Source organism: Trachypithecus francoisi, unplaced genomic scaffold (genome assembly GCF_009764315.1).
Source record: "Trachypithecus francoisi isolate TF-2019V2 unplaced genomic scaffold, Tfra_2.0 Lachesis_group5, whole genome shotgun sequence".
NCBI classification, from domain to species: Eukaryota; Metazoa; Chordata; class Mammalia; order Primates; family Cercopithecidae; genus Trachypithecus; species Trachypithecus francoisi.
This window is the reverse complement of record NW_022681470.1, coordinates 91,355,681-91,498,827: the sequence shown is the minus strand read 5'-3', so window position 1 is coordinate 91,498,827 and position 143,147 is coordinate 91,355,681. Positions and strand designations below refer to the sequence as shown.

General features: G+C 48.3%; 2 protein-coding genes across 3 annotated transcripts; both read left to right on the top strand.

Annotated features, from left to right (window-relative positions):
- Positions 1-29,885: 29,885 nt before the first annotated feature.
- Positions 29,886-140,497, top strand: KIRREL1 (kirre like nephrin family adhesion molecule 1). 2 transcript variants are annotated; one of them, XM_033196307.1, is made up of 15 exons: positions 29,886-30,342; positions 116,413-116,562; positions 118,306-118,455; positions 124,580-124,737; positions 126,724-126,874; positions 128,210-128,315; positions 128,460-128,608; positions 128,860-128,987; positions 129,715-129,841; positions 129,931-130,031; positions 131,571-131,769; positions 133,546-133,653; positions 133,829-133,968; positions 134,528-134,605; positions 134,854-140,497. In XM_033196307.1, the coding sequence occupies exons 1-15, from the start codon at positions 30,291-30,293 to the stop codon at positions 135,328-135,330; spliced, it is 2,274 nt and encodes a 757-aa protein (XP_033052198.1). In that variant the 5' UTR covers positions 29,886-30,290; the 3' UTR covers positions 135,331-140,497. The 2 variants fall into 2 exon arrangements, with proteins under 2 accessions (XP_033052198.1, XP_033052197.1); XM_033196306.1 differs by having other exon boundaries at positions 129,667-129,841; positions 134,854-135,637.
- Positions 136,591-140,497, top strand: LOC117074652. Its single transcript, XM_033196308.1, has one exon. The coding sequence runs from the start codon at positions 136,740-136,742 to the stop codon at positions 137,364-137,366; it is 627 nt and encodes a 208-aa protein (XP_033052199.1). The 5' UTR covers positions 136,591-136,739; the 3' UTR covers positions 137,367-140,497.
- Positions 140,498-143,147: the final 2,650 nt, after the last annotated feature.

The following is a 143,147-nucleotide window of genomic DNA, read 5'->3' as shown; positions in this document are numbered from 1 at the left end:
CCTGGCCAACATGGTGAAACCCCATCTCTACTAAAATTACAAAAATTAGCCAGGTGTGGTGGTGTGCACCTGTACTCCCAGCTACTGAGGAGGCTGAGGTTGGAGAATCGCTTGAACCCGGAAGCAGAGGTTGCAGTGAGCCAAGATCGTGCCACTGCACTCCAGCCTGGGCGACAGAGGGAGGCTCTGTCTCAATAAATAAATAAAATAAAATAAAATAAAAAGAAAATCTTTCCCTGGCAGTTAGGGCAGCTGGTGCCTCCCGCCAGCAGATGGCAGCACCACACCACAGAACCACAAAACCTGCGGCGCACTGAGCGAAGAGAAGGCGAGAAGCAACCCAAAGTGTAGGATGTTTGGAGTGGGAGCGCAGAGTTGAGGGAGAAGCTGTAACAGGAACCCACAGCAGGAGAGCTAGCAGGGAGACTGCCAGATGCAGGGTCTAGACTCCAAGTTCCATCCTGGGATGGAGTCTGCAGGATCTGGTCCATCCATGCTAGCATCCAGTCCTCATTTCAAATCCTGCCACCTGTTATTTGGATGACTTTGGACAAGCCATTTCTCTGCTGTGAGCCTTGATTTTCTCACCTGCAAAAGGAAGCTGTCTCATCAGCTTGGGCTGCAGTAACAGAACGCCATAGGCCAGGTGGCTTAAACAACAGAAACTTATTTCCTTATAATTCTGAAGGCTGGAAGTCCAAGATTAGGGTACCAGCATGTTAGTTTCTGGTTCCTCTCTTCCTGCCTTGCAGGCAGCTGCCTTCCTGCTATGTCCTCACATGGCCTTTCCTTTGTATGCATGAAAAGCAAAAGAAGAGTGTGTGTGTGTGTGTGTGTGTGAGAGAGAGAGAGGAGAGAGAGAGAGAGAGAGAAGTGGGAGAGAGAGAGACAGGGAGAGAGAGAGAGAGAAGTGGGAGAGAGACAGACAGGGAGAGAGAGAGAGAGATCTGATGTCTATTCTCTTCTTTTTTTTTTTTTTTTTTTTTGAGACGGAGTCTTGCTGTGTCGCCCAGTGAGCCGAGATCCGGCCACTGCAAGCTCCGCCTCCCGGGTTTATGCCATTCTCCTGCCTCAGCCTCCCGAATAGCTGGGACTACAGGTGCCCGCCACCTCGCCCGGCTAGTTTTTTGTATTTTTTAATAGAGACGGGGTTTCACTGTGTTAGCCAGGATGGTCTCGATCTCCTGACCTCGTGATCCGCCCGTCTCGGCCTCCCAAAGTGCTGGGATTACAGGCTTGAGCCACCACGCCCGGCCTATTCTCTTCTTTTAAGGACACCAGTCCTGTAAGGATTAAGGCTCTACCCCTATAAACTGGGTTCACCTTAATTACTTTGTAAAGGTTGTGTCTCCAAATAGTCACACTGGGGGCTAGGGCTTCAACATATGGATTCAGGGAGGACACAATTCAGTCAGTAAGAGAAGCTCTCAAGAATACCTACTTGACATGGTTGTTATGGGAGCACACAAAAACATGCGAATATGGTAACAAACCATATGGCTCTGACCGCTCTAGACAGTGATTAGAAACCTATTCAGAATTCCCTAAGACCCAGGGAAAAACAGAGCACTGTGCTTAGGAACGACCTTGCTTCTATCTTTTCTCATCTCCCAACTTATCTCAGGCAAGCCCAGGATTTCCCTTCCTGGAATACAAGTTCCTCAATATCCTATGCTTCTTCTTGACCATTACAGCAAAACTGCTTGAGACTAGACTTTATGAAGGATTTTCTGGTGGGCAAGACAGTAAATTATCTCCTGTGTCTTCCTACTGGAGATCTAAAAACTCCAGTGGGAAAAGGAAGCCATCTTACTAAATCTTTCTACCATCTGGGCAACAATTGGTATTGATACAAAGGTAGAAGACCTTATTTAACTGGCCTCAACCTTAAGAAGTCAAGCTAATCTTAAACTAGAAGTCTGGGAAACACGTTTGGAATCTGTGGGGTCTTCCTGGAAGGCTATGGGCAAGACAGGTGTGACTTGGATGGATCTTCAATAAGAGGGTGGGGCTTGGTGCTTGCACCTGGATTTCCTTACCCCTTCAACTTGACTCCTCTCTGGTGAACAGGCCCAAATGCACTCCTCCTCCATCCCAACATAAGTGCCTCTCTCCACTTATGGCATCAGTTAGAATCTCGAAGAACCTTAGAGATGTGACCACTTGCTTCCACTGTCTTTGGGGCCTGGGGAACATGTGGGACAGAGAAGAGAGGCCGTGGTGGGATGCTGAGGAAGTCAGCCTGACAACCACCTTCATTAGCATCTTCATATTATCCTCATCATCAACAATAGCCCATGTTCATTTAACTGACTGTGGGACAGGCTCTGGGCTGGCTTTCATGGGACCGTGTTCATTGGAATCTGAGTCCTGGTGCTAAAGGAACACCTGGTCTAGCGGGGGGAGGAGGCTAATAATGGCATGTGTAATGTGCTTCATGTGTGCATGGCACTTTGCAAGTTTTCGAGAACTTCATGGAGGTGGTGAGCGTAGCTGAAGTAGTGTAAGAAGGCTTCATGCAGGACATGCGCTTTGAGCTGAAAGCTGAATATTAAGTAGCAGTTAGACAATAAGAAGAGAAGGACAGGCAGACAGGAGGAACGCCACAAGCAAATGCTTGGAGAAGGGGGAGGTATGCTAGATCTCAGCCCGGGTGGCTGCTGCTGAGATAAGTAATAATGATAAGACTGGAAAGGAATGGGGACAGTTCTTGGAGGATCTCGAATGTCAGGTTGGGGCATTCAGATTTTCCCATTAGGCCTTTGAGAGCTAGTGAAGCTGGAGTCTGTCCTCACTCTGCCTGGAGCTAAGACCTAGCATTCTCAGACCATTCTCTTAATACCTATTTCCTCCCCTCACTGTCTCCCCAAAGGTTAGACTGGGGACTAAAATCCTCCTGTGCTGTAATATCAAGCTGACTAAGAGCAAACGGCCCTTCTACTGGGGCCTGCATCCAGGGCCTCCACCTCCCCCTCCCCTCCCCGGCCTTCACATTCCAATTCCCCGGCTGCGAACTCATGTGAGATCATAAGTCACAGTACCATAAACCACTCCAGAGTGTGTAATAAGTGAATTATTTACCAATGACCCTGGCTAAATGTTCACAGGGATAAATGATTAAGCCGCAGATCTGTCAAAAAGTTCCCATAAATAAGTAATTCTGTGCCGCCTTAATGGGCTTTGTAAATTACTCATTCATGCCACTGCTGGATCACTCTCTGGGGTAAATTCCTCACACCAGCTGATTTACTGCTGAGGTCTGCACAGGGTGAAACAAATTCTGCTAGTCAGCTGGGCAGACACCCCAGGTGCCAACCCCTGGCTGAGTCCCCAGGCATGAGGATATTGGAAACAACAAGTCTCCTGCTTCATCTGACAAAAATGTGGGGTCCGAGGTGAGCTGACCTTCTGGGCCACTTGGAGTTTGTCCTGCAGAGCAACACTGCAATGCCAGAATCCTTCTCTTACAGGCATCCATTCAGTGAGCATGTACTTAGCATGTCCTATGTCCTAGGCTCTGTGTTAGATGCTTAGACCCCAAAGACACAGAAGCGTGCCCCTTTGGGCTTGGTCACATAAATGAAAGAAGACTGGACATGCAAAGTAACTGATGCCATAGTAGAATGCTACTTGAGGCCACTGGGGGAATATCTAGGACAGGTGGAGAAATTGAGGAGATGGCAAAGTATCAAAGTATGGGGTTTGAGTTTCACTTTGTGCTAACAAAGCCTCACTCCAATTCGGTCCAAATGGGCTGAGCCCTGTTGCTGTGATAGTGAACAGTCCTACAACTTCAGTGTCTTACAACCACAAAGGCTTATTTCTCACTATGCAATCTTGAGGGTCAGTTGAGGGCTCTGTTCAACCCCATCACCTTCCTCCCCCTAGGACCCGGGCTGATAGCACAACATCACCTAGGTTATTGCCGGTCGCTGTGACCAAGAGAAAAGAGAACATGGCAGAGCATAACTTGGTTCCTAAAACTTCTGGCCAGAAGTGACACTTCCACTCACATTTTATTGGCCAAAGTCCCATAGTCATGCTTTAATTCAACTGAGACAGAAAATTCTAACCTGGGAAAGAGAGGGAAAAAAAGGATTTGTGAACAATCCTAATGACTACCCCACATGCAAATTCTGGTCCTGTGAATCTAGGAATTGCTGTGGACTGAATGCATGCATTCCCCAATGTAATGGTATTTAGAGGTGGAGTCTTTGGGAGGTGATTAGGTCATAAGGGTGCATCCCTCACAAATGGGATTAGTGCCCTAAAATACACAAAAGAGATAATCTATCTCTCTCTCTCCACCATGTGAGGACACAGCAAGAGATCCAGCAAGAAGCTCAGAACCCATCTGCTGAAGCTCAGAAGAGGGGCTCAGGACCCATCTGCTGAAGCTCAGAAGAGGGGCTCAGGACCCCATGTGCAGAAGCTCAGAAGAGCAGCTCAGAACCCCATCTGCTAGCACCCTAATTTTGGACTTTCAGTCTCCAGAACTGTGAGAGATACATTTCTGTTTTGTAAGCCACCCTGTCTATGGTATTTGTCATAGCAACCCAATCTAACCAAGACTCTAGTGTACATCTGTGGGCAGGTTCCTAAACTTATCTTTTGTTTTCTTCAGCTATGGAACAGGGTAAGAATAATAAGAACAACCTCTGAGAGTATTAAATGTGATAATCTGTGTAATGCACTGAGCACCATGTCTGGCACATAGTAAGTGCTTAGTCGCTCTGTTAGCCTTTGTTATTACCATTATTATTATCATTAGGTGTGACAGCAGCAGTGGTATCCTGTAGAAGTGGACCTCTGAAGTTGAGTATTGAAGAGCAGGTCACACACACAAACACATATGCACACTCACCTTTACTGGTTAACCTGGTCTGAGGTAACAACATCCTCTCCAATATCCTCTCTCCATCACCACCACCAACATCTTTAGTCAGAAGTAGGTGGCAGTGATGGGCACCGCAGCAGGCCTGAGCTACCACCTTCTTCTCTCTTCTCTACACACATGGAGCGTTTGCGTCGCTCAGGTCACTCACCCACCCCAGGCCTCAGTTACTTCACTACAAAAACAGAGCAATAATACCATTTAATGACCCGAGAGCTGGGCCAGAGAATCCTTCAACTTCCCCTTCCGTGCCAACGCCTTTGATTCTTGTCTCCAACTGTCATCACCCCCACGCCTTGCAGCCTTCCTGGACCATATCCCTGAACTGGTCCTACATGACTCATGGCCTGGGTTCCAGGTGGCCCGGAAAGAAGGGGAGGAGCTTCAGATGTGGCCTGGGTTCCCTCTGCCTTCCCAGAGGCCAAAGAGACATCTGTTCCTGTGGCTGTCATGTCAGCACAAAATGTGTGCCAAGGGAACAGCAGGAAGAAGATTGTGTAAATCGGCTGCTTTTCTGTGTGTGTTTCAAACTGCCTTGTAGAGGTACAGATTCATTGTTGAGAGGAGATCCCTGAACTGTTGTTGACCACTGAGGAGCCCACTGTCCTTCGTCAGCTTGCACAGGGGACTGTGAGACTTAATAAGCTGATTGTCATTTAGATTATCAAGGGTACAATTCTGGGCCCACAGGTCACAGCTCTGCCCGCTCTGCCTGAGCAAGCCTGAGGAGGCTGGGAAGCTTTATGTTCCACTCTGGAAAAGAAGACATGATTTCCCATCTTTCATAATCAAACCAACTCACACTTATTCACAGCTTGGCAGGCTTTCAGCACTGCGTGAGCATCAGTCAACTCTTCATTCGATTCATTCCCCGGCAAGCCTCTGCTGTGAGCAAGAGGCAGGTCCTAAGACATGTTTACTGTGCAGTCTGTGCCTTCTAGAAATGTGCAGACTATTAGGGGAGATAAGACAGAGGTGCTGCAAAATGATTGTGTAAAACAACAGGTGTTGAATGTGGTGAGGGTCAATTGAAAAACAACAGCTCTTTGATGACAATCAGCAGACAAAGAAAATACTTGTTACATCAGAAGTTTTCCTTACCCACTTTCCAGGCTGGTGGATGTGATCTTAGCCTTGGATCTGGCAGATGCTTTGGAAAGAGATCAGGGTTCTGACCACTGAGTCAGGGTGAACTGGATAGCTATGGAGGTGAGAAGAGTGAAGTAGGAGAGAGTAAGGATGATACTTACCATGTAGGTCTGTGAGCCAGTTCAACTGTTTCTAGCACATTTATAGAAGCAAGGAGAGCTGGCCTGGTGGGACAGAGCATAAAGATGGGGAAACTGTGAGACTTTTTGCTCCTCTCTTGTAAGACTTTTGATATTAAAATCAAAACAAATATTTGTTGCAAACCTATTTATATGTGTCATGTCCTGGGTTAGGGAAGTTCATTCTGTTGTATAACTTACTCCTCACCACAGCCCTTTGAATATGTTTTACAATTCCTACTTCCCAGATTATTAAATTGAGGCTCAAAGAAGGAAATGATTCATATACTGGTAAGTGTTGAGCCAGAATATATAGCCAGGTCTTCTAAAACCTGCCTCCAAATTTCCTCCCCATGACCATCGTCCACTAGGTGGCCATAGTGAGCCACTTGAAATACCAAATCCCATCATATTGTTCCTTAGCCTACAATCCTGCAGTGGCTCCCAGTATCCCCAGGACAAAGTCAAAACCCTGGGTATGGCATACAAGACCTTCTACACCCAGCTAATTATATTTTCAATCTCATATTCCATCTAATCCCTGCCTCATCATCTGCACCCAATGATAAGAAATGCTATCATTTCTTGAGCATCTACGATGTGCCAGACACTGTCCCAAGCACTTCACATGAATTGATTTGTTTCCTTCTCATGACAACCCTATGAGGCAGACACTATGATATTTCCCACTTTATGATTGAGGAAACTGATTCACATAGTGGTTTAGTAATGTGACCAAGGTCACATATCTTGCAGAGAGTCTGGGAGTTCACCCAGGCAGTTCAGTTCTAGAAGAGAAAAGCTGCTCTCTTTGTGATTTCCACACAAAACAAGCTGTTTCAGGCTTCCAGGATTTGATTTATATTCTCCCTTCTACCTGAAATACCATTCCCTTCTTTCTTCCCCTGGATAAAAATCACTTATCTTTCAAGACTTGGTTTAGTACTTATCTTTTCAAAATATTTGTGTTAGTCCATTTCACATTGCTATAAAGGAATACCTGAGGCTGGGTAATATATAAAGAAAAGAGGTATATTTGGACTTATGGTTCTGCAGGTTGTATAAGAAGCATGGTACTGGTAACTGCTCCTGGTAAGACCCCAGGAACCTTCCAATCATGGTGGAAAGCAAAGGAAGTCAGTATATCACATGGCAAGAGAAGGAGCAAGAGAGAGAGGGGAGAGGGTTGTTTAAACAGCTAGGCTGTTTTAAACAACCAGGTCTCATGTGAACTCATAGAATGAGAACCCACTCATTGCCACAAGGACAGTATCATGCCATTTATGAAGGATCTGCCTTCATGACTGAAACACCTCCCACCAGGCCCACCTTCAACATTATAGGTCACATTTCACCATGAGATTTGGAGGGGACAAAACATCCAAATCATATCTTTTGGACCCTGGCACCCTAAATTTCATGGTATTCTCACATTGCAAAATATAATCATCTTTTCCCAATAGTCCCCAAAAGTCTTAGCTCATTCCAGCACTCACTCAATCAAAAGTCCAAAGTCTCATCTGAGACTCAAGGCAGGTTCCTTCTACTTATGAATCTGTAAAATCAAAAACAAGCTATTTACTTCCAAGATACAATGGTGATACCAGTATCGGGTAAACATTCCACTCTGAAAGGGATATATCAGCCAAAAGAAAGGGATAACAGGCATCACAGGAGTCTGAAACCCATCAGGGCAATCCTTACCTCTTAAAGCTCCAAAACAATCTTTGACTCCATGTCCTGCATCCTGTGCACATTGATGCAAGAAGTGGGCTCTCAAGGCCTTGGACAGCTCCACCCCTGTGGTTTTGCAGAGTGCAGGCCCTGTGGCTGCTCTCACAGGTTGGAGTTAAGTGTCTGTGGCTTTTTCAGATTCAGGGTGCATGCTGCCAGTGGCTCTCCCATTCATGGGTCTGGAGGACAGTGGCCTCCTTCCCACAGCTCCACTAGGCAGTGCCCTAATGCGAACTCTGTGTCAGGGCTCCAATCCCACATTTCCCCTTGGCACTGCCCTAGTAAAGTCTCTCTGTGGGGGTTCTGTCCCTGCAACAGGCTTCTGTCTGGGCACACAAGCTTTCTAATACATCCTCTGGAATCTAGGCGGGAGCTGCCAAGACTCCTTCATTCTTGCACTTTGCATGCCTGCAGGCTTAACACCATGTGGAAGCTACCAGGTCTTATAATGGCATTCTCCAAAGTGGCAGCCTGAGCTGCATCTTGGCCCCTTTGAGCCAAGGCTGGAGTTTGAGTGACCAGGATGTGGGGACAGTATTCTGAGGCTACAGAGAGCAGCAGGGCCCTGGGCCTGGTGCCCAAAACCATTCTTTCCTCCTAGGCCACTGGGCCTGTGATAGGAGGGGCTGCCTTAAAGATTTCAGAAATGCCTCTGAGGCCTTTTTCCCATTGTCTTGGATATTAGCACTTGATTCCCTTTTAGTCATGCTAATCCCTCTAGCAAGTTGTTGCTCCACAGCCAGCTTATATTCCTTTTCTGAAAATGCTCTTCCCTTCTCTACCATCCAACCAGGTTGTAAATTTTCAGAAGTTTTATGCTCTGCATCCCTTTTAATCATAACTTCCAATTTTAAGTCATTATTTTGTTCTCACATCTGATAATAGGCTGTTAGAAGTAGTCATGTGCATCTTGAATGCTTTGCTGCTTAGAAATTCTGCCAGATACCCTAGGTTATCACTCTTAAGTTCAACCTTCCCCAGCTCCTAGGCCCAGACACAACGCAGCCAAGTTCTTTAAGGCATAACAAGGGTGACCTTTGCTCTAATTCTCAATAAATTCCTTATCCCTATGAGACCTCATCAGCCTGGCCTTCACTTTCCATATTTCTATCAGCATTTTGGTCAAAACCACTTAACAAATCTCTAAGATGTTCCAAACTCCCTCTCATCTTCCTGTCTTCTTCTGAGCCCTCCAAACTCTTCCAACCTCTGCCTGTTACCCAGTTCCAAAACTGCTTCCACATTTTCAGGTATCTTTATAGCAATGCCCTACTTTTTGGTACCAATTTTTTTGTTAGTCCATTTTGCATTGCTATAAAGAAATACCTGAGGCTGGGGAATTCATAAAGAAAAGAGGTATCTTTTGGCTCACAGTTCTATGGGCTGTATAAGAAGCATGGTGGCAGCATCTGCTTCTGGTAAGGCCTCAAGAATCTTCCAATCATGGTGGAAAACAAAGTGGAAGCCAGTGTATCACATGGCAAGAAAGGGAGCAATATAGAAGGGAGGAGGTGCTGGGTTCTTTGAAACAACCAGATGTCGTGTAAACTAATAGAAGGAGAACTCACTCATTACTGCAAGGACAGCACCAAGTCATTCATGAGGGATCTACTCCCAAGATTCAAACACCTCCCACTAGGCCCACCTCCAACATTTCTTTTCTTTTCTTTTTTTTTTTTTTTTTTGAGACAGGGTCTTGCTCTATCACTCAGGCTGGAGTGCAGTGGCACAATCTCGGCTCACTGCAACCTCCACCTCTTGGATTCAAGCAATTCTCCTCCCTCAGCCTCCTGAGTAGTTGGGGCTACAGGCATGTGCCATCATGCCAAGCTAATTTTTTTGTATTTTTAGTAGAGACGGGATTTCACCATGTTGCCTAGGATGGTCTCGATCTCTCGACCTTGTGATCTGCCTGCCTCAGCCTCCGAAAGTGCTGGGGTTACAGGCATGAGCCACCACACCTGGCCTCCAACATTTCAGCATAAGATTCGGATGGAGCAAAACATCCAAATTAGCCTAGAGTTTAAATTCTCTCTGGGGTGCACTGGTACAGACCCCTGTAAACAGCTCTATGCCATCTCTTCTGCCTGTGTGTCTGTCTCCTGCTAGACTTCTGGCAACTTGAGAATAAACCATACCATATTCACCCTTATTTCTCCAATCTTAAAGAAAAAATCTTGACCCCACTTCCCTCTGTAGTTACCACCCTTTTATTTCCTTCTTTATACAGCATAATGTCTCACACCGTTGTCCATACTCATTGTTTCTCATGTCTTTCCTCACATTCTTTTTCGAACCCACTTCAGGCAGGCCTTAGCCCCCACTACCCCACCTGGAAGGTTGCAGTCTTTGACACAGCTGACCACTCTTTTCCCGTGGAAATTCTTTTTCCCCTTGGTTTCCAGGACACCACCCCCCTCTGAGTTTGTCTCCACTCTCCTTCAATGTCTCCTTTGCTGGTTCCTTCTTTTCTCCCTGACCTCCAAAGATTGGAGCGCCCCCAATTTCAATCCCCAGACCTCTTCTCTTTTCTTATCCACACTCACTCACATCTTAGGTGATCTCATTCAGTCTCATGGCTTTAAATACCATCTATATGCTAATGACTCCCAAGTCTGCTCAGAATATTCTTTCCTGAATTCTACATTCTGTTATCCATCTATATAGTAACTTTCTCCACTTGGGTGTCTAAGAGATACCTCAAACTTAATATGTCAAGAAAAACAAGTTACTGTTCTTTCCTCGTGCCCCCCACCTGCTCCTACTGCTTCCTTTTCTGTCACAACAGATAGCCTTCATCCTTCCAGTTGTGCCTTCATCCTTCCAGTTGTGCAGGCTGAGATCGCAGGCATCACCCTCGACTTTGCTCTTCTCTTACCTCACGTCTGATCATCAATAAATCATGTCCATATACTGTCTTCAAGAGAAATCCAGACCCCCGCTCTCATCTTAACTCAAGTCACTCTTCACGGATGGTTGAGTAGTCCCCCCCATGGCTCTCTGCCTTTGCCCCTTTCCCTTTGCCCTCTATCCTTGACGTGGCAGCCAAAGTGTTTCTGTTAAAGCATAAGTCAGGCCATATCACAATCATCCCTCTGCTCAAACCTTCCATTGGTAGCACATCTTATTGGTATTAAAAGCCCAGAGTCGGCCAGGAGCAGTGGCTCACTCCTATAATCCCAGCACTTTGGGAGGCCAAGGCAGGTGGATGACCTGAGGTCAGGAGTTAAAGACCAGCCTGGCCAACACGGTGAAACCCCATTTCTATTAAAAATACAAAAATTAGCCAGGCATGGTAACACGTGCCCGTAAACTCAGCTATTCAGGAGGTTGAGGCATGAGAATCGCTCGAACCCAGGAGGCAGAGGTTGCAGTAAGCGGAGATGGCACCACTGCACTCCAGCCCTGGTAACAGAGCGAGACTTTGTCTAAAAAAAAAATAGAAAAGCCCAGATCTCTACAGTGACCTCTACAGCTGCTAATCACTGTTCTAACCACTGCCTTTCTGATCATTTACTATTCTCCTCATCCTCTGGGCTTGAGTTACACCTCCACGTCTTTGCCGTTACTCAAACACATTAAATGTGCTCCTACCTCACAGTCTTCACATTTGCTGAGGCCTCTCTAGAATACTTTCTCCAGATTTCTGGATGTCTAACTCCCTCACCTCCTTTAAGTTGTTATTAAATGTCACCTTTTCAGTGAGTCTTTTCCTGGTAAACCCTTCCCACCTCCAAATATGTTATTTCCCCACTTTCTTCTTAGTCCCCTTAGTACTTATCATTACCTAACATAATATGCATTTTACTTATTTATAATATTAACTGTTTATTTCCCCTTCATAAAGGCAGAGATTTGGGGGATTCTACTTTTATCACTGCTGTTTCTTCTGTGCCTAGTACAACACTTAGCATGTAGTAGGCACTCAATAAATATTGGTTGAATGAATGAATGAATTAATGAATCTTTGTGGTTTTAGCGCCTACATCCTTTGTAAACATTTGTTGAACTGAGCAAGTTCTCCAAAGTCCACCACAGAGTGGTGTTTCTTTATTGGCAGCAAGCACTGCAAATTTTCCAACATCAGACGCTACTCCATTCACATGTAAATACAGAAACATAGCCCCTAGCCAGAGAGAAATTACTTCTGTGTTCTCTCTTATATGTTGATTGCCTAGGCCTCTGTCCCGTCCATCAGAGAGAAGAACAGACAGTTGACTAGAATGCGGTTCACTTACAAACAGAAGAAATGACTGAAAAACCAGCTACTTGATGAGCAAAGTTCTGGAAAATGCTCTGTTCAGAAGGAGAGAGGCAGTTTCTTGCTCACCTGGGAGGAAATTTCTGGTTTATTGTGTTTCTCTCCAAAGTTATGGCTTTCCAATCCCGCCAGAAGCCACCAAGGGAGCACTGCCTTTCAGAGTAGGGCTTCCAATTCTGAAAAATTAATTTTAAATAGAGACACATTACACCTCCCCACAGAACACTTAGCAAGAAAGTGCTACTTAGACTGGGCTTGGCTGCCAAGTCTGCTCAGGCTGGGGTACTGATGGTGGGTGGCTCTTTGTCCCCCTAGCCCATCCCCATAGGCCCAGCCCTGGCTTGTCTCCCAGCTCCTCCTCCCTTCCTGAATCTACACCCACCGTTCTGCCTTCTCTTTTGCTCCTCATCAGTGATTTAAATTCCACGAATATTTATTAAATGTCTGCTTTTTTGCCTTGCACTGTGCTAGGTACAGGGAAAGGGTACGAAGACAGAATGAATGTTTCATCATTCCAATCATTAGCACTGAAAAAGATACATTTTAGAGGCTGGGCATGGTGGTCATGCCTGTAATCCCAGCACATTGGAAGACCGAGGCAGGAGGGTCACTTAAGGTCAGGGGTTTGAGACCATCCTAGCCAAGAGAGTGAAACTCCATCTCTATTAAAAATACAAAAATTAGCCAGGTGTGATAGTGCCCACCTGTAGTCCCAGCTACTTGGGAGGCTGAGACAGGAGAACCTGGGAGGTGGAGGTTGCAGTGAGCTGAGATCACACCACTACTTCCCCTTTCTCCCTGCATAATGAGTTCTAGACCACCAGGCTACTTATTGTCTACCTCCCCTCTCCCCATTGCCGTATTCCAGCTTCCATGTCTTTCTTTCTGCCCAAATTTTTGACCTACAAAACTGTGAGCAAGTAAATGTATATTGTTTTAAGCTGCTATATTTGTGACATTTTGTTACACAGCAGTGATAACTAATACAAACAGGAAAAAAAAAATGGCCTTTAAGGTTTACTTCTAATCTTAGCTCTTTAACTCAGTGATACCACCAGTCCCAGAGGTCTTGAACCAGTAAAGCAGTATCTAAGAAATGTGCCTGGTCTGAGTTTCTGTGGGATCTTTTTCATAAAGAAGACTCCTCAGAGCAGAGCAGCCATATCTTTCCCATTAATTTGAAACACTCAGTGCCAGAGATCACATCTCCTATACTTTCGGATCCTTTCTGTTGTCCTTTCTGCCTTCCCTCCAGGCCCTGACATTTCACAGGTGTTAGGAAACCTTGGTGGATTAAAGTTTTCAAGATACTCCTCTTAAGAGGACAGGCATAAGAAACAGCCCAAGTCTACAGGGGATTGGTTAAATAAATCATTTTATATCCACATAATGATATACTATGCACTTACTACAGAAAAAAGTGAAGCCATCTCTACAGAAATGGGGAAACCTCCTGGATATATGGTTAAGTGAAAAATGCAAAGGGTAAATCAGTGAATACTACCATTTGTATAAGAAAGGAGGAATATACACATATGCATTTGCGTGGGCTTCTGTCTGCATAAAGAAACACTGGGAAGACACAGCAGAAGCTAATTAAACCTACTCCCTATAAGGGATGGGGTTGAGGAAGAAACAGGGTAGGTGGAAGTGGTAAGAAGAAGATTCCTCGATGTATTCAGTTTTGTATCATTTTTTGGAAACTTTGAACTAGTCAAAATACATGATTTAAAGGCACTGAAACATTGGGGGCAGGAGGGGGATGGGAAGAGATTTCTAAAGGACCAAAGACACTGAAGAGCTATGATTCTACAATAGGCAGCCCCCAAATCACAGAGTAAGAAACCAGAGGCCAGCTTTGCTCTTGGGAGCAGGAGGTTGGTAACCCTGTGTGCTAGGTTATATTTGCCAGCTTACATGGACCTGTGTGGCCAGGTAGTTCTGAGATGGCCTGAATATGGAGGGAAAAGTGGGAAAGGTGTTAGGGTGTGTTGGTGCATGTCACAGCATCCAGTCTAAGGTAATCCTGTGACCTGTAGGATTTGATGGCAGACTGTCTAGACATATAAGGCGTTATGGGCTGAATTGGGTCTCCCAGAATTCATGTGTTGAAGTCCTAATCCCAGTATCTCAGAATTGACGATATTTGGGGATAGGGTCTTTAAGTTAAAATGAGGTCATTAAAGAGGGTCCTAATCTAACCGATGTTCTTCTAAGAAGAGGAAATTAGGACACAGGTATGCATACAGGGAAGACCATGTGAGGACACAGAGAGAAGAGGCCGCCTATAAGTCAAGGAGGCCTCAGAAGGAACTAGCCCTGCCAACACCTTGACCTGGAACTAACTTCTAGCCTCCAGAGCTAGGGGAAAATCAACTATTTGTTTGTTTTTGTTTTTTTGAGACAGAGTCTCGCTCTGTCATCCAGGCTGTTGTGCAATGACATGATAGCTCACTGCAACCTCCACCTCCGGGGTTCAAGTGATTATCCTGCCTCAGCCTCCCAAGTAGCAGGGATTATACGTGCCCACCACCACGCCCAGCTAATTTTTTGTATTTTTAGTAGAGACGGGGTTTCACCATGTTGGCTAGGCTGGTCTCGAACTCCTGACCTCACATGATCCACCTACCTCGGCCTCCCAAAGTGCTGGGATTATAGGCATGAGCCACGGTGCCCAGTCACTATTGTTGTTTAAGCTACCCAGTCTGTGCTACTTTGTTACCATAGCCCTAGAAAATTAGTATAATACAGAAGGGACCTGGAGGGCAGTGGAAACTGCTCTGCTAGGAAAGAGGTGAGCTTGGAGGACAGAGGTGGGTGGTATTGGGATGGCACTGGGGAAGCACAGCTCAGGGGATCCAGTGACAAAATGAAAAGGGTGGGAGCTTTAAAAAGAGGCGCTAGGGGTTGGGCGTGCTGCCTCACGCCTGTAATCCCAGCATTTTGGAAGGCCATGGCAGCCGGATCACGAGGTCAAGAGATCGAGATCATCCTGGCCAACATAATGAACCCCGTCTCTACTTAAAAAAAATACAAAAATTAGCTGGGTGTGGTGGTTCGCCCCTGTAGTCCCAGCTACTCTGGAGGCTGAGGCTGAAGAATCGCTTGAACCTGGGAGGCGGAGGTTGCAGTGAGCCAAGATCGTGCCTCTGCACTCCAGCTTGGCGACAGAGCCAGACTTAGTCCCCCCCAACCCCAAAAATAAAAGAAGAGCTAGGAACTTTGTGTATGATGGAGGGGGGGTTGCAGAAGATAAAAAGTCTCATTTCTCTCTCTTAAAATCTCATGTTCCCCTGGGCCAGCCCAATTTCCCCAGGGCTACACTCTCCTTGTGCCTCTGTTCTGTTCAAGGAGCAGAAGGTTTGGCTCCAAGGAGGATGTAGAATTGCCCCCGGCCCTCCCCGCCATCTGACGGCCCATTGTGTCCACAGAGCTGGGTGGAGTGATTCCGAGGGGAAAAATTCCCTCTTGCTCAGGGAAGTCCACTGGCTCCCCGGGCTCCTCGGTGCTAACTGGGGGCAGGGGGTGGGCGGATCTGAGGCTGGGGAGGGGCTGCAGTCTGGGAGCTGCGGGCCAGGGATTTGCGGCTGCCTCAGCGGGCGGCGCCTCCTCCCCTGCTTTCGCCACCGGCGTCTCATCCCTCGCCCCTCGCCCCTCGACCCCGCGGCAGCTGGACCCGGGACCTCCGCTTCCCTCAGCCCTTTGTGGCTCTAGTTTATTTTCCAGTTAATGAAATGGGGGGAGGCTGAGTCCCTGCCGCTGCCCCTGGAGACGCCGGAGTTCTGAAGGCATCTCCGCGAGACTCCAGCCTGCGTCCCTGTCCCCTTCCCCCGCCCCAGGCCGCCATTGGGTCACACCTGCCGAGCATCCCCTCCACAAAGGGCCTCAGTTCGCCGTCAGGGAGGGGCTGCGATGGGACCTGGGCAGAGGTCGGTGTTTGCTGGTGTGGGAGGGAAAGCCCTGCGACCTGGAGGTCTAACGCTGCCATTTGCCTGCTGTGCATCCCCCAGCAAGTCACTCAACCCTTTCTGAGACTTTGCTGCACCTTGTGTAAGACATGCCGTAGTAAGTGGGACATTGCTCTTCCCTCTGGAGTCAGGGAAGGTGAGGGAGGCAGAAAGAGGAAACAAACTTTGCAGTCTCCCAGCTGAACAACCGTGGGCAGGTTACCTAACATTTCTGGGACTTCAGTTCCTTCACCTGTGAAATGGAGACAACATAGTCGTAGAGGAGTAAATGAGAGAACTCATGTAAAGCCCTGGGACAGTGCTGATGCATAGCAAACTGTTAGGAAAGGTGCTGCCATTGTTGTTGTAGTTGTTGTTATTATTATTATTCAACACTACTTTAATAAAATACCAGTGCTGGCCGGGCGCGGTGGCACATGCCTGTAATCCCAGCACTATGGCAGGCCGAGGCAGGCAGATAACGAGGTCAGGAGATGGAAACCATCCGGGCTAACACGATGAAACCCCGTCTCTACTAAAAATAGAAAAAAATTAGCCGGGCATACTGGCGGGCTCCTGTAATCCCAGCTACTCGGGAGACCGAGGCAGGAGAATGGCTTGAACCTGGGAGGCAGAGGTTGCGGTGAGCGGAGATCGCCCTCCAGCCTGGGCGACAGAGTGAGACTCCGTCTCAAAAAACAAAAACAAAAACAAAAACAAAACAAAACAAAAGTGCTGTGGACAGAGGTGAATCCAATTTTATGGGTCCTGAAGCTCACATTGGTTGGAGGCAGGGTTTCCCACAAAGGAAAAAAAGATAAAAGTATAAATGCAAAATTAGATACATACTTGAAAATTTATTTTTAAAATGAGAAGATGAATCATAACAAATTGCAAATTAAAGAGTTGGCAAATCAAAAATCATTTAAAATCCAGAAAAAATAACATAGTAATTTATATTAATTAACTGCCTAGCACATTCATATAGTTTTTTTTACTTTTTCTAGCAGTATGCTCTTTGATGGATTCTTTATAATGATTTTGTCAGTTTTTTATAGAGAGAGCAGAAAGATAATTCAGTTTTCCTCTGGCATGGTTGATGAAAAAAATTTTTATTACTATTGATAGTATTTAAAAATATGTTTCAACATTAAAATTTCGTGAGGCCGGGTGCCGTGGCTCGCACCTGTAATCCCAGCACTTTGGGAGGCCAAGGCAGGCAGATCATGAAGTTAGGAGTTCAAGTCCAGCCTGGCCATCATGGTGAAACCCCATCTCTACTAAAAATACAAAAAATTAGCCAGGCTTGGTGGCACACACCTGTAATCCCAGCTACTCGAGAGGCTGAGGCAGGAGAATCACTTGAACCCAGGAAGCAGAGGGTGCCGTGAACCAAGATCACTCCACTGCACTCCAGCCTGGGTGGCAGAGCAAGACTCCGTTTAGAGAAAAAAAAAAAAAATAAATAAATAAATAAATAAAATTGCTATTGGTAATACCATATATAGTCTTAGGATAGGCCAGGAATGGTGGGTCACACCTGTAATCCCAGAATTTTGGGAGGCTGAGGCAGGAGGATCACTTGAGCCCAGGAGTTTCAGGCTGCAGTGAACTGTGGTTGTGCCGCTGCACTCTATGCTGGATAGACTCCAGAGCAAGACTCTGTTTCTATTATGAAAAAAAGAAATCGGGATTGTCAGATTTGAAAAAGAAAGCTATGCAAATTTTTTTCATAATAGAGCTGTAAGATTTCAGGACAGTTCAGGCTTTCTTATGTAGTAACTAATCTTAAATACTTGTTATAAAGGATAATAGCCAGTTTGTCCTAGATGCAGTGGTCTATTATGAAGTTTATGAACTTTATTTTTATCAAATCACCAAGAAATTTAGAACTTTTTGCAATGTATTCCTATGAATTACTCTTCCTCATTAATTGAATTATTAAATAATCCAAGATCTTATTAGAAATCTATCTTTTCCTCTTACTGCAGTATCTCTTTGAGGATAATCTGAGTTTTATGTTACAATTCACTTCTGAATGTCAGAATAATTTCTATCTAACAATTTTATATAAAAATCGATGGGAAACACTTTTGTATGGTATGTTTATAATTGTATATCCCACCTTATTAAACATATTCCTGACAGGGAAAACTTCCATTTTGATAAAGCACCAGTCAGAACTCAATCCACTGTTTGCAATGTTATGTGTTTTGTGATCGAGAGAATTTTCCACGGACTGGCTTCTGGCTCCATACAGTTCAAATACTACTTCCTGGTTCAGGCGTTAGAGGACATGTTCTTGCCACCATGACCCTCAGGTTCTGAATCTATATGTCATGATGATACCTGAATCTGTCAGCTCAATGGCTGTAGGAATATTCCTAGAAGCCAATCCTATACCAGAAGTTAGCAACAACTAGACATGCAGGTGATCGTGGACCACATCACATACCCCTTTAATCAAACCGAAATGTAGGTTCTAAATTTCTTGGTGGTTTGATAAAAATAATGTTCATAAACTTCACAATAGACTGCTACATCTAAGACAAACTGGCTATTATCCTTTATAACAAGTATTTAAGATTAGTTACTACGTAAGAAAGCCTGAACTGTCCTGAAATATTACAGCTCTATTATGAAAAAAATTTGCATAGCTTTCTTTTGCAGGCTGGGTGAAGTGGCTCAAGCCAGCATTTTGGGAGGCCGAGATGGGTGGATCACTTGAGGTCAGGAGTTCAAGACCAGCCTGGCAATCATGGTGAAACTCTGTCTCTAGTAAAAATATAAAAAGTAGCCAGGCATGGTGGCACATGCCTGTAATCCCAGCTACTTGGAGAATTGCTTGGAGAATCCCAGCTACAGGAGAATTGCTTGAACCCGGGAGGTGAAGGTTGTAGTGAGCCGAGATCGCGCCATTGCACTCCAAGAAAAACCTCAATGTATTTTCAACTCAATTTCCACTTAGGCAGACCCCCAAAACACCCATGGCTCCTTTACCACCTAATTTGAGGGGAGGTGGGGCAGAGAGAAAATTATAATGGAAAGAGACATCAGACTTAATGAATTATAGTTATGATATCTTACGCTTGCATCTTTTATGCAGAACCACATGAACATACTGGCAGGGTGCCTCCCAGGGCCTTAGGAGGACCCTGGACAAGTGAGCTTCATTACCTTTATGGTAAGTCTGCCTCCAGCTGTAGACTCCATAATTTCAGGGGCTGTAGAAGGTCTCTCTAGTATCCCTCCAAAATGCCTCCTTATCAAGTATAAGGGGGTCTATAATTATGCTGTCAGGAATGTATTCCCTTGGTTACAGCATAGTACCAATGCTAGCTCTCTTTTAAAATATGCTTTGGTAGGGGTATGAGACGAGGCAGGATATGGAGTCCCTTACATTTTAGTATGAATGCATTCACCAGGGGAAGTTTAGAACTGTAGGAGAATTCTCATGGTTGTAGAATAAAGTATCAAGAAAGAGAGACAAAGGCAAATGTTCTTCGCTTCACATTTTGTGTGTAAAGTGGATGCGCTGTGTTCTACAGCCAAATTTGGGATTACAAGTGGCCTATGTGAGGAGACAGAGTGAAAGAGAACCCCTCTAGCATGCATCATTATTTTTAGTCACTTTTCAATTATGAGCAATAATAGAAAATATTTATTAATAGTATTAATAGCAATTTCTCAACAAAATCACTTTGCTTGGTAAGTATTTTGGATTTTATTGAGTGCTTTAAGCCACATGTTGGTGACTTAGTTCAGGCTGAATTGGAGAGACATAATTTTTCTAACTTCCTTTGACTTGCTTCCCCCGCTGCCCTCTGTCCCCCCTGCCCAACCTCAGCTTGTTAAGAGATCCTGACTCAGGGACTAGCCTAGCTGAACTCTCCCTACACCTACCCCATCCACCTTGGGAGATTTCCAGGCCACACTCTCCATGAGCTGAGCACTTGGTGATGTGTTTGTGAGAAGAAGAATCTCAGTCCACCTTGCTTCTCTCTCCATTTAGACTCTAAACAGAGGTAGTGGTAAAAATCACTTGAGAAAATTCAGGAGCAGAGGAGTGGAGACTGAAGAGGAGAGCCTACGTTGAGGTGTGAGTGGCTGGCAGGTGAGTGTTTATCTCTCTCTGAGCTGACTCTGAGCTTTCTTTTCCCCATGTAAATGAAGCAAGGGAGGAGAAGGCCCCCAGAGTATAGACAGGGCCCAGGCTGCCTTTTTCATAGCAGCCATTCTCTGAAAAGCTTCTTCAAAAACTCCACTTTGATAACCCCAGTGCCTGAGCGAGTCACATCGGAACTCTCTGTGAAGAGGCAGGCTCTCAGCCGGCTGTGTGCAGTGTCTTTGAGAAGAGAATACAAACCCTGGGATATTGGATAGAAATTAGGCTGTCGAACACACAGCCCAAGGTCTCCAGGAATAGAAGAAACATGGTGGAGTTTGACAAACTGGGTGAGCATCCTGTGGTCACATTTGCATACTGTGTGCCTTTGGGCAAGCTGCTTAGCCTCTCTCTGCCACAATTCCCCTATATGGAAGTGGGAATGATAATTCCTATCTCGTTGTTATGAAGATTGAAAATAGTACCCATAGCGTGTTCAGCATAGTGCCAGACATGCTGGAGATGCTCAAGGAGGACTGGGTTGGCAGGAGGGACAGATATTTGGTTGAAAAAATGTGCCCTGAGCTTCCTCCACATAAGAGGTACTGAGCAAACCCTCAGGGAGGAACTAAGATGTGTGGGGGGAAGGTTTTCAAAGTTTGAGAAGGAAGCAAGCTATGTAAATACATGACTATAATAGTGAACAGGTGGTCCCCAGGAGTGGAGAGTCAGCGGCTTTGGAAAGAGAGAGCTAAAAGGCATGTCCTCATATCAGGCAGCTCAGGGAAAATGTTGTGTCTGGGTTGGGCCTCAAAGGAGCAGTTTTGACCGGAGATTATGGTAGAAAAATACATCATGTAAAGGGGAAAGCATGAGCAAAGAAGTAAGGGGGTAAAAACCTGAAGACTTTAGAGAAGAACTAATAGGTTGGAGATTAGGATCCCTGTGACATACGTGAAGAAAGCTGGAAGGTAACAAAGCTGTCCGTGAAGCTAGAAGGTAAGTTAAGGCCAGAGAGTTTGTGTGCCTTGAATGTGCAGCTTAAATGTTCAGAATTCTCCAAAAAGCAAAGAGCCATTGCATGTTGTTGAGTACATATTTTGGAGAGACGGCTCCACTTTTCAGAGTAGCCAAGTACCCCCAGAGCAGGTGCCTGGCCCAGCCATCCTGTTTCATCAGAAGAACAAGGAATGTGGCCACCACTGAACAGGGAAATGAGGGAGGGCAGGCAGGCAGGGAGAAGTACTAGTGAGTTACACCGTTATAAATACACTTTAGGGCCGTGTGACTTGGCCATAAATCGCCGCACTGTGCTCAGGTGATGTCACCCAGCGCTCGGCTGTATTTATAGCTTTGTTCACTGTTCCCTGGGATTTTTTTTCTTGGCACATTCGAGGTAATAAGTGTCTCCCCCACACATACTCATCCTGAACAACAGAAGATAAACTTTTATGCCACTTCTGCTTGTCTTCTCCCAGCTCCTTGGAAGGATGATTTCCTGGACTTATCAAGTGCCTGCTTAGTTGAGAATATTCTCCTGCAGTTCAATTGCTAGCCCCCAGGCTTTGTACTCTGAAATGGAGCTCAGCCTCCTCTCTACTCCAGGAAATCCTTTGTGGAACTCAGAATCAGAAATATCTCCCTTTTTGCCAGGCACTCCGGTAACAACTGTGAACAACAGTACAGGCTCTACCTGCACAGGGCTTATGATCTAGCATGGGAAACAGACACTGAATACTTAGTTAGAAGGGAGATGAATGTTACTAGTGGAAATAGAAGGTTCTTGAAGACAATAACAAGGTGATCTAGCTGTCTGGAGGAATTAGAGAGGCTTCTATGGAGAAGCGCCATTTAGTGTGAGGTCTGAGGGATGAGTAGGACTTAGCTTAGGGGGCGAGGTTGGGATAGAGCCCTGGGAGGAAAAGAACATTGCAGGCAAGGGAACCCTATGTGCCAAGACCCCAAACAATGACAGAAATATGACCAGTCCCTAAAACTTAGTGAAGCCTGGTAGAGTTGGAGTATAAAGGATAAGAAGGGGAGTGGAGAGCAGTGGGGTTGGGAGGGAAGGCAAACGTACTCCAGGCAGGCTCTAGGAACCAACGGGAAGTTGCTGCATCTGATCCTAAGGGCAATGAGAGCCCCAGTGAGTTTTAAAGAGGGGAGTAATGTGGTCAAATTTGAGCTTGAGAAAAATTATTAGGTTTGGGCTCATGCAGAAAGGCCTTGCTGGTGTTGAGGCAAGAGATAATACACATGGAGCAGGGTGGTGGCAATGAAAATGGAAGCAAATAGGCCACTACCTGGGAAAGCCAATCCACAGGACTTGGAGACTGTCTGAATGTGAATGGGGATGGAGAGAGTATGTACTCACAGATGTCTGGTCTGAACAATAGGATGGAGGTTGGTGTCATTCTCGAAAGAGGACTGCTGAAGGAGTAGCCAGGGTTTGTTGTTGTTCTGTTGTGTTTTTTACTTGGGGGACAACATTTTCCTCTGAATTTGCTTTCCTCTGGATCTATTCCCAAATCCTAGACTAGGGCTTTGCATGAGGCGGACCTATGGATGCAAGAAGCATTGAGGCTCACGGCTAAGGGCTAGTAGAAAAGGGCAAAGTGCCAATACCTGGAAGAGAGGACTTGGTACCAGGTCCTGTTTGCTGGCTGTGTCTTGGGGGCTGGAATAGAAGCACTGGAGAGATATTAAACCAACATTCTCCATCTGTCCATTTAGGAAATGCCATCTGAGCCAGCAGCCAGACCCTGCCTGGCAGGTACCATGAGGCCTGTTCCCTGGCACAGAAGCCGGAAAGCCAGTGGAAGTAGAGAAGAGTTCCACTGTCCTGGAGCTTGGCTGTCACAGGTAGGAAGGCACCAAGTCAGGTGAAAGGAGTGGGAGTCAGAAAATTGCTCCCCAACTCTGGACCTGGGGAAGAATCTTGGCTCTGGTTCCTTGAGAGGAAATGAGCCAAAAGTTTCCAGAAGTAGTTCTCAAACACAGAGAATTTACAGAATGCCCTATAGGCCCTGATGGAACCCACTAAAAGGCATCCCCAGGGAATATCTCATAACTCAATATTAGAGACAAATAATATTACAGTACCATGGGGGCATCAGAGTTAGCAGGAAACTGAGCCCAGAGAGGGGAGCCATCTAATCTAAAGCCACACTCAGACTCTGACTAAAGATCCTGAATCTCCATTTCTAGGAAACTTTTCTTGATGCCTGCAAGCTGAGTTGAGTGACTCCTGTTTTGCACTAAAAAACACAGACATTTTTCTATCTGCACTTCCCAACTCTGTTGTAATTATCTGTCTGTCTTTCCCACTAGACGACGAGGTTTTGGACAACAAGGGGGTGCGCTTCATTCTTCTTTATATCCCAAGTGCTTCTCCCAGTGCCTGGCATAGAGAGAGCTTTTCATACATGTTTGTGGGATGAATAGATGAATGAATGGGTGAATGGACTAATTACTTAATTAATCTCAACCAAAACTCTTAGTAAACCCCTACCAGGGGGTTATACGGGTTGGAGTGACATTGGTAAGAGTTGTGCTTTAAGTTAACAGGCTCTCTTATAGTTAGGGTTAAGTAAGCTTAGCCCTTGTATTTCCACTCATGTGAACCTTATTTAATTTCACTCTTCAACTGCCATGATGTTCAGTGTCCTTAATAGAACTTCAGGCCATAATCCTAGCTGCAAACTCAATCTCATCTCTAGCTTGGATGAAAACATAAAACATAACCCTCTAAACTAGTTCTGATACTAAATGGATCCAACAAGTGGGTGGTTTTAGATCTTCAAGGAAGTACTGAGGAATGTTAAAGGCCAAGAAACTCTGGACTTGGGGACAGAATCCAAGAAAACTAAAACCAAGAGCCAAAGGAAGATGGGAGACTTCTCCCTTTTCCTCAGTATCCCTTGCTTCCTGCTCACTCGATTCTCTGATTTCCAGACTCTTACAGAAGACTGGAGTCACATAATGGTCAGAGCCATTTAGGTATCAGGAGTGTCTTTGCTGATAAAAGCATTTGGAATGAGACTGGGGTACAGGGGTGGGAAAGATGGAGTTAGTGAGAAACATAGGTGAATCCTGGCCTGAGTGGCCTGGGTTCTAGTCCTAGGTCTACTGTGCCTTCCCTTGTGACCTTTGACAGACCATTTTGCCACCTCTGAGGGGAATGGACTTCATGCTGTCTCCAGTTGTGCAGCTTCCCATTTTAGCTATTAATTCATTATTACTGTCTCCATTTTTTCCAAAAAGTCTATTTCCCACTGCTCTCCCCCCTACACACATACCCACTCCCCATCTCAAGGCCTCTGCCTGAATTGCTGAACGCTAACACTCTTCTCCTTTTTTCTGAACGGGTCTCCTCAACCAGGCTACTCATTGGAAGCAGGGATCTTCCAATCCCCGTGACTCAGACAATGAGATATTCATTAAACCTAATAAGAGATAACTGGTTCATTTAGTACAAATTGCCTTCCCCTCAACACTTCCCCTGCCATACTGGAGCTGGCATATGAAGCAATGGAAAGGGAAGGGCTGAAAATGGGTGGTGTGGAATGGATCCCAGTCATTCGCAGGCAGTGCTGACACACGGTAAATATATACACTGGGAGCCTAACTTTGCCAAGGTTATTCTTTCTAAGTCCCTGCCTCTGAGCAGCTTCAACCCATCTAAAACATTTCCCCCTAAATATTTCCGATACTTCTCAGTAGACAGTCCTTTATGGTGGCTAGCGTCTGGTCTTTCTTGTTCAATAGCAGCACTGCTTCCTAAGTGTCCTCTGACACTCGTGCCCCATCCATGGAGCCTGACCTCCTTCGTCCACCACCTTCCCCTTCTGTAGGAGGCCTAAGATGGCCACTTAACCTCACTGCTGTCCCCGGTGCCTAGTCTCTGTTGCGCATCTTACTGGCATCCTCATATCTTAATGTATCAGGGATCTGGGCCTCCTTGGAGTATCTTCTTTGCTCTGCACAGATGTCAGAGAGGGTGAACAACTATCATTTCAACCGCTGAGATCCCTGTTCCTTGGCAAGATACCAAGCATAGGTGGCAAAACTGAGATCAGGAAACGCCAGTCCCCAGGCCCAGAATTATTCTTCACTTTTGTTACAGGACCAGATACTCTTTACAGAGAGGCCAGGCTCAGGGCCCCCTGGCCACTAAGGAGAGGTCTGGGGTACTTTGACTGATGCTGTCTTTCCTCTTGCCCCACTCTCCCCTCACAGTGACTTTTTCCACTGCCATATGGCAGTCCCTTACCCCTGCCCTTTTTCTTATACACCTCAAAAGCTGGGCATCTTAAGGAAAAGGAGCACAAGAGAAATAAACTGGTATGGCAGCAGGAAATCTCAAGGCTGAATATCTGGAAGGACTTACGCAGTTACCTGGGCTGTGAGATACAAAAGTGGAGAAGGGATGAAGAGCCCCCTTTGCTGGGAGGACTTTTGAAGAAGGGGTACGTCTCTCACTGTCACTTCTCTGGGCTATAGTCTGCAGCAGGGGAAGAGACAAGGTGACCTCTGGTGATCCCTTACCCTTGGGACTCGAGGTTTCCTTTAGGGTCAGGATTATTTTCCAAGCTGAGAATAAGGATCTCACCCTTTCTCTCCTCTGTCTCTGGTAAGCAGCAGGGACACAATGCTCCACCTCTCTAGGGGGAAAAAGGACAATTTATAGAATTGTTTTGCTGTTCTTAGCCCTCGTTGAGACAAAGAATACATTTCTGTCTCTCAAGGTGGCTTCTCCTGCTGATGGTCATAAATTGCCTTCCTGTTCACTCCCTGACCTCTTGATCTTTGTGCTTTTGTGCTCAAGAATTATTAATATTTCTCTTAACTCCATATATAACCTTTGGCTGTTTCTCTCCTTTTTTCTAGGTGAAGTAGCATCCTTAGGGATTACTTCCTCCGCCTCCTCGCCTGCCTGCTTCTGTCGGGGGCAGGGCTCTGTGCATGAGGATGAAGACAAATCCACAGGAGGAAGATTCAAAAGATCTCTGTTTGGGAAAGCTCCAAAACCAAAAAATAATCACAGCTAGCATTTACTGAGCATATGCTGTATGCCTAGTATTGTTCTAAGGGCTGTATGGATATGAACTCAATCCTCACAACTACCTCATAACGTAAGTACTATTATTATCCCTGTTTTCATATCAAAGAAACAAGAGCTAGAGAGGTTAGCCACATAAAATGTCTAAGGTCACACAGAAAGGAAGGGGAAGAACCTAGATTTGAATCCCTGTCTGGTTTCAAGGCCCATGTGCTTTGCTGTCAACTACTCTGCCAGGTACCTCTCTGATAGAGAAAGGCTTACCCAGTTTTTGCTCTGCCCTCAGGGAGCTCCAGAATGGTGTGATATGCATATTCGTTGCCCCACAAGAATCCCCAAGTTTGATAGGGGAGGCAGATATCCTGTCCTAGGAAGATATATATGTCCAGTCTGATGGAAAAGACACAAGCTTTATCTTTGGATCATCTGACTGATACTAGGGACTCAGTCCCAGCGTGTCTACAGTTTGATGAGTTATGTTATTAGATTCTAAGAGACTCAGTTAATTTGACTAGACGAAACTGTGAGCATTAGTGTTAAAGAGATGAAGATGGAGCAAAGTTGGGGCAGCTTAATTGGGGTTGCCCCAGGAGGGGAGGGTGATACAAGATTGGCAATAAGCAGAAGAAATGCTAGTGGAGATAAGAGGGCAGTACACTTGTGTGGTGTGCAGGCTTGCTGAAGACAATGTCTGGAAAGCAGGCGTTTGCTTAGTTTAGCAGCTCTCTACTTTGGCTGTCTACTAGAATCACCTGGGGCTATGTCTACAAATATTGATGCTTGAACTTCACCCCAGAACAATTAATCTTTAGGGATGAGGGAATGGCACTTGTGTTTTTAAAAAGCCCTCAGGGCAGGGCACGGTGGCTCATGCCTGTAACCCCAGCACTTTGGGAGGCCGAGGAAGGTGGATCACTTGAGGTCAGGAGTTCGAGACCAGCCTGGCCAAGATGGCAAAACGCTGTCTCTACTAAAAATGCAAAAACTAGCCAGGCATGGTGGCACACACCTGTAATCTCAGCTACTTGGGAGGCTGAGGCAGGAGAATCTCTTGAACCCGGGAGGCGGAGGTTACAGTGAGCTGAGATCATGCCATGGCACTCCAGCCCAGGTGACAGATCTAAACACCAACTCAAAAAGTTAAAAAATACTAATAATAAAATTAAAGGCCTTCAGGAGATGCTATGCACAACTGGTGTTGAGGACCACTAGCTGCGGATGAGGTCTATGGGGTCTTAAGCTCTGAGATCTGGGATGCTGGATGACTTATGTGGAAGAGGTTCTAGAGATGTGAGTTTGCTATGGACTGAGCTGGTGAGGATTTGGAATTAAAGGAAAGGGGGAGAGAAAAGGGAAGCTAAAGGACCAGAGGAGACAGGCCAGATTGTTGTTTTGGCTCTTAGTGAGCTAGAGAAACTTGGCTCCTCTGTTTCTAGGGTTTCGAGGTAAAATAAAAGGTCCACAAAAATCCAAAAGCTCTGATAACCCAGTCCCTTCTCATAAAAAGAATAGCTATCAAGCCTGATATCAGACGTGGAGATTAGGCAGGAAGCACTGAGCTAAGAATATTCCCTTCCCTCAATTAAAGACTTTTTTTTTTTTTTAATTAGTGCTCTCCTAGGCCAAGAGTGGTGGCTCACACCTGTAATTCCAGTACTTTGGGAGGCCGAGGCAGGTGAATCACTTGAGGTCAGCAGTTCAAGACCAGCCTGGTCAGTTCAAGACCAGCAGTTCAAGTCATTCTCGCCTTCCCCTCCATGCACTATTATGTGGAGTGGAAAGGAGAAAAGGCTGTCTCACTAACATGTCCAGAGCTCCCTACCTCAGGGTCTTTGCTTTTGCTGCTACCATCTGCCTGCTGCACTCTTCCCTCAGACGCCTGAGCAGCTGAACCCTCAGTTCCTTCAGGTCTGTGCCCAAATGTGGCTTTAGCAGAACAGCTTTCTTTGACTACCTGTAAGAACAGTAATTCCTCCTTCTCTCCCTCTCCCTAATCTTTTATCCTGCTTTATTTGTCTCCCATAGCATTTACCATAACCTAGTGTATTTAATATTTTTTCTACTGCCTCTCACTTTCCTCTAGAATGGAACATTAATGAAGGACTTTGTTCTTTTTTTTTTTTTCATTATTGTCTCCCCAAAGCCTAGAATGGTGACTGGAAAATATCAGTCTGGAACTGAAGAAATATCTGTGGAATGTATGATTAATGAATGAACAAATGAAAAGCCCTATGTGTCTGTGTGTTGGTGTCTATCTGTGTACGTTTGGGATTGCAGTCCTATTTCTCTGGTCAAAATATGGCTCTATTCTTAAACTGTGTTTGCCTGTGTTTTGGAACAAAAGAAGAATTCTCTAGGTCTGTGCATATGGGGCTTCCGCATATGAACTTGGGTTTTTCCTGCCTTTCTCTGTCCTCTGATTTTGTGTAGATGTGATGTTAGGATCTGCGGAGGAAAGAGGAGCTGTGGCTGCTACACATCAACAGAGGGCACCAGAGAGCCACGCACCTACTTTCAGGGTCAGAAATTAAGAAATCTTGACGGGGAGTGTTAGAGACCCAGGAGATCTGGGATCTGAGAGGAAAGAAGTGGAGACCTCTTTGGACCAACACATTATCGTAAAATTGTGCAATTCCTGCAACTTCTCTGTTCATTCCCAGGGTCCAGACCTCTAGGCGCCCCCAGCCACCCTGTGAGCAGAAGTATCTGGTCACGGATGAGAGGAGGAGCTGGTTGCCAAACTGGGCCCTTAAGAAAGCGGAGATCCCTCCTGAATGCTCTCACGATTCTCCGGAATTCCCTCCCTTCCTAGTTCCTCCATGTCCCTACCCCCAAAAGATCTCAAACTCCAGAGTGCTTAGAGATCCTCTGGTGGCTGTCTTCTCCTCTGGCTTGCATTCAGGGAGGTGAGACCAAGCCTTGGCCCTTCAAAGCCATCCAGTTGGCTACCTTCTCCTTCGGGATGGGTGGAAGGCTAAGATGAACAAAGGAAGGAGTCAACTGTGCCTCTTCCAGGCCTTTAAGTCCTCCAACGCCTAGCCGTGCTCGACCTTGACCGGGTGAAGCCAAGGCAGGTCAAAGAGGCAGCTCCCATTCACCAGCTCGAGCTTTTGTAGGTGGGGAGAGGCATGCATGTCCCTCCCCACTCCAAGCATTCACTAGTCGATTGAGAATTCTTAATTTGGGGAATCTAGGAGTTAGGCTTTGGGTGTGGAATTTAAAAAGAAAGGTCTTTATGTTTATTTAACTCCCTGCCCCCCACCCCACTCCTAGATACACACACGGAAACACACACTCTCTCTCTCGCTCCCCCCCACACACATCACATCCTCTGAGCTAGAAGCTGATGTCCCTCAGCCCATGTTCCTCCTCCACTGCTTAGTTCCATAGCCTGCGACCAAGATTGAGTCTATAAATGGGAGGGGGTGGTGTGGCCAGGGGTCCTGTTGTGCCTGCCCCAGAACCCACTACGGTCACGTTTGTCACCCCCTTTTGCCTTTGCCCCCAATTTCTTTCTCTCTTTGCTCTCCTTCCATCTCTGTTCCAGCGAAGGGTGTGCATGTGTGCCCGCGCGTTGGTGGGGGGCGGGGGGCAGGGGGAGGGCTCGTGGAGGGAGGTGCCGTCGGAGGGAGAGTAGACGTCAGGCGGAGGGAGGGAGGGAGGGGAGGCAGGCAGGGAGGCAGGGAGGGAGAGAGGGAAGGAAGAGAAGGGGAGAGAATGGGGAAGCAAAGACCGAAAGAGACCCAGAGAGATAAAGCTTGAGAGGAGAAATAATTAAAGGGGGAGGGCGACCAGGAGGAGAAAAAGGACGGGGAGGAAAGAGAGAGAAAGAGAATCGGAGGGCAGGGAAGTGAGTTTGTGCGCGTGAGTGTGCGCGCGCGCGTGTGTGTGCAGGGGCGGGCGCGGGCAGGCGGGCGGGCGGGGGGCGGGCTCCAGGGCTCCCCTCCTCCCCAGCCCGCTCCTCTGGCTCGCTCGCCAACTCCGGGCCCCAGCCGGGCGGGCGCACGGCGGGCGGACAGCATGCTGAGCCTCCTCGTCTGGATCCTCACTCTCTCCGATACTTTCTCCCAAGGTAAGGGCCCCCAGCCCGCCCCCGGACGCTCGGCTTCCCCCCGGGGCCAGGGCACTGCTCCCCGGCTAGGGAAGTGCCGGGGTGCCCGGCGGCCCGCGGCCAGTTCCTGGGTCCGGACGCCACGAGGCGGGGGCTCGGTCCGGGCTCAGAGCCCTGGGGGAGGGGGCGCGGAGTAACGGGGTCTGGGGAGAATGAGTTTGCCGTTGATTTGCCCAACTTGTTTCCTCTGGCTGCGCGGGAGAACCGAGCATTGGGGCCGCGAGGGCTGGAGGTCTGAGTGAAACGGGGAACCCAACGCTTTTCCTCGCAGCCCTACAGTCCCTCGTCCTCTGAGGCCGGGGTTCCGGACGCTTGAGTCCAGGCTAAGGGGAAGGCTGGAATTTCGAATTTCGGGCTAGGGGGTGAGCGAAAAGCTGAGTCCCACCTCCCGAAGATTCCCCCTACTCCAGCCCAGCCCCTCGGGGGTCCGAGTCTGAACCACGACTCCAGACTGCCTGGGGCTGCCCCCTCTAGAGGAAGGGAGGGGTGTCTCGGCGCCTCTAGTGGGGATTTGGAACCCCTGCCCGCGGAGGCTCTGGGTGGACAGTGGAGTTCCAAATACAGCTTCAGCCCCGCTTGATACAGTGGGGGGAACTCACCGGGGCGGGGGCGGAGGCGGTGGGGGGAGGGGGCTGACACTCTACTTGGGCTCAGGAAAGTGTTGCTGTCTGGGGCTTATTTGGAACTGGCAGGGGAGAGGCTGGGAGATGAGGGAGGTGGTTGAGAGAGATGAGGATGTCAGTGTATCCTGGGCAGGGCTGGGGTTGGGGGAGGGAAGAGGACTGAGGGAACCAAGGGTCCAGACTGCAGCAGGAACTGGGGTCTGTGGGAGTTGGTTCTTGCCTCCCAGATCTGACTGTAAGGAAGACTGAATCCTGTTGAACTCCTTCCCTCCCCAAAAATGGAGCTGACACACAGAAATTGACACACAAACACGGTAAAACATTCACAGACACTGAGACAGACTACTCACCTACTGAGACAGAGACGTCCCCACAAACATCCTCCACACTGAGACAGACACATATACACAAAGACACTGAGACATCTGAGGAAGACAGATTCCTCCCCCAGATCGGCACACATTCACGCATTCATCCACCCGAATATTACAAGTATACACAGTACATGTATGCAGGCGTTTACAAGGACAGGACACACGCTCGCACAGAAACCAACCCGCTAGCAAACAAAGAAACTTGAACAGACATTCATATGGGCAGACACCTATGGAGATGTACGGACTGCAGATGGAGGATGCGGTTTCTTTTAGGGGGTGTCTGGGAATGGATCTGGGTAGAACAGCTTCAGGCATTATTGCCTTGCTCTGTGTTCCCTTCCTGCGTTTGTAGGTGGGGTGTTATGCTGGACCTTTCCTCTCCTTGCCAAGTCTCTTCCCAGCTCTGAAGGCAAAGCCTGGCTGAGTTGGTGGGGGCAGGTCTTGATTCATCTCTCCCCACAGGGCACCCATGCCCGCCCCCCAGCACACACTATGATATAGGAAGGGCACACATCTGTGGTGTGAGCCAAGAGTGGGAGGTGGTGCTAAGGGAAAGGAGGAGGCCTGGCCCTGGGGTTGGCAGGCCAGGCCAGCCACTTGGCAGAAAGTTGGGAAGATGACTTAAGTTGACTTTGTTCAGCCAGGCTGTTGGTGTCGGGGAGGAAGGGGGTGGGCCATGGTGGTGGTGGAGGGGGGTCATGTTGGTGGTGGAGGGGGCCTCTGGGTCAGTATTGGTCTATGTTGGGGGCAAGCTTATGTCTGCCCCTTTCTTACAGCCCTTACGTGTCAGCAACGTGGATACAAATGAGTGTTAAGGAACAAAAGCAGCAGTTAGCAAACAGGAGAGACATGTGGATTGAACTGGGGACAGAAAGAAGTGTGTGTTGTGTGCTTTTCTCTCTTTGGAAAGGAGCGAGTGGCTAGGGAATGCTGAGCTCCCACTTCTCAGCTCCAACAGGGGTGAAAGAAGGACCTGGTGAAAGTATCTGGGGTGGGGGGAGAGGATACCAGAGAAAAGAAAGAGAGAGACTAGACAGGAGGAGAGGGGAAATCACTAGTGAGTGTTGGGGGAAGCTTGGCAAGGGACTGGGGAGGTGGCAGAGAGGGAAGGAGAAGGGGTCTGGGAGACTGGGACACACGTGGGGGTGGAGTGCTTGGCAGGACCCCCTTTCCTTAACCTCCATCCTCAGAAAGGAGTTCTAGGTCAGGGACTGGGGCAGTGAGAGAAGAAACGAAGCGGGGCACTACAAGAGGGAGGAGGGATGATGGTGGGGAAATGGGGGTGGGGGAGTAGGTGTCAGCAGGAAGCCATAGAATTGAGGGGAGCAGAGAGGAGAGGGGAAGGGGAGATGCAGCCTAGGCTGAGAAATAAAAATCGCATTTTAAAGAATTTCAATGGGCTTCATCAATCTTCATTTTTCACTAAATAATTTTCTGTATCTTATCTAAATGAAAACCATTATCCTTCCCCCCGTTTCCATCATGCGCCGGCTCCACAGACTGATTGCGCCGAAAATTGAAATATTTATTCATTTTCTGGGAGATTTTCTCGCTCCCTAGTCTCGGGGAGGAGAAATTGAAAAAGAAAGATTATAGCTAATCAGAGCAATGTGGGATGACAGGCCCGCTCGGGGCGGGAGCTGCCTCCAGAGGGGGGATGGATGTGGGGGCAGGAGAAAAATAAGCCCATCCAGCCCCCAGAGCTCCCCCTGGAATTCCTGCCACAGCTTTTGAGGGGAATAAAGGGTAAAGGGAAGAGGCCCGAGGGCCTCCTAAATTCCCAGGATTCAACTCCCTGAGTACAGCTGAATCCTGGCCGAGAACAGCAGGTCTGGAGAGTAGCTGGACTCTCCCCTCCCGGTGCTACACATAGACACATATACACACTTCAGATGTTCCATTTCTGCCCAGAGCAGGGCACTGAGGTTGAGGAAGAGTCAGGGGAGACATGGCAGAAACCAGGACACTGGATTCCTCTCCTTGACCTTGACTGGACTCCACTTTCTGCCATCTACTCCCTTAGACCCAAAGGGAGGGTGTGAACCAAGTACTCAGTGCCTCAGCCCTGGGCCCCAGAGCACCTGCTCAGGAGGAGGAGGAGGCAGCGGCACCCAGGTCTTCTCGCCTCCGCTCCTTCCCATAGCTGAGTGGTTGGTTGTTCTGGCTCTGCCTTTGGTGCTCCAGTGAGATGGGAGGAGGAAGCCCCACCTCTGCCCCCGTTACTCCTCTAGGACCTCTTTACATCCTTGCAGGGACTAAGTCTTAATTTCTTTTATCCTATAGTTTCTGGCACAGTGCTAAGCATGTGGTAAATATCTGATCAATTGATTGATTTGATGAGCATGCTGCAGTGCTGGAAAGAGGCAGCATTCAATGGCGATTAAATCACAGACTCGCATCCAGCTCCCACCTCCACCATTTGGTAGTCGTAAGCTTGAACAAGTCATGTACCTTCTTTGTGCCTCAGCATGCTCTTCCAGAAGTGAGGATAGAAGTAATACCTCATAGGGTTGTGGTGGCACTTGAATATGTTAATCCACGTATAGTACATGGAACTGTGTCTGGCACAGTGAGAAGTGCTCAGTAAATGCTTGCTATCTTGACTTTGAGGTGAGACATAGATAGATAGGCAACTGAGTTGTCTGCGCTTCCTTTTCTTCTCCTTATGATTCTTTGTGCTGTGTGTGTGTGTGTGTGTGTGTGTGTGTTTTTCTAGCCCCAGCTGCCCAGATTCTTGGTCCTGGGCTTCATTAAGCGCCTTCTTTGTATCTCTCATGGAAAGAACTGTGTTGTGGCAGACCCAGAAGGGGAAACTGACCCCTTCCTTGGAGACCTCAGAAAAGATCTGGGGAAGGGATTTGAGGAGAGAGAGCAAAAGTGGGGGAGGATAGCATTTGAGTGAGAAGGAACCAGAGCTCTTGTGTGAAATGAGGAGGGACACTAGCGGTGGCAGCATTTCAGAGTCTGGAAACAATGTGGATCATTTATTGAACCCTGTGTTAACTACTTCATATGCATTATCTAATTTAATCTATTCTATGGCCCACTGAGATTGGCTTTGTAAATTATCCCCATTTCACACATGGGAAACTGAGATTTATTTATTTTTTTTAGATAGAGTCTTGCTCTGCTGCCCAGGCTAGGGTGCAGTGGTGTGATTATGGCTCACTGCAACCTCTTCCTAAGCTCAAGCTATCCTCCTACCTCAGCCTCCTAAGTAGCTAGGACCACACACACCTGGCTAATTTTTTTTTCTTTTGGAGAGATGGGTCTTGCTAGGTTGCACAAGCTAGTCTCAAACTCCAGGGCTCCAGCGCTCCTTCCACCTCGACCTCCCAAAGTGCTGGGATTGTAGGTGTGAACCACTGTACCTGGCCAAGAAAGTGAGGTTTAGATACATTAAGTATATTATTGGTAGTTGTAGGAACCAGCTGATGCCACAGCCTGCACCCTTCTCCTTTGCCAGATCCTATATGCCAGCAGAGACTGATGCTGGGCTGGGACAGGGATTTTCCTGGTCCATAGCAGAATGAGAACTAGGAAGAAAAGGGAGTGAGTTTTTCATAAAGGTAAACTCATTCAAATTTGAAAAAACAATCCTTTTTTCTGAGATTCTGCCCTACATTTTTTGGTGTTAAATTGTTTTTCTTTGATGATATGATAAATCTAGTAAATGACTTTTTTCAAGGGCTTGGCGAATAAAAAGGTTTGTTTCTAATATTAAACACAGCCTTACAGGTCCATGAACTACACATTTGGAAATTACTCTTGTTCCATGCAAGGCTGACTCCTGGAGAGGCCCAGAACCATACAGAGGCAAGAGAAGCACTGAGAAGGGGTCTAGGGGATAATCCTGAGACCAGGATTTCCCCAAGTGTCAGCTTCCAAATTTGGTCCCTGGTAGGCTGCTAGGATTGGAGGCTAGGGTCTTAGATGGCTTGTTCTAACCCCCCTGGGGAAGTTGTCAACCCTCCTTAGCCTGTGCCCTGGGGAACTGCCTGGCCTAGGGTGGTGAAAAGCGATTGTAGGAGGTCAACTCCATACCAAAGCATCAAAATTACCTTTTATTGAATTCCTACAGTGTGCTTTTCAGGTTGATGTTACTCCCATTTTACAGTTAAAGAAACCATAGTTGAGAGTTTAAGTAACTTGCTTAAGGGCATACCCGAGGTGTTAGATCCCAGATTCAACCCCTCTTTTGTCTCCCTACTAAGGGCCATGGGTGCCTTCAACCTGCCGGGAAGAGCCACACCCTGCCTCTCTTAGAGTTAAGGCAGCTGTGGAAGGACAGGAGGGAAGCCTAGGCCTTTTTGCCTCTCCTGGTGCCTCACTCAGCTCAGCCCCCTTCCCTAGTTCTCAGCCCAGAAATTCCAAGGCCACATCTATCTCCCTGCCTTGCTTTGATGATCATTTGTGAAGCAAAACTTAGATGTCGGGATACACGTTTTAATCAGTGGGGCTGGGACCAGTAAATAATGCCCCTTGTCAGAAGGAGGTTTGGAAAGCCTCAATCCTTTTCCTCCTGCCTTTAGAGTCTTTTATCTTTGTACCTGTATATGGTGCTTGTCAATTTTAGCAACTTTTTACATGTACCATTTGATAGAGAGATACAATCATCCTATGATGTAGGCAGGGTAGTTGTTTCTCCATTTAATAGATGAGAAAGCAGAGACCTAGAGAAGTTAAAGGAATTGCAAAGGGGTGGCAGTTGGTATGGAGGGAAGAGATGGGGACAAATTCCTTAATCTCCCCAATTTCTGAGAGATGTTTCCATCTGAGGCTAGAGACATTTCTCTTCATATGTCCAGAGATGAGAAAGCTGTGCCCCTTCCCAACCTACCAGTTCCTGTCTGGTTTCTTCCCAGGGCCTCTGGATCAGTTTACTTGGCAATCTCCTGGAGCGTGCTTTGACCTGGAAAAGGATGGGGGTGTGGGGGTGGGTTGTCAGCAGTAGAGGAGAAAGAGGCTGTCATGTCCTTGATCCTCAAATGTGAAACCAGGGAGCAGGAAGAGGCAATTTCAGAAATCAGGAAAATAACTGGGCCCTGTCAGAGTGGCGGAGAAAGCTGTTCACTTTTGTGAAGGGCAGTTTTGTATTTTGCATATATTAGTAACTAATTTAATACTGACAATAATTGTTGAAGTTAGGTGTTATCCCCATTTTACAGATGAACAAACAGGGATCCAAAGAAGTTAAGCAGATTGTCCAAGATGATCCAGCTAGTAAGTGACACAGCCAGAACTAGAACCCAAGCAGGGAAGTTGGGGTGGGGGCTGAGGATAACTCCTAGAAGGAAGACGGCACATCTACCTATTCTGCATTACTGCTGCATACAAGGTGTGGATGCAGTCTTTACTGCATGCGTATGCATATATATTCACACATGTCTTCATAGTGCAGCTATATATGCAACCACTTCTTATCCCCATCCCCATACACATCTGGACAGATATCTGTCATCTGTACCCCAGCCCTTTCAGTCACCAGGGCACTAGTGTGCAACAGTAGTACATTTTTGTGAGTCATTTTTCTTCTAGCCATAGCAGCCGTCCTGTGTCTTTAAAGGCATCACTTTTTGCCTTGCCTTGCATGCTCTGCATCCTCTCTGATAGATGCACAAACTGTGAGATTATGAAAGTTGAGAAAGAAGCTTGGGGTTCCTCATTCTGTAACACTGGTCCCTCTCCATTCTGTAGCTCCAGCTCTTATATCTTCCCACGTCTGACTGTCAGACAATGCGAACCTGATTAAGTTCTTGGAGCATCCAGAATAAAAGCCGCTCTAGCTCCCAGACACCACTGAAGATGACTCTTTTTTTCTTCTTTCTATCCCACTTAACTCTCCGTCTATCAGCTGACTCCACACTCCCAGCTTGTCTTTCCCTCCATGTTTAATTTATTCAGCCACTTTTATTAACCTCTGTTGTCTCCAGAGATTGCAGTCCTCCTCCCTCTCTGCCCTCCTTGAGCCCATTTAACAAAATAGGGATCGTATTGAAATAAATGAGCCTTGCAGCCAGCCAACCTTCTCAAGATTAAGGGTCTTAAATCCAGGAGTAGAAATCTCCAGAACTCTCTAGCAAATTTCATTAGTTTCCCAGGAGACAGTGCTGCCGCTTTATTCCTTTTGTGGTCTGGCTCTGGAAGGTGATGAGAGACTCACCCAGAATGCTGTGGGTCTTGGGTTTTGAGGCAGGGAAGGGATAACAGGAACCCGAGTGTTTGCAGGTATACACTGTGCCCAGAAGGTTTATCCCAGGAGGCTGTCCCCTCCTAGGCCCACTTCGGAATCAACTAGGCCGTTGGATGCCTTTTATCTCTGCCCCTTCTTTCCTTCTGAGGCAGTCTGAGGAATATATCCTAACTGAAAGATGTGTGGAAAGAGGAAGGACTTTTGTTCCTTCATTCAGCGGAAGAGAATTGTGTGCTTACTGTGTGCCAGGCTCCAGTGTTGCAAAGTGAATAATATACTAGATCTCTGCCCTTGAAGGTCTCACTTTGTGATTTCAGTGCAAATTACCTAATCTCAGTAGGCCTCAGTTTTCTCTTTCTCCAAGTGTGGAGAACTATTATTTTTTTAATCATAAACTGTACATTATTATATGCAAAACATACTGGTAGGCATTATGTGAACCAAAAAATATGACAGCAGGGGGTCCTTCCCTTTTAAGAAACTAAGATATACATACATGAAGACTGCTGGTGGTGCAAGGTGTGGAGTCATTGGTGCCATGATAGCAGTGTGCAGGTCAGAGCTGGAGAGTCCAGAGAAGGGAGTTTGCTGTGGACTGAAGTGAGCAGGAAGGGCTCCGTGGAGGAAGTGGGGCCCAAGGATGGACAGGACACGCATGTGGCAGGAAGAGAGAGAGCCTTACCAGACGGGCCAGATTTCCTGAACCAAGATGTTGTTGCTAGGATGTGTGGGGGACACTGAGGCCATTTGGACTGAGGATTTGGGTTGGTTTGGGAGAAGTAGATGAGATGATCCAGAACGGTAGAATGGGGACAGACTGGAGGAGGCCTGGAAAAGCCAGGCTAAAGGCTTCTTACAAAGAATGCCCTGTAAGAACTAGAGAGCCATGGATTTCTGTTTTTTAAGCAGACAAAGGGTGTGTTAAATACAGGTATAATCCCCATCTCATTTCTCACCAAAGTTTCCCCTCCTCTTAAACACTTCCTCTACTGGAGATGCTATAGAAATTTGTAACCCCTCCAATTAAAAACATGAAAAAAACAGATAACCAAGGTTTGGCCAGGCAGAAGTGAGCAGAAAACCTTAGAGAAACACCAGTTCTGCCTTGGGAAGTCTCAGATCTGTGACTTGAGCTAGAGAGACTTTGGAAGGATGAGGAAATCTTTTTCTCTGAGAATCCTTCAGTATAAGATAAAGATGCCTGCAGGCAGAGTTCAATGGCAATACCTACGAGGAAACCTCTGCAGTCTAACTCTGAGGCCAGGCTCTTTGTTACCTGTCCCCGCCAAGCTTGGGCCATATCTACACTGCCCAGAGTCAGTGGGAGCCATCTGGTTCCATCAGAGGGCCCATCCTGGTTTAGTCCCTTCAGGGTCAATTCTGGGCCATTTCCACTGGTCTGTGGCCTTAGATACATGTGCATTTAGGAGTTGAGCCTAAAGATTCTTAAAACCTCTTCTAGGAAGTCAGCTCCGGTTTTTCAAATGGAGTCCTTTGAAGAGGGTCCCACCAGGGGGGTGAGCGCATGTGTTCAACTTACAAGCATTGTTTTTTTAAATGGCTGTGCTGGCCTAGGCCTGGGAATGAAAAGGTAGGTAAGATTTAGTCCCTGTTCTTGAGGCACTCTCAGTGTGGTGTGGGAGATGGATGTATAAACACATATTGACAATTTTATAAGATAAAGGTTGTGAGAGAGGTATGTGAAAAATGCTGAAGCCTAACTGTCCAGTGAGGGGGAGCGGAGCAGGGAGGGAGCAGGGGCGGGGAGGGGCCACAGATGTGAGGCTCAGGGGCTGCGGGGCCTCTGGAATGCGGTGCCACGAGATATCCAGGCTCTGGACAATCCTCGATTGTACCCCCTGCTCCTTGTACCCCCTGCTCCGGATGGAAGGAGCCGAGGAATCCGAAGGAGTGAACCCTGGTCCCTCCCAAGGATTATGATTTCCAGGAACAAAGGCAGTTTATATAAAGCACACTTCCCCCAAATCGAATCTCCCAACCTCTTGTGTCCAGTTCCGTACTCTCCACCCCCCACTCCCACCCAATAGAGCTGATTTCTAAATTAACTTTGTCCTTGTAATCAGCTTAGCTGAGTTTTTTTTATTATTACTATTTTTCCTCCTCCTTCCTGAATTCTCCCAGGAACAGCCTGGGGCCCTGCTCCCTCCATTACCCAGCATTGTCAAGCCATGAGGTGCTTTTAACTGCTTCTTCCCATTCGATTCGCTTAACTGGGAGGTTATTAAAAGGAAAGGAGCAGAGATGGGCAGGCAGGGCAGAGGAAGAGAGAACACAGTAGAGAGAGAAGGCATTTCAAAGGAGCAGAAACTCAAGGCTAGGCAGGCTGGCAGAATGAAGCCTCTGAGAGAAGCTGAGGTTTTCATCTTGACTCCCGAGTCATCCAGAAGGACATTTCATCGAGACATTGGGACTCCTGGGTTTTAATCCAAAACCTTGAGGAACTGACTTGCTCCTCTTTGTCTCAGTCCTCCCCACTACTCCCCACTCTCCCTGGAAATCTACCAACTTGACACTGTGGGATGGGACAGGGGACTCCCAGAGGTCCCACACTCCCCTTGATGCCTGACCCTCCCACACACACACTCGTGGCTGGCTGTGCTGCCAGCGCCAGAACCCTCCAGCACTCACCCCCAGGGCAGCTACTTTGTGGTTGATGTTGGATCCCAGACTGACGTGCCTATCACACAGCACACATCTGGGAAGTCTCCCTTCACCAGGCAGTGGGCGAAGTGAGAATGCAAGCTCATTTTACTGTCAGTTTGAGCCAAATATAATTAGAAAGGAAAATCTCTGACTTTGCAAAAAAAAAAAAAAAAAATCGAATGCATTTCAAAGCCAAGTTGAAATGACTTCTGGATTATCTGCACCGCTGCCGCTCTCCATTTATGCAGAAAATCGAGAGGGGAGCCTGTAAAACCTGTGCCTAAGGGATTTAGTTTGTGCACATTGCCTTCGGTTTCATGCCAGGGTCATGTTTTAAGACTGGCCTCTTTCAACACAACCTGGTTCCTGGAATTGGGAAGCACCTAGAGTGACCTCCTCACCAGGGTGCCTGTGGCAGAGTCAACCTCTTTCCCAGAGGGACTGCTCCTGTGTGATCATGACCAAGTCACTTACTTGGAGCCTCAGTTTTCTCATCTATAAAATGCAAATGATTACATTTGTCTTCTAGGGTTGTTGTGAGGATTGAATGAGAGAATCTATATTAAGGAACAGTACCTGGAATACAATAGGTACTAAATAAATTATAGTTGTTATTAATATTGTACAGTCCTTGCTTTTTACAGTTCAGTCCAAGGCAGATCTTGAGAAAACAGATAATAGAAATGAGAGATGAACAAAGAATAGGCCAAATACAGATCAGACTGTTAACTGGGCCAAGGAGGGTGACCAGTGATGCAGGTAATTCCTGAGCTCTGTTCTCTAGGGTTCAGTGCAGTGGGAACTTTGGGAGGCAGCACAGCGTAATGGAAAGCACTCTGGTTTGGAATTAGGTCTGTGTCTTAGATCTGGAAATTGAATGCCCTTTTGCCCTTTGCGAGTCTCAGTTTCCTTAACTGTAAAACAGAGTGATAGCACCCACTTTCCTCTTTTGTAAGCCCCGGAAAAGCACTCTCAGGACAGTGTACAGTAAGCTTAACCATCATTTAAAACCCTGTCTTTCAGCCAGGCACGGTGGCTCACACGTGTAATCCCAGCACTTTCGGAGGTCGAGACAGGTGGATCACTTTATATCAGGTGTTTGAGACCAGCCTTGCCAACATGGTGAAACTCCGTCTCTACTAAAAACACAAAAATTAGCCAGGCTACTTTTTGAGCCTGTAGTCCCAGCTACTCTGGAGACTGAGGTGGGAGGATCACTTGAACCCAGGAGGCAGAGGTTGCAGTGAGTGGAGATGGCGTCACTGCACTCCAGCCTGGGCCACAGAGCAAGACTCTGTCTCAAAAATAAATAAATTAATTTTTTAAAAAACCCTTCCTTTCCAGGTTTCAACCCAGTATGTTAGAACAGTGATTCTCAAACTTTAACATGCTTACAAAACATCTGGGGATGTTGTTAAAATGCAGATTCTGACTCACAAAGTCTGGGGTCAGATGGAAGTTCTGTATTTGCACCAAGCTCTCGGGTGATGCTGATGCTGCTTGTCCTAGGACCACACCTTGAGGTGTTAGGGGATGCTTTCCTTAGAGAAATAGATCTTCAATGTTCTAATGAGAAACACAAGAAAATAGAATTCATTTAACTGAATTCACTTTTCAGCCCGCTTAGTTGTATAACAGCCCTGATGGATCATTGATTCGGCAGCGTTGATATATTTGTTTTCAGGAAGCAGCTGGTGGGACAAGAGAGTGCACAGAGCTTGCCAGCACGCCCATCCTTAGCCCCAAGACCGACCTATCCAAGCTCCTCCCTGCCAACTCACAAGCTCCATGCCATCCCACCCCACCCTGCCATCTTCACTCAGGCTGCCAGCTGCGGAGTTGAAAAGCAACCTGCTAGTGTGCTGGTGGAAACTCATCCATACCGGAGCCAGTCATTTCCACTTTTTTTTTAAAGGAAAAAAAAGCTCATAATTCATCTCTCAATGGGAGATGTGGGGGAAAGCATTTGGACAGAGCTTCTGGTCTGGACCTTGACCCTGTGGGCTTTGGCTTAAAAACTGGGTCATGAGCAAGTTGTGTGATTTGGGAAGGAAGGTAGATCATAGACTTAATTGGGTGCATAATTTCGGGGAGCAGTGGGGAACTGTCTCTGGGCAGGTCAGCATCTCACACTCACATAGACCTCATAATTGTTCAACCCACATGATGAGCAAACTCACTCTCTCCCGTGTGCAGAACCCCAGGCTGTAGAGGGAGATCCACAGGCCAGAGGAGAGAGACTGCCTGCCTTCAGGGTTCCCCTGGTTCTGTGAGAGAAGCCTGGTCCTTATACATAGTGAATCCTGTCCACAGGGGGAAACAGGAACTCCCATTAATTTTTCTTCACCCCAGAAAATCAACACACATTTAGCTATCTGCAAGTGTGAATGAGAACACAGGCAAAGTACGGATGGGGGTGAGATCAATAGATTGGGCTTCTTGGAACGCAGAACCTGCGGTGAGAAATGAAAGTGGAGTGATGATTCCTTAAGAACCTCAAAATGGACTCTCAAAATGCCTCTCTTTAGGTAGGACTAATTTGAACCAACCCAGAGACATCAATGCTTGTCCTTTTTCTGAAGAGAAAGGAATTTCATTAGTACTCTCTGCTCACTCCCTTTCATTTCAAATACTCCCCGGCAAGCAGGAAGTTCTTCTTTGTGTCTAATCTGAACCTTTCCTGCTCCTGCATGGAAATTGTCTAATTAGGTATTGTAACTGACTGAATACATCTCCAGTCTTCTGTATGTCTGGGTAAATAACATTTTCCCCAACAGGTTTATTTTCTCATACTTCAAGGCAAAGCTCCTTATAATAGAGAAGCAAGCCCAGAGAAGTCATAGGCGAGACTGCCTCCTGGGACCCACGTGAGCCCAAGAAGTTTAGCTCGTTAGGGGTCAGATTTGCTTTCCAGTAAACCACCAAAGCTGTCCTCCCACAGTATCCCCAGCCAGGGCCAGGAGAACGGTGTTCACAAGAACTTGGCTTAGTCACCGTGCCCTTACCTGTCTAGTGTCCCCTTCTCAGCTGCTCAGAGCAGCTGGGGGCTAGATGACTCTGGTGTCCTTCCCATCATTTCTAGCCCATGACCTGAGGGCCCCTCCTCCTCTCTCCATGGGAGCCAGGCTGAGAGCAGTGCTGGCATCTGCTGCTGAAACCAGCATGTAGGAAAGTGGGCATGGGGGTGATGACAGAGGTAGGCCTGCCCCACAGCCAGGGCCAGTTTTAGCTTCAGAGCAGGAATGTTTTCCTCTTGGAATCACTCAGAGGTGTCCTTAGCCCTGCCTTGCCAGCGTGGATCCCAAGAGAAAGCAGTGTAAGCAGAGAGAGGAGGGGATGGCGTCTGTGGGATGGGGTGCCTGCCTTTGGGGGTCTCCTAGTCTGATAAAGGAGTGTGGGCGTTTTCCTGGGATACTGGACCATATAAGTGCAAACTCAACTGTAAACTTGAACTTGAGGCAGGAGACTTGGTTTCTGTCACCAGCTAGCTAATTGTAATGGGGGAACATGGGTTCCCATCTTCCCCAGTGTATAAACACCTATAAAGATCATTTAAATAAGGGAAGATTTTGGACCCTGTTGTGCATCTGCACAGAAGAGGATAGAAATGACACTGGAGCTGGGTCATCAGTGAGGGAAGTTGCCTCAGAAGGGGTGGAGGGAAGGGAACCTGGGCCCAGGTGGAAGGAGGGCACCCGGTGGAGCCCATGAGAGAAGTGAAGACTATTGTTATAGGCGGGATCCTAGAAAGGGGTGGGAGTGGGGCCAGAAGGAGGTCCCCAGCGAGGGCTATGTGGGCTGGAGGGTCTGGAGGCTGAGAGCTGCGGTATGGCTTTGTCAAATGTGGTCCCTGCTGCATTCACGCTGGCTGGGTGACATGCTTTCCACACGCACAGACAGAGCCCACCCCCCCCAACCCCCGGCACCTCAGGAGAGGACTGGGGTGGAATGTAAGTCCTCTGAAGAAGAGGAGCTCATGTGTCTGGAGGGAGAGTGCAGCATGGGCAGCCTGTCCTGGAGTTAAACCGGGCTTCAGCTTGGAGCCTGCCTGTGGGCAGCCTGGGTTTGCTTGAGGGTAGTGCACCCTTCAAGGGTAGGAGGCTAGGACAGCCATGGCCCGGAGTCCTGGAAGTGCAGCTGGCCCTGCGGCTGGCAATCCACCAGCAGCCTCCGTGCCCTGGCTTCTCTCTGCCCCCCAGCCAGATGCTCCCGGCTCCTGCTGTCCTTCCCTGTCTGTTGGTCTGTCACTCGGCAGGAGTGAAGTGCGCCCTGCTCCTGAAGCATTTGGAGCTTGATAATTTGTGGATTATAGCTAACTCTCGATAAAGATTCCCCTAATTGCTTGGCTCACCTCAGGTTCTATCATCAAAGCAAAGCCGGGAGGCCCCCCTCTCGCCCTCCTTTTCTTTTTATTATCTCTTAATTAATCATTCTGGCTTTCACACTTAGCAGATAATTACAGTCTCCTGGGCACGCAGCTCATTTTCATAACCTCCTGCTCCAAGCCGGCAGCTAGGGGGGTGGGGAGGAAGAGGGAGAGAAGGGGAGAGTGGGAAGAGACATGCTGGAGGAATGGGGGGGCCAGTGAGAAGAAAGGGATACTTGGGGTGGTGAGGCAGCATGGGAGCCAGGACCCCTGGGCCGCCCAGCAGGCCCCAGGGGGTTCTGCCAGAAGGCAGGAGGCTGTGCCCCCTGGGGAGGCCTCACCTGGTCCACAATGCTGGCTGCTGGCATAGGCTTTATCCCCTGAGCTCCCCCGACCTGCCCCAGGGGTACAGTAGGAGGTGTGTATAGGTTGGTGGCCAGAAAGCTCAGTGAAGAGCAGGAGATGGTCCCAGGTGAAGTTCAGTCAACTGTGTACTGGGAAGTCGAGAATCGCTGTGATGGGGAAAGGAAGGGCAGGGCTACCATCACAACAGGACCTGGACCCTGGCCTGGGAACTTTTCTGTTTTGGGAGAGCAGGACACCTATCCTGAGGCCTGAGCCTGTGGAAATGAACAGGGAATGATCACTCAGTAGTATGGTCAGACGAAGAGGGAAAGGGCTCACCTTTACTCAGCACCATGTGGGAGCTGCGCCAAGTGCTTCCCAGTGTGCTCATCATGCCCGATGTAGAGACGAAGAAAACCGTGGCTCAGGGAGAGCCAGTCATCTGTTTGAGTCACGGCAAATTAAATCCAGGTCTGTCTGGTTAGTTGTAAAGGTCATGTTCATACCACCCAATGGCCCTGTCTCCATGGGGTCATAGCACAGGACAGGATGTAATGGAAAAAGGGAGGGAGGGGACACCATCCCTGCTGGGCCCTCCCCTCTGGACCCAGTAGACGGTCAGTTCTGCTGTCACCTCGGGGCTTTCCTTGGGCTTTCATCCCAGAGATAAACAGAAAGGACACCTGTCCAGATGATGAATCGAGAGGCCCATGAGACAGAAACCTTTGCCCGTGAGTTGGACATAGAGTTGGAACCGGGGACCCTAATCTCTAGTGTGTCTCGTGTCTGTCCCTCATTCCTGTTCCTCAGCAGTTCTTTGTGGCCTGAGCTTCTTCAGGTCCCCGAGAAGTGAATAGGGGACATGGAAAAGTCCTTCTTTCCCTGGACATACTGAATTTTCTTTCATGACCCTAGTCCAGTGTGCCTGGTTTTTAGAATTAAATGAGTTGGATCCTACTTCTTTGCCATTAACTAGCAGTGAGACCCTGGAATATAAACTTCGAGTCTCAATTTCTTCATCAGTAAATGGGAATCTTGAAGAGACTGGGGACAGTATATGCAAAACAGAGCCTCTGACCCATGATAGGTGCTTCACAAATGGTGGCTGTTGTTACTGCTGCCATTATTATTACCACCATACATGAAAGCACCTTGCTTAGTAGAGAGCACATAAAGCAAGTTAGTTTCTTAAAAAGTTGGTGAGGGAGGAAGGGTCCTTTTGTTCTACTTCCTTGAAAAAGGAGGGAGGGCACACAATATCTGCCTTGTGCTGCTTCAGGGGTGTGCTATTGAGAAAAGTCATGACAGCCTATGCTGGTATAATTCTTCTTTCCACAAATAAATTGCCTGTTCAAGCTGAGGCTGCCTCTGGCTGAAAGCTCACTGGCACCCAGCTCCAAGCAAGGTTGATCTCGCCTCTGCCGCCTGCCAGACCTCAGATTACCCATCTCAAGCCTGTGTGCCAAAGGGTTAAACCATATGGAGTTACACATAAAAGGGTTAAACATATCACATGGCTTGCAACTTCTGACTCAGCTTCTGGTTTCCTGGGCATTACAATGGGAACATCTATATTGAGGAGGCAGTATGGAAAGAGCACTGGATTGCAGGTCTAGATGTGGATTTTAGCCCCATGTGTGCCTCTACTGGAGAGACCTGACTCAGTGACCTGGGCCTGTTTTCTTATCATAAAATGAGAAGGTTAATTTCCAAGATTCTTTCTGGCTGCACAGTTTTCCAACTCTTTGCCATCCAGTGGGAGTTCATGAAAAGGACTGGCTCTTCCCAAGTGAGGCCCTGGATCTCTCTGCTTTGGTTTGTGAGCCAAGGCTAGAGGTACTGATTTCAGAGGCCAGAGCAGGGGTATCCCAGGAGGAGCATTTGCTCAGGAACCAGGGTGGAAGCAAACATTGCATGCATCTTCAGATCTAGTCTGAACTTGGGGTTAGGAGAGCAGCAGTCCTCACCACAAACACACACACACCACACACAGCCCTGAGAATGTCACACACACACACACCACACATAGCCCTGAGAATGTCACACACACACACCACACACAGCCCTGAGAATGTCACACACACATACACACCATAGCCCTGAGAATGTCACACACACACACCCCACACAGCCCTGAGAATGTCACACACACATACACACCACAGCCCTGAGAATGTCACACACACACACCACAACCCTGAGAATGTCACACACACACACACCACAACCCTGAGAATGTCACACCACACACACACACCCCCCACACAGCCCTGAGAATGTCCACACACACACACCACACACAGCCCTGAGAATGTCACACACACACCACACACAGCCCTGAGAATGTCACACACACACACACACACACACACCCTGAGAATGTCACACCACACACACACCACAGCCCTGAGAATGTCACACACACACACCACACAGCCCTGAGAATGTCACACACATACACACCACAGCCCTGAGAATGTCACACACACACACACACCACAACCCTGAGAATGTCTCACACACACACACCCACACACAGCCCTGAGAATGTCACCACACACACACACCCCCCACACAGCCCTGAGAATGTCACACACACACACACCACACACAGCCCTGAGAATGTCACACACACACACACCACACACAGCCTGAGAATGTCACACACACACACCACACACAGCCCTGAGAATGTCACACACACACACCACACACAGCCCTGAGAATGTCACACACACACACACCACACACAGCCCTGAGAATGTCACACACACACACCACACACAGCCCTGTGAATGTCACACACACACACACACACACCACACACAGCCCTGAGAATGTTACACACACACACACCACACACAGCCCTGAGAATGTCACACACACACACCACACACAGCCCTGAGAATGTTACACACACACACACACACACCCTGAGAATGTCACACACACACACACACACACAACCCTGAGAATGTCACACACACACCACACCCCACACAGCCCTGAGAATGTCACACACACACACACCACACACAGCCCTGAGAATGTCACACACACACCACACACAGCCCTGAGAATGTCACACACACACACACCACACACAGCCCTGAGAATGTCACACACACATACACACCACAGCCCTGAGAATGTCACACACACACACCACACACAGCCCTGAGAATGTCACACACACATACACACCACAGCCCTGAGAATGTCACACACACACACACCACAACCCTGAGAATGTCTCACACACACACACACCACAACCCTGAGAATGTCACACACACACACACCCCCCACACAGCCCTGAGAATGTCACACACACACACACCACACACAGCCCTGAGAATGTCACACACACACACACCACACACAGCCCTGAGAATGTTACACACACACACACACACCACAGCCCTGAGAATGTCACACACACACACACCACAACCCTGAGAATGTCACACACACACACACACCCCCACACAGCCCTGAGAATGTCACACACACACACACACCACACACAGCCCTGAGAATGTCACACACACACACACCACACACAGCCCTGAGAATGTTACACACACACACACACACACAGCCCTGAGAATGTCACACACACACACACACCACAACCCTGAGAATGTCACACACACACACACACCCCCACACAGCCCTGAGAATGTCACACACACACACACACACACACACCACAGCCCTGAGAATGTCACACACACACACACACACACCACACACAGCCCTGAGAATGTTACACACACGCATACCACACACAGCCCTGAGAATGTCACACACACACACACCACACACAGCCCTGAGAATGTTACACACACACACACACACAGCCCTGAGAATGTCACACACACACACACACACACACCACAGCCCTGAGAATGTCACACACACACACACACCACAGCCCTGAGAATGTCACACACACACACACCCCCACACAGCCCTGAGAATGTCACACACACACACACACACACACCACAGCCCTGAGAATGTTACACACACGCATACCACACACAGCCCTGAGAATGTCACACACACACACACCACACACAGCCCTGAGAATGTTACACACACACACACCACACACAGCCCTGAGAATGTTACACACACACACACACACAGCCCTGAGAATGTCACACACACACACACACCACAGCCCTGAGAATGTCACACACACACACACACACACCACACACAGCCCTGAGAATGTTACACACACACACACACACAGCCCTGAGAATGTCACACACACACACAGCCCTGATAATGTTACACACACACACACACACACACACAGTCCTGAGAATGTCCCAGCCTGCCCTGGAAGGTGGGGACCTGGACCAAGGGTGTGGGTGCTTGTGTATGCATGTCGATAAGAGTTTCTCCCTGAAGAAACAGGCTCTGGCTTTGCCCTGAACTTTAGCTTTGGTCTATGAAAAGGTTTTGCAGAATCGTGTGGGAACATAAACATTCGGCAGATTTCTTTCCCTGAAAGCTATTTCTTCTCTTTTTCTGGGAACTTTTGCCAGCAAGATCAAGGGCCCTCCACCCTTCCCTCCTCCCTCCCTTTTGCCTGAGACACCCAACCCCCTTTCTCCTCCTCTCCAAAATGAAAACAAAGTTAACTGGTCTGTACTGGGAATCATTTCAGAGCAAACTGGGCCAGAAGAAAGGAGTAAAGCAAACAGATAGCTCTCCCAAGAGGAGAAATTATAAGAACGGAAGGGAGGAGAGAGAGAGAGAATATAAGCCAATGGCATCAGTGGTGAAAAGTGAATTCCAGACATTTAAAATTCTTTTGGTTTTAATCATCTCAGAGGCTGACCAGAGCTGAGCTGGGGGGAAGGGAAAAAATGAAAACCAGGGCCCTCTACTCAGAGCGGGCTGGAATCTCAGACTGCCTGCAAAGACCCACAGTCTTCCTATGCAAGCTGCTCCCTCTTCTCAGCCCAGGCCCTCATGACCTCCCATGTCTGACCTCAGAAGGTTTACCTCCTCCAGAGAGCCCATCCTGACTAACCCTCTCTTTTTATCTAACTTTACACTCGGTTTTCAAGCACTGACCTTTCAGTTTTCCAACCGGATTGCAAGTTCCCCAAGGCACTGGATTATGTTTTGTTAAAAGCAAAACTAACAGATGACAAACCAAAGCCTCTCTCATAATTATGCCTCGCTCCCCTGCGTGAGGGTTGGACCCTCTGAGAAGCCCCAAGACCTCTTCCTTATCTGTAAAATGGGCTGAAGAGCTGAGGCCAGCCTTGAAGAGACTCCAGAAGGAACCGAGAGCTGGGAGGAGCCTGGCGGCTGGTGCCTCCTCTGTGCTGTGCTCTATTGGCCACTTCAGGCTGCCCTGTGGGAGGGATTGGAGGCATTTCGCTGAGGCATAGGGGAAGTAGAGGGTCTTATTGTCCCCTTTCTCAGGGGTAGGGCTGGTTGGCAGTGGGCGAAGCTCCTGGACACAGGTGGCTGGGAGATGGGATGAGGGATTCCAGGCTCTTTCCTTCCCTGGGCCACGTTGGGTTTTGAGGTGAAGGAGGGAACCAGGAAATCTTGCCAGCTGTGCAGGGGTGATCAGTGGGAGTTCCCGAGGGCAGCAGCGGGGAAAGGAGCCTGGAGGAGAAGCAGGAGGCCAGGCAGTGGCCACAAGGACATAGCCACACACAGAAACCTCCTTTCCCTGGACTGGGTCCCCTCTGTGCTCAGCATCTTTCTTCCTTCTGAGCTCCCTGCCCCAGCTCTTCCCCCTCAATGTTGAGCTCTCAGTTTCTTTGTCCATCTGGAGGCAGCTCTCTTCATTCTCATGACTAGCAGCTGTTTCTCCCACTTTCCCCCTCCCACTTTCCCTCAAACTTTGATTCCTGGGCCTTTGGACTTCGGTCTGGTTTTTATAGTGTATCTCCCACCTCCTGCTTCCCTTCCCCAATAAGATTAAAAAATGTAGAGCTTGAGGGTAGATTAGAGTTGACCTTAGAATGGGAGTCAGGTGACCTGGATTTTAATCTCAACTCATCTTCTTGGACTGCTTTCTCTTGGGCAAGACATGTGCTTTTTTGGGCCTCGGTTTATTCAGTAATAAAATGAGGAGCTGCGTAAATGATGCCTGAGGCCTCAAAAGTGCTTTTCAGCTTCTGGAAAGAAAGAGCAAGATCTGGAGTTCAGACTGCTCAGATTCAAGGACCTGTCATCTCCTACCCATGTGACCTTGTGTAAGTCACTTCACCGCTTTGTAGGAGAATAGTGGCATCTGCTTCATGGAGTAATGATAAAGACTGCATTAAATAACCTGCATAGAATGTGTGGCTTGGTACCCGAGACGCTGTAATCCAGTGGTATAAGTTAGCTCTTACTGTTTTAATCCTGACCTTTTTCTGGTGTGGTGTAATAAAGAGTCCTGGATTTGTAATCAGGGACCTGAATTCACATTCCATCTTCCTTTCCAATTTTCTGTGTGACCTTGTGCAAGTCTGTTTCCTTAACACTTTATAACATGGAATTCATAAGTCCTGTTTTGCCCCTCGCTGGGAGTTGTGGATATAAGCTAATGTAAAGTCTATAGGGGCAAGGGCCTTCTTTGCCTCAGCCTCCCATTACCCTCCTAGTGCATGGGCACTCAGGAAATGTGAGATCAAGGATAATTAGTGTAAAATACCAATCTGTGAACAAAGAAACTGAGGCCCAGAATGGGGAAATGCCTTGCTTAAGCTGGACACAGCTAACCCTTTGTTGTGGGGGCTGTCCTGTACATTGGAGGATGTTAAGCTGCATTCCTAGCCTCTACCTACTGAAAGCCACTAGCACTCCAGTCTCCAGGTGTGACAATTTAAAATGTCTTCAGACATTTCCAGATGTCACCTGGGAAGTCACATTGCCCCAAGTGAGAACCATTGAGTTAACCAGAGGAAAAGCTAGAACTGGAAATGAAGTCTTCTGACTCCCCTTCCAAAGCTTTTTCTGAAATGTCACACTGTTGTCCATTTCTCCCTTTATCTCATACCCCATACAGTTAAGAGAGAGAGGTTTATGTTGTTGAGGATGAAGTATTGTATTTTGTCCTCTAGCCTATTTCAGAGGTAATTAATTTCCACATAAGCTACCACTGACCTGTCTGTCCAGGGTTGGGGCTAAGGAAGGAGAGGCAGGTGGCAAAGAGAGTCACCTGAGCAGTCCACTAAGCAGAGCAGACGGAGGACCTGACTTCCCCTAGAAGCATCTCATGTTTGTGTTGAGGATTGCTGCACGATCTACCACATCTCCACCCCAAGCAGATAAAAGCAGACTCCTTGTTATGCCAGACAGAGCTGTTTTGGGTTTCAGGTGCCTACGGCTCCCTCTTTCTTCTCACCTTGCATAGCCCCCCATGCCCCACAGTAGCTCTGAGAGAACCTAGGGCATCTTAGAGTACAGTTTGAAAATTACAGACTTATTCAACCCTTGAGTGTTACAAACGAAAACCAAGACTCAGAGGGTAAGTGACTCGCTGGCCCACAGCAGTGACCAGAGCTGCAAGTTTCACCTTAGTCCCCTGCCCTTGCTCTGCAACCAACACACACTCCTCCCGTCAACTAGAAAACTGCCACTTCATCTAGGCTGTCTCCACAGACCTCCCTGCCTCCCCTACCATTCCCCACTGCACAGATCAAAAAGTCCTTTCTGAAGTGGGGTTGGGGATGATGACTTAAGGAGCTTACTGACCATTAATTGCTGGAGGAAGGTGGTGGTCCCTGGAGGATTTTAGGTGACACTGCTCCTGGGACTGTCAGTAGATCCCCCACCTTCCCCAGAGATGCCCTTGTTTTTCAACCTCTGCCCCCATCCCTCCTAAGGGGCCTATTCTTGCTGTCATGGCAACCAGGGGATTAAGACCAGCTTGGAAGCCCAAAGATATGGGAGAGGGCTTAGTAAGAAGGCAGGTGGAAGGAGGAAATGAGAGAACGAGGTGATGATAAAAAAAAAAAAAAAAAAAAAACAGAGCTAGGTGGGGGAAGTGGAGGGCAACGAGGAAGGTAGAGGGAGATGAGAGAGACCTCACTAGAGTAAGAGAGAAAAAGGAGGGAGGAGGGGGAGGGAAGAGAGAGAGAGAGAGAGAGAGAGAGGAAAAAAAAACCTCAACTTTTATTTAAAATCAGAGAGCAGTTGTAAGCCTGGAGTTGTTGCCATGGCAACAGCAAAGAAAGAAGATAGAGAGCTTGTGAAGCCGTGAAAACCCAATAGGGGTAAATGTTTAAAGCCAGGAACAAAAACCATTCAGAGATAATTAAGTAACCGGCCGCAGGTTCCATACTCCTGCCCATTGTCCGGGACTCGGCCTGAGATCCTAGCCTCCTTCCCATCTTGCCTTCTTCTCCCACCCTTTACTCCTTCCCCTCACTCACAAGCATTTCAAACAGCAGCCAGGGAACACCCGACGACCCTCCCTGTAATCTTCTTTCCTTCAGCGAGGGACTGACCTGCTTACTCCGGTCCCAGCTCCTCAGACCGACACTGGGCGAGCTTTCTCTCCTTCACTATTAAGAGAAATACAGTCTTTATGGGGAGTGGAGGGGGAAGGAGGTTTTAGTCAGATAAATGAAAGAACTTCTTGACGCTGAGTTACTAGATGGATAACTAAGATGTGGACTTTTCTTTCCTTCCTTGGATGTGACAGGCAAGGCCCACCTCTGTGTTAACTGCGGCCCTCCAGGTCTCTGAATTGCTGGAATTCTTGGGGTCCTCCTCAGAAGGGGAGGTGCGTTCTCCTCCCGGTGCTTTACGGGAGCTATTTAACTGTGTTTAATGCTACCACTAATTCCTCTTTGAATGCTTCTTAGGATTTTTCCAGCAGGCTTAATCTTCCCAAGCCTCAGGATGGCCACAAGCTAAGCTGATATTTTAGGGGTTAGGTGTACTCTGAAGAAATTTTTTTTTTTAGTACCAAAGTACTCTTTTGTTTTTTAAATGAGTTTCATAAAGTCACCTTACTCCTACCCCAGACATCACAACAGCTGGCTGGCCCTTCACCCCATCTCCTTAGGGAAATAATCTTTTGAGTCCTGCCATACCTTCAGTGTCTCCTAAGAAACTGTGAATATCAGAGAGAGCTGTGATGTCCTTTTCTTCCTCTCATCTCTGATGCAGTTCTGAACTGGGGGCCAAAATAGCTAAGTAGGAAGAGTCCTGTTTTGCACCTGCAGCACTCCCACACTCCTGCCCTCTGTTATCACCTACCTCCAGTCCCTTCCTGCAGATACTCTCAATTTTATCCTCAGACTAAGCCAGACCATTGGAGAGTTGAGAACCAAGATGGAATGGTTTTGGCCCCTTGAAGAATTGCTTTTACTGAACTGAGCATTTGGTACTGTGCCACCAGCCCTCACTGAAGAATGCTTTAAGGAACAGTCCTGTGAGACTTCTTATTGCATTTATGGTAGGAATGTTGTCCAGGACATGGTTCAACACGTCACAGTGTCCTTTTATGAGGATACATGGGAGAAAGTTCCAGAGCTACTTTACCTAAGCCTCTGGTTCATTTTTATTTTATGGGTACTGTAAATTGTATCGTGAATTTTGAACTTCTCCTCTTTTCACTGACTGCTAGGAAGCTCAGGGCTAAACCTTGTAGTTCATCTCTGATGAGGCATTTAGGATCTTACGGCATACATTTAGTATATTAGTTTTACTCCAACCTCAATTTATTTCTCTTGTTTTTAGTCTCTTTCCCTGCTTCCCTAATCACCACCATCCCCATCCCAGTGTTAGTTTCTTCTCTTATTTTTAATATCATTGACCGAATCTACGTACACTGCTTCAGATTTTCTATGAAACAAGTAAACTAATTGAGTTAAGATCTATAAAACATAGAGCATAGTGCCTGACAAACGTTAAGAAAGCAAGCTGGGCACGGTGGCTCACGCCTGTAATCCCAGCACTTTGGGAGGCTGAGGCAGGTGGATCACAAGGTCGGGAGTTTGAGACCAGCCTGGCCAACATGTTGAAACCCCATCTCTACTAAAAACACAAAAATTAGCCAGGCGTGGTGGTGTGCGCGTGTAGTCCCAGCTGCTCGGGAGGCCGGGGCAGAAGAATTGCTTGAACCCAGGGCACGGAGGTTGCAGTGAGCCGAAATTGCGCCACTGTGCTCCAGCCTGGGCGACAGAGCTAGACTCCATGTCAGAAAAAAAAAAAAAAAAAAAAAAAAAGAAAGAAAGAAAGAAAAAGAATAAGAGAAAAGAAAGCAAAGAAAATATCAACTACTATTTTAAGTAAACAAATAATACAAATTGTTTCTAATCTTTATTTTAGAGATGTTGTAAATTTGGACCAGAGACCGCAGAAAGCTAGCCAGATCAAAGGCGGCCAGTTAAAGGCAGTAAATGTAGTTAACTCCCAGTTGACCCAATAGAAGGAAGAAACACCCAGCCACTGATTTTTTTTTAATCTTTTCTTTTTAATTTTGGGATGCATCATGGTGATAATAATGATGATAAATAATCAGATTTGCCTTGCTTATTAGAGTTGACTTGGTCTGCTATTTAAATTAGTTTCTAATTCCCTGCTCACATCAGACTGACAACCGAAACCTTCTGGGTGGCAAAGGGAATCAGCCTGCCTGGGATTAAGATTTTTCCATGGACAATCTCCAAAGTGAGGAACCTACGTGTGAGTAATTGAGAGCTGACAGCATTTCGTTGGATCAGTTTTGCCTAGTCAGACAGGGAGAGAACTAAGCCTTGGAAAGACAATAGGGTAAGACAAGAGGAGGTTGACAGAGTGTGACTTCTATCTATTTCTCAGCCTTGCTTGCACAGCCTGCCCTAGCTCAGGTGAGGCTGGCCCTGCATTTTTTGTCTCTTATTTGCTCATTTCCAACCAACCTTTCATTTGGTCCAAGAGTAAAAAGAAAACGAAAAAAATTGCCATGACATCTCAGTTTTGTTCAACCCCACGTTCATGGTGCATTTACTGTATGTTAGGCACTGTTAGGTGCTCTGGATGTGTCAAGTCCCTGCAAGCTCCCTTTCCTGCGGAGGGCAAGTTCCGGCGGAGACACTGCTCAGTGCACGCACAGCCCAAGAAATGGGCATCTCCCGGGGCAAGTGCTCCTCATTTTCCTCCTTTCCCGCTTCCTCCTGCGTTTCTCAAGGGCCCTCTTCCTCTCACTCTTCTTTGTCATTCCCTCAAGGTCTTTCCAGCTCTTCTTTGTTTTCTCTCCTACCATCTTTGCCTCTCCCTCCTTTTTAAGATCCTTCTTTTCCTTTTACATTTTCAAGGCCTCTTTTTTTTTTTTTTCTTCCTATTACAATAAATTTTTTGCCAAGTGCTGTGGCTCACGCCTTTAATCCCAGCACTTTGGGAAGCTGAGGAGGGCGGATCACCTGAGGACAGGAGTTCAAGACCAGTCTGGCCAATATGGGTGAAACCCTGTCTCTATTAAAAATAACACAAATGGGCAGGCGCGGTGGCTCAAGCCTGTAATCCCAGCACTTTGGGAGGCCGAGACGGGTGGATCACGAGGTCGGGAGATCGAGACCATCCTGGCTAACACCGTGAAACCCCGTCTCTACTAAAAAATACAAAAAACTAGCCGGGCGAGGTTGCGGGCGCCTGTAGTCCCAGCTACTCGGGAGGCTGAGGCAGGAGAATGGCGTGAACTGGGAGGCGGAGCTTGCAGTGAGCTGAGATCCAGCCACTGCACTCCAGCCTGGGCGATAGAGCGAGACTCCGTCTCAAAAAAAAAAAAAAAAAAAAAACAAATTAGCTAGGCATGGTGGTGGCGCCTGTAATCCCAGCTACTTGGGAGGCTGAGGCAGGAGAATCGCTTGAACCCGGGAGGGGGAGGTTGCAGTGAGCCGAGACTGCGCTACTGCACTCCAGACTGGGTGACAGAGTGAGACTCCATCTCAAAAAAACAAAAATAATAAAAAATAAATTCCTGAGAAAGAAAATAGTTTCTTTTTCTAATATATTTTTCTGTTTTTTTTTTTTAACCTCTTTCCTAATTACTTACAAGGAAAAAAAAAGAAGGCAGCCCTCCCTCTCAATCTCTTAGTTCTTTTGCTTAGAAGACAAAAGATCCTTCAGAATTAGAGAGGAAGAGGGGAAAAGAAAAAAAAAGATTCCAGTTAAAAATCTTAAAAATCTTCATCAGGGTCAAAAACCTGACAGAAAAGCTTTGTTTGAAGGGAATGTGAAAGGGGAGGAGGAGGGAACTGGCAACCGGCAACTCTCAACCTCTAAAGGCAAATATCTTGAGAGTTGAAGGAAATCTGGAGATAGTGAACACTCCCATTGAAGTAGTGGAATAGCTTTGATTTCCTTTTTAGCCAGAGAGTCTTGTCCTTTTGAGGCTGGTGGAATATGCTGAGAGGAAGAATTGGGGGGGTGGGAAGCATGAGAAAGCAGGAAACTGCCATTTTAATTTCACCCTGGGTCAGAATGGTCAGGAGTTAGGCTGACTGCAAAGAAGCTGTAGGCCTGAAGCCTCAGGCCTTGGTGTGCCGGCATCTCGGGTCCCAGCCTAATATTTCCCAGAAAGGGAACCAAGCAGAGAGTAGGCAGAGTCAGGGTGCAGGGGAAGGGCCATGGAACTGATGTAGAGAGCTGGTGATGGTGAAGCTGGTGAAGCCCCGGGAGAGACCTGTGGGAAGGTAGGAGGCAGCTGGCAGCATGGCCATGGAGCCAGGAGACATCAGAGTGTGAGGTGGTGCCAACCTGGGAATGCAGTGTGGCGTGTAGGGAAGCAAGGTTCTAACTGGTCAGCTGCTCTAGGACTTTGAGCAGAAAAGACTCAGAGATGTCCCTTGATTGGAGAAAGGGTGAAAGCAAAAAGTAGCATGGAGCATTATTGAAAGGGTGTCAAGAATGGGACTGCTAGAATGAGGAAGCAAACGTAAAGCTGGACACCCAGACAAGGAGGAACCCTGGAAAAAGAGGGGAAGGGGAAAGAGGAGGCCTCCTTCCCTGGAGGCCATCTGATGAGGGTGGATGGGCCAGTTTAAGAACCATTTGTGGCAAGCGTTTAAATCCCAGGCTGCTTTTTGCCCCAGCACCTGGTATCCAGCCATTGATTGATGTGCTATGAGAGAAGATGAACCAATTTTATTATTAGCCTGAACAAAACATAATTAGGAGGAGAAATGTGCTTCTGCTCTTGTGGTTGCTGCAGCAAAGAAGTTACATAAGGTTCATTTGGATGACCTGGGAACACCTTCCCTACTTCCCTATTCCTGTTCCCGTTTCTCTGGTTTGAACCAAGTAAATAGAGGCCCAGAGCCTCCACTCTGCCTTCTAGAAGTTCCCAAGACAGACATGTGCTCAAGGAGCAGATCCAAGACCCTCAGCCTATAGCAGACACAGAACAAGGGCAAAAATCGAATAAGTCAATGTATTGTCATGATGAACATGTGGATAAAGAGGAGAAAAGGGAGAACGGACATGAGAGAGGAGCAGACTGGAGGAGAAGGAATAAAGAGCTGAAGCATAGCTCGACTCCTGTGATGTTAGAGGAAGGGAAGATGGAAAAAAAAGGCACTGAATTAGTCTCAGACAATTTCAGAAGGTCAAGATGGATTCTGAAAGGAATTAACTCTGTTATGTCCTGTACTAGTATCATGACCACACTCTAAGATGGGCAAACGAAAGGATTTGGAGCATTTTGGCAGACACTCTTTGAGTGATTGACAGGGGGAGGTAGGAGGGTATGACTGTTGGGGTGACTATATGGGGGTCACATTTGGGCTGAATGTTAAGGCCACAGACACATCCCAGGCTGAGCTCCACGCTGGACCGCCTAGACTGAGGCTTTCACTCAGGGCACTTAACTTGGGTGGAGGGAGGCAGGAGTGGAAACTCCAGGCCTAATTGCTAGGTCTCTCTCAGCTCTTCCAGGGAGCACGGGGCAGGAAATTCCTCAAATTCCAGGCTTGTAGGATCATTGCTGAGCTTAACCGCAGAGCAAGAGAAAGAGGCAGGAGAGGCAGAGAACTGCCTTCTCTCCATCTTTTTTTCCCTTGCAATTTTAAAGCTGCAGCAAATCAGAAGGGTTTGGAGGGGCTGATGGCTACGAGAGAGGCCCCAAACATAACACCCCCCACCCTGGTAAAGAAAGTCCCAGGTCTGGGAATCCCAGAGAAATTAGCCCTGAATTGAGTAAGTTTGAAGTCAAAAATAGACTGCTGTGGCCCGGGATAAGCTTTTTTCCCAGGGTGAATTTTTTTTAGTTCTTCAGAATAGCCAGTGGAAAGGAACTTGGTTTAGGAGAACCTGAACAAGAACTGTCTTGCTGAAATAAATGATGGCTGTGCAGGCAGCACATTGGAAGGGGTCTTAGGGTGGACAGGATTTCCTTTTGCTCTAAGGGTGAAACCAGTCAGGTCTCTCCCTTTCTGAGCTCTCCTCCCAGGGCATCTGGTCAGGATATCCCAGTTATCACCTCTGGGAAAATGATGTTTCCTGGACAGCCCGTACATTTTCTCACCTCCATACCTAGCTAACACTGCTGCATCAGTCCCAACGACCCCACTTCCTGTCCTTTACTCTCTGAGGTCTGGATTTGCCTTCAAGATGCACCTCCCATGCCACTTTCTTACGGTAGTCTTCTCAACTCCCCCCAAAGAATGAACTACTCTTTTTGGGGGGCTTCCAAAGCAAATTGCTTTGAAATTCCAGAAGATCATACATTTTGTTTTAATCATAATGGGTTGTTAAGCTCCTGCACTAGACCATAATGCTATTTGTGGATAGGGACTATGACTTGTTTATATCTGTAACGTTCATCTCTTGCCTCTTTTCCCCAGCATAGAACAGAATGACAGAATGACTGCCACACAGTAAATCAAAAAAAAAAAAAAAAAAAAAAAAGCTGTTGAGTGAATATCCCAGTTATTTGAATGTGGATTATCCACTTGGTAGATCCCTATAATTAAAGTTGAACTCAAAGTCTGGTTTCTCTTCCAGCTCAGCTCCTGGTACTATCACTTAATATGTGCTCAGAGAATGCAAACAGTTTTTAAATATTATCTTCAGTACGACATAATTAGGAGCTGCTAAAAATTCATTATCATGCTTTGCAAAGCCAAAAAGAAATGACTTTTGTATTACCCACTCCACTGCCCTTCCTTAATGGTGTGGATAACTGAGACATAAACATTTTCATCAAAATTGATGATGGGACCACCTTAAAGGGCAGTTGGATTTATTGGGTGCCAGGAGGAAGAAGCAGTGGCCCACATCCTCTGTAATTCTTTCTTCTCCAGTCGCTAAGCTCCTTGGATTTGCACAGAGCACTTCGAGTTGATGGTCCCACCCTCAGCAGCAACCTAAAAATGGCCAATGTGGGCTGGCATTGAGGAAGTAGCTCCACCAAGACCTCAAAAATTCACAGTAAAAAATGCCATATCCTAGGGCTCTTAAATTTTTTTCTTGGTGGAATTATAAAATCCTTTTGGTTGTTCTTCAGACCTATTTGTCCCTCTTTTGTTAACAGGATTATTTTCTGGTAACCCGGAGAGATTCTGTCAATGCACTACATTGCAGTTTCTCCACCAAAAACGCAGAACTCAGCTGGCTGCATGATGCCAAAATGACTCCCTGCTTTGGCTAACTCAGTTCGCTTGTGAAAGTATCATGGTATTATGGAAGGAGCCCTGTTCGAGGCATTACCCTCAGCTTAGTTTCATTCCCAATTCTGCTACTAATGAGCTGTGTGAGTCTGAACAGTTTGCTTAACCTCTCTGAGCTTTGGTAATCATAATCCCTAACATGTAGAAGTTGGGCTAGGTAAAAGCAGAGGCTCTTTTTTAGCTATAACTCTTTGTGTAAGTCTGTCATTGAGGTTAAGAAGAAATGTGCATATACATGATTTTTGACTGAATACTATTTACTTTCTATAACAGGTTACAGGATATATATAAAATCATGTTTTCAGCCTCCCTCCCTTTCATGGGGAAGACTGAATAGACTCTAGTGGTTCTGTGGGTGTGGCAGCTGTGGTGGGCTTTACAAAAGGGGGTTTTTTGGTCCCTTCTGTTCACTTGTAAGGTTTCAAAGAAAATTGTGCCTATACTTATCAGGATATATGTAAGCAACTGCAGAGAAATGTCATGCAACCTGAGGTGTTAAGTACTGAAGGGACAGGAAATAATACTGGGTGTGGTTATGGATAGTGCTAGTTTGGCCAGGCTTCCTTAAAGAGGTAAATCTGGAGCACGGCTCAGCAGGAGGAGACATGGCATGGATTGCAAGGGGAGAAAGAAATCCACTCCAGGTGTGTGGGTGGGTGCGGTTGGGGTGGGACTCGGTGGGTAGTTATTAAAGCCTTATGCACCTGGATTTTTAGTAGGCAGCTATTTTGGGTTCTGGAGAAGTGGGTCAACATAATGAAGTTTAAGAGGCTGCATTCTGATTTCTGGGCACATAAAAGTGGGGAAGGCATGAAGCAAGGAGGATACTGAAGGGCCATTATCATCCAAATGAGACCAGTGGTATGTAAAGGATAAGATCATTATAAACATCCCGAGAAAGAGAGTCTCAGAATTATTTCTATTTGAGCATTTAACTTGTGCTAAACACCTACTATGTTATGAGATGTCTGTTCTGGAAAGGACCTTAGCGGTGATCTGTTCTATGAATTATGAAACTGAAGATCAGAGAAGGGATGCAAACTGCCCAGTGCCACCCAGAGGATTCTGACAAAGGCAGGTCTAGAAGCCCTGATTCCTGACTCCCACTCTACTGTTCTTTCTGCTACAGCTAAAAAACACCCATATTCCTTGACTTCACTTTCCCCATTGAATTTACATCTAGTGCCAAAGGGGCACCACTGGGTACATCCAGGACCCCTACTATAGATGTGCTTCCCACTATGGTTAAAAGTTAGGACTTGTCCCAGATCCTTTGCCAGCTGCCAAAATCCAGGCCCTGAGATTTAAACTCCCCAAACAGCCTCCAGAACAGATTGCATAATAACTTAATCGGAAGGGCGGGAGAGAGGGTCCAAGTGTTCAGGCAAGCACCGCTCTGCCAGCTCCTCTCCACATCCGCATCTGTGGGCCTTCTGCTAAAGTGCTAGGGCCCTAGCCTGCTTCCAGCCTCTTCCTCCCGCACACCCGCACACTCTTACCTGTGTATACTCAGTGTGGGTGCAAATGAAGAGCGATCTGGGGTTAGGTCCAGGAGGAACCAGAGTGACCACCCTGGATGATGTGAGGGTCCACGGGTGTCTTCTGAATTTCCTTTTGGAGCTGTATGTGGCCCCTGTTCTCCACAGGTTTTGCCTGCAGCCATGAAGCAGGCCAAACAAATGCGAAGGTCATGGCCTGGAAGGTTATGCCTTTTTCTTCAGGCCTTGGAAAGTGTAAAAAGTGCAAGTTGTGTCCCTAGGCAGCATTCCAGGCCCCACTTTCCTTTGGGAGTGGTGGGGAGTGGCAGGAGAGAGCTGGACCCCAGTGGACTGGGCCATGCCTTATCATTTTTATCTGCAAAAAACCTCCCTCGCCCTCTTAGTGATGGTGAGGGCTCTGTAGTTTTAGACAGTCAATAGTATGTTTTCATTTCAGTTAGTTTCAATTCAGCAAGCATTTATTGAGTGCCAGGCACTGTTCAGTCTGAGGAAACAGAGATGAATACAATATGGTTACTTGCCTTCCAGTTAAGTAAATTTTCACTTAAGAACAATAATATCAGTCTCCAATATAGCAAAGAGACAGACTACAAGGGAAAGTATTTTGGAGTAGAGAATAAGAGGCATAATTACAGGAATCCCCACACCAGACAGGACCATCAGTTCTCCATTCTCTGTTTAAAAGGCAGCTGGGTACCATGGAAAGAGCCCAAGCAGGGGGATCAGGAGACTTGTGTGTCTTCTACTAGCCTTGCCATTAACATCCTAGGTGCACTGGGCAAATCATTTTACTGCTCTAATATTCAGTGTCCTAACTCTAAATTGAGACAGGATTAATTAATTTCTTAGCTATCTTCCAGCTTTAAGATGGAGTCAATCCAGGACAGCTTCCTGAAAGAAATACAATTTCAGGAACTGTTTGGAACGTGGGAAGAAAACATTAAGTTAGTGTGCTGCGAAAGGTGCTCTGTTGTCAAACATCTTGGGGAAATGGATATAGGAATGTGTGGTAGTGGGAAGGGATGGAAGATACATAGGGTTTGTTTGTTTGTTTGTTTGTTTGTTTTCTTTTGACGAAATCTCACTCTGTCACCCAGGCTGGAGTGCAGTGGCATGATCTCAGCTAACCACAATCTCTGCCTCCCGGGTTCAAGTGATTCTCCTGCCTCAGCCTCCCGAGTAGCTGGGATTACAGGTGCATGCCACCGTACCCGGCTAATTTTTTATATTTTGGGAAGAGACGGGATTTCACCATGTTGGCCAGGCTAGTCTTGAACCCCTGACCTCAGGTAATCCGCCTGCTTGGGCCTCCCAAAGTGCTAGGATTACAGGCATGAGCCACTGCACCCGGCCTGGTGTTTGTTTGCTTGTTTGTTTTTGAGACAGTCTTGTTCTCTCAGGCTGGAGTGCAGTGGTGCGATCTCTGCTCACTGCAACCTCCACCTCCTGGCTGTTTTCCTGCCTTGGCCTCCCTAGTAGCTGGGACTATAGGTGTGCCCACCACACCCGGCTAATTTTTGTATTTTTAGTAGAGACGGGGTTTTACCATGTTGGCTAGGCTGGTCTCGAACACCTGACCTCAGATGATCCACCCACCTCAGCCTCCCAAAGTGCTGGGATTACAGGTGTGAGCCACTGCACACAGCTGAGACACAGGGTTTTGAACAGGTATTGTGAACAGGTAGTGTAGGAAGTGGTAGACCCAGAGGATGAGCGTGGGAAGGCCCTTGGATCCAACTGTAGAAGGTCATACCTGAAAACATAACGGTTTATAGAGAAGAACTTGAAAGAAATCTGGCAAAGGGGATCCTGGTGTTTTCCCTGTGTCCCTTCCCCCACCCAGTTCCCCAGGGTCCACCCTGACCTCAGAATTGAAAGCAGCTCAGCACCAGTGGCATTTTTAGAAGGAGGGGAGGGGTGCAGCAAAACCAAATTAAGTAACTCCTCAGAGGTCACACTTCTTGCCCTAAGCTGAGGAAACCAGACCAAAAAAAGAGATCCTCCCTTCCGATTTCCTCAGCCACCACTGTGGGCAGCCCAGGTGTGGCTGGCAGACACCCTGTCCCTGAGGGACCCATGGACACTCAAAGCCTGTCCCTGCCTCCTCTGTGTGGAGAAAGCATCTTCAATTTTCTTCTGACCCTGCAAACTGACCTGTCACCGGGTCTCACATTCTGGACTAACGCGTGGATTGATTGCAGGGGAGCGCTTTGGATGAGAAAAGTCAGATGTGTCCTCCCCAAGTTCCCCCCATTCTCTCTTCCCGCCAGGAAAGGGAAAGAATGCACGCACAGATTTCTTTCAGGGTAGCGGAGACACCGACTGGAGCAACGACAGGCCCTGGTAAGCCCAGGAATGAAGAGGAATGGAGTAAGAAAAGGGAAAAGAGAAAACTCAGGGAAATGACAGAGAAAGGGGAGCTGGGAATAAACAGAGCAGAGGCCAGAGTTGAAGCGAAAGGGCAGGAGAACCGAGGAACTGAAGACTCTGAGGAGGGACAAAGGCTAAGGGTGCCCCAGGGAGAAGGACTGCCGGAGACAGGATCTGAGAAAGGAAACAAAGGAGAGAGATGGGGGTGGAGGGTTGCTGAAAAGTGGTCTAGAGAGGAAGGAGGAAGGAAAAGTCCAGAAGGAAAAACAGCCAGAGAAAGAAGAGAGAAAGGAGAGAGGATAAACAGAGCAAGACGAGGCCAGGCGGGAAGAGATGCAGCCAAGAGCAGAGGAGAAGCAGAGGCCAGAGGGTGACAAGATGGGAGAGGGAATGGAAGCAAAGGAGATGGAGAGGAGAGGGCAAGCAGAAGAGGCAGAACCCGGGGAGGGAGCCGCAGAAGAGGCACGCATGGCTGGTTTAATGAGCCACTCTTCTTTCCCACTCCCCAGGAGAGGCGGCTGCTAATTATGCCTTCATCCTCCCAGGCAGGAAGAGGTCAGGAGGCCTGAAGAAATGCCCTCCCCCAGCAGAAGGGCTGGGGGAGGTAGGGTGGAGAGAGGATGGGCTGGGGCAGGGGCAAGTAGGAGTGCTGAGCTGGCAGGACAGCAGATGGGGCCCTGCCCTGGTTCCTGTGGGCCTCTCTCCCTGCCAGCGCTGGTGGGGTGGTGGGAGGGGGCACACCTATTTAACTTGGCACTCTGGCACTGCCTTCCTCTTGGCTAAGTCATAAGAAGGCCAAAGGCTGAGTGGGAAGCACAGAAGGAGCTGTAGGTTGGGGTTTCTACTCCCCAGCACCTCCATGAGGCCTTTTTCTTTGCCCCATATTTCTGTCTGGTACCGATGCTTTGCCCTCTGAATCTCAGAGGCACAGAAAGCACACCAGGGGTAGGTGAAACTCCAGCCTCTGGCAGGTCTGGCTTTTTCCCTCTTCCTGTCCTGCCAGGTAATGTGTAGAGGCTAGGTCTAGTATACCTTCACTGTAGACTTGCTTATCTGGGCTCACTGACTGGACATCCTCTAGGCCCCTTGGAGGACACACCACTGTTAACCTAATGAGAACACGCAGGAGATGGGGACAACATACTTAGAGAAATGCCAGGGAATGGGACGCTATGTGGAAAGGTGGAAACAACATGGTTTTGAAGGGAGACATAATTGGTTATCATCCCAGCTATATCACTTACTAGGTCTTGGGCAAATGTCCAAGCATCAGTTGCTTTATTAACTAACCAAGTGCCAGATACCCTTATAAGTGATATTACTTTGTGTGATCTTCCCAATGATCCCAATGATCATACGAGGTAGATATTTTATCATCCCCATTTTACAGAACAGGAATCGGAGTCACAGAGAAGTAACTTGTCCAGTCTCACAGCTAAGATGTGACAGAGCAGCTGGGATTGGAGTCAGACAGTCTGGCCTGGAGACTGTGCTCCTAATCTCCATACTCCAAAGCTGAATGAAAAAAAGCAAACTGTTTTCACAGTTTGGACCCCCCCGACCCCCAACAGTACTCAACACAGAAGACTTCCGTGACCAAATGTGTGGGGTTTTCCCCACACTTCCAGCAAGCAATCAGTCTTCCAGCAAGCAAGCAATATTCTAGCAGACTTGGGCTGGGTGTTCTTCAATTCAACTCTGACACTGTCTACCTGGAAGTAGCATCACATCCCCCAGGTTGAGGGCTCAGTCCCACAAGACTGTCCCCCCCTTCCAATGTCAGTCACAAGCCCCACATTGTTTTACCTGTGTTTCTGACTGGCTGGCTGTAAATTGGGGTTCCCAAGACCCCATCCTGAGGTTTTATTCCTTTTCTGTAGTGGCTCACAGAGGTAGGAAACACGTTTACTGGTTTTTTATAAAAGGATAGTAGAAAGGATATAGATAAAGAGATGCACGGGGCAAGGCACGTGGGAAGGAATGTGGAACTTCCATGCCTTCTCTGGGCGTGCTACCCTCCAGGAACCTCCCTGTGTTCAGCTACCGGGAAGATGTCAGAATCCTGTCCTTTTGGGGTTTTTGAAGGCTTCATTACATAGGCATGATTAATTAAACCATTGGTCATTGGTGATCAACTTAACCTTCAGCCCCTCTTCCCTCCCTAGAGGTTAGGGTATGGAGCTGAAGGTCCCAACCCACTACTCCTGCCTTGGTTTGTCTGGTGAACACCTGTCATACTGGAGCTACCAAGGGGCTGCCTGCCACCAGTCAATTCATTAGCATGCAGAAAGACACTTACACTTGGGAGATTCCAAGGACTTTAGGAGTGTATGCCAAGAGCCAGGACCAAATATGTATTTCACAATATCACAAAAGCCTTTCTCAGAAATGAGGATAATACACAGGTATGTGGGGAAAATTAGATCAGCTGAAAGCACTTGGCGCATAGTAGGTCCTCAATATGTTTGTGTTGTCTCAGAGCAAAGCAGTAGATGTTAAATTGCCTTGTGACTAGCATAGCCAGGAAGCTCCCAGCAACAACAAATTACTTCTTATTAGGGTGCTTGGAGAAGGACTGACCTTCAGGAAGAATTAATAGGATTTCAGTCTTAGGGATAGTGCAGGGGCAGCCCCAGGGAAGGAATGATAATCTGGAGGCCACTTCAGAAAAGACCCACACCCCTCCCTCCCCATTATACTTCCCTGCAGGTTTTAATAATGCTGTTGCTCATCACCCCCTACACAACTCCTCCACTCCCTCACTCTACCATGTCCTGAGGCAGGGCCTGCTCATTCCTGCCCCCAGGCTTGGAACATGCCGCTGTCTCTGCCAGAATGCCCTGTCTCTCTCCACAACTAACCTTGACCTTCACCTCTTGCCAAAGCAGCTGCAGCGGTCTGCAGGAACTGTGACTTTATTAGCCTTGTCTGCCTGCCCAGGAGCTGTTGGACACCAGGGTCCTCAAGGTGTACCTTTGCATGATAATTTGCACTAGCTGGTCTGTCACTTGAATAAACCCTCCCTAATGTTGCGGAGTGTGTAGCTGTGTGATGTGTCCCATCCAGAATGGCTAGAGAAGGGTTAATGCAACTTAAAGGAAGTTTAGTGAGAATTTGGGTTGCTTCTTTCCTCTTAAGTTGTTCCCAAAGAGCTGGATGTAAATTCTGCTTTTAATTGTAGCAACTAGCTTTTGAAAGGATCTCTGGAGTATTCATTCCATTTGCGATGATGTACCAGGCCTTATGCAAGGCATAGGGGCCATAGTTTCCACTGAGGCTGGAAAGCCCAGGAGGCATTTTCCTGGGATGCTTCCACATCTTAGGGGTTTGCTCAGTTGTTATTTTTTCTGGTATTTTTTTCTACTTTTTCAACCTACGTAACTGAAAACTACATAGCACTTTTCAGTTTACTAGGGATTTCACAGTCTCTTTATTTAATTTTCACTACAGTCTTGTGAAGTAAGTATTATTATGTCCATTTCATAGGTGCACAAGCTAAACTGAGAACCAGATAAAGTCAGGATGCAGAACTTGACCTTCTCCAGGTATTAGTGTACATTCCACTGCACAACACTGTCTGGTGAAAATTACCCTACCTACAGGGCTTATATCCCTTTAAGTTGAAATAAATGACCTTTATCTTTGTGGTCATCTGTTCAAACCTTTATTAAACACATAATTGTGTCTGGCTCAGTATGGATGTAGTATAAAGAGATACATATGGTCCAGCCCCTGCCCTCTGGGGCCTGCAGTCTAAGTCAGAGGCATTGACATGGAAAAACCTGTACAGGGCATGTACAGCAGAATGAAAACAATAACCTATCATGAATCAACAGCAAAGTATTTACAAGACTGTACAAGGCAAGGGTAAGCGCATTTCAGGCATAGACAGAAGGAATAACTCTTGCCAAGGTGCCTGGGCAGATCTCCACAGTGCCAGACCACAGAGTCCATCTTCAATAGCTGCCCTAATGCTTTCTCCCTGCTGCTGTAACAAAAGTCTATGTGTGTGTGCACGTGTGTGCACATGCATGCATGTGCACATATGCACATATGTATAATGCACATAAAATATGCATAATTTTTAAATATTATTCTTCAGGCTGCCAGTGCACAATTGGGTTGGTTAAAAGGTGAATAGTTATGGGAGTCTTATATTTAGATAATGATGGGGAAACTTTTAGCCCTCCTGTAGCAGTATAGTGAAATTTATTCTCCTCCAATGTACATCAAGTTTATCTCTTAACACTGAGCTTTCATGAGATGGAATGAGCATCTATAATATAGGAGAGAGAGAGAGAGAAGCAAATAGCAACTCTGAAATCAGAGAGATATGAACTTTAATCCTAGACCTGCTAATGTTCAGTCACAATTGTGACATTGCACAATTTATCTGAGCTTGCTGAGCCTCAGTTGCCTCACATGCAATTGGGAAAATTATCTCTACCTTGCAGGGCTGTTCAGAGAATTAAGTGAGATTGTGTAAGTAAAGCACTCTATAACCTGATGGCTTGATGTATTTTTGTTAAATTTTAAATTTTATACTTTTAGTACATAATGTACATAGTACAAAGTATAAAATCTACAAAAAAAGAATAGTGAAAATAACTGTCTCCCGTCATTAGCTTCTAGCTACCATTTCTCTTAACCTTAAGTATTTTGGTCCTTACAAAATCCCCGTGGGAGGCCGAGACGGGCGGATCACGAGGTCAGGAGATCGAGACCATCCTGGCTAACATGGTGAAACCCCGTCTCTACTAAAAAAATACAAAAAGCTAGCTGGGCAAGGTGGCGGGCGCCTGTAGTCCCAGCTACTCGGGAGGCTGAGACAGGAGAATGGCGTAAACTCGGGAGGCGGAGCTTGCAGTGAGCTGAGATCCGGCCACTGCACTCCAGCCTGGGCGACAGAGCGAGACTCCGTCTCAAAAAAAAAAAAAAAAAAATCCCTGTGTATAAAGCAGGTCAGGGTTTTTGATTTTTATTTCTCGGGTATGGAAATTGATGCCCAGGGAGATTAAATGGTTACCTAAAGTTACCCATGAAAGTGGGTTACACATGAAAGTGGTGGCACTGGAACCCATGTCTTCTTGTTAGTACCCCAGCTTGTTGTATTTCATGTTTCACACTAGAAGATGTGCTCGGAGAATGACCCCAGCTGCTGAATCTTGTGACTTTGGGACCATAGACTCTTGCGAGAATCTTATGAAAGTTATGGATCCTTTCTTTCTCACCCTCACATACACATGCCACTCAGACTTGCATATATTTTAGATGGTTTCTCAATCACTAGAAGTTCAAAAGTGTAAACCTTCCCAATACCTTTATATCATCATCAGGGTTTTAGCTCTATGGGACTTCTCTGGAGAGCAGTGGAGTGTGCTCAGTGACCTGCAAACCAAACCTGCTCCCCAGGGAGCCCAAGGTTCTGAAGTCAGAAGATCTGGGTTCTGCTCCAGGCCATGACATATCTTAGCTTTGTGACCTTGAGTGAGTCCTTCAATTTCTCTGAGCTTCATTTTCTTTGTCTGTTAAATGGGGTTGATATTCTGTGTCTCCAGGAGCTGTGAACTAACATTTATAAAGTCATTTGGCAAACTGTGAAATTACAAATAAATCCAAGATATTATTTCTCCCTGCTAGGCCTGGAGCAGGTGAGAAAACCGGAAAGAAGTAGTCTCATATACCTGAAATTTCATGCAGTAGCTGGAGTACTTGTCCTATGTGGTAGAGGCTGTCCAGCCATGCACCCCCTCTCTGGGTTTGGTACCCAGAGTCAAGATCCCCAGGACTAGGTGTGAGTGCTGACTCATGTTGCATTGAACATCCCGTCATCAAATCCCAGCTCCATCTGCTCATCCTGGTCCAAAGTGAGCGATAATCCCATTGTTAAGACATGTCTCATTAAGACGTCTCTAAGATGGAGCCAAAAAACAGCCCAGTAGCATCGAGGCTGCTGCCTGGGAAAGAGTCCCCTCCTCTCCCCTGTTCATTAATGATTATGGGAGGTTTTATTCCCCCCAACAAAAGTGTTAATTAGACATCGTTTGGAACAGGGATATTACACAAATGAATTAAACTCAAACCAATCAACAAGCCGGCTATGTGCTTCAGGTCCCCTGAACGAGAAGGGAATTGAAGGCTGTAATGGGAAACAAACGGTAAGATGTCTTCCCTAATATCAAATAATAAGTAGGAAGGCTGCCTTCACTTCTAGTACTTCTCTGTACTTATTCCTTTCTTTCTCCCCTCCACTACACACACACACACACACACGTGCACACATGCACTACCATGAGACTTGGAGAGTTAGGGTTCCATTCTTGTGACTGAAACTGAAACTGGCTGGGACTGCCCAGTGGTACTTCTCAGCTGCCCTCTAGGCTCAGAGGCCAAGTGGGATGGAAGGAGTCAGAAGAGCCCAATTCCAGTCCCTCTTTGTCACTCACCACCTTCCTCATCAGAGAATAGTGTGTGTAATGCTCAGGAGTTCACAGGGATGCAGTAGGTACTCAATACTTACCTGTTTAGTCCAAATGGCTGGGTGACTTCTGGAAGCATTCTGCGTCCTGGCAGCAAATTCCTGAGGCTGATTGTCCCCTGTGGGGAGAGTGGGAAGAACTGGAGGGTTTTAGTCCTTGTATTTTGAGGGATCCTAGTTGCTTGGAGGGATAGATTAAAGAAGATTGAAAAGTCTTCTAAAAATGGACAGAAGAAGCCAGTGCAGTGGCTTATACCTGCAATCCCAGCACTTTGGGAGGCAGAGACAGGAGGAGCACTTGAGCCCCAAAATTTGAGACTAGCCTGGGCAGTGTGGTTAGAAACCATTTCTACAAAAAAGAAAAAAAAATTAGCCTGGTGTGGTGGTGCACACCCTTGGCCCCAGCTACTTGGGAGACTAAGGTGGAAGGATTGCTTGAGCCTAGGTGACTCAGGCTGCGGCTATGATCACACAACTGCACTCCAGCCTGGGCAACAGAGCCAGATCCTGTAAATGAGAAAAAGAAAAGAAAAGAAAAGAAAAGAAAAGAAAAGAAAAGAAAAGAAAAGAAAGCAAGCATGCAAATGAGAACAAGATAAGGCAAAATTAAGTATTAAGAACTTAATGTATGATGGGAACTGGGGACTGGCATCTGTGGGGGAAACTAGAGCAGAGTTGAGAAGTCAGGGGCAGGGATTCTCATGGCTTCCGTAGGGCTGGGAGATGCTGGAGAGGATGAGGAGGAACTGGGCCTGTCTGGCTGAATCAGGAAGTTCAGGCTTGGGAGCAGGGAGATGAGGTTGGGGTAATGAGAGGCGGGCTGTGCGTGGACTCCCTGAAGGCGGGGCTGACTTTCCCCTATCAAATGCATGTATGAAGTTGGCTTGTATGCAAATGGGCTGGAAGGGAACTTGTCTTTGGAATTAGTAGGAGCCAGAAGGCAATTGAAGGCAGAATTTTAAAACGATTTTTCTTGGGAACAGGATGCAGAGGGTGGAAGTGTGGAAAAGGAAGTCCGTTGAAAGGCCTCCCTGCAGATCTGAGAAGAGATGATCTCTGGATATCCCTCCCTTTAACTCCAGGCGTGTTGTCCCAGTTGTAAGAACCGCCCCCCCACCTCCTACCTTTCACTGCTTGTCCCCAGGCTCCTTATAAATTATCTCAGCCTGTGATGGGGAATCCCCACTTTTTCTTTTTCTTTTTGAGACGGAGTCTTGTTCTGTTGCCCAGGATGGATTGCAATGGCACAATCTTAGCTCACTGCAGCCTCCGCCTCCCAGGTTCAAGCAATTCTCCCATCTCAGCCTCCCAAGTAGCTGAGACCACAGGCATGTGCCACCACAACCGGCTAATTTTTGTATTTTTAGTAGAGATGGGGTTTCACCATGTTGGCCAGGCTGGTCTCGAACTCCTGACCTCAAGTGATCTGCCTGCTAACTTCGCCTCCCAAAGTGCTGGGATTACAGGCATGAGCCACTGCACCCAGCTGGGATCCTCACTTTCTTCTTTTTGAGATGTAGTTTCACTGTTGTCACCCAGGTTGGAGTGCAATGGGGTGATCTCCCTGTAACCTCTGCCTTCCAGGTTCAAGCGATTCTCCTGCCTCAGCCTCCCCAGTAGCTGGAATCACAGGCGTCCATCACCATGTCCAGCTAATTTTGGTATTTTTAGTAAAGACGGGGTTTCATCATGTTGACCAGGCTGGTCTCAGACTCCTGACCTCAGGTGATCCACTCGCCTTGGCCTCCCAAAGCTCTGGGATTACAGGCGTGAGCCATTGTGCCTGGCCCCGAAAGGAAACATCAGGGCTTTCCATGAGTGGCTGCCTTCCCTTTTGAGGAGCACCTTGAAGTTCTGGGCTGGATGGTGACTTTTTGGCATTAGTGCTCCACAGGGCCTTCTCTTCCTTGCTTTGCAGCTCATTTTATTGCTCCTTATGCCCCATTCAGGTTGTTTGATCCTTGTCTCAAAGCCTACTGCTGCAGAGTCCTCTTTCTTGTTTGGTCCTTGACTGCATATCATGGAGCTAACATTTCAAAGATAGAAAATGATGTTTTCGGCCGGGCACGGTGACTCACATCTGTAGTCCCAGCACTTTGGGAGGCCAAGGCAGGTGAATTATCTGAGATTAGGAGTTCAAGACCAGCCTGGCCAACATGGTGAAACTCCATCTGCACTAAAAATACAAAAATTAGCCAGGCATGGTGGTGCGTGCCTGTAATCCCAGCTACTAGGGAGGCTGAGGCAGGAGAATTGCTTGAACCTGAGAGGCAGAGGTTACAGTGAACGGAGATCGTGCTACTGCACTCCAGCCTGGGTGACAAAGTGAGACTCCATTGGAAAGGAAAAAAAAAAAAAAAAAGAAAATGAAATTTTCTTTATCCTTCTCCTTTTTGATTTTAGATGCCTCAGTTTCCCATAGATTCCCCTTTCCCAATTTTCATTCCATTTTATATCCAAGTACTTGACATTCTTTATATCCCTGAAACCCAAGCTTCAATAGGATTCTGAGCATGACCAAAATTGAAGGATGTTGTTTTCTAGTCTCTGTTATCCAGTTACCTGGACCTTTTACTTTGTAATGTGACTTAGTGAAAGTGTGTATTGGGAGTCAGATGTGGGTTCAAGTTCAGAATCTCCTCTCGCCAGCTGTGAGACCTTAGGAAAGACATGAAACTCAGATTCAGCTTCCCAGGGCTGAGTTTTTTGTGGCTAAAGAAGTTAAATGAATATAAAAGTGATTTTTGAATTGTAAGCTGTTCATAGAACATAAGGGATTATTATTTCTTGCTAATTCCATCTTAGTGCAGTTACTTAGGCAATAGGGGTTGAGGGACGGGAGACCCTGGTGATCCACAACTTTGGTAGCTAGGGTAGATAATGTGGGGCCATCTAGTTATTATGGAAAAATCACACATTTATTTCTCATGCTACCAGATGTAAATGTGTATTTTTTTTTTCATTAAAGAAATTGAGGCAAGCTAGAAAAAAAAATTAAATTATCTCTATATTTTCTGTCTAACAAACATTTATACTGAACTGGTCGTGTGTGTGTTCGTGTGTGTGTGTGTGTGTGTGTGTGTGTGTGTGTATTTATTTTTTCCATTGTTCTGTTTTTCTTACCTCTTTTTCTTCCACCTCTTTGGTATGTATTTTATCTTGGAATCTGGGAATTGAAACAGGAACTGGTAGGAGCCATTCCCTTCGTCCCCTGGCTAGGTAGCTATTCAGGCTCCCTCTCTGCCTCTTTTAAGAGATCAATTACTTACCATCCCGTCAGTTTCTTTTATCTTTTGGAAGGAAACCTGTTTAGAACAGCCCCCTTGGGACTAGGGCCCCAGGCAGTGAGTGTAGTAGAGAAGTGAGGTCCAGATGCTGTATGCTGATGTAAAGTTGCAACTGCACTCATGGAGTCCGACAGCAAGGACTGCAGAGTTTTTCCCCATCGCGGGCATCTTTCCTTTATCAGCAGAGGGTCCAGGGTATCAGGATAATGACAAGACCCTGCCCTGAACAGTAAAATGGTAGATACAAAGAAAGGAGAGCAATCAAGGGGGAGACAATTCATGTATAATGAGAACCTACTCTGCACAAGACACTGCTAGATATTCTACTTACTGTTGACCTATTTAATTTAATTCTCATGGAGCCCTGTTAAATAAGACTCACCCTATGTTCTGGATGAGGTGTTAAGGCTCAGAGAAGTGAAGGTGGAGCTGGGATTCAAACCCAGGCCTATCTGACCCCAAATCCTAGTATTTTTTTTTTTTTTTTTACCAGTCCATGATCTGTCGGCGCTTCAGAGAATCACTCTGGTGGAGACAGGCCATGCCCCTGCTACGTGAGGACCATGTGGTTAATAACAGTGATTGGATGTTTGGGTGATTTTAGCCACAGTCTATGTCCTAGTAGCAGTAGTGTCAATAATTTGGGAGGAACATACCTTTGCCCCTTAGAAAGGCATTTTACCACCCCAAAGCCCTAGAAACCTACAGAGTCCTACAGAACTACACAGAGCCAGGGGAACTGGTATTTCCGGGGGTGGATTTATGCATTGACAGAGTTTACCGTCATCCCTAAATTCTCAACAAATGCAGAGAGCCAGAGTGTGGACAGATACTTTCCTAAAGCAACAGTCAAAACCCAGGGATACTGGGGTTAACTAAAAGTATTGTGGTTTGTTTATGTTATTGATATAGAAGGGACCTTGGGCCAATGCATATAGACTACGGTGCAAATGGCGCCCCCTGGAGCACAGAATTAGAATACAGAATTTCCATTTATTTATTCATTTATTCATTTCTTTATTTATTACTGTTCCAGACTTATTTTCTGGTTGTAACTTATTCAGATAAATATTGCAGTGAACTTGTAGCACCAAGTGGACAGATCAGCTGGAGGTGCTGGGCAGTGATAGACAGTTTAGGTGGCTTAGGGAGCTAAACTAACGTGGAGAATATGCAGCTTTTTTGCAGACTGGGTAATAAGGGAACATGCATGATGCTTAGGTCACAGAAGGCAGTCCACTATGTAACCTGTATTTACAAATGGGGAAAGGACATGGAGAATGAGAGCAATTCGAGAGGGCTGCTAGAACTTTCCAGGTTTTGGCAGGACCTTCAAGGAGAGCGGCAAGATTCATGGAGGAGGATGGCGTAAGTTCTCTTGAAGCAGTCACAACCAGAGAAAGAGAGGTAACTTGATGAAGGAGATAAACATCCATAGACCGCGATGCATGGTGCAGCGTCAGTCAGCTCACTGGGACTGATATCCTCGTCTACAGTGAAAGGCTTGGGCTGGATTATACCTGAGGCCTCCTGATGCTTATGGTTTTCATATTTTCTGGCCTGAAGTAGGGGATAGAGAGGGCAGTTTGGGGTGGACAGCAAGCTGTCTGGAGAAAAAAGACTGGGAGATCAGACGAATGATGGTCGTCAGACAGAAGTGAGGACAGCCAATGGTTGGGCTGTGGGCTTCAATCAGCCGGAGGAGCCTTGGCAGGCAGGTCTGGAGTGAGCCACTAGGAGTCTTGGACTTCGATGGAGCCTGAGATGGGACAGTCTCAGCTGGGCCCTTCAGGGCCTCCCGTGTCTCCTTTGGTTCTCATATGGTAAAGAAATCCCAGAGGCTGCTGTGGGCCCATGGGTGCCATGCAGCAGCGAGTCCAGATTTGGAGTCCTGGACACCTGGGTTCTAGTCCCACTGCTTCCACGACTAGCACTGGACCTTGGCCTAGTTGCTTCATCCCTCTGGGCTTGTTGAAAGGCATCAATCGGCCGGGCGCCATGGCTCACATCTGTAATTCCAACACTTTGGGAGGTCGAGGCTGGTGGATCACAAGGTCAGGAGCTTGAGACCAGCCTGGCCAACATGGTGAAATCCTGTCTCTACTAAAAATACAAAAATTAGCTGGATGTGGTGGCGTGCACCTGTAGTCCCAGCTGCTCGGGAGGCTGAGGCAGGAGAATCGCTTGAACCTGGGAGGCGGAGGTTGCAGTGAGCTGAGATTGCACCACTACACTCCAGTCTGGAGACAGAGCAAGACTCTGACAAAAAAAAAAAAAAAAAAAAAAAAAAGAAAGGGGTCAGTCACACCTACTTCTCAGGAGTCATGAGCATTAAGTGAATCGATGTCTGTAAAATGGTTAGCAGCATGCCTGGCTTATATACGTGTTCAATAAATGACCATTATTTTAATTATTATTACCTATCAAGTCCCATCTCTTCTTCCAAACCCTGTTTCTAGTTCCCTCCTCCAGGATGCATCCTCTGATTAAGCTCACAGGACTCCAGTTGCTCCTACACACTGCACCCCGGCTCTTGCAGCCTCACTTTGGGGTTCCCAGGTAGCAGTTGGCTTGTTGTCCTGAGAGTCCTAGGAACATGGTCTTTAGGGTGGGGACCTGTCTCCTTTCCTCCCCAGATTCCTCATGGCCCATTGCAGATTTTGGCCCACAGGGCACTGGGCTGAGCCCAGGGTGTCTGGCTGATGGACTTCCTGCGACTCATACCTATTTCCTCAACAGGAAACACCCCCAGGCCCAGTGTCAGCTAGACTTGGGGCAGGACCAGCCTGCCAGCGGCTCAATGGCTCTAGCTAAGTTAGGATCTGGCTCTGTGCCCACGAACCTTCCTGGGAAGCTCATCTCAGGCCTGCCACCCATCTGCCTGGCTGATGAGGGAAGAAAGCCAGCTATTTCTTCCTGCTGGAGGAATAGAGGTCTGTGTGGTGACTCCATCCATTCTCCTCATGTGTGAGCTGAGTCCTGTGCATTCATCTGTTTAGTTCTCAATTCAGCAAATGTTTATTGAGTCTTCCACTCTGTGACCCCGACTGCTCTGGTCCCTGGGGACCTGGTAGGGGTCACTGTAATGAGGCATTGCCCTTATAGCTGCAGGGGGTCAGTCAGTGGTGGTGGGAGGGAACAGAGGACAATAGCAAGTAAACAAGAACATATGGACTGTGAATGAGTGTTGTGATGTTAAAGATGAAACAGAGTGGCATGAAAAAAACTGATGTCTTCCAGTCCTTTTACAGCTGGCTCTTCTTTTTTTTTTTTCTTTTTTGTGGAGGCAGGATCTCTTTATGTTGTCTGGGCTGGTCTTAAGCTCCTGGCCTTAAGCGATTCTTGCTTTGGCCCCCACAAAACACTGAGATTACAGACGTGATCCACTGTGCCCAGCCATTGTCTCTTCCTCTTTTAAGGAATGCTTCCTGGTGTGTGGTAGGAGTGATTATTCTTAGCCCTGGGGGATCTCACAATCTGACGACTGAACACAAATAGGGTTCCAAAGGGTCTGAGGAGACGTGAAAAATTCTGTGTTATGTCAAAGAAACAGTAGACTTGCCCACTAGGGGCTTTGTTTTGTTCATGGCTGTAACTTCAGAATCCAGAGTAGTGGTACGTAGTAGGTCTTCAATAAACATTGATTGGCTCCAGAGGGCTAAGTGAGGATGAATGGATGTAAACGTTACAGAAAGGCAGAGTTCCACAGACTATAAAGAACAGCTTTTTAATAGCCGTAGCTGTCAGCAGATAGAAAGGGCTGCTTCATGAGACAGTAAGCCCTGCAGCCCGGGAGGGTTCAGGAAGAGTCAGGCTGACCACATGCTGGGCACGCTGGACCGGAGACTTCTGACTGAGAGGAAGGTTGGACAAGGTGACCGCCATTGTCCCTTCCAACACTAAGGCTCTGCCATTTCAGCACCACTCCTTCGCAGGCCCAGCCTGCCTATGATTTTGCATCATAAATGCCTGGACTTTGCTGACAATGCCGATGTCTTGCTTGCCATAGAATTGTCCACGAAGAGGAGCCCTGACTGCTCACCAGTAAAAGGGAAAATCACTTGGAAATATACTTCCCTTTACTGACCCTGTAGCTCTGTCCTCATTTTATTTTTCTGTATCAAATTGCCAACAGTAAAATTGCTGGATGCAAGGCATGTGCTGTTTGCTTCCTTTATGGCCCCTCGTTCCCACCAGTTGGCCAGTGGAGAAAACAATTAGTGGTATTGGCTCGAGTCTTAAGCTGGAGGACATGAAAGCAGCAAAGGCTGAGCGGGATGTGAGAGCTGGGCAAGCTGGAGTGACCAGAGCCAAGATATGCGCCTGCACTCACATTACCATATGTCTAGAACCTACCACCCCACACTTACTCATCAAGCCAGCTTTTTCCCCAATCATGCCAATTGTTCTTGAACCTACTGTCCTGCGGCGACGTCTTTGCCTGAGCGCAGTTCTTTCCTTTTCCAGCCCACTCCTTCATGTCTCCTATCAGGCCTGTGATATAAATACAGTCTGGTCATGTATTGATTGTCTATTTCTAGGCCTTCTTTGCAAATGGCCTAGATGTTGCTACCTGTGTTGGTGTACTGGTCTCAGAGGGAGGTCCCAGAAGGCAGAGAGCATGTCTGTCTTGTTCTTTATAGGGAGCTGCTCTTGTCACCTCTGGGCATTGTTGTTATGTTTTTCAGTTTGTTTTGATGTGTTTGATTTTTTGTTTTTTGGCAACCATGCCATCTCCTTGTGGGCTGTTGATCTGCTCATAATGCAGAGCTCCGAGGAGAGGAGACGGCTGATGCACAAGGGGTTCTCCAGCGGAGAGCATGAGACTGGGCCTCCTTTGTGTATTTTTCCTCTGGACAAATTGTTGCCTTCCTTCATTATTGCTCGTGTCTAGGGAAATAACATAATCCTCAATTTGTTCATTCATTCAATCATTCACTCACTCATGCATTCACTCACTTGTTTGTTAAATTAACCACAGTTATTGAGACCCTTCTGTAAGACCATTCCTGGGCTTGACCTCCAGGATGTAGATATAAGTAAGAACCAGCCTCTGACCACACATCTAACAGGGGAAACAGACATGTGGGCTGAGAAATGCCATAAAGCATAGCAAGCCAGTCCTGTAATAGAGGTCGGAGACATAGAGAAGAAAAAACTAGGACTTTAGAGTCAGATAGACCAGGGTTGAAATTCCGACCCCAGCTTTTACTGGTTTTATACCTACTCCAGCAAATGTTTGATGGAATGATAACATCTATCTTCCAAGATTGTTGTGAGGGAGAATTAAATTAGATAATACATAGTCAGCATTCTATAAATATGGATTCTTCCTCTCCATTGTCTAGGAGAATAGAAAAGGAGTTACTCACTTTGCCTAGGCAAGTTAGGAGGGCTTCACAGTGGAGGTGGTTTTTGAGCTTGATTTTATAACACAGAAAGCAGTTTTCTAGGTGAAAATGGAGGGGGAAAACATTTCAGAAAATGGGCACAGGCATTTCCTTAATACCAACCCTAGTAATGAAAAGGCTGGTCTATTCAGAGGAGGAGGGCTGGAGCATGTGCTAAGGTGGTGGTTGGTGGGGGGCTGAAGATAAGGTGGAAAGGAAGTTGGGAACCTGGTTATGAAGGGCCTTGGGTGTCCAGCTAAGGATTTTGAATTTTATTATCAACAACAAGGACATAATGGAGGTTTGTAAGCAATAAGTGATGTGAATCAATCTTGTGTTTTAGGATAACTCTGGGGGGTGGGGGGGCTGGGCGAGTGTGGAAGTAGGAATGGAACAGAGGAGAGAGAGCAGGTAGATGGGCATCCAGGAGAGACTACAAGCAGTCAAGCAACAAATGTTTATTGAGCAGCTGTTATGTGCCAGGCACTCCACTGAGCATTTGGAATACAAAGATGAATTGAATAGGATCCCTGGGGTAAACAGATAAACAGGGAACACAATAAACCATGGTAAGAGTTGTGCTAGAGGGAAGAGCAAGTCCTGTAGAGGCCTTGGGGAGGGTCAGCTAATAAAAGATGCTGTGGACAGGCCACTCATTTATCTGCATAGGTGTGCATAAATCACACAACTCCTGTGTGCCACTCACAGACAACTTCGTAAGGTGGTCCTGGTCTTGAAATTATCCAGGAGAGAAAAAATGCAGGTTTGAACCAAGGGAGAGGCAATTCGGGAGGGGAAGCATTTAATTCAAAAAGTGTTCTGGAGTTGGAATGGATCATTAATTTGAGATAAGGATTAAAGGAGAGGAAGGGATCCAGGCTTGTAACAGGCCCTCTGAAGCTGCTGGGGCTTGAGAGTCTAAGGAAAACCAGCAGAGCAGCTAATGGGAATGACCAGAAACCTGAGGGAGCCTGCCCTCTGAGCCTCCTTCTCCTTATCTGAGAACCTAACCCAGAGGGAATGACTTCTCTCCAGGACCCTCCCTTGGGCTTTCCCACCTCTCTCTTCAGATTCCTATCTCAGGCCTCTCCCAGAAGAACCAGGTTCAACTCTCAGTTCCCTTACCTACTGTGTGTGATGGTGAACAAGTCTCCCCTCTGGTTTGTGTGGTGGGAGAATGGGGGTGCTTTGTACTCTAAAATCCTAGGCTGATGCTAGGACATTAACTGTCATCATTGCAGGCAGCAGGTTGGCGTGGGTGGAGTGGAAGGGCATGGATTTGGTGAGCTAGAGATGGCGAGGAGGGTTAGGCAGTTGATCTGGTTCAGAGATTCTGGGGAAAGAGGTGAGAGGAACAAAGTGGACCTCAGAAGTTCAAGGACCTTCACAGGAACTCAGAGAACTTGCTACATTGCCGGAGCACTTCCAGAGCTCTCGATGTCAGAGGAGGCTTGGAGGCAGGAACAAGAGAGGAAGAGAGCTCCTCCGACACCAGAATGGAGGCAGAGGCAGGCCCAGGGCTGTGAGTAGCTTTGTGGTGTGGATCTTCTCCAGGGTGTGTGTGTGTGTGTGTGTGTGTGTGTTTGACTCAGACCTGGTAACTAAATAAGGTTTCCAGGTGAATGTGCAGGTAAGGGGCGCCCAGCCTAGATGCTCAGGGCACCAGTTGAGACTGACCTTTGTGCCCTCCTATTGCTTCCGTTTTCTTTTTTCTTTTCTTTTCTTTTTTTTTTTTTTGAGACAGAGTCTCGCTCGGTCACCCAGGCTGGAGTGCAGTGGCGCATTCTCGGCTCACTGCAAGCTCCCCCTCTGGGGTTCACGCCATTCTCCTGCCTCAGCTTCCTGAGTAGCTGGGACTACAAGCACCCGCCACCATGCCCGGCTAATTTTTTGTATTTTTAGTAGAGACGGGGTTTCACCGTGTTAGCCAGGATGGTCTCCATCTCCTGACCTTGTGATCCACCCACCTCGGCCTCCCAAAATGCTGGGATTACAGGCGTGAGCCACCGCGCCCGGCCCCCTGCTTTGGTTTTCATTGGGAGACAGCTAAGATATTTGGAAGAATCTTTAACATGAGCCCAGAAGCATTTGCTTCTTTGGTTAGGCTATTACCTCATTCTCTGTTACCTGAGCCTCAGTTTCCACGTGCGTAGTATGGGACCAGTGCCTCCCTTGCAGAGCTATTATGAGATGAGGTGAGATTATGGAAGCAGAACTCCACACTGCTGTAACACTAGCTAGTGTTTATTGAGGCCAAGCACTGGTCTAGGTACTTTGCAGATGCATATTGCCTCATTAAAACCTTCACAACAACCTGAGGTAGGTACGACTATTCCCCAGTTTTGTAGATGAGAAAATGGATGCAGACTGGCTGTGCCCTGGCCTGTGCTCTTAACCACCTGCTGCACCCTCTGTGATGGTATTATCTATGCCTTATAAATTAGCTTTGCCGGCCGGGTGCGGTGGCTCACACCTGTAATCCCAGCACTTTGAGAGGCCGAGGCGGGAGGATCATGAGGTCAGGAGATCAAGACCATCCTGGCTAACACGGTGAAACCCCATCTCTGCTTAAAAAAAAAATACAAAAAAATTAGCCGGGTGTGGTGGTGGGTGCCTGTAGTCCCAGCTACTCAGGAGGCTAAGACAGGAGAATGGTGCAAACATGGGAGGTGGAGCTTGCAGTGAGCCGAGATCACGCCACTGCAATCCAGCCTGGGCAGCAGAGTGAGACTCCATCTCAAAAAATAAAAAATAAAAAAAAATTAGCTTTGCCCTTCATCATGAGGGTGGGGACACTCCAACATCTACTGCGAGGAAGCAGTGATGGAGAGAGGGAGAAGTTGCTTTTTGAGTGGACCGTGAGATCCACACTGGGAGAGGCTGCAGATGGGAAAAGAGAGTGGATGGAAAGCTACTGAAAACTGAAAATGGTGACATAGGCATTGGATATTGTTGTCCCAGCCAGCACCTCATTCCCCCTTTATGGAAAGAGTGGAGCAAGAATGCTGACTCCAGGCCACCCCTCCTCCATTCCTGCTCAGATGTGCTCAACCCTCTCTTGGCCCCGCTGCACGCCTCCCTTCCCCCAACCTGTGGCCTCCACCCCAGGCGGGATCAGATATGGTCTTTGTCTTTCTGCCTGGCTGCTCCCTTTCAGGGGATAAAAGCCTCTGTGTCTGGGAACACTGATAGTTAGGGGAGCTTGAGGGACAGCTTTGGGAAGTCAGACAGGACTCCCTAAATAAACGCCTTTCCTCTCCACCCAGCGGCTGTATCTCCCCATTACCTTCCCCTAGGCTGGGTCCCCCATTGTCATGAGTTCTAGGGGCTGTGGAGAAAGCCTCTGCTTTCTTGGGCCCCTGCTTAGGGGGAAAGAGGAAAACAGGAGAAAATGTGCCTGCCTGGAGAGGCACTGGGGGTGGGGGTGCGGCGGTGGTGGGCTGTGCCATGGCACTGAGCCGTGAACAGCAGCATCACAGTGATGCCCCCTCCCAACTCTCTCCATGTTCTCCCACCAAGACCAGCCATGGCCTCAGCAGTGCCAAGAGGAGGTGGGGGCTCCTAACAGCCCATGCTGGTTGAAAGATAGCGGTTTCCATGAGGACATCAGGCAGTCCCTGCCAGGGGAAGACAGGTACTAACAATTGCCTTGCTTAAGGTAAGCTGAGAATCATAGTGTGGAGGACAAAAAGGCCAATGCAATTTTATGTCATTTTATAATCATCATTATTACTAATAGCTACTGTTTACATGACATTTACTATGGCTAAGCACTTTACATACTTTAAGTTCATCTAATCTTTACAGTCATATTTTACAGATGAAGAAACTGAGGCTCAGAGGGTTACTTCACTTATCCATGGCAACATTATAATAGTAATACCACAGTGAGCCAATACCACAGTGAGATCAGGGTTATGCCCTTTGACGCCAAAAAGGACCCCATGTTTAATCCTATTTTTCCAGCTTCACCCTGCAAATTACTAGCTTTGTGACATTAGGCAAATTACTTAATTTCTCTTAGCCTCCACATTTCCATCTGTAAAATGGGGTTAACAATAGGTATCTTAATGGTGGGTGTTGAGGATTCAGTGAGGCAATCCACATAAAAGAGCAAGCTCGGTGTTTTGGACACTCACTCGTTCATTTAGATGTGAACTGGATGCCAGCCGCCTGCCAGGGACTGTGCTGCATGCTAGATATGCAAAAGTGAGCAGCTGGACATGGCCCCTGCCTTTGTGAAAACAAGCAGTGTCTGCAAGGCATGGTGGGTGCCAGATATAAGAAGCATTATATAAAAAGCAGCCGTAAAAAATGGCAGAAGGAGGTAAGCACCCTTCTGTCTGCCTCCAAAGCCAAGTCGGGCTTAATGCAAAATCCCGCATCTGGGAGGGGACAGTCATCTGTACTGACTGGGAGGTCCATGCCCAGAGAGAGCTTCCATCTTCTTTGGATACTCACTTTAATGAGACGTGGACAAACTGGACTTCCCTAATGGAGGACAGTTGTGAAACTTCCAGAAATTATAACAGATTTATTTATTTATTCAATATTGTTAAAGTATTAGGCATTTTTTGTTTGTTCGCTTGTTTGTTTGTTTTGAGACCTTCTTGCTCTGTCACCCAGGCTGGAGTGCAGTGGCACGAACTCGGCTTACAGCAACCTTTGCCTCCCGGGTTCAAGCGATTCTCATGCCTCAGCCTCCTGAGTCAATGGAATTACAGGCGTGCACCACCATGCCCTGCTAATTTTTGCATTTTTAGTTGAGATGGGGTTTAGCCATGTAGGCCAGGCTGGTCTTGAACTCCTGGCCTCAAGTGATCCACCCATCCCAAAGTGCCAGGCACTTTTTCTAAGTGCTGAGTATACAACAATGAACAAAATGAAAAAGGAAAATCTCTACCCTCATGGACCTTATATGGCTTCTGTCAGAGAGAGGGAGAATAAGCTAATTAATCGGTAAGATATCAGTTAGTTGGATATTGATAAAACGAAAAATAATTAAGGGAAGGGGAATCTGAAGTCTGGGGCAGTGGTCCAATTTTAAGTAGTGCAGTTAGTAAAGAACTTACTCAGAAGGTGATAACAAGAAAAGAGGTGAAGGAGTTCAGGGAGTAGGCACATTAAGGGGAAGAAGCATTCCAGGCAGAGGGAACAGCAGAGGCAGAGGTCCTGAGGGGCAAATACACCTGGTGTGTTTGAGGAAAAGTCAGTGTGGATGGAGGGAAGTGAGCAGGGAACTGGTGATAGAAGTGAGGAGTGTGCCTACACATGTGCACAAATCATGAGGGGCTACAACACTGCCATATGACGCTAATGGGAAAGCCCAGAATCCACAGGTTAGGTAAGGGCACAGTCCCCAACAAGATTGCCCTCGTTTCAGATGTCAGCTTCAAATTTGGGAGTCCCCAGGCCACCTGCACTTCTGACCAACTGGCTATAAATTCAGTGGTTCCCACAACCCCTTTGGGATCAATAATTTGACAGAATGACTCTCAGAACACAGGAAAGTGCTGTACTGTTACAGTTTTATTATACAGGATATAAATCTGGACGAACCAAATGAAGAGACACACTGGACCAGGTGTGAGAGGGTCCCAAGCATGGAGCTTCCGTGCCCTCTCCCTTTGGAGTCAAGACGTTTCACCCACTCTGCACATCAATGTGTGCACCAACCAGGAGGTTCCATGACTCTAGGTGTCCAGAGTTTCTATTGCAGTTTTATTACTGAATCATTTGGCCATGTGATTGAATTCAGTCTCCAACCTCCCTCTCCTCTCTGGAAGCTGGTGTCATGTGGCTCAATGCCCTAACCTTCTAGTCACGTGGTTGATCTTTCCAGCATCCTCAGCCCTAATCTGGAGTCACTTCATTAGTATAAACCCAAGTGTGCAATGAATAACAAAGACATTCTTATCACTTGGGAAGTTCCACAAGTTTAGAACCTCTGTCCTGGGAATCTGGACCAAGGCCAGAAAAATTCTTCCTTATTGGACTAGAGCCTTGAAGGGATCATAGGACTTAGGCTTTTACTTTGAATGAAATCGGAAGTCATTGGTAGATTTTGAGCACAGGAGTGACATGGTATAATTCATGTTTTCACAGAATTGCTTTGGGTACCATGTTAAGAATAGATTGTATGAGGAAAGGCAGGAGCAGGAAGACCCGTTAAGCAGCTACTGCAGTAATCCAGGCACAAGATGATGGCTTGGGCACTGTTGGCACACCTAAAGGCCACAAAGAGTGGTCCATTTCTGGGATTATTTGGAAATTAGAACCAGCGGGACTTCCTTATGGATTGGACAAATGGTGAGAGTGAAAGATGAGTCAAGGATGACACTGAGGCTTTGTCTTACAGACCTGGAGGAATGAAGCTGGCTTTGACTGAGAAGACCAAGTTTGGGGGTGGAAGATCAGGAGCTCAGTTTTGGACACATTAACCATGAGAGGCCAATGAGACAGCCAAGTGGGGGTGTCCAGTAAGCAGTCTGAGCGATGCCACTGCAGCTGGAGGGAAAGGTCTGAGCTGGGATAGAACATCAAGTTAGAGATGATGTTTAAAGCTGTGCAACTGGTTGACTTCAACAAGGGAGTGAACTGAGAGGGAGATGAGGGCCAGTCAGGACCCTTCAGCAGGAAGAGGAGGAGGAACTATCAAAGGAGGTTATGGAGCAGGCAAGAGAGGAGGAGGAAAACCAAAAGACTGTGGGGTCCTGCAAGACCAAGTGGGGAAGGTCTTTGAGGAGGGAGGGATCATCCATAACAAGTGCTGCCGATCCATTAAGCAAGATAAGGATGAAGATGAGGGCCAGTGTTGGATTTAGCAACTTGTAGGTCATTGATAACTCAGCACTAAAAGTTCTGATGTGAGTTCATGAGTGAATGAGAGGAGAAGAATTGTGTGTACTATCGTGCTTCAGTACTTTTGCTCTAAAGGAGAACAGAGCGTGGAGGGGGTTGCTGGGCATAGGGTCAACAGAGGGGTTTTAAGAGAGGAGAGAATGCAGCCCCTTTGTATGCAGATGTTTGTGGCAACAGCAGGTTAAGAAACTAGGGATGTTTGGTCATGAGATGAGGAGACTCCAGGGACATGTCATAACTCTCCTCACATGCTTAAAGGAGTGTCATATGGAAGAGAATTAGATTCATTTTTTTTTTTTTTTTTTTTTTTTTTTTTTTTTTTTTGAGACGGAGTCTCGCTCTGTCGCCCAGGCTGGAGTGCAGTGGCCGGATCTCAGCTCACTGCAAGCTCCGCCTCCCGGGTTTACGCCATTCTCTCGCCTCAGCCTCCCGAGTAGCTGGGACTACAGGCGCCCGCCATCTCGCCCGGCTAATTTTTTGTATTTTTTTAGTAGAGACGGGGTTTCACCGTGTTAGCCAGGATGGTCTCGATCTCCTGACCTCGTGATCCGCCCGTCTCGGCCTCCCAAAGTGCTGGGATTACAGGCTTGAGCCACCGCGCCCGGCCGAGAATTAGATTCATTTTATGTGACTCCAGAGAGAAGAACTAGGACCAATGGCTACAAGCTACAAAGAGGATGATTGTAGCACAGCCTAAGTAAGGCCTAAGTAAGAATTTTGTGCATCCATGTATTTCCTCATTCGAGAAGTCAGTATTGCTGCACGTCTGCATGTCTGACACTCACCTAGGCACCAGGGGTCGTCATGATGAGGATTCAGCCCTTTCTGGCTAATGGAAGAGAGCAACATAGACAAACAATGGTTGTGCCATGTGGAAAGTGCTGACAAGGCCCCTGTGTCTGACTGGGGTGGGGAATGGGGGTTCAGGGGAAGGTCAGGCTGGGTGGAGAAGTCATCATTATTGGCTGAGGATATTCCACCTTCTGATAAACGAGAACCTATTTGGCCTAAATAAATGAGGCTTAAAAAGGCACTTGAACCTCAGTTATCAGGTACATTTTCTGGATGGCTAGGCCATGTAGATACAGCCTTCATAAAAATGATGTCCAATAGATGGCCGGTGCTTTATAATTTACAGAGAATTTCTGATCCTTCCAACAGTCTGCCAGGATCATTCTGTTTTCCCTGTTTTATATTGGGTTAACCGAGGCTCAGAGCAGTGAGCCTTGCCTAAGGTCACATCATTATTATAAAGATGGAGCTGGGGCCAGAATCTGGTTCATGAGTCCTTGGTCCAATGAGCATATCCTCCTAGAGCTGTGAAATGCTGACTATAATTTACCATCTCCCTTCTCTGACCCATGCACAAAAGTACATTGGTGCCAGGATTTGGGTCTCAGCTGAAACATTTCCTAACCTCATACCCCTTCCCCTGATTTCTTGGAGCTTTCCCTAGTCTGGTTTCTGCAAAAGAATCTGCTCTGATAAAGCCACTTTCCTGTCCTCTCCCTGGAGCTTTCTCCCCTGCTCTCTCTCTCTGGTTCCAACCCTTCTCTTTTGCTTGATCTTACATCACATTCTCTTACTTTAAGATCTCTGGACTTCATCGTGGTCTAAAATTGTGAGATTCCTCATACTTCCTAGGCCAGCAGTCCTTGGGTTCCTCTGATGTTGGTGAGACCTATTGCGTCCAAATATTAGGGGAGTTAGATATGTAAGCACGGTAAATAAGAAGGATGGAAGGAAGGAGGATAGGGCAAGAGTAATAGTGATTATTAAAACTTACGTCAGCACTTTGGGAGGCCAAGGCAGGCGGATCACGAGGTCAGGAGATCAAGACCATCCTGGCTAACATGGTGAAACCCCGTCTCTACTAAAAAATACAAAAAATTAGCCAGGCTGGTGGCGGGCGCCTGTAGTCCCAGCTACTCGGGAGGCTGAGGCAGGAGAATGGTGTGAACCCGGGAGGTGGAGCTTGCAGCGAGCTGAGATCACGCCACTGCACTCCAGCCTGGGCGACAGAGCAGGACTCCGTCTCAAAAAACAAAACAAAACAAAACAAAAACTTATGTCAGGCTTACTACCTATGAAGAATTATTTATGTTATCTCCACCTTACAATTGAGGAAACTGAGGCACAGAGAGCTAAAGCAGGTTGCTCCAGGTTGAGTAGCAGAGCTGGTTACCGAGAGGCCATGCTTAGCTGCTGTGCTCCACTGCTTCCCTTAAGAAGGAAAGGAGGAGAGAAACAAGACTAGAAAAGGCTTTTTTTCAGCCTGATTGTTTTGAGCCGGCAGTGTGCTGAAGCTATGGGGGAAGAAATAGATCTAGTCCTTGCCCACAGTGAACTCACAGCTACAGAATTACAGAACATCAAAGTTGGAAGAGACCATGGAGATGTCATCCAAATTGGGACACAGGGAGGTGAAGTGAAACACCTACGAAGGAAAAGGGAACACATACTTTTGCACACATACAAAAATAGCATAAAACATACAAGTCAGTGGTTCAAGGCAGGCCATTAACAACTGAAGTTGAGCACCTGTTACAGTAAATACATGTCTGGGTGCTGCAGCAGGAGTGAAGTAAAGTCTTTGCCCTCCAGCTGAGGGGAAATTGCAAGAGTAGGAAATAGTATGACATTGACCGAGAGAGTGTAAAGTATTTAAAGGGTTTGAAAAATAACGAGCAGTCCAATTTGTTAGGAGTTGAGCTCACTTTTGAGAGAGAATTGAAAGGTAAGGTGGAGATGCTAAGGGAGGTAGTACAAACTGAGCTCAGAGATTCCTGAGAAGCAGTCAGGTGGGGCTTATCAGGAAAAGCTTTCTGGAAGAGGAAGCATTTGGATTGCACTAAAGAAGAAAAACTTGCATTTGCAAGTGTGGAGATGGAACGAATAAGGTATTTGTAGAAGATGGTGTGGGAAGCAGAAAAGGAGCTTTTGAATTCAGTTCAATTCTGCAAATGTAAGTTGAGTGTCTACTAAGAGCCAGACATCCTTGATCAGTATAAAAATGAATTTTAAAAGTAGTGCCTATCTTCAAGGAGCTTACAGTTCAGAGCTTCACAGAGTTAGAGGATGCACAAGTACTATGGGAATTCATGCGGGGCCCTTGGCTTGGGAACTGTGGGTTTAAGGGAGGTTCTGGGGCCCTAAGCTGGAACTGTGTCTTGAAGGATGGAGAGGAGTGAGCCAAGTGATGGGAGCACGGGAGCATCCTGAGGGGGAGCACTGAAAGGATGGTTCGGCGTGTGCACACATGTCTGATAGTCTGGGATTTCTAGAAGGTAAAATGCACGTTGGAGAGAGCAAAAGAGGATGCTAAACAGGTAAACAGCAGCTAGATTGACCAGGTTCTAACCAAATTTGAACTTCATCTGAAGTCAATGGAGAGCCATTGAAGAATTTTTCACAGGGCAATGTTATCATTAGATTTGTGTTTCAGAAAGATCATTCTGGCAACTTTGTTGGAAGTGGACTTAAAGGAAGCAGGCTGGTGACAGGGGAACCAATTAGGAGGTTATTGCAATAGTTCAGGGGAGTGAGGATAAAGACCTGAAACAAAGCGGTAGGGTGGAGAGGAAGGGATAGAATCCAGACCTATTTAGTAGGGATATTCAGTGGTGCCTGCTATGAGGTAAAAGAAGAAAGTCTGGGATGAGTACCAGGTTTAAATGAGGGTAGGGAGGTAGCAGCGTTGGTGAGCAGAAAGACTTACAACAATGCAGCTGAAAAGACCCATATCACAGCAGCCATGGCCCCTCAGTGAGTTGGGGAAGGTCATCAGAGCCAGAGTCCACAAGTTTTGTGGACTGAGCCGGTCTTCGAGTGATGGTGAGCAATTCCTGGAAATCCCTGGGTGAGGACCAAGGACTTGGCAGTTTTTCAGGTTTAAAATAAAAAATCAGTGTCTGGAAGTGGAGACTGGAGGAGAGAGGGGTGTGTGTGTGCACACGCATGTGAGATGCGGTTGGAGATTATCTACAACATTTGGTGAGGAATTTCCGGGTTCCAGGGACTACTGCACTTCTGAAGTCCCAGGCAGCAGTACCGCCTCACCCCAACAGCCTCCGAGTGAACATAGGCTCGGTCCAATTCTCCCCATGCCAGAGTTCCGCAAGGGGCCAAGGAAATTTCCTTGACTCCTTGATTTAATCCAGTCCTCTTATTTCACAGATGAAATACCTGAGGCCCAGAGAGGTGAAGTCAATTCCCTGAGGTCACACAACTGGTCAACAGTAAAGCCAGAATCGTAACTCTGGTCTCTCTGGACTTCTACTCAGGTGCTATTTTCACTCCGTCCTTTCCTCCTCAGTTCCCATTCACGATAAACATCCCTGGAACACTGAACATTGGAAACTTCCTTGACTCCTTACAGAACTGTGGGATGGGGGGAATTAGATTCTGCCCATTAAAGCCAGAAGCCACTTGTTTAAGGGACCACTGAGCACTGCAGTACAGTGTGTGTTCAGTGTTCCAGGGACCTGAACTGTGAATGGGAACTGGGGAGGAAAGTGGGGAGTGGAGCTGACACCTGATTAGAAGTCCAGAGAGACCACACAGTTATCCTTCTGGCTTTACTATTGACCAGCTGTGTGACCTCAGGAGATTCACTTCATCTCTCTGGGCCTCAGGTATTTCATCTGTGAAATAAGAGGACTGGATTAAATAACCTCATGTAGGTTTCTTCCAGGTCTAAAATTCCATTACTCTGAAGAATGCAGTCAGATATTTGCCCTAAGATTAGTCCGTTTGATCCTTCCCTGGTCTCATTATCTACCCTTTACCAAAATCCTACTTTTTCTGGATTCTTGAAAACTTAATAAGAGCAAGAAGTTCTTCCTCATGTCTACCTTCCGTTTCTCCTGCTTCAGCATAAACCTTACTGGGGAGAAAAGACATCTGTCCACTGTTGCTCAGAACGAAGGTCTCCTCCTCATACTTCAGTGCTGGCTCCATTGAATTGACTATTCTGATGGTGGACGTGGTGCATGGAGGCCGAGAAGCAATGGGCAGCCCAGTGTAGTTGCAAGGTTTTCTCGCACTCAGTCCATACTTGGTGCATTCCCCTGTCCCCTTGCCTTTGTGCCTGTGTTTATGCTGTTCCCTGGAAGATCTTCCTTTCCTTCCTGTGGTCTTTCCTGAAGCAAGGGGAGATACAAGAACCCTGACTCACAGATCCTACTTCTAGTTCTATCATCTATAATGACAGATGATCAGTTATTATTATTAGGGGTTCATGGTCACACAGTGAATACCTATAGATGACAGAAGTGGCATTATTGAAATAGTAACAGTGGCTAATATTTTAAAATATTTGCTACATATATATTTCATTTAGTCAACACTACCAATAACCAGCATGTAGCCACATCAACATCAGCACTAGAGTAACTATCACTATATTTAACTTCTTGTTTCCTACTTTTTGTAGAGACATAGTGAATGGATACCTGATCTATTCTCCCTTCCACTCTCTTCCTTCTTCCAACTTAATTCTCTTCTCTTGCTTACTCTTCTCCGGGGAAAAATACAAGAATAATTTTTCTGAAATCTTCTCTTCAGTGGGTACCCATCATCTACAAGATGAAGTTCATACTCCTTGGAATGACCTTAGATGGCCACCAGGTCACTTGCCATTGACTTTTGCCTCCCCATCACCACACCCTTTTCTCCAGGATTCTTGTACATGCCTTCACCTTCTCTCTGGTTACACAAACTGAAAATGACCCCCCTTCCTCTTAGCTTCCACATTCTAATCATTAAATCCTGTTGATTCTACCCCTTCATTTATTTCATAACTATTCCATTTCTCTTTATCCACTGTCTTAGTTTTATATCCTTATAATTTTTCTCCAGGAGCAGTACAGCAGCTCCCTGCTGTGCCTACCCTCCCTCTAACTACTGGCAGAGTGTTCTGCCTAATCACTTCTCTTAACTACTCTGATAAAATCCAAACTCCTGATCCAGCGTATAAAACTCTACATGATCTGGCCCCAACCTACCTCCATTGCCCCATCTCTCTTCCCTCTCTTCTCTTGAACTCTAGCTAATCAGAGCCACTTGCATATGCAGCAGTCCACAAACATCCATGGCCCCTGAGCCCTTGCTAACATTTATCTCCTGCCTGGAGGAACTGCCCCGCTCCCAGCCAACTCACCCAACATTCCCCTTATCTGCTTGGTTAACACCTATTATACTTCAAATCTTAGTCTAAGTAATATGTTCTCTATGAAGCCTACCTGACCACCAAGCTTCCTTACTTCTATCATTGTACCTTGTATTAGTCCATTTTGTGTTGCTATAAAGGAATACCGGGGGCTGGATAATTTATAAAGAAAAGAGATTTATGCAGGGCACGGTGGCTCACGCCTGTAATCTCAGCACTTTGGGAGGCCGAGACGGGCGGATCACGATGTCAGGAGATCAAGACCATCCTGGCTAACACAGTGAAACCCGTTTCTACTAAAAATACAAAAAAAAAAAAAAAAATTAGCCGGGTGTGATGGCGGGCCCCTGTAGTTCCAGCAACTTTGGAGGCTGAGGCAGGAAAATGGCATGAACCTGAGAGGCGGAGCTTGCAGTGAGCCAAGACGGCGCCACTGCACTCCAGCCTGGGCGACAGAGCTAGACTCCATTTCAAAAAAAAAGAGAGAGAGATTTATCTGGCTCACCGTTCTGCAGGCACCAATATCCACTCAGCTTCTGGTGAGGCCTCAGGAAGCTTTTACTCATGGCAGAAGGCAGAGTGGGGAGCTGGTGTGTCACATGACGAGAGAGGGAGCAAGAGAGAGAGGAGGAGGTGCCAGTTCCTTTCAACAACCAGCTCATGTGTGAACTAACAGAGAGAGAACTCACTCATTACCCTGGGGAGAGCACCAAATCATTCATGGAGATGGTGATCTGCCCCCATTACCCAAACACCTCCCACTGGGCCCTCCTCCAACAATGAGGATCACATTTCCACATGAGATTTGAAGGCGACAAACTTCCAAACCATATCACACCTATAACTGCGTGTTGTGTTTATGTGTGTAAGTCTGTACTCACTTGTACGTTCCTTGAGAGCAGGAGGCGTGTGGGATTCTACTTCCTGTCTCCATCCCCCAGCACAGCCCCTGACACACAGTAGGGTAAAGGTGCATTAAATATTGAGTGGATAAATGAATGAATGACATTCAGGATCTGGCACAATCTGGTCAGAGTCTAGCTGTCCTTTCTTATCTTTCATAAACAATAAAAATGCAGCATCTTAAGGTTGCCATGCACAAGTAGCTTGCAAGTGTATTTAAGGGGATTATCACTTTTAATCCTTACAACCCTGGCCTTCCACAAATACCCAGTGACTCAGCCACACCAGACTCTTCCCCAGACACACCACAGGCTTCTCTGCCCATGTCTTTTCTGTTCTTTGTGCCCAGAATCCCTTTACTCCCACATTTCCTGGTTTGAGGCTTAATTTTGCCGTTTACACAGACCCTTCTCAGATTCACTCTCTCCTCTTTTCCCATTGTTGGAATTGATCATTTTTCTCCTAAACACCACAGCTGATGGTTGACCTGAGCCTCATATTTAGCTGAAGCTATTTAATATAAATTCCTCAAGGACACAGCTATTCCTTATTAATCCCCCTTATTCTATGGCACTCAGCATAAACTCTGGCACAGAGCAGGTCCCCAGTGCTTGTTTGCTAGTTAGAATAGAATGGAATCAAACTGAATCAATTGTTTAGGTTTCAGAGTTCTTCCAGTTTTTGCTGGAACCACAGGACAGAAGAAATCAAGAAAGTGGTGGGGATGGGCCAGGCGCAGTGGCTCACACCTGTAATCCCAGTACTTTGGGAGGCCGAGGGGGGGTGGATCACGAGGTCAGGAGTTCGAGACCAGCCTGACCAACTTGGTGAAACCCCATATCTACTAAAAATACAAAAATTAGCCAGGTGTGGTGGTACATGCCTGTAATCCTAGCTACTCAGGAGGCTGAGGCAAGAGAATCGCTTGAAGCTGGGAGGCGGAGGTTGCAGTGAGCCAAGATCGTACCACTGTATTCCGCCTGGGTGACAGAGCAAGACTCCATCTCAAAAAAAAAAAAAAAAAGAAAGTGGTGGGGATGGGTTGAGACGGAGGGTGGTGAGGGCAGGACCAAAGGGGAGGCTGCTTAACCGTGATGGGATCTCTTTCGTAGAAGTTATATAAACAAAATTTCTTGCCAGTAAGTTGCCTGTGGATATTTATGGAAGCATCATCATTACTATTATTTAATTTTTTATTATCCCAAACAGCATGCTGAGCTTTGAGTAAAGTGCTGATGGCCAACCTATGCCTGTGCCAGGAACTTGTCAGGACATTTTCTCAAAATGGTTCTCCAAGCCCTCTCGCTGTCCTCAAAGAACTCACACCATCTTGAGATTTGGAAGGCATCTTCCATGTCTTCTGTCCAACCATTCACTTTACAGACGGGGAACAGGGCCTACAGCCGTGTGCCTCACCCATGGTCTCCCTGGCAATAAGCAGCAGAGCTGGAGTTCAGATCCAGTTCTGATTACCAGCTGATATGTTTTCTGTTGCCCTCTCTAGCAAAACCTGCCTCTACCAAATTGTCATTAGAATCCCTCATATTCTGTCTTCCTCAGTTCTGTTCAATTCAACAAATATTTATTTTATCGAGTACCTACTCCAGCAGAGAGACCTGTGCTGGGGGATACTGAAACAAGAGAGCGACAGGGAAGATAGAAGTTCTTGATCTTGACAAATTTACTACCTACACTGTAGGTGGAGGTGGGGGGTAACTGGGGGAGTGCGTTTTTATTGAGCACGGCACCAAGCATCTTCAAACTCATTTCTTTGGGCTTTCTTGCTTCTCCCTTTTTTGGGCCATCCACCATCAATCACCATTTTACTATGGATGAAACTGGGACTCAGAGAGGCTGCACTGGCACCTGATTGACACTAAGCACCTGCACTTGTGACTCTGCTGCCTGCCTTCCCCTATGAATGAATGAGAACAAAGAAGCCTGGGGTTGCCTAGCCTATTCTTGGCCCACCTGAAGAAGGTGGGAGCACAGAAGGAGATTAAACCAAGGAAGGGGAGGTGGCCTCTCCAGAGTTCCTAGAGCCTGACTTTCCCTGTCATCACTAACAGCTGTTTGCATCTTGCCAGCTCTACTCTCTTTGGTCCCTCTGGCCCCCTCCACTCCCTTCTGGAAGAAACACAGGTTAAGTCCTTTACTTTTGCAGCTGTCACTGAGCAGGGGGTTTAAGAGAGATAAGCTGGCAGGTCTGGGGGACCTGAATATGGGATACCTTTGTTAAGAAACAGGAGAATTATGTATCAGTAGCCTCAGTTTCCCCAACCTCATGGGCAAGAGCGGCAGCCCCCCTTCCTGTGCCCTGGCCATCCAAGTGCCATCTCTGGAATGCCAACACGTCGTTAATTTGTGTGCCTTGCAAATGCTTTATTGGCATCTTGTGGTGTTGAAAGTCATGTAATTATGAGCAGAATTTATATGTCGCCAGGGCTGCCTGGGCGCCCTCCCTGCGTCTCCTTCCAGGCACTGCAAATATTGAAGGCTGGCTTAGAAAAGAATCAAACCTACCCGCCTTGATATCTATGCACCCTGTAGATAAGGTTTTAATTGAAAATCGGTTCATCTGTTCCCCATGCCTAATTACAAGGTGCTTGCACTGCCAATGGAGCATAAGGACAGGAGCCCAGCACCCTCCAGGAAGGCCTGGGGTTGGGGTCCCACATGGGGACAGCAGTGACTTTGGCAGTTTTACCTCTTCCACATCTACTACCTGAGGCCTTCTGGTTTCTTACCCATGAGCAGGCACTGGTGTTTGCAAGGAGGACTCTCCCTCAACCCCATCCCCTTCCCTCTCTGGCTGGTGCGTCTGCAGTGAGGACAGGATGCAGCTCACTGCCTGCTTCCTCCCTTCTGCCCTGCCAGGGATATACTCCTCGCCCCCCCTCATCCTGCCCACTCCTTTCCTTTCACCCAAATGGGCAAAACCAGTCCCTGTTTGTCAACACCATTCCCTTTCACACCTCTGGGCCTGCCTGGAGGCCACTTGCTCCCTTCCAGGGCGCTCCTTCCCCATCCTGCTTTGTACCCTCCTCTCCCGAGAATCCCCTGCAGTGGTGATGACAGATCTTCTGCCCTTGTGTCTGTCTCCCAAGGACTTGCCTTTCCCATCAGGCTGGAGCATCCACCACCATCTGCAATTCCTCCTCACAGGGCAGGACAAGGTTCTGCACCTGGGGAGTGATCAACAGGGGTCTAGGGGTGAGGGAGCAGGCCAAAGAGCCCCTGAAGGCTGATGCTCATGACTGGGAGAGGCAGGGGTCAGGTTGGCTGTCTTGCCTGGTTGGGGCTCTAGGAAGAAGAGGAGCACCCAGCACCTGCCCCAGGTGTGTACCTATGGCCTTCGCCCTCAGCCACCCCTCCCTTGGCCCTGGTCACATGTCACTGCTGTCACATTTGGCTCCAACAATAATTCCCCTGTTGGAGAGTAGGAGGAAGAATTCATTTTCCAGCTCCAGCCGGGCGGCTGTGAAATATGATTTCTAAAGTGTTAATAATGCATCACGTTTAGATAGCACTTTACATCTTCCAGAGCAGCTGGCTGGGCGGGGGTGCTGGCAGCCTGGGTGTGGAGCTGTGGGGCTGACTCTTGGGTTTCATTTCTGAGCTTCTCATGTGGAACTTGTGCCTACTCCTTGGTGCCTTAGTTTCTCCTTCTAAAACGGGGAAGGAATCATTCAATCTTGGCCTTCTGCCAGGATATGGAGGTGCCATATCCCGGCATCTTTGCCACTCCCATCTCCTTCTTCCAAACCTTCATTTATCCTTTTTTCATCTTCTCCTAGAAGGACCCCAGCATTCCTTCCTTCATTCATTCATCAAACCCTAATTAAGTGCCTGTTGTGTGCCAGGACCTGAGGTGCAGAGATGCTACCGCTTTTGGGGACTCTCGGGAGTAGATAGGATAGAGATGTGAGTCCCCTGTCCCCAGCACTGTGGCCTAACATGAAGAGAGCTGAGGGTTGACACCTCCACTCAGCTTTATTTGGGGTTTGGGGACATGTGGGATGGTCTCTGCAGGATGCCAGAGCTTCCAGGAAATCCCAGCCAGCTCGTTCTGTTATCCCAGAAAGGAACCCCTGCCTTGTCTTTGGTGGTCTGCTCAGAGCCACTAACCCTTTAGGGCCCTTGACTTCCTAAGACCTGGAATCTTTCTCAGTCTTCTCTCCTGTGCCTTCACTTGTGTACAAGATATGTACTCCTGTCTTTTAAATTTGTCTCCAGGGCTTTTCACAGACATAGAATATTCCTCTCTATTCATGCCACTGAGCTCTTTCTCACCATCACCTAAAGGCTTGGGAACTATTTCTCCATTAGTCAGTTCATATCCATAGCCACTGCTTCCAGGAAGACCACCTAGGATGATCTGAGGAAAAGAGAAGATGTGTAATAGTTTTCTGGGGTCACCCCAGTTTTCCCCATTGCTCTCACTCAAAAGACAGTTGCCCTTGAAATGCCAGAGTACCCAGGTACTCCACTCTTTGCAGCAATCAGTTCCCTGAAAAGTACATGGAAATTCTGTTTTGTTGGTAAAATCATATTAATTTCCAAAAGACCTGGATTTCTAGTTTCTAGCAGTCCTGGTTCTGCCACCAACTGTCTGCAGTGTCTTTGGACCTCATTGTCCTTATCTGAAAAACGAGGCCATTGAAAAGGTAGTCACTAGGGGCTTTCTCTAACCTTCTTTGATGACACTGCTACTGCAAACAAATCCTTGGTGAATTATTAGGTAAAGAGAGAAGCCCTTTGATAAGCATGTAATTGCCTTCCAGTTGATTGATTTCACAGGGTGAGTTGGGGGCTTGTGATTTTCCGGAGGGGCAGCTTGGCTGTGCTCAGTAATGTCCTCATAGATTGCTTGTGTCTTCAGCTGCGTCTGTGGCCTGCGGGTCTGGCCAGAGTGGAAGCTCCCAGAGGGCCAAGCCTTGGGTTCTGTGATTCTGTTTGCACTTTGTCCTGCACCACCAGCTGGATGCTGACTCAAAGCTTTGAGGCGCCTGGGATGAGGAAGACACTTCCTCCCTGCCCTCAGCCTCTCTGACTCCTCTCACTTCCTAGGAAGACAATTCCTCACCAAGTTTTCCCAACGGGTTGCACCGCCACTGCTGTTCAGCTGACACCATAGCTGACGAGTTATTAAAAATCCTTCATTATTATTCTGTGCTGTCTCTCTCCCTCCTCCCTCCCTGCCCTGCCCCAGGCTTCCAAGGCCCATGGCTGTCACTGAGAAATGCCTGAAGGCCCCTAGCCAAGAGCTGAGGCAAGCTTTTCCACCCCCTCCCTCAAAGTGGCCCCCATGGATGTTGGCAGCCAGCCAGAAGCAATGGGTCTCACCCAGGGTTAGGGATTCTGACACCTAGGTTTCTGATCCTGCTTTCTGCAGGTCTCGAGGAACTAGTGCAGGTACTTTGAGGCTCGAAGGTCTTTATATCAAGAAATAGTTGGAAGCCAGAGAGGGATTTTCAGTCCCTCAGGGATCTTGGTTAGGGAGACATCTCTTAGGTATGCACATTGCAGACGACATCTGGGACCCGATGCTTCATCCCCTGGGGAGAGAGTGACAGGCCAGCTCCATCATCCCATTCCTGAGCTGGGGGTCCAAACCCAGATCATCCATCACCCGTCCTGATAATCAGATTTGGCTGCGGCAAGAACAGAACATAATACTCAGCTCCTCTCCCAGACGCCGCAGCCGACATGTCCTGAGAGATGTGGAGGGCCTTGCTCTTTGGAGATGCAGAGAGGGAGTGGCAGGGCCCAGGGGAGAGATCCCTGCTCCTGAGTTGTGGGGCAGATAGGAAGTGTCTCCAGAGCAGTTCCACACCCTTCACAGCACCCTTCCCACTGCGTGTTTCCCATGGGCACCCGATGGAGCACTCCTGCACCCTGTGTCTGGGCAAGGGATCCCAGGGGCAGGGCTGTGGATGGGAAGATATTTTCATTCTGCCTTCCAAACTGGAGTTTTTTCACTTGCTCCCTATCAGATTTCTCTCTGCAAGAACGTGCCTCTTCAGATCTAACTCATTCTTATTGTTGTCTAAAGCATCAAGTCCCTTTTTCCGGAGCCTCAAAGCCTTGGCCCAGCCCTCAAACCCATGTTCAGCCCCAGCTTCTAGCACCTAGCCCCTGGGACAAGAATAGGGTTGTAGGGGAGAAAGCTCTGGGTGTCTGGGTTAGAGACAAGGGTAAGTGTCCACAATTAGCTTGAGAATTCAGGGGCCAACATGTCCCCCTTGGCTTGGCCTCCAGGTTGAGTTGACACTTTTGTTTGTCTCTACCTTTGTTTGCCTAGATGAATTCTAACTGAGGATCCCCATCTATCCAGAGGTGGGGGCAGAAAAAAACTGGGATTAGAGTTAGGCCAAATGAGATTGGGTTTAGGAAAGTGGCCTTTAGGATTAGGATAGGGAATACTCAGCTGGGGTGTGGGACTTACTAGTGCTCAGTATAAGCGTCGGGGTAGGCAGGGGTGGGGGCTCAGGCTTGAAGCAGTGATTACTGTTAAGGACAGAGGTAAAGTTTGGCTTATTATGTTCTCATTTATTCAATAAGCACCTATTGATCACTTATGCTGTAACTGGCTCTGAGGGGACTTGAGATGATGTGTCTCTTTAAGAGCTCATGTTCCAGTTAGGATTTGGGGTTAGAGTGATTGCTAGGATTAGGTTTGGATTGGAATTCATGTTGAGGTGGAGGTTGGGTTCGGGGTTACTGTTTGGGGTTAGGGTTGAAGTGGGAATATGTTTCGATTATATGTAAACATACAGGTTGGTGTGAGGTTTCTGTGTAAGTTCCTTCCTCCAAGTCTGTGCTTCTTAATTCTCTCCTCCCACTGCTTACCCAAGCTTGTCTGTGCTGTCTAAGGCTTCCTGGACTTACTGGAATCCGTTTAATGACAGCGACCATCTGCCACCCCTCCTAGTGATCAGCCCCTTCCCCTTTCCTCCCTGCTCCTCCTTAGCCTTTCCCAGCAGGGAGTCTGCATCCTGCATTCCTGGGCAGAGTTCTGATGATGTCTGTCCTGTTTCACAGCTCACATTCTGGGGTCTCTGACCTTTGCCCCTCCTTCTCAATCTCCCTGTCTATAGCCACCAGGATGAGCCATTTGCACCCATTCCCACCCTCCTTCCCTTCTACCATTGCCCAGCACAGCTTAAGGCCCTCACACTTCTATCTTTCATGCATGGGACCCTTCTGTCTTTAGCTGAGTTCTGCTTATTACTCTGTCTCTCTTCCTTTGATCCCTTTCCCATGTCCTTCCAGAAGTCCCCTGGTCTCTTACTTCAATCTGCCTGTTCTCCCTTCGCTGCACCTTTCTGCTGCGCCTTACTTCTCTGTTAACTCCCTTCTGAAGACTCCCAACCCATCCCTCCAACAGCCTCTGCTTGCTTCTTGGGCTGGAGAAATTTCTTTTCATCTCCCCTCATCAGTCATATGGGGCAGATCCCTCAGAATTCCTGCTCTTCCTGGCAGCGCAGCCAGGAACAAGTGATTTTGTAGGAAGAGTCCACTTCCATGGGATACAAGGTATTGAGGAATGCTGGAGTGGGGACTTGAAGCAGGGAAGTGTCTCTTCTGCTCTCATCTTATTCCAGGGTGAAATAGCATGGCTCCAGTGCTATCTCCTAGCCCAGAGTTTAGGGCGAGTTTAAGGGGTGACTGGATTAAATACCCACATTTCAGGAGTGGTTTGGGAAGGAAGTTCCAAAACTACCGAAGCAGAGGTTAAACTGCTCCTGTCCCCACCTTCCATTTCAGAGAATTCTGCCCGTAAACCCACTGAGGGATGGGTTTTCGGAGGCTTCCCTGTGCCCTGCTCCGTCCTCTACCTCTTCCTTGTTCTTGGAGCCCTCCTGTGCCCCCCTGAGAACCTAAACCCCCATCTTTCTATCCATCAGATGGCTGTGAGCTTGATTGATTCTGATATCAGGAAGCAAAGGCTGCTCGTTAGAATGCATGGCACCCTGTCCCTCTTGCTGGGAGATAATCGAGGAGGAATATTGCCTCGTCCAGGAAACGAGGTGCTAAATTTGTTGTGAGATAGGTGTCACAAGCAATCAAAACAAGCCTTTCTGCATCCAGCCCTGGACAACTAAATGAGAAATCATTAGGTTATTGCAGAGACCAGGGACAACAGAGGCAGAGGGATGAGAGATCCCCTCCCTATTCCTTGGGGGTGGGCAACACGGGGAGATCAAAAAGGGAAAGGAAGAATCAGAGATGGAGTGAAAGAGTGTGAGGGAAGAGGCAGGCTGCTTTCTCAGCGTTTCTCTTCACCTGGATGCGGGGTATCCTCTTTGCCACAACTGCATCCAGCTCCTCTCTAGGCAGTTTTGTGTGAAGCTTTAGTGGGCACCTTCATCAGTCACATGCTTCTGGCCCTTCCTCTGGCATCTAGGGTGGTTCTGAGGCTGAGATGTACGGACACAGGACAGAGAGACAAGTGAGCAGAGTTGGGTGCCCCCAGATCAGCAGAATTTGGGGTGAGTAGAAAAGCGGAGACAGGCTCACATGGGAGGCTGATGAAGGCACAGTTCAGGGTGGCTGGTTTTGGTAGGATGGGAAAGGAAACTGAATACTCCTTTACAGCCCCTCTGGGAAGACTGCCTGGAGGACAGGGATTTGAAGGTTGCATCGCAGGCTGTGGATGGATGTAGGTCTGCTAGGAGATGGTGGAGTGGCTGGCATGTGGACAAGTAGGTTGCTCTCTCTGCTAAATATTTGCCTCCTTCATGGAAATGAGGGCACAGAGCTGCCCTGGTGTTCACATGCTTTGGGGTCCCAAGAACAGTCATTAGTGTGCATGCCCTAAAGAGAAAGTCTGTCTGTGTGTCCACACCACAGTCTTGCAACTGGTCACTAAAATCCTGCCCCCATCAATACCCTGCAAATTTCTGAGAGTGGTAAGATGAGTGGTTTTGGCTTCCTTGGTCTCCTCTGTTCTTGGGGCATTTGTTTTCTGCCTGACAAGGAAACTGAGCCAGGCAGAGAGGGGAAGAACAAGAGTTCCAGCGTTATCAACCCTGACGTTCTACCTCTGGATGCTCCCTCCTCTATGCAAGCCTCTGCCTATTGAATGCTGCCATATTGAGACCTGCTCCTACAGCTCTTAATTGTGGAGCCTCCACTCCAGGCTTCCTCAGCTCCCTGCGCAAATTAACATTCTGTGCCCCTTGCACGTGTAGAATGAACCGAGTTAGATGGATCGATTCAGCAGCCGGTTGGAACTGCTTTTACTTTACGCAGAATTGATCCAGATGACCCCAACCTGGGGATTCTAGGAGCGCCTTTGCAGGAAATATTTTTAATGGAGATTAATTGGAAAACTCTAGCATGTCCTGCTTATGTGCAGAAAGTGCCTCGTTCTCCCTTTTGGTGGCTGTATACTGACACCAGTATGTCGATGTGTGGTAACACGTGCACGCTTACCTAGACAGGTGAATGCAAACAAGGACACATGTGTCCCCTCTTGCATGCAGATACAAAACACACTCACATCACCGTAGACAGCCTCTTCCTTTTCTGATTTTTCTCAAGCCTGTCCCCAAAACTTATCAGCTGACACACATGGCCCTGTGCAGCTTAGATGTGCCACAGCTTCCACTTTCATCTTTCTGAATCTGGACCTCTTTCTTTGTCTATGTCCACTCTCTCCATAGCCCAGAAGTTTCTGGAGTGCAGAGCCAGAGAAATGTCCAGAAAGAGAAGGTGTTAGGTTTTTAAAGATGCCTGATTTACGAGCAATTTATTTATGTGCCTGAAACCCAGCCACTTCTAACTGCTCACTGGACTTTTATGTTTCTGTATCTTGGCTCATGCTGTTCCCTTTGTTTGAAATACTTTTCCCCCAGTTCTCTGGCTGTTGAAATATTTCTTGTCTTCAAGGCTGAATGCCATTCTTGCCGATAAATGTGCATTTATTGAACACCTACCCTGTGCCAAGCAAGACCACCCATGTCCAACTTACGAGGCTATAGTAAGGACCCAGAGCTATAAAAGGCCAACATGAGTCTCAGCCCAAGGGAAGACGAGTTTGGAAGTCAGATATGAAAAAAAATGCAACGTGTTTGTTCATTCAACAAACATCAATTAAGACATTCATTCAACAAGCATCTATTAAGGCTGTAAGCTCCTGAGTGGAATAAGACCCCCATGTCCATGTCCTCAGGAGTATTCAGATGCACTGGTTCCAGATCATTGCCCCCCACCAAGTCGGCCCTGATTTCATCTCATCAGCATAGGCTACTACTGCATGACACTGGTAGAGTCTCTCAGCACTTAATTATTTGTTAACTAATTTGTCTCCCCTGATAGAATGTGAGAGCAGGCAACTTCCCATTTTCCAGCTTGCGCATCCCATCAAGCACACTGTTTGGCTTCCAGGAGAGTTGTGCTCAATATACCAGCCAGGCTGAACTGTTTCTAGGATCCTAAAAGGCCTCGCTTTCCCAACTTCACACTGCTGTCTATGCCCTCTGCCTTCCCAGGACAGTTTTTTCTCCCTTCTCTCTCTGCTTACCAGGAAGACTCCTACTCACCCCTCAGAGCTTGTCATAGACATCACTTCCTACAGGATTTCTTCCTGCACCTCAGGTACTTTCCTCCATGTTGCCCCATCATGGCCACTGTCACACTGTATGGACTTGGTGCTTGAGGATGTCTACTGGACTTGAAGCTGGATGATGGCAGGACTAGGTCTGTCGTGTTTACCTTGGTATTCCAGGGTCCAGGACAGTGCACAGTATGTGAGGCATTCAATAAGCATTTATTACATGAATAAATGTGTATTGAATTGAGTTTATTTTCCCTGGAGGATGGTGGTTTATACATTCATCCTTAATTCAGATAAACAAACAATAAGCATTTACTGAGCACCTATGGTGTGCGTGGATGATGCATGACTACGATTACATTTATTGCCTCAAGAAGTTTGCCATCTATTCATCTGGAAAAGGAGCCAGAATAGAATAAGGTATAGCTGCAGACTAAACTCCAGGTCTAAATCCATATGATTATGTTCAAGTCCCATTACCATGTCTTTGGCATCATGGTTAACCAACATGGGGAAAAGGTTTTACTTATTCCTTTGACTTCCATCCTAGACTGTTTTTTGACCTGTTATTTACACTTCAGATGGCCCTGTTTAAAGAATTCCTTCCTTTAAACTTCGAGTCCACCCTAATTGACCTGTTACAAATTATTTGATGGGTGTAAGTCCCAAGTAAGAAGAAAATATATGGTGTGTAAATAGAATGCTAAAGCACCAGAGTTGGAAGGAATCTTAAATATTACCTAGAACCCTCTGGAGCATTGCTGTCAGGTGGCCATCCAGCCTTATCTTGAATACCTCTAGTGATGGAAAGCCTCTGCTATGTGCTATTAGACAATTATTATGTAAATAACAATATCTATTCCTTGGGATCTACAACTGCTAATGTGTATCCTAGGGCTTGTATGGAAGGTGCAGTGATGGGGTCTGGGGACACACCTGTGTTATGGGCATGTCTAGTGTCTGCCAAGCCAGCCTTTCTTAGAGGCACTAGCGGAGAGCCAGGGAGGATGGATGTCTAGAGCATTCATCAGAGCCCCGCACCTTCCCGTATTAGTTGCTCACCTGGCTCGTAGACTCAGATGGTCCATCTGGAAATGCTAGAGAAATCTACAAGTCATCTGTGGCAATGGGTTCTAGCCCCTGGAAGGAGAATAATGTCTAACACCTAAACCTGTTGGTCTTTTTTTTTTTTTTTTTTAAATTTTGAGGCGGGAAAGAGGGGCAAGAGTTGGGGGATGGGAGGTGAGGGGGCATAGAAATGTAATAAAGCTTGTTAAAATTAGAAAGAGAGAGATGTCCTTCAGAGCGCTTGCCTGGTATCAGAAGATCTGGATTTACTTCCAGTTCTTTTGGTTTCAGGGTCAAGGAGAGAATGCCCTCCTTACTGTTGCCCAACCCTTTGTGGATTTCTGAGTCAAGGCTGTTTATTCAGGAGACTGTTCCTAAAAGTGCCAGAAGACCTCTAGAGAGGGTCTAGGACCAGCCTGCATTTCTTCCTGGGCTTCCAGTCTGTTGCGGGGACCCAGGCACCATTCTGACTCTTCTCAGATTGTGCTTAGAAGCTCTGTTGGTAACAGTGGTAACTAAGAATGTTGAAGCAAGCAGTGGGAGGTTTTCAGAGCAGAACTTACACTTTCCTTAATTATGGAGCCTGTAGGGAGGTGTCGTACCCAGAGGGGTTGGATTTTACATAAAAGAAGGACATGGGGTTAGACCTCAGGAAAAATTTTGTGCCTGCCCAGGAGAAGGCAAGATGGCAGGAGATGAAGGAGTAACTGATTGACCTCTCTTCTAAGAGGGTGAGGTTAGAGAGCCCCTTGAGGACGCCTGGGCGAGGGTGGTGAGCTGTGAGCCAGCCTTGGTTTGTGGGGAGACACAAAGGCCCTGTCCTCTGTTGCCTTCTGTGTTACCACATATATAGCCCACCTCATTCTCTTCTCTCCCTCCTTGGCTAATCCTTTCAAAGCTCCCTTCCATTTCCCAAAGACTTTACTCCTTTTCTTTGACCTGGAAGCTGAAGACCTTAAGATGAGGCCAGAGGGTGGGAATTGCAACCCGGATTTCTGCCTGTGGCACCCCACTGCCTCTGCCACCCGTACTCTTTCCCCTCAGCCTTCTCCAGTTTCTTCTCTCTTGCTCTTCTGTCCTTCTTACCTTCTTTCTCATTTTCCTCTCCCAGATGGTCTCCTTTTGTTTTCTTGATTCTCACTTCTCATTTTTAATCAAATTTCCCAACTTTCTCTTCTCCAACTCCTCTCTCATCACCCTTTTTTTTCTTCTTTCAGTGAAGGAGGGTTTCCAGGAAGAGCCTCTTCTTGCCTCACCATCAGGGCAGGAAGAGTAGGCTCTGGGGTGTGCCCTGCCTCTAGAGAGGAGCCCTCTGTCATTGTGAGGCTAGTGCCAAAGCCACCAGGAATTTGGAGACATGCCCACCCCACATACCTCCCTCCCTTACTGACCCTCAGCTCCTTCAAAATAAAGAATGTTGGAGTGGTGACCATCAAGGCCTTTCCCATCCACCTGCAGTCATCATTCTAATTCAGTTCTCTTCTCTTCCCCTTGCTTGTCTCTCTGTCCTGTCCTCTGTTTCTTTCACACCGTAGTGTCCTCTTAGAACCTTTCTTCCTTACCTGACCTTAAAACCATCTTTAACAGCCTCTTGCTTACTTTTCCCACAACTAGCTTTCTCTTTTATTTCCTTTGCTCTCTATTTCTACCTATGACTCTTCTCATCCTTTTTCTCTTCCCAGTATGCCTTTGCACATTGAGGCATCTCCTTCAATGTCCTGTGTCTCGGTTTCCTCCCTCCCACTGTGTGGACCCTGGGGATTGCTGGAAATCTAAGTCTTGGATCCTGCCTCCATATGCTCCTGTAGGTCGGGGAGGCAGGTGCAGGGCCTGCATGGGGAGGACAGAGGCTCCCCCTCCCTTTCTACTTTCCCACCCCAGCTTCTGATGCCTTTCTCCATCTCTTGCAGCCTTCCCTGGCCCTGGCCTAGTTTCTGCTCTCTTGCCTCCTTCCCGCTCTGTCTTTTGCTCTCTTTCCTCTTAGCCTCCTGTCTGAACTAAGTCCCTGCCTGCCACCTGCCTCCTGTCTCCCCCACGTCCATTTCCTTGCCCACTAAAGCCAGATTGAAATTCAGGTTTTCGCAGAACTATCCACCAGTCCCGCCACCTCCTTTCTGCTCCCACCTGTCAGCCATACCTGCTATAGCCAACACATTTAGGCTCCCCATGCCATTGTCCATCCCATAAAACATTCTCAGGAGCCCCTGCCAAGACACATTTGCATAGAGCTGCCCTACTAGGTCTGGCCCAGGTGCCCTGAGCTGGAGGTTCAAATAGGGCAGGTGGGAGTGTTTCGAGCCACCACTGCCAGCCTTTTCCATGTAGAGCTCAAAGTCCTGTGAGTGGGTGTGGGCTAGCAGGTCGCTTCAGGGACCCCAGCCTGCCTGACCTCTATCCTCTATGCACCACCATGAGCCTATTGGAAGGGATGTGAGAAATTCTGATGGGAGCTTCTAATGAGAAAAGAAAGGACGGCCTCTCTTTTCCTATGCTGGATACCTCATCTGGGTCCTCAGCCTCTGTCTTAGTGACACAAACCCACAGACCTCTCTCCACAGACCTGCAGGATGAGGGAGGAAACCCCCCAGGGAATGCCAAGATGGGCCCAGGTACACTAGTTCCTCCCAGCAGTCGGTGCTGAGTCCTTAAGTGTCCTCAAGGTTTGACTGAGGCCCCAGGACAGCAGGAGGCCAGGGTGCGATCCGAGGACATTAGAGATGGGAAGGCTCTTGGAGGCCAAGTGAATCTTCTCCCTTTTACAGGCTAAGGAGTCTGAGACTCAAATAAGTGAAGTGATCTCTCCAAGTCAAACAGCAAGTTGGTGGCAGAGCCAGGACCAGACAAGCCCACATCTCCTAACTTCTGGCTTAGAGTACTTTTGTCCCTTCCTGGCAGGGCTATGCTGAGCTGATCCCCCTTGCATTTTTCAGGACTCTGTTCCTGCCTCTTGGGGTGACTACTCTAAGGGCCCAGAACAGTAAACTTTCTTGCCCTGTCACTGTGAGCACCCGCCAGCCCCTCCAGCCAGCCGCTGCAGCTGGCCTCTGTGGTCTGCTCAGATGCAAGGAAACCAGGCCAGACCATGGCCACTTGTAAAATCCCATCTGGTCCCTGGAAAGATTCCCCTATGGCTGTCCCTACCATACCCCCAGCCTTAGCGATGGACATCAGGGAGGCGGTGGCCAAGCTGCTTTGGGTGAGGGGGGAGAGATTGATTCTTCTCCCCATGGCTTCGGCTTCCTGGGACGAGAAAGGACCAGCAGTGGGAAGACGGCAAAGGTGGATCCAGTCTGGGCATTTGAGGCTCCTACTGTTCAGTGTCTTTTTCACTGCAAACTGTGAAATGAAGCCAGAGTGCTTTGGTGGCAGAGAGAGGAGGTGATAATAGTCCTTAAATGTTTGGAAACTTGTCTTTGGGGAATGCCGTTTGTCATTTCCCTGTCTTCGTCTGATGCCCATATCACCTGACATCTACGCATAGTCATTCCTCTGAGATTATCCATTGAGAGCAAGGCAGTGGAGTTTTCTGACCTCTGATGCCTCATCTGTCAAAGGAGGGCGTTAAGATTCTCTAAAGTCGTCACATCAAAATTTGACATTTTAGGATTCCGGGCTGGGCTGTGTATAAGGCAAAATCAACAGACCCAGACCCCTCATCCGCAGTAGCTGGGCAGGCACAGAGCTTTACTATGGGGAGCCTCTCCTGCCTCCGTGACCCTTGCCAGGTTTCTTTCTCTGGGCCTGTCCTCACCCTGCCTAGCCCCAGCCCAGCACTCCCCTCCCTTCCTCTCTCCTTCTTGCCTTCTCTCCTCCTCTATCAGAAGTGCCAATCTCTCCTTTCTTCTCTCCTTCCCCTTTCGGCGGCCCAGTCTAGAGAATTGAAATCCTCTTTTTTATGAGGGAACCCAATGTGAGGGGACCTCTCTGGCTGTTGTATTTTTCTTTTTTTTTTTTTTTGAGACGGCGTCTTGCTCTGTCGCCCAGGCTGGAGTGCAGTGGCCGGATCTCAGCTCACTACAAGCTCCGCCTCCCAGGTTTATGCCATTCTCCTGCCTCAGCCTCCCAAGTAGCTGGGACTACAGGCGCCCGCCACCTCGCCCGGCTAGTTTTTTGTATTTTTTTTTTAGTAGAGACGGGGTTTCACCATGTTAGCCAGGATGGTCTCGATCTCCTGACCTCGTGATCCGCCCGTCTCGGCCTCCCAAAGTGCTGGGATTACAGGCTTGAGCCACCGCGCCCAGCGGCTGTTGTATTTTTCAGAGAGCGAGAAGGGAATGACTGGGGTAGGGGGGAAAAGAGTCCTGTGGGGGTGGAGAGAGCCAAGATGTGAGAGCAGAGAGGGAGGGAGAGTGGAGTGTGGAGAGATTTAGTTCCATCTGAAAGCTGTCGGTGCGAATCAAAGGCTTCCCTTTGAACCAGCAGCACGATCTGGAGTGGAGAGCGTGGGGACTGCTCTGGCCCAGGGGGTTCATTACTGCTCGTTTGATAAATCCGGGGAGACAGGGCCTGTCCTCCACCACCCCCCTTCTGCCGCCTGGTCCCCTGGCATCTCATGTGCTTGGCCCCATTCCCTCTCTGGTTCCGGGCTGGCCTGGCAGCCCAGGCTCTGGGAACATGACCATCAGGGCACGTGTGCAAAGACACGGAAGCAGACGGGCGTCCATGGGTGCAGAGACAAGTACTTGAATGTGGGAGGGGTGTGTGTACTCATGTGCTTGCTGGTAAATGCGTGTGCTTGTGTGTTATGGTACATGTGTCCCTATAAGAAGTGTATGGTGTGTGTGTGCGTGTGCGTGTGTGTGTGTGTGTGTGTGTGTGTGTGTGAATCTAAGCATTTCCAGCCTCTCTAGGATAGATTTAGAGGTCAATTCCTAGTTCTTCATCAAAAATGGGATTCGACCTCATTGTCCTCTCAGGTCTTTACAGAAGCAGGAAGTGTGTTCACACACAGAGACTGGCCTGGCTCTGGACTCCAGTGCTGTGATGAGGATGGAGCAGGGAGCTGGAGAACAGGGATAGTTGCCCCAGGAAGATCAGTGTTAAGAGGCAGAGTGCTCCAGGTGAGGGGACAGTATTAAGGGGAGGTGGAGAGGCCCCTGGGGACTGGTTTTGCACAGTGACCTGAATCTGACCTGGGAGGTTCCAAGAGAAGACAACAGTGGCCAGGCTGCTGAGATGGCATTCCAAGGAAGCCAGTGGTCTGGCTGCTCTGTCTGATACTTACTAGCTGTGTGACTAGATGGAAGTTTCTTAATGTCCCTGAGCCTTATCTTTTTTTTTTTTTATTAAGGATAGTAATTGTGCCCACCTCATTGGGTTTTTGTATATAAAAGTGGCAGTGGATCAGTGAGCTGCACAAAACAGTCATTGGCCCTTTATAAGCAGGGGCTACTTCTGCTGGTAGCCACTGGTGGCCTGAAGGTTGGTGCTTTATGAATCACCAAAATCTCTCTGGATGCTGTCGAGAGTCATTCCAGCCTTGGCTACCGCTCTTCCCTTTCTGTAGGAGCATCTAGACCAAGCCTTCTATGTTGGTGGCAGCATGTGGGACAGGTCCTGCATGGCTATAGAGTGCTGGCCAGCCCAGACCTGAAGAGTGCAGCCTCCCAGGAGGTAAACAGGGTTAAGATGGGAGTCTAAGCTGTAGGGCAGGAAGCAGAAGTGGTATATGGGCAGAACTTAGGGTCACTGATGGTTCTCTTTCGGGTAGAGGTCGTGAATCTCGTCCATTCAGGAGAGACATCCCGGATATCCCTGTAACAGAAAATACCTGAGTTCAACATCCCATCTCTGCCACTTAGTAGCTGTACCTTAAGCACCCTGAGCCTTATTTCCCTTTTCTATAAAATAGAGCTAATAATAGTGGATTTTTACGCAGAAACAATGACTACAAGGCATCTGCCTCAGTGCTTGGCACACAGTTGGCATCTTATAATTGGGAGTGTTTATTATTAAGGAACATTGCTGGGGTTGAAGGGTCAAGGAAGGTAAGTCAAAGCATCTCTGTTATCCAGGGGCTCCCAGGAGTGGGGGGGAGACAGAAACACACACATACGAGTAACTTTTAATCCAAGGCAGGCGGCAGGCTGTGACAAAGTGTTATAACCAGAGGCCCCAACAATGCAGTAGGAGAATAGGGAGGAAATGATTCCCAGTCTGAGGCTAGAGGAGCTTTGCCCTGTAGGGTGCGGGTGGTGGGGGTTGTGGGCTAACCTGAAAGGACAGATGTCTGAGACAGAGGCAGAGAGGAAGCTGGTGGACGACTGGGGTTCTCTCTTCTCTCACCTCTCCTCGTCTGGGGAAGAAGCACAGAACTGCCATGCCAAGTTCCCTATTGCTCTCCCAATTTCTCCCCAGTGTCCCTCTGTGCTTCTCTCACCCCTCAAGGCTCTGATCTCCTCCACCTAATTAGGCTATCCACCTGCCTGCAAACCCTGGCTGAGCCTCCTTGTAATTTCCTATCCTGGTGAGAAAAATGGAGTGTCCAACCCTGGGGCAGGAGATGGGGTGCTGCCAGGGCCCCCATCTCCCCTCCCACCTCTGTCTTTCTCCTGGTCTCCGTCTCTCTGTCTTCCTTCCCCCTTGCTTTGCCTTGGGTCTCTATTACTCCATGGGTGTCTTTGTCTCACTGGCTCCTCCTGGTGCTTTTTTCTCTGGATTTCTGTCGGCCTGCGTCTTTTCCACCCTGGGCTCTTTCCCACTGAGCTCTCCTCTTCCCTTCTCACTCTAGTCTCCTTTCCCTCCTCGCTCTCCCTCTGCCTCTGTGTGGGTGTCTGTCTTTGTCTCTGTTTCTTAGCGTTGTCTGCGCCTCTGTCAGCCTTCTGGGTACGTGTGGGTGCGTGTGAGTATGTGTGAGTGTGCGTGCCCTGGCACACCAGTGTGCTGCTCAGTTTTTCTCTGGCTGTCTTCACAATGACTGCTTAAGAGCTCACCACAGCTGTGATGGTGTCTGAAGGCAGGGAGGGAGCAAGATCAAAGCAGGTGGGAATACACTTAAAACATACGCATGGAATCTCACTGGATGGCCCCAGACTGGAGCTGCCAGGATTTGACCCAGCAATGGTCTGTTTTCACTTTATGTCGGTGGTCAGGACCTTCCTGGTTCCCCTCCCACCAGGCCCCCGAGGCCACCTCCCCACCCCACATAGAGCAGTTTCCTTGTGTTTCTGTTTGGCACTGGTTTTATTTCCTGGAAGGGGGCGCAGGCATAGGAACGGGATTGAAATGCCACCCCCAGTCCAGGGCAGGCTCTGCTCTGTGGCATGGATGATGGACGGCCAGGCAACCAGAACCTGAGAGGCAGGTGTGCACACGGATGTGTGCCTGTGCTACTTGCTAGGCCACTTGTCTTGGGTTCTTGGTGGCTTCTTGACACTCAAGGGCAAACCAACACCTCATCCCCCTTTTACATTGTAATGCTACTGGGTCCCCTCTCCCCTTCCTGCTAACTGAGCAGCCATGCCCTGTCTGAGGCCTGCACCTCACTGCTCACTTTCTAGGCTTCCTCTGCTCTCCCACATCCCCTCGCCACCACCAAATGTCAGGACCGTCCAGAGCCTGTTTCCCTTGCCCTTCCCTTCTCTGCTCCATGTTTTCTTTTTCAGGGAGTTTCCCAGGACCGACTCCAAGTTCCACCCAGCATTGTTCCTCCTCTTGCTGGGAGGAGGGTGCTGTCCCCTTCACTAGCTGGGCCTGTCTCTGCCTCTGTGGAAGTCTGTGCGCCTCCCCTGGGGTCAGGGGCATGCTCTGCCTCCTTTCCTGGATGGTGGTTTCACAGGCAGGACCGTGGACTCGAATTTGCTCACTCTCACTCCCTCAGTCAACAGACATATTTGGAACACCTGTAGTGCGCCGGGCAGCAGGCCCTGCACCTGGTGATGGGCTTGACTATGAGTGACATGGTCCAGACTCCTGGAGCCGCCCCTGGGGCCCAGCAGGAACGGGGAGGCCAGTGCAGTATGGGTCCTACTACAGCAGAAGTGAGACGTGAGTAGGAAGGCCTTGAGGGTCTACACGAAAGTCACGGGAGACTTCCCAGAGGAGGTGACTGTTTCAATCCCGAGGGAGCAGGGGAGCAATGTCCTCCCCAGGGAAAGGCCTGTGCAAGGGCTTAAAGAGGTGACAAAGGCCTAATGTGTACAGATCAGAGAGAACAGCACTTGGTGAGGGCAGACTTGGGGCATTCCCGTAATCATAAGCCAGATCGGCATAACCCAGGGGCATCTGAACTCTATTTGGGATTCTGTGTTGGCTGCAGGGGCTATGTTGGGACCAGAAAACATTGCCTGTGGCTTTAGTAGGCTCAGCATCTAGGCCACCTTTCCATCGAATTAAATTCCCGAGATGTCTTTACTTCCCCCTCTTTCTGGACTCTGCAGGGTTATTACTTCCATCCCCCTGTGTCTGGACTGAATTGCTTTAGTCAGACCTAAACCAAGAGGAAACTTCAAAACTCCCAGAAAGTCAGATACCAACTTCTTTGTCATTTTCCTGTTCTGGTTTCGAGTTGTCCCTCTAACTGTCTAACTGCTCAGGAGAAATAATGATCATAGCTGCCATTTAGTGCGTATAGGCAAGGGACTGTACCGAGCATAATATACACCTCATCTCATTTGACTTTGACGGCAATCCAGAAATAGACATTAACATTCCCCAGTTTACCAGGGAGGAAAATGAAGCTTAGCAAGTAACTTGGCCAAGGTCACTGGGTGAGGAAGCCACATAGGCAATATGTAAACCATGGTCTGTCTCCTAAACCTATACTCTTAGTATTTGTGCACAGAGGGATTTGGCGCTCCTCGTCCAGGCTTGTCATTGTACAGGTGAGCAAGTGGGGGCCCGGATGAGGAATTGACATGCCCAAGGTCACACCACTCCTCACCTCCACAAGACCGCAGTCTCCCGATTCGTACTTCAAGTGCTTCCCATCTCCATCTTGCTGCAGGGTCAGCTTCCTCTTCATTCCAAGTGGACAAGGAGCCAGCTGCTCACTGTCCTTGAGAGACTTCAGCGAGAGACCAGGGTGTCCAGGCTCCATGCAGGAAAGCTATGCATATAAATTCCACCTCTGAGCCAGGGCTCACCAGCAACCCCACTCTTAAGCCCTTGACTTGGGCTCCGGGGGCCATGGGAAGGAGAAATGTGAGTGTGGAGAGTTTGCAGCATGTAGCTGCACTAGAGAAATGCGCAAGGATATGAATAAATTTGAATAATAATGAGGGCAATGCTTGAATTAATAATGTTGGCTGCTCACCTGACCCACCCCTCCCCCAGGATCTCAGCACCTGCCACCCTGATCTCTCGAAAGGGAATATCTTTTAGAAAACATGAATGAGAGATCAGGTCAGCAGATTTGAGGAGCCACTCATGGAGTATGGAAGACCCTATTTCTAACATGCTGGCCCCTGCAGACCCAAAGAGCTAAATTTGCACACTTAATCAAGAGTAAAGGGTCTGTCTCATGCTAGATCAGGTTATCAGTCCACTCTAGGCCCCGGCCACCTCTTTTTCAGACCCCTTTGTGTGCAACAACCAATGGTGATGGATGTAGGATGTTCAGGGAGATTCAGATGGAGGAGAGAGCTTGGCCCTCTGCCTTAGAAGATATGTTCCCATTCTGCTGGAACAGATAGGGCAGATGCCCTCACTTACCAGCTGCCCTCTCTCCTGTGACAAACAAAATCCTGGGCATAACCCCTGATCATTTGAGACAGGAAACCCTGTACATAGTGATGACAGCAGCTGAGTGATGAGACTGGTTACATTTGCTCAAGAGGCCAAGGAATGGGGCTAGAAGGGCTTCCTGGAAGAGGGACATGTACAGCAGGTTTGGGAAGAAAAGGAGAAATGAGACTGGTGAAGAAAAAGGAAGGGAGGAGACGAGACTAGGATCCCACTTCTATGGGGGCTTAGAGGGAGATCTTGGAGTGGGGAGGGGTGAGTTAAGTTTGCTTACACACAGGAGGGATGATGGGTCAGAGAAATTTTAGAAAGCTGTGTTAGGAAAAGGTCAGATTTGGGGATTGTGGCCTCTGTGCAGGTTCATGAGCTGTGGAAGGAAAGAAGAAGGAGGAGGCTGTGACTTTTGGGGAGAGCTGATTTCAGTTACCTGGTGTGACAGGTTGGGAGCATGGCAAGGAAGTCCCAGAACTCTCCTTTGCTGTCCTCCAGTCACTCCCTTGTCCCCCTTCTTTTTTCCCCACAACCTGGCAAAGGAAGCTGAGCCCCATAGCTCACATAGCTCTGCAAGGAGCCTAGGCCTGCCCCACCACTGGGGCCGACCAGTGCTGGTTGGAACCGGTGGGTGGGAGTGGTGGGGGAGAAAAAACCCGCAATGCAATTCCCTGCTCCATTTAGGCTCCACAATTAAAGGCAATTACTCTGCAGTTCTCTAATCAAATGCTCCCGGCCGAGCTGCCAGCCGGGCAGCCATGTGTAGCTCCCACAGCCGGAGGGAGAGTGGAACAAAGTCACGTGGCTGCTCAGCTCCCACGGTGAGGGAGGCAGGGTGTGTGCAGGTGTGTTCATGTGTACACACTCAGGGCCCCCTGCACTTGGGAGCAAAGGATGAACACACGGAGCAGGGCACATGTGCCAAGAAGTGGGTTCAGAGCTACTTTGTTTTGGATACACTTTCCACCCAGGAAGCTTCCATACGCACATGTGGACATGCCGGCTCCGTAGTATCTACCCTGGTGTTTTCATGGAGGAATTGGACCTGGCATAGTTGCACGTGTGTGTTGGTTCACATTGGCTCCCATCAGCTCACATGTCACATGTCTAAACAGGAGTCATTAATGTGGGGGTGGGCTGGTGCAGTGGGTAGTAGAGGAACGGCCAGGACCTGGACACAGGGGCTCAGGTTCTAATCCCAGCTCTGTCATTAACTTGCCCTTGAGTAAGTTACTTTTCTCCCTGGAACTCAGGGTCCTTCTCTGTAAAATGAGAGGGTTGGACTAGGCCCATTTCTAAGGCCTTTATATAACAGTGCACCGTTTTCTGTGTGATTGCTGAGCACTTCCGCTCCTGAACTCCATTCCCATGGGCCTTAAAGGGAGGAAGGAATAAAAGATGAGGACTTGGCATCTTAGAACAAAGGGGTTGAGGCTGAAGGGGGGCAGGGACCAGAGAGTCCCCATCCCCAACTGGAGGCTCTCTCCCTCCCTCCTCCTGCATGGGGAGCGGGACCTCTTAGAGGAGCCCCTCTCCTTACTCATCTTACCTAGTGCCAGCTTTGGCTTTGCAGGGACCCAGACCCGCTTCAGCCAGGAGCCGGCTGACCAGACGGTGGTGGCTGGACAGCGGGCCGTGCTCCCCTGTGTGCTGCTCAACTACTCTGGAATTGTGCAATGGACCAAGGACGGACTGGCCCTGGGCATGGGCCAGGGCCTCAAAGGTGAGTGGCTGGCTACCCAACATCCAAACTATCCCATCTTCTCCGCCATTCCCCACTTTCAGCATAGACTCCTGGACTCACCATCTCTTAGTTCCCTCACCACCCTTCTCTGTGCCACAGCCTCCCCTCTGTCTCTGCTACTGAGCTCCATCTCTATAGCTTTCCCACCCTGCAGCTCTGCCTTTCCTGCCACTGAGGACTGACTTGAGGAAGGCAGTACAAAGCCTGAGAGGTCAAGGGAAACCAAGAGACCTTTACATAAGATAGCTTCAACCAGACACAGATCCGTGAGGGGCGCTGCAGGCAGACAGTCATCTAGCAGGAGGTGCTGGGAGACTCCAGAGTCTGCAGCAAGGGTAGGAGAGGGCACAGGCAACTTCTGTGTCCGCAAGTGTCTCATGCCAGCCTGGCTCCGCTCCAGCCTCTCTCCTCCCCGCTGCCCAGGCGATGTCTGCTCAGAGGCCAAAAACTCATTTTAATATCAGCCTGAGCATTCATTTATTTATTCATTCAACAAGCCTTTATTAAGAACTGGCTATGTAGCTGGTGCTGAAGCAAACATAATGAGTCAGTCAAACACAATAAAACCAACCTCCTATATTCTAAAGCAAGTAAAGAGACCCTTGGAAAGGCTGCCTGGCAGAGTGGACACCTGGGTTCTAGTCCTGCCTCCACCACCTGCCAGCTGGGTGACCTTAGGAAAGCCACTTCACCTCTCTGGACCTTCATTCACTGATGTGTGAAACAGGCATGGTGGTTGCAGGCCTGTCTGCCTTAGAAGTGCATTTGTGAGTTTTGAGCCAAATGGGAGAAGAGATTTGTAAAAACACGTTTTAGCTTTAAAGAACTGTAATGAAGTAAGTATGGGTGTGGGGGATGGGCTGTATATTTTTATTCTTATTGTTGTTGAGGGAGTTGAGATTATTTGCTGTGAGTTCTATGTGTTAGTACAGGTAGGGGAAATTTGTCTGTGTAGAGCAATCCATAGAAGGGAAAGAGATGGGTCTGGTAGATCTATCGATGATAGAAAGAGAAAGAAACTGGGAGAGAGAGTTAGATCAATAGATATGGAGTGAGAAGAATCGATAGCCTCTGGACAGAGGGAGATCATGGGAAGGAGCTGATGGTGGGAACGTGAGGGATGGGCGGATGGGCTGGGAAGCAAGAAGCCGGTGAGGGAGCCTGGAGGAAGGAGGGCAAGGCCCACTGCCTCAGCCACTGCTTCTGCAGGAAACCAGGACTCTTGTTTAGGGGCTTCTCCAGGGAGCCGGCGGGCCCCTGCCTCATCCTTCTTCCCTGGGTCTGCCTTGGGCTTCCCTCTGCCTTATGAGTCCCGCAGAGGTGCTCCAGTGAGCTCATGTCTGTGCCGCGATGCCCTATATTTCCTGGCGCCCACACACTCGCTCTCCCTCTCTCCCCCTCTCCTTTGCTCCCTGCTGTGTGCCTTTTTCTCTCCTCTTTCTCTCCTATTATTATGAGAGGCATTTGTCTGCAAACAGCCTTGGAGATTTCATCTGCTCCTGCTGGTCTCCCTGCTTCAGCTGCCCTCCTGTCCGCTCCTCCGGCTATATGGCTCCCAGCCTCGCCGTGGGGTGTCGTGGCATCAGGTGTCTGTGTCTGGTGCCTCACCTTCTCACCTGCCAGTGGCGTCCCAGGAGAGGGCAGAGGGAGGAATACTGGTGTGGGATGGCTGAGGATGTGTCCTTGTTTCAAGGTTGGGCCTCATTCTTTCTGTTTCTGCAGCCTGGCCACGGTACCGGGTCGTGGGCTCCGCAGACGCTGGGCAGTACAACCTGGAGATCACAGATGCTGAGCTCTCTGACGACGCCTCTTACGAGTGCCAGGCCACGGAGGCCGCCCTGCGCTCCCGGCGGGCCAAACTCACCGTGCTCAGTAAGGACCCCAATGCCCTTCAGTACTTCAAGGCCCCATCTCTCTGTATCCTGGCAGTCTCTCCCACTCTCCAATTCCCTCTTTAATTTCCCAGCTTCTCCCTCTCTGTTACTGGCCTCATCCCTGCCCAAATGCTCAAGTCCAGGTAGAAGAAAGTAAACCAGGCATGCGGGAGATGTGGGGTGCTGGCGGGGCGTGGACTGTGTGAGGCCAGCATCCTCTCTGCCCCAGCCAGTGCCTCGGCCACTCAGGGACAAGGCCTTCTGCCTTTTAGAAACAAGGCTGTGGAGACCAGGAACAGGGAAGTATAGAGTGATGGAGACCCGGGCCCTCCTCTCCCAGCTGTCCTGGCTGGCAGGCTTGTTGGTGATGAGGCGACTGCCTTCTACTTTCCTCTCAGCTGCCTTGGAGACCCCAAAGGGCCCCTGTGCCCCTCCTCCACCTCACCCCAGCCTCACACAGCCCTTCTTCCCTTCAGCTGCCTCCTTTCCTCCCTCAGCGCTCACCCTTCTTCTCAGATTCACCTGAAGGCCTCCTCCAGGTGAGAATTCCAGGGGATTAGTACTGGAAGGAATGGGCCTTGAGGCTGAGAACTGGGGTGGGGGGTCGGAGGGCTGGGGTCCTGCTGTGTCTCTGGATGGCTGCTGGCTTTGGAAGCCCTGCAGCTCTTGGAAGTCCTGCGCCAGTCACCCACTGGGGGACCAAGCAGATGTCCCTCTATGGTAACCCCCGAGGCCATTTGCATAATGAAGGGACTCTCTCCTGCAGCAGTGCCACAGAACCGGAATGAGGCCAGCTCCAGCATACCCCTTCCCCCGCTGCCCACTCAGCCCCCAGCCTCACTCTTGCAATACCTCTGAATCCGCCAGTCTTCCTGTTCTCTCCAGCCCTGTTGTCTCACTGGGCCTCTGCCTCTGTTGTGCTTTCTGTCTTGGGCTTGGACTGTCCGTCTGTGACTCTCTTTCTTCCCTATTTACATTGACTCTGTTCCTTTTTTTCTGCCTCCATTTGATATGTTTTGCCTCTTTTCCTTTCCTTCTCTGTAACTTGAAATCACTGAATTTGCGGGGAGCCCCCAAGAGGGATGGGAGAAAGGAGAGAGGAGCTGAGCCCGGACACAAGGAAGGTTTTCTGTTGTTTGTTTGTTTGGCTGGTTGGTTGGTTGATTGGTTTTTTTGAGACAGTCTCTGTCGCCCAGGCTGGAGTGCAGTGGCGTGATCTCGGCTCACTGCAATCTCCACCTCCCGGGTTCAAGCGATTCTTGTGCCTAAGCCTCCTGAGTGGCTGAGAGTACAAGTGCCCGCCACCATGCCTGGCTAATTTTTGTACTTTTTAGTAGAGACGGTGTTTCACCATGTTGGCCAGGCTGGTCTCGAAATCCTTACCTCAGGTGATCCATTCATCTTGGCCTCCTAAAGTTCTGGGATTACAGGCATGAGCCACTGCACCCAGCCTGTTGTTTTTGTTTTGTTTTGTTTTGTTTTGTTTTTGTTTGTTTGTTTTTGCAAGGAGGGAGGTGAGAACATGAGAATTCCTCAGAGCGTAGTGGAAAGAGAGAGTCTTAGACTGCTGGTGGTTAGGAGACCTGGGCACCTTGGACATTTTGGCATCATGATCCTAAAGAGGTGACAACCTCTGGGCATGAGTTTTCTCATCAGTAACATGGCATAATGACACCAGCCTTTTCTTAGCAACTGCTGCTTTGCTGCATGGGGACTTGTAAGCTGTGAAGGTCTGGGTGAATGTGAGGTGTCAGAATAAGTGAGGACTGGAGGGACCCAACAGCCAATTTCATTGGATGTAAAGCCCCTGAAGGACCAGGATTCAAGGCTGTGGGATGATTTGCTTTTTCTCTCTAGGACTAAAATGGGAAGAATTAGCAAGGAGCAGGAATGAGGTTAGACAGCAAAAATTAGAGGGTGAGCATGAATGCCAAGATATCATCTTTCATCCCTCACTGAAGCGTGTCAGCCCCAAACTCAACAAGCATTTCAAGGAACCATGAGACTTTTAGGAAACCTTCTTCCTTCTTTTTTCCTCCCTAACTGCCTCTATCGTAGGCCCTGGAAGGTGCTACTGCTGCCCTGGAGAACTCCCATCCTAATGAATGGACCTTGATACTCTTCTCTCTCCTACCTTATCACAGAGAGAGAGAGATGAAGAAAGGCCAACTAAGCTACTAAGTGTTGCTGTAACAATGTCTTATAATGGCACCCAGTGGCTTGGTTCAATCCAGGAAGAACCTGGAAAAGGAGAATATCAATGGGAACCCTAGATGGAAGAGTGCCTTGTTTAAAAGCTTGCAGGCCAATGAGGGAGAGCTACATAGCAGGGGAGCTGACTGACTTGTTTCGAGGGCATGGTGGGTCCTTGCTGGCCTGCCTGGGTGACTTGGATGGATGAAGGATGGGGGGGTGCCCAGGAGTAACTTTAACCTGAAAGGGAGACAGGGACGGATAGTCCAGCTGCTCTTCTCCCCTCACTCTCTCCTCTCCTTGTCTTTTTCTTAAATTCTCAAACACCCTGCCACCTGCAGCACACGGAGGCAATAAGAAGGCATGACACTTCCTGCATCCCTTCCTGCGTACCTGCTTACCTTCAGCCTTTGCTCACGGCAGCTGGGGGACCTAGAGACTAGGCAGGGCAGAAATGAGGAGTGGGCTGTGCCCAGTGCCTGGTACCAGCCTCCCTGCATGACATCAGCCTCATAGACTTCCCTCCTCCTCAGCCATTCCCCTCAGTGACCCCCCAGCTCCCCAGGCCAGCCTTCTTCACAGAATGGCCTCTGTCATTCTTCCTTAGGGTAGGACTTTGAATGGATGCCTCCCACTCCCCCACAGATACAGACGTAGCATAGATACACAGACCTCCAAAACCATGGTGATGAGCGTGGCTTCTGGGTCCGGCAAGCCTGGTCCACATCCCAGCTCTGCCCTCTAACTCACTCTCCTGTCTCTGAGCACATTTGTTTATCCTCTTTGAGCCTCCGTTCCTTATCTGTAAATTGGAGTTAATGATATTTACCATGAAAGGAATAAAGAAATATACTTTGTGGTAAGAATTAAATGAAATCACACACAGGAGGCACTTTGGCTGACACAAGGTGAACGTTCACTGAATGGTAGAAATTATTGTCGATCCCACCACCATTTATGGTTGGCTTCACCTTCTTGATTTTCCTTTGCCTCCACAATAACAACTCGTGGGAGTAGGTGTCCATGTTATTTTTGAAGTTTTATAAACAAGAAAACTGAAGTCTTGTTTTGACCACAGACTCAGGGGCATGTGAGTGTGGGGAGGCACATGAGCATATTGATATACAGATTTAAGTCACAAACCATAAAAACTTGCTTATAAACACATGCACACATGGACGCATGCCCTCTAACAGCTGGCTCAGCAGGCACCTTAACAGCTTTACTGTTGTTTGCCCCAGATATGAGGGGCAAGGATGAGCTCATGGAGGATAGGCAAAGAGTTTGGAAAATTCCAGAGAAAGGTGGACTGCTGGCAGAGGTGGCAGATGGGTAGTCTTTGCGTGAACAAAGGGGCAGGGAGCATTACCAGGGCAGAGGAAGCTGATGCCTTCCCAGTGGAGGGGCTTCACACGCCTGGGCATACACCTGGGCATGGCGTCTCCTCGGGGCTCTGCCCATGCAGGATCTTCCTCCCGGGTATGGCAGCAACATGTGACCTTGGAGGGGCCTGAGCAGACCAGGAGGCCCTGAGCAGCAGCTCTTTATTTGTTTCTCTCCAACTTTCTCTACTTTTCAAGCTGCTCCCCACCCCCATCCTCAAACCTGTCCTCATCTGGCATTGGAACTAGATATACCACAGGACAAGGAGGAAGAGCCAGGGATTCAGAAAATAATTAGCCAGGCAGGAGTTGGAGCCACTGCTACTCTCGTCCAGGCAGTAAGGCTAATACATTCCATACCTCACACATGCCTTGCACATCGTAGTCTATGTACAGTATCTCATCTGATCTTCATGAGGTTCTAGTGAGTAGGCATTGTTATGTCTTGGTTTCTTCTCTGATGAAGAAACTGAGACTCGGGGACTTTAGGAACTCATCTGAGATCACAGGGCAGGTGAACAAAGGTACCAGGATTTGAAACCAGGCAGTCTGAATCTAAGTTTTATTCTTTTTCCACTATACCACTAGGCAAGCATGAATTGAACGGAATGCTAAGACAGGTTTCGAGTAGTTTCTACTGGAAACCCCAGCATAGAGACCTTCATTGTGTAAATTCTAGAACAGCCCTGCCCACCACCAGGCACCGTGGGTCTCCCAGGGTCTCCTCTCGAGTGTTCCCTCTGGACCCTCCTCTGAGTCTTTCTTGTCTTTCTCACAAGAAGCAAACAAAATCTTTTATCGGTGGGGCACGCTGGCTCATGCTTGTAATCCCAGCACTTTGGGAGGCTGAGGTAGGAGGATTGCTTGAGCCCAGGAATTTCAGACCAGCCTCGGCAACATAGTGAAACCTTGTCTCTACAAAAAATAGAAATTAGCCAGGCATGATGGTGTGTACCTGTAGTTTCTGATACTTGGGAAACTAAGGTGGGAGGATTGCTTGAGCCCAGGAGTTCCTTTCTCATTTATGGTTGATGAACACGGGATGGACCAGAAAAATTATAATCAAAATCCTTCTGCCTTTATTTCATCAGCATCCATTCATTAATTCAGCAAATATCCCTAAGCACCTGTGATCACCCAGGCACTGGGCTGGACATTGAAGTGCTGATAGTGTATCAGAAGCAGACTCTACCCTCAGGGAACTTACAGTGTGGCTTGTCTTAGAAGCCTATGGAGATAGGGCAGGGAGAGCCCCCTTGTTTGCTAGCATCAGACATCGGTCAATTCAATTCTTTAAACATTTAGCAAGAGCCTACTTTGGTCACATTCTAGGCACTGGTGACCATATAAACATTAGTGAGACAGGGTTGCTGTTTTCCCAGGGGATAACAGTTTTGGTTGGGGCAGGGTTAGATAGCTGTTGTAAGTAAACAAGATCCAAGGCAGATGGCGCTAAGAGCTCTGAGTGACTGGTGGGGGCCACCATGGTGGGGGTGGGCTACGCATGGAAAGCCTTGTGCATCAACTGGGATTTGAACAGGATGAACAGGATGGGAAGCACTTCAAAAGAAGCTGTGGGAGAAGGGCATGCCATATGGAAAGCACTGCATTGCAGGTCTTGGCTTGAGGACCCTGAACAGGAGGCTGAAATGCTTAGAACTGATGCCCTAGGCAGTTGTAGCCATTGAAGGTGCTTGAGCAGGGAAGTGGCACATAGTTAGCTGTGCTGTAGGGAAAAATCACCTGCTAGCAGTGTGACATGGAGGTGACTGTAATAGGACAGCCCATCTGGCTGCTCCAGGGTAGAGGAGCAGACAGGAGGGAGGATGCAAGAAGTCCTATGGAGGTAGCCACCTTTCCAAGCCGGACTCTGAAGGGTATGAGCTGTACTCAGAGCCTGAGATAGCCCAGCCCTTCCCTAAGTTTGAGGCTTCCATCTGTAGTGTGTAGCTCTGAGGAATTGTAGGGGTATGGAGCCAGGCACAGTGGCTCACACCTGTAATCCCAGCACTTTGGGAGGCTGAGGCAGGCGGATCACTTGAGAGGTCAGGAGTTTGAGACCAGTCTGGCCAACATGGTGAAACCCCTGCTCTCTACTAAAAATACAAAAATTAGCCGGGAGCAGTGGTGGGCGCCTATAATCCCAGCCCCTTGGGAGGCTGGGGCAGGAGAATCGTTTGAACCCAGGAGGCGGAGGTTGCAGTGAGCCGAGATGGCACGACTGCACTCCAGCCTGGGTGACAGAGCGAGACTCCATCTCAAAATCAAACAAACAACAACAACAACAAAACCAGTAGGGGCATGGAGTACCAGAAAATATTATAGGCCAGCAAAGAAAAACAGACTGGGAAAGATGTGTGAGCTGAGGACTTAGGTGAAGCCACCACAAAAGCAATGGAGACAGTGGTTGGAGGTAGGGGGTAGGGTGGTACTGCCTACCTAGAGGCGCACGTGCAGGTGGAAGGATGCTTCCAGAGGCAGGAGTTTCGGTCATCAGGGAAGTGTTAGCCACACCCTGCACTGACTTTGCTCTGCTTTCTCCCACAGTCCCCCCAGAGGACACCAGGATTGACGGAGGCCCCGTGATTCTACTGCAGGCAGGCACCCCCCACAACCTCACATGCCGGGCCTTCAATGCGAAGCCTGCTGCCACCATCATCTGGTTCCGGGACGGGACGCAGCAGGAGGGCGCTGTGGCCAGCACGGTGAGCTCCGGCCAGCTCCCCCAGCTCCTCCTGGGCCTAGCCCAGCTCACCTCTCCTTTCCCACAGGGGTTTGACCACAGACTCAGGAGCACACAGACGTGAGAGGGGCTTAGAGGTCATCTGGTTCAGCCCTCTCATTCTACAGTTGGGAAAACTGAAACCCAGAGAAGAGAAATGAATTCCCAGGTTTACTGTGTCATTCAGTAGCTGAGCAGAGATTAATAGTAATAGTAAGTTGCCATGGATTAAACACCTACTGAGTGCCAGACACTGTGCATGCTAAATACTTTATGGACAGTCTCTCTTAATCTTCATAGGAGTCCCATAAAGGAGGCATTATTTCCAACTCACAAAGGAGGGAACTGGTGCTCAGAGAGGTTGAGTGACTTGTCCAAGGTCACACAGCTGGTGCAGAGCTGGGGTTTGTACCTGGGTCTGACTGTGCTTTCTCTCCACTGATCACTTCTACCTCTTTCCTTCAGCATCTGTTTGTCAGATTATTCCAGTCATCACAACAAAGGGGCTGGGGAAGCAGGGATCCTTGTATACATTTTATAGATGAGGAAGCCATGAAAGATATCAAGTGACTTGCCCAGGATTACATAGCACAGTGGACAGTACAACTGGAATTCAAATCCAGATTTCCTGTTTGGGGTTACCCTGCCAGCTGTGGGTGAACTTATGTGTATCTAGCCCTTTGCTGGTGCTGCAGGAGCAATTCTCAGTGTGGGGAGGGGGATGTTCCCATGCTCTTCAGTGTGCAATCCCAGGGATACCTGGCTTCTGGCTTTAGTTCTGCCCTCAACACACTGTGTGACCTTGGAAAATTCACTTCACTTTTTTTTCGCCTTAGTTTCTCATTTGACAAATGATAATTCGGCCTCAGTGATACTTAACCTTTTCACAACCAAAAACTGTTACTTTTCTTCATCAGGGCTACATTTTGGCAACCAAACAAGTTGGTTTGTTAATATCCATTTGTCATCCACCCCCATTTTTCATATTCATTAAAGACAATGGAGCTTCAAAGCAGCATGAGGGAGCCAATGTTACTGCACTGGCCCTGAACTGTGCCTGTCCAGCAAAGCTGCATGCATGGTGGTCAAACCACGGCGCCTTACTTTGATTAATAATATGACTTCCCTCAGGCAGTTTGCAGTATAGAAAACAGCTCAAGGGTTCCTGTGACCATATTTAGGGACCCCTGGCTGTCACTGAGCAAGTGTAAGACTTCGAGCCTGTGAGTCCCTTCCCTGCCCTCAAGGAGTTTACAGTTTAGCAGAAGAAACCCAACCTTGAAATACTCACACATGGTGCCTACAAGCAAGACTGGATGTGCCTAGAGCTGTGAGCAAGACACACTGACTATAAGGGCATACATTCAGGCTGGGAGAGATTTCTGAGGGCTGGGCTGGCTGCAGAAGGCTTTCCAGAAGAGATGGGATTTGTGCTGGACTCTAATGTAAACTGTGGCCTTAATAATAATATGTTAGTTTTGGTCCATCAGTTGTAACAGACTTATCACTCTAATGCAAGGTGTTAGGAATGGGGGAAACTGTAAGGTCAGGGAGGAGGGTATATGGAAACTCCCTGTACTTTTTGCTCAATTTTTCTGTAAACTTAAAACTGCTCCAAAAGATAGTCTGTGATGTGGGCATGGTGGCACACACTCCTGTAGTCGCTGCTACCCAGAAGGCTCTGGCAGGAGGATTGCTTGAGTCCAGGCTTTAGAGGCCAGCCTGGGCAACATAGCAAGACCCTAAAAATATATAATTTTAATTAAAAGATAATTAATAGTCTATTGGTTAAACACACACACACAGACACACACACACACAAACAGGGAAGAGGTTGTGGGAGTGAAGGGGGTTGAACTTTAAATTAAAGTATCCCTCCAGCTCAAGCCCATCTCTGAGTGAGGTCGCTTTAAGAGAAGAGGAGGGGGCTTTTAGCTTGACCATATCTCCCACCCTTGTCATGTTCCAGGAATTGCTGAAGGATGGGAAGAGGGAGACCACTGTGAGCCAACTGCTCATTAACCCCACAGACCTGGACATTGGGCGTGTCTTCACCTGCCGAAGCATGAACGAGGCTATCCCTAGTGGCAAGGAGACTTCCATTGAGCTGGACGTGCACCGTGAGTGGGCTGAGGGGAGCAGTCTGGAGCAGTGGGGTAGGAGGGGAATGTAGGTAGCCTTTTGAGAAGCACAAACTAAGAGTCCCCCTATGGTCCCCAGGACAAACACTCGCCTTTGTCACATCTTTCATTCCCTGGATTGGACTGTGGGGACTAAGGGCTGGTAGAGCATTGGCTGTGGAGTCAGGCATTCCCCAGGTCTAAACCAGCCTGTTATTAGTCAATGATTTATACTCTCTGGGCCTCAGTTTCCAATTCTGTATACTGTATATTGCAAAAGATAAAATACTGGCCTACAGTCCCTTATTCAAACTAAAAGTGATATGGTGGCGAAGCCTCAACCAAGGCTCTTCATAGTCTTTTATTTAATTTAGTCTTAAGTTTCACTGTGTATGTATTCATATGTGACTATGGGATGTAGCCCAGACGCTGCTGGGGATCTTACAAAGTAGACGCTCTATGCACAGCATTGCCTTTCTAAATTTGAAAAATTCTGGCCGGGCGCGGTGGCTCAAGCCTATAATCCCAGCACTTTGGGAGGCCGAGACGGGCGGATCACAAGGTCAGGAGATCAAGACCATCCTGGCTAACACGGTGAAACCCCGTCTCTACTAAAAAATACAAAAAAAAAAAAAACTAGCCGGGCGAGGTGGCGGGCGCCTGTAGTCCCAGCTAATGTAGTCCCAGCTACTCGGGAGGCTGAGGCAGGAGAATGGCGTAAACCCGGGAGGCGGAGCTTGCAGTGAGCTGAGAACCGGCCACTGCACTCCAGCCTGGGCGACAGAGCGAGACTCCGTCTCAAAAAAAAAAAAAAAAAAAAAAAAAAAGAAAAATTCTGAATTCTGAAATGCATCTAGTCCTAAGGATTTCAAATAAGGGATTGTGGACCTGGACCTGCTTCCTGGGGTTGTGAGCATTAAATGAGATATAGCAGAAGAGCATCTAGCATGGAGTATTCTTACCTGGTAGGTGTGTAATAAATTGTCTCTGCCCAGGGAGCCATGGGGGTGTGGGCAGCAACTGGGAATGCCCACACCCCATCCCTTTTAGTGAGCCAAGCAAGCTCACACTGACGCCTAGTGGCCACAGTGGGTCATTAGTCCATTGCGTTATTTGTCCCTTTGGTGCCTTCATTGGTGGTCACCCTAGCAGGCCCCCTAGAGGCTCCATGTGGAAAAGGTGAGGAAGACAGCGTGTTAATTGGAGCTGATACACTGCAACCTCAAATTCCCAGATCCCCCCTGAGAGTGGTCAGGTCTGAGTGTATGTGTTAGGGAGGGAAAAAGAAACTCAAGGGACAGAAAAGACCCTGACTCCCTGTGCTCTACTTTGCAGACCCTCCTACAGTGACCCTGTCCGTTGAGCCACAGACGGTGCAGGAGGGTGAGCGTGTTGTCTTTACCTGCCAGGCCACAGCCAACCCCGAGATCTTGGGCTACAGGTGAGGGGTCAGAGGCTGGGAGCACTCTGGTGAGTGATACAGAAGAGGTTGGGGTCGGAGGCTGTACTGGAGAGGCCAAGTGTCATGGATGTAGTTGAGAGGGTCTGAGGCCTGATCCCACCTCTGTGTTGCCTCCTCCCCCAGGTGGGCCAAAGGGGGTTTCTTGATTGAAGACGCCCACGAGAGTCGCTATGAGACAAATGTGGATTATTCCTTTTTCACGGAGCCTGTGTCTTGTGAGGTTCACAACAAAGTGGGGAGCACCAATGTCAGCACTTTAGTAAATGTCCACTGTGAGTAGCTGGGAGGGCAGGGATGGGGACAGAGAGCGGGAGGGCAGGGACGGGGACAGAGAGCGGGAGGGCAGGGATGGGGACAGAGAGCGGGAGGGCAGGGATGGGGACAGAGAGCGGGGCCCCAGAGGGCCTGGGGCAGAGTCGGGGACGGCTCCATGAATGGGGAAGTAGCAGGGCAGGAGGAAGAAGATTGGTTGGCGTTAACTCCGTGAGCTTGAGACCCTGAGTGGCTTCTTTCTCCCTCACAGTCGCCCCCCGTATTGTAGTCGACCCCAAACCCACAACTACAGACATTGGCTCTGATGTGACCCTCACCTGTGTCTGGGTTGGAAATCCCCCCCTCACTCTCACCTGGACCAAAAAGGACTCAAACATGGTAAGACTCTTACTGCCTATTCTGAAGGCTGGGAGGAAAGGGTATGGCCACAGATGGGAGTAGATGGGGGGCTGCAGCATCATCTTTGAACCTGGGCTATTTCTAGGGTCTTGGGATTTGGAGGAGAAAGTGCTTACAGTTATCCCCACCTCTTCTCACAGGACAGCTGCCCAGTTCAGAAGCACCGGGGGGACAAACTCAGCTATGCATGGGAAGCAGGGTGGGATGGGAGGAAGGGAGAGGGCCTGGGATGGGCCTGCTGCAGTGGCAAAGGTCTGGTAAATAATGCTGCACAGGGAGGTGGGGAAGCTGAGGCGATTCGCTAGAGGAGGCTGGAGTCTATAGCTCTGCAGAGACGCCCATTAGACCATTTGGGCCAGAACTGCAGGAAGAGGAATCTCAGAGTAAAACGTCCTACCTCATTTGGCAATGAAAACACGACAGATCATCAGAAGAGGCTGCATCCTCCTAAAATGATTGCAGCCTTCACCTGCCCTCTCTGGCCTCCACCCCATCCCTGCCCACTCTTGCAGAGATAGGGTATTTACGTGCCAACCCATGTAGAGTCAGAGCATGGACCAAAATGGACTCGGGAATCCCATTTCCCTTCTGGGAATTCACTTGTGGCCCTTCCTGCTTTCTTTCCAATGCCTCCGATGTGGGGCCCTCATGGACCTAGGGGCCGAGGCCTCCTGGCTCCCCACCCGAGGCTGCTCTCTCTGCCCAGGTCCTGAGTAACAGCAACCAGCTGCTGCTGAAGTCGGTGACTCAGGCAGACGCTGGCACCTACACCTGCCGGGCCATTGTGCCTCGAATCGGAGTGGCTGAGCGGGAGGTGCCGCTCTATGTGAACGGTGAGTGAGTGGCCTGAGAGGCAGCCGGGCCTGGGTGGGCTGGCACTGCGGTTTTTAACTGGTTCTGACGTGTGTCTTCTTGCTTGCAGGGCCCCCCATCATCTCCAGTGAGGCGGTGCAGTACGCTGTGAGGGGTGACGGTGGCAAGGTGGAGTGTTTCATTGGGAGCACACCACCCCCAGACCGCATAGTGAGTGGTGGACCTGCCTGCGGACAGCCAGCCCTCCCTGGTTCTTTGCCCAGGCCCAGTCTCCTCTCACCTCTGCTGGTTTTGCTCCTTCAACTTCCCTGTCCCGTTTCCATCCTCGAATCTTCTGCTTTCTGTCCCTCTGTCCCTTTACCTGCTCAAATCCCACCTCCTCCCTTACTTGTTATGTGTCCCCGAGCAGACCACTTAATGTTTTGAACCTCAGTTTATTCATCTATAAAACAAGGCCAGTAAATCCTACCTAATAGAGTTGCTATGAGAAGTCATGGCAGCAACAGGTATGAGACGCCTAGGCCAGCACTCAATTCATGTTAGTTCCCCGCTCTCTCCCCTGGGCTAACACTTCCCCTCTTTTCTCCCTCATCTGCCCTGTCATTGACCTCCTGCTCTTTTCCTTGTTCCCTCCCCTTCCCTGTCTCCTCCTCCTCTGGTGCCTGCCCTCTCCCTCCCTTCCCATCAGTTCTCCTGTCTGCCTGGCCCACTCTTCTCTCCCTCCTCTTGCCTTCCTCCTATCAGCCCCTTTGCCTTGCCACTCTCCTCCCTCCTTTCTCCTCTCTGCCACACCATGAGCCATTAATTCCTTCCGTGACCATTAACTGTCAAACCCCTCATCACATTTAATGACCATTTGGCTAACTCCAGGGCTGCCCAGGGACACTTCATTACCACGGCCGCCCGGGCAGCAGGCGGCTGGGCTCCCGGGGGGCTTTCCTTGCAGATCTAGGAGGATTGATCCCTGGAAAGGAGCCAGTTCTCGGCTGCTCCCCTCCCCTTAGGCTCCACTCTGAGGAAGGGGCCATGCAGGGGAATGGCCCAGCTGAGAGGTCAGGGATGGAACCGTCCAGGGATACTCCATTGTGGGTTCTGCCTATTATAAGTCTATGGATCAGTCTCAGAGTCAGCCAGAGGACTGTGTGGTTGGTTAAAGTTACACCTAAAAATTGAGTTATGCTTAGTTAGAATCACAGACTATCAGAGCTGAAAGAAATCTTGAGCATTGTCTGGCCCTAGCCTGGTTCTGTCATTGTATAGATGAAGAAAATGAGGCCTAGAGAGGGACAGGGAGGCCACACAGGGGCTTGATGGGCAGAGGAGCCCAGCGTTCTTGAGGACCAATGCAGAACTTTTTCTACAACATCTGGGGTTCCCAGTGTCGGTTCATTGGATCAGCTGCATCCACATCACATGTGATCATTATGAAAATAGAGATACTCCTCCTCCCTGGAGATTCCTATGTAGGACATAAGTCCCAAAAATCTACATTTGAAAGAATCTCCCTAGGTAAATCTGATGTCAGCCATGCTTGGGAACCACTGCTCCTCCTTGAGTGGAGAGTCAGTGCTGAGGGTGTGAGGCAGCAGGTGTGACTTAGGTTTGTTACAGGGAGGTGTTAGGCTGGGCTCGTGGGGCACACATGGCACATAGGGGTGAGGGTGCCTTGAGGGGGGATCAGGGGACACGTGGGCATGGGCTTCTGCCACCTGCCCCTTTCTTACCTCCTTCCTGCCCTCTCCACTGCAGGCATGGGCATGGAAGGAGAACTTCTTGGAGGTGGGGACCCTGGAGCGCTATACAGTGGAGAGGACCAACTCAGGCAGTGGGGTGCTATCCACGCTCACCATCAACAATGTCATGGAGGCCGACTTTCAGACTCACTACAACTGCACTGCCTGGAACAGCTTCGGGCCAGGCACAGCCATCATCCAGCTGGAAGAGCGAGGTGACTGGCAGTGCTGCCTGCCAGCTGGGGTGCAGGGCAGCCTGAGGATTCTGCTCCCTCTTTTCTCCAGGGGCAGGGCTCAGCTGCTCCCCTTCTCTTGGGCTCTGCTCTGAGGGAGGTGACACACAGAGGGATGTCCCGGCTGAGAGATCAGGAGTGAAGGGGTTTGGGGCTACTCCCGTCTGATTCCTGCCTATTATAAGAGTCTGTGCATCAGGGAAAGAACTCTCTTGGGCCTTCCCACCAGAACCTGACCTCCATATGCTCAACTGGGGAAATTCCCTCACTTTGTTAAAGTGTATTGAGCATTTGCTGTGTGCCAGGCTCTGCCCCAGGGTCTGCAGGAAGAGCTGTGAACAAGACACAGTCCCTGACCTCAAGAAACTTTCAGTGTAGTGGAGGGACTTACAGAGTGGTAGCAAATTAATATTCAGATGGAGAAGAATCACATGAACTGCAAAAGGGCATAATGCTGCCCATCTCATTGGGCTGCTGTGAGGATTAAATGAGAGAATATTTACAAAATGCCTGGCATATAATAGGTGTTCAGTAAGTATGGGTTCCCCTACCTGTTCAAGAATTGTCACTCTGATAGAGAAAAGTGCTCTCTCCTTTAAGGCACTTCTCACATGTCACATGATAAAAGAGGTATTCCTTTGACTTTTGGAAGCTACCAAGTCCAAGGAGGAAAAGCACTTTTTTGTTGTTGTTTTATTTTTTGAGAACTAACCATTTTGACATAGGAGATGGGGAACCGCGTGGAAATGACAGCATCCCATCACTTCTGTCCTTTTTTTTTTTGAGACGGAGTCTCACTCTGTCACCCAGACTGGAGTACAGTGGTGCAATCTTGGCTTACTGCAACCCATGCCTCCCAGGTTCAAATGTGTCTCCTACCTCAGCCTCCCGCGTAGCTGGGACTACAGGTGTGTGCCACCACGCCCCCGGCTAATTTTTTGTATTTTTAGTGGAGACGGGGTTTCACTGTGTTGGCCAAGATGGTCTTGATCTCCTGATCTCATGATCTACCCACCTCAGCCTCCCAAAGTGCTGGGATTACAGGTGTGAGCCACTGCACCCGGCCCATCACTTCGGTCTTAACTGATGATGCCAGCAAGGGGGTTGGGGGTAGGGAAGAATGGAGTAGATACAGTAACGTGGAGCTCCACAGGGAAGGATCTCAGAGAGGAAAAGCTATAAGCAGGATCTGGCTTCAGCTAGAGCTGCTAGGAAGAGAGAGAAGACTGGAAGCAGGATTCCTGAGCTCCTCCGCAGCTCTGGGAAGCAGAGGAAACCAAGGAAAACTGTTGGAGCCCTGGGTAGATAGGTGCACATGGGGCAGTCACAGTGGTATTATGGATGGCACGGTGATGAAAGATGTCGGAATATGGGTGGCAGATTGGAGAGTCTGGAGACAGCTGACCTCAAACAAGAGCGAGGGGCCAAGCATCATAGTCAGGTGGGCTGAAGGACAGAGATCAACAGACGGCCAAGGTCAGGGGCAAACTCCTGCCCCAGCTGCAGGGATGAGACGTGACCATGATCTCCATTCTGATGGAGCTGGATCACGGACCAAAATCCAACCACAGTGCAGACCTTCCTCTCTGATCCAACCTTGACTTAAACTGAATGCTGTTCCCAGGCTCAGTCAAAACTTAGCCCTGTACACAAGCCAAGGTTGCCTCTATAGCTGTGGCCTAGCCTTCAGCCAGCACTGAGCTTAGCTCCCAGTATAACTCCAGCCTCATGCCTCCACCTTTCCTTCCCCGTCGAAAGAGGTGTTACCTGTGGGCATCATAGCTGGGGCCACCATCGGCGCGAGCATCCTGCTCATCTTCTTCTTCATCGCCTTGGTATTCTTCCTCTACCGGCGCCGCAAAGGCAGTGAGTATGGGCCCTGTGCAGCCCACAGCCTTCCCCTGGCCCTTCCAGGGCTGTGACAGGCAGTGTTGGGATGGATGGGGGGTTGGCCGTTGAGCTCCAGCCCAGAGGGAGCCTGAAGCAGCTGCTGCAGAGGCCAGCAGGAAGCACTTGGTCCAAGCTGCCTCTCCCATCCCAGGTCGCAAGGACGTTACCCTGAGGAAGCTGGATATCAAGGTGGAGACAGTGAACCGAGAGCCACTTACAATGCATTCTGACCGGGAGGATGACACTGCCAGCGTCTCCACAGCGACCCGGGTCATGAAGGCCATCTACTCGGTGAGGGTCCTGCTCCTCGCTGGCCTCCTGCCTTCTCCACCCTCTGAGGAACAGCTCCATCCCAGATCTCTAATAACCGTGGTCATTCTCTCCTTCCTCAATCGGCCTTCCCTGGTCCTGCCACACACACTCTCCCATACTCACACACATACTCTCTCTCTCTCACACACACCCCAGGCTAGTTTCCTCCAGCAGAGGATAGGCAGCTGGGCTTCTCCAAAGACTTCCTTTGCCCCACAGAGTGTGAAAGTTGGAAGCCCCCAGAGGCTTTCTGGTCCATCTGCCTCATTGCTGAGGTGAGGAAACAGCCCTGGAGGGGGGCAGTGACATATACAAGGTCCCATTACATGTTAGCAACCAAACTAGTGCTCGAACCAAGGTCTCTGGCCTCTTCCCACCACATCCTAGAGCCTCTGTGTAGAGAACCCAGAACTCAAGTCTGCCCTTGACCTCAGACCCCTCCTGTGAGCAGGTGGCCTCTGAGTGTGGGGAGGGGTTGGTGAGAGTCGAAAAGAGCAGGGCTTCCGTCTGCTGACGCCCCACTCCTGCTGCTCCACAGTCGTTTAAGGATGATGTGGATCTGAAGCAGGACCTGCGCTGCGACACTATTGACACCCGGGAGGAGTATGAGATGAAGGTGGGAAAGGGGGAAGGGGCCAGGGCACGAGGGCTGGTGGACCAGTGGGTTTCCGAGGGCCTGTAGCAGGGAGGTGAGGACAGACTTGGGGAGGAGTGGTTGGGAGGGATTTTGAAGGAGCAGAGGAGGTGGAATGCTAGATGGGGACATAGGGAGAGCCAGAGGAGGAAGCCCAGAAGGCCATGGTGAGACTTGATCCCCAACCAAGAGGGAACACTGCCTCCATCCTCTTCTCTCATTGCCCCCAGGACCCCACCAATGGCTACTACAACGTGCGTGCCCATGAAGACCGCCCGTCTTCCAGGGCAGTGCTCTATGCTGACTACCGTGCCCCTGGCCCTGCCCGCTTCGACGGCCGCCCCTCATCCCGTCTCTCCCACTCCAGCGGCTATGCCCAGCTCAACACCTATAGCCGGGCCCCTGCCTCTGACTATGGCCCTGAGCCCACACCCCCTGGCCCTGCTGCCCCAGCTGGCACCGACACAACCAGTCAGCTGTCCTACGAGAACTATGAGAAGTTCAACTCCCATCCCTTCCCTGCGGCAGCCGGGTACCCCACCTACCGACTGGGCTACCCCCAGGCCCCACCCTCTGGCCTGGAGCGGACCCCATATGAGGCGTATGACCCCATTGGCAAGTACGCTACAGCCACTCGATTCTCCTACACCTCTCAGCACTCGGACTACGGCCAGCGATTCCAGCAGCGCATGCAGACTCATGTGTAGGGGCCAGAGCCTGGCTGGGGCATCTCTGCGGGGCAGAGGAGAAGGCTTTCACAGCTGTTCCCTGATATTCAGGGGCATTGCTCATTGCTCCCTTCTTGGACCAGCCTTCTTCCTCCCACCGTGGCAGGTGGGGAGCAGGTCTCCCAGAAACACCCCGTCCCGAGGATGGTGCTCTTTGCATGCCCCAGCCTCCTGGGCCTGCCCTTCCCTCTTCTTCGGGAGGATGTGTCTCTTCTGACCTGCACTCTTGCCTGACCCTAGAATGGGGACAGGGAAAGTGAAGGTTGGGGAGAGCAGAGGGGGCATTTTTTAGCATTCCCTTTCTATCCCACCCCTCTGATCTCCCATAAGTGGAAATGGGGGTACCCAGGGGTGGGCAGGCTTTGGCCTAGGGACATGAAGTATGGGAGTGGGTGGCTGTGGCACAGACAGGTGGAAAACAGGATAGCCTGGCCAGTCCCTGTGTTGTTTGCATTCATGCCCTGGGTGCATCTCTCCTTCCTCAGGGTACTGCAGAAGGGAGCTTGGATTTATGTTTGCTCTTGTCTACAGAACAGCCCTGGCACTGCATTCAAATCCAGCCTTCATTCAGCTGGGATCAAAATACCAGTCACCTTGGCCCACTGTGGACAGCTGTCTGTCAGCATGCAGAGGGATCCAGGAATCCCCGGCAGCACTGCCCGCTTTCCTTCTCGTCTATGCTGGGCCAGCCAGATAAGTCAGTGTCCTGGTGGAGAAAGAAAGGCCAGGACCATGTCCTCCTGATTGACCCAGAGACCGCTGTGTGCTGTGCAGCAGTTTCCAGAACCAACACTAGAGGGAGCCACACAGGCCTCCTCTCCCCAGTCTGCCCCACTTCCTGGCTTTAACTCTTGAGCTGGTTTGGGGAGTGGTGAGGTAGGGGTGGGGGTGCTGTACAATTTTTCAAAGAAAACAAAGAACAATGAAAACCTCATTTGGGAAGAAAAGATGTAGGGATTCCCCCACTCAAATACAAGTCCCATTGGAAAGAAAAGGTGGTACCTATTCTTCTCCATGGGGTTTCTAACACCCTCCATTATTCTTTCAGTCTCCAAGCACTTTGAATCCATTTTTAAACATTCAGGTTGCCAGACCTGTCACACAGTGGGCTCCGTTAGGGTTAGGGAGGGGGCCTGGCTCTCCGGCTCTACTCTCCTACCCTAGGTCCCATCGGTTGGTTGGAGACCACTTTCCAGGGCGTGTGGGAGACAGGTTTTGGTTTTTTAAGTGTCTTTTTTTTTTTTCTTGGACCAATCAGATTCCTTCTTCCACTTTCAGTGCCTTGAGTGTCAAGCTTTGGATGACTGACCCTACGTGGGCGGTTGTGCAGGGAGCGGGTACTTGTGAGCCTCGGACACACTGTTAAGTGTTACAGTGTTAGGAGAGAGATGGGTGAGGGGACCTGGAGAGGTAAGGGGCCTGGAAATGGCCCTGACAGAGAACTTGTGCTGACCGGGAGAAGGTGGCACGGAAGGGCACCACAGGCATTCCACGGGCCATTCCTTCTCCTCCATGTGCACGCATACCCAACACACACATTCCATGTGACCGCTTCTCAGCCACCACCTTCTGACCAAAGAGAACAGGAGCTCCAAGGAGAACCTGTACCCCTGCCCCAGCCACGCCTTCTTAAGAAACAGTGTCTGGAGTTGGCTGTTTCCCACCTCCCCAACTACATGTGCAGCCCAGTGGGAGGCAGGGCCTCTGGTGCAGTTCCCAAAATGTTCCTCTCCCTTTCTCCGTGGTCACCATTCATAATTCATGTTTGCTTTAATGAGTTACATGCTTATCAGCCACAGGCCATTACCGCCCTTACAGATGGGTCTGGGGGCGACATTCCTGGCCACCCCCTTGCTAGGAAGGACCAGATGATACCCAGGAAGCAAGCAGCTCTAGTTTTAACCTCGCAGGAAGCCTCTGCATCCTCCTTCATTTCAGCAGGGAAAACTCCTGTGGAGTGGGCCCTATCCAGGGCATTTACAGGCTTCCAGCTGTATTCCAAACCTGGAAGCTGATACCTTTCTATAGAGTCCTTGTACGAGAGCCCAGTGGGAAGGTCTGTCAAGAAATTCAGGTTCTTGTACAGACAAATTCATGCAAATTTCTATTATTTTCACAAAAACCAGAAGCCATGGGTAATCCAAAGACTTAAAGTCTAAAGATGGTGGCTTTTTAAACATGAACATTCCAAAAAAATCATTTTTGTTTTGGGTTTGGCTAGATTCTCTTATTTGTCCCTTTTTGGCTTAAGTATCAGTTTCATTCTACTGAAATGATGGAGAGAGGGCCTAAGGTTACTAGGTAATTGAGCTAATGGTGCAGGGAAAATGGTTGAGAAAGGAAGCCTAGTTTTCAGAAGCCTGACACAGAGCTAGTTCACTGTTCTCTACTCCTTAACACGTTAACCAGAGCCTCTTGGGTGTCAAGCAGGCACCCAGGAAGGCACAGGGAAGCATCAGCAACCAAGGTCGTCTTTGCCCTCTGTAACTGACATGTTGGTGCCATCAGAATCTGAATTGGAACCTACCTGAAGGGCCCAGTGGAATAGCTTTTCTGGGGAGTGGAAGGCATCCTTGATCACAGAGCTTTGCTGTCGAATCCTGGAGTCCTGCAACATGGTGATGCCTCAGTAGTTGGTGATCTTGATCACCTTTGATGGCTTGTTTTAGTGGAAAGAGCAAGGGACTAGAGGTCAGGAGACCCAGGACCCAGTCCTGAAGCTGCCAAGGTTAGATCTTGGCCTAACTTTCTGTTCATTGCCCCCAATTTGTCTGGCCTGTAAAATGAAGGGAGAGAGTTGCACAAACCTAAAACGATTCTGGTTTTGTTATACCTATTGTGCTGCCAGTAGGGGTGGGAATGCCCATTGCTGGCAAGGAACTGGGAACAGTAGCAAGCACGGTGAGTGCTGGGGAGCTGGTCAGGGGGTTCTCTCCTGTTTGAAGAAGAAGCTTTCACCATGGGCTTCATTATCTTGTCAGAAGTGTTGTGAATTAGTTTCCACCAGGGACCCCTTTATCCCAAACAACAACACAAAATACACCCTAAGCCTCAGAGTAAAATTGATGTGGGGCTATCCTTTGGCTATTGGGTCATCTGTGCTGCTCCCCACTCATTTCTGATTGGTTTGCAAACGTGTCTTTTGCCAGGGCAGGGCATAGTATGCACATAGGCATATTATGTGCCTAGGTTTCAAGCACTGCTTCTGTAAGGGAAAATGGGAGTAGCCTTCCTCCACCCTGATCCTTAGGAACATTCCTCTGGCCCAGGGACAGCTTGCTCTTCTTACCAAACAGATGAAGCCTGCAGTCCAAGGTGCCTGGAGCCAGAGGTCGGGGAGTATGCACAGCTGCCCCCACCTGAGAAGGAGCAACTTGCAAGGGGAGCCAGTGGAGGGAAAGGGGTACAACAATTTTGGAATACATTCTGGATCTTGAAAAGGATCTTGTGATTTTGGCTGAGCCATGGTCACTTCCCTCGTAAAGGGCCCGCCCTATATCCTAAATTCTGGATCCCTCAAAGTCCAGCCACAGAATTTGCATGAAGCAAAAAGCCTAGTCAGTGAGAAAGGAAAGGGTCCAAGATGGGAGCAGTGCTGTGCTCTCATCACTGTCTTGCTTGAAGTGAAAATGTTCATGTGAGCACCCTGTCTTCAGGTGAGCACCCTGTCTTCAGGCAGTATGCTCTCCCCTTATCCCAGCAGGGCTACTTTCCTCTTCACTTTGAGGGGAGCTTTATCTGCTTTCAAAATGGAGCACGTTGCACTGGAGTTTCGTGCCCTCTCGTTAACCTGTCAGGAGCCACAGTCCCAGGCTCCATAAAACGGAATCGATGTCTCAGTATACGTGACCCACGTTCATAGCAATGTTCGGCCATTTGGGTTTGAAGAAAGCCGCATTAAAGCCAAGACCCCGTTTGGAGCGAACTGCCTTGTTCTTTGCTGTGTGGAAGGTTCTGTCCCCACAGCTAAACTCCAGTTCCTCCCCAAGCATCCTGGCCTCAGAAATCCTGGCTTCCCCAAGTTAGTGCTGTCTGACCTGAGCCAGGCCACCGCTTGGTGCCTCTACAGGCCACTGTGCATGTTGATAATCGCCCAAAAGGATTAGTGAAGCTCCTGACCCTGGCAAGGCCATAATGAACACTGAAGTGCACAGGCCAAGGGATGCAATTGAAAGGCATTTATTTTTGTGAAGATGCTATAAAATTAGCATTTAAATATCCCATTCCCTTCTCTTGGCCTCCTCCTATCCCCCTATGGTATTTCTCCTCCTCTCCTCAAGGCCAGGCTTTTTGTGAAAGGCATTGGCTCACCTTTGTCAGCGTGGTCCCGATGCTCACTTCTGGGCTGCTGGAGAGGACTGAGAGATGTGTGATTTGGTAGGAAGGAGGTGTGTGGGGGGTTAGTGGGGAATCCCATTTTTTTGCATCACTGTGAGGGAGCTCCAGGCCCTGTCCCTGGAGAAATAATTGCTGCGCAGAAGTCACAGGCCATACTGGGCAGTTCTGGTACAAACCTGCCCTTAATAATAATAAAATAATAATAATAACTCCATTTGCATAGAACTGTCACTCATTCCTGCCAGTCTGCTGTCCCTACCCTGGTTTTTTGCTGGCCCCAACCACCGGCCTTGTTGAGTACTGATGAGCCCTGAGCTCTTCTGTTTGCTTCTGGAGCTCTTCAGATGCTGCCCCCCTGAGAATACCCTAACTCTGGGGAGAGAGCAGCCAAAATCCCAATACAATGAAACTCCACACAATCTTGTTAGCAACAGTGACCCAGAAAATTTTGAGGTGTCCAATTTCACCAGAAGAGGCCCAGGGCTCCCTGTGGTCACATTTTCTACCCAGCCATTCTTGGGATTGCAACATCCATTTCTAGCTCCAGTTGAATTTTCTCCACCCAGACCCCAGAAATCAATGGATCCATGATGATAATTAAGAGAAGAGAAAAAAAGATATTATTTTTGTTAGGACAAACCATCGTAGGTTTTTAGCAATGTGTATCTGTGTGTCCCTCACACCTTTTCCTATTCTACTTTTTTCTTTTTTTTAAAATATTATGTACTATATTTTTAGTCTCAAACACACTATATATTATATATATTTAATTTTTTTATATATATAAATATAAATGTTTTAAAAAGTACCATGTTTTGTGTTGTTTAATGCATTAATGGCTAGTTACTTAAAAGCCTGCCTGACTTTGGGTGATAGTTCTGGTTTGGGGAAAAAACAGGTTTGGACTGAAATTGCAGAAACAGTGTTTGTGCCACCTCCAGGCCATGGGGCAAAAATGTATTCTCTAGTTTGCCACTTGTGCAGAACCCTGAGGCCAATTATGGCAGTTCAGGGACAAACAGCTGGAGGCTCCTGCTATTGGAGCACAGCATCCAAATGTTCTGTGCCAGATCACATTATGGGAATGGGAAAGGGGGAGACTTTTCAATCTGAGATCCAGATCCCAAAGGAATTGGGACAGGTGTGTAAGAATGACTGGTTTTGTTTATTTAAAATGCTGTGGTTTGGGTAAAAAGCAAAGTTACGAGGTCTCCAACCTTTTGAACTTGTAGTGAAGCAGAATGAAAAAACAGATGGTGCAGGAGTGCACACACACACAGGCCATCCTGCTGAGAAATCCTAAATTCCCTGAGTGGAGTTCCCATGGGTTTCACTTTGCTCATTTCTCAGGAGTGTTTGCAGATACCTGAAATTGTTTTCAGATAATGCTTTTTCAGATAATGTTTTGTTTTATTTTGTTTTGGACTTTTATTTTGTTTTGTTGTAGAGACTGTGTTGCCCAGGCTGGTCTCGAACTCCTGAGTTCAAGTAATCCACCCACCTCGGCCTCTGGAGTCGCTGGGATTACAGGTGTGATCCACTGCGCTTGGCCCATATAATGTTTTTTAAAGCTATAAATCATTAGAGAAATAGGGTTTATTGTTTTCTTCATCCAGTTAGCAACCAAGCAAACTCAAGACAGTTTACAGTAGCCTTTTTTGTACACAAGGGACACCCAACATAGAGAGGAAGACAGGATGTAAGAGCTCAAAAAAATACTTTTGAAATAATGCAACCCATTTCCAAGAGGGCTAGAAGTCACAGCACAGGAGCTGCAGCTGAGGGAGGGTGCAAGGTGCTGTGGGGCCTGGGGTTTGGAGGCATGTAGCCAGGACCAAGAACCTATAGGTAGCCCAAAGTGAATCCAACCTGGATGGGAATGAGAGGCCAAGGTACAGTTATATTTGGAGGCTGCATTGAGGTAAGTTGCACTGGCATAGGTAAAAATGGCATTGATCGAATACAAAAGCAAATAGGAAACAGTAGGGAAAAAAGAAGAAACCAGGACAGGAAGCCAAGTTGTGCAAATGTGGAGGCACAGGTGAATACTATCAGGCCAAGTGGTGCTGGGTGGGGTGCTTCCTATGTTATGTGTCCACCTGGGATACATTTATTCATCTCCACATCCCCAGACCCCAGCACAGGGCCAGCAGGTTCTTTGGGACAAGTCTTTGTAGGGCACTACATAAGGCTCCAAGGGCCTAAACCAACTCTCAGCCACAAGAAAGGCCACAGGACCTCATCCCTGCATATTAGGCCTCTTCCTGGGATGGGAGCCCCAGCCCCTCTAAGTCACCTCCAGCCTGAGGATAAGTAATAATGACACAGCCCCTTTATCATCTGGCTTTGCAAAGTTGTAAAAGCCACCCCCTCATTGTGAGGCTTTGGCGTCACAACAGCAGCTATTGGCCTAGGCATCAACACATTCCTGTGTGAGTTCAGATTTCTCCATGAGATGACCCCACATCTTTCACTTACTTCACAACCCTCCCCTACACTTACCCTACATTTCAACACAGTTAAATGGAATTATGCCTTGTTTGTGGTATGCCCCTGAACTTTCCTCCCTCTGTGCTTTTGTCCAAGCTCTTTTCTCTGCCTGGAGTTCCTTTGCTTTCCCATTTCTAAGTTTTATTTATCTTCAAGGCCCAGCCCAAAGGCCATCTCCTCCAGGAAGCCTTGCCTGACTCATTACCTTCTCTTCCTCCCTGGAAGTCTAGTGGGTTAGCTATTATCTCACTGATCTCATCTCATTTATAGCCCTTCTGCTTTGATAACAGGATGTTGTGTGTGACACATTAGCACTTTTCTCCTAAAAGAAGGTCACTGAAAGGCAGAGAGCATGTATCATTTATTTTAGTATCCATCACCCAACAGAGTGCATGTAGTTTCTCAGCATGTGCTGGAGGAATGCAGGCATGGAGGGAAGGAAAGCGGGAGGGGGAGCAAACCCATAAACACAATACATAAAAGGAATTTAACCTAGAGGAGTTCATGCTTGATAAAGTAGTGTAGCATGGTGATTAAAAGCATGGACGTTCAAGTCAGTCTACCAAGCCGATAGACATGACCAGTACTTATTGATATTAGTTCCCTGGCTGTTAGACAAGGCCAAGCTGACTATAAACAGAAGTGGCATGTCACTTCCAGACCAAGGCATTTAATGGCTTGTGTGAGATCCTGCAGCATTGTCTTCCTCTGCCCTACCAACAGGAGCCCATTTATTCCAAATGGTATGGCTTTGTCATAGTGGAATCTGTCTGGCTGGGTCCCTGAGCCCTTTAGTCAACCCATGGTGAATATGTAGTTTGAGGGAGAAATGAATTTTTATTAAGATATTGAAATTTTATGGTTATTTGTTACTGCAATACAGTATATCCTATCCTGATTAGTACAGACAGTGCTAAAACCCTGTCTTCACCGTTTCCTCCTTGGGTAAGTTACTTTACCTTTCTGTA

Bases quoted from the DNA above. Each gene is read 5' to 3' on its own strand.
- KIRREL1 (XM_033196306.1), top strand. From the start codon at position 30,291: ATGCTGAGCCTCCTCGTCTGGATCCTCACTCTCTCCGATACTTTCTCC. The intron at 30,343-116,412 runs GTAAGGGCCCCC...TTGGCTTTGCAG, and splicing joins CTCCGATACTTTCTCCCAAG to GGACCCAGACCCGCTTCAGC. The intron at 124,738-126,723 runs GTGAGCTCCGGC...GTCATGTTCCAG, and splicing joins AGGGCGCTGTGGCCAGCACG to GAATTGCTGAAGGATGGGAA.
- LOC117074652 (XM_033196308.1), top strand. From the start codon at position 136,740: ATGGGTGAGGGGACCTGGAGAGGTAAGGGGCCTGGAAATGGCCCTGAC.